The 121,896-nt window shown below is 40.8% G+C and overlaps 2 protein-coding genes and 2 long non-coding RNA genes across 8 annotated transcripts; 2 read left to right on the top strand and 2 right to left on the bottom strand.

The window, feature by feature from the left end:
* Positions 1–726: 726 nt before the first annotated feature.
* LOC144368539 (uncharacterized) lies at positions 727–17,405 on the bottom strand. Of its 2 annotated transcripts, none has more exons than XR_013428304.1 (2): positions 17,265–17,405; positions 727–2,380 (listed from the first exon to the last, which is right to left on the bottom strand). It is a non-coding gene; the product is annotated as an uncharacterized LOC144368539 (long non-coding RNA). The 2 variants fall into 2 exon arrangements; XR_013428303.1 differs by lacking the exon at positions 727–2,380 and adding an exon at positions 16,985–17,176.
* A 472-nt stretch (positions 17,406–17,877) lies between these two features.
* Positions 17,878–71,630, top strand: Vps45 (vacuolar protein sorting 45 homolog). 2 transcript variants are annotated; one of them, XM_005331147.4, is made up of 15 exons: positions 17,878–18,012; positions 18,582–18,716; positions 21,370–21,430; positions 26,176–26,255; positions 28,094–28,162; positions 28,277–28,414; positions 28,857–28,967; positions 31,415–31,549; positions 31,942–32,055; positions 32,445–32,612; positions 40,827–40,985; positions 41,198–41,305; positions 42,305–42,426; positions 51,751–51,882; positions 71,001–71,630. In XM_005331147.4, the coding sequence occupies exons 1-15, from the start codon at positions 17,920–17,922 to the stop codon at positions 71,086–71,088; spliced, it is 1,713 nt and encodes a 570-aa protein (XP_005331204.1). In that variant the 5' UTR covers positions 17,878–17,919; the 3' UTR covers positions 71,089–71,630. The 2 variants fall into 2 exon arrangements, with proteins under 2 accessions (XP_005331204.1, XP_077883784.1); XM_078027658.1 differs by lacking the exon at positions 28,094–28,162.
* Positions 71,631–75,893: 4,263 nt separating this feature from the next.
* Plekho1 (pleckstrin homology domain containing O1) lies at positions 75,894–83,618 on the top strand. Of its 3 annotated transcripts, none has more exons than XM_078027652.1 (6): positions 75,894–76,051; positions 76,510–76,656; positions 80,115–80,255; positions 80,905–81,009; positions 81,356–81,457; positions 82,822–83,618. In XM_078027652.1, exons 1-6 carry the CDS (start codon positions 76,022–76,024, stop codon positions 83,506–83,508), a joined length of 1,212 nt encoding a protein of 403 aa, XP_077883778.1. In that variant the 5' UTR covers positions 75,894–76,021; the 3' UTR covers positions 83,509–83,618. The 3 variants fall into 3 exon arrangements, with proteins under 3 accessions (XP_077883778.1, XP_077883779.1, XP_021586084.2); XM_078027653.1 differs by having other exon boundaries at positions 75,897–76,051; positions 76,519–76,656; XM_021730409.3 differs by lacking the exon at positions 75,894–76,051 and adding an exon at positions 77,011–77,093 and having other exon boundaries at positions 76,520–76,656.
* Positions 83,619–85,490: 1,872 nt separating this feature from the next.
* Positions 85,491–87,610, bottom strand: LOC144368537 (uncharacterized). Its single transcript, XR_013428302.1, has 2 exons — positions 87,148–87,610; positions 85,491–86,992 (listed from the first exon to the last, which is right to left on the bottom strand). It is a non-coding gene; the product is annotated as an uncharacterized LOC144368537 (long non-coding RNA).
* Between the last annotated feature and the right edge of the window lie 34,286 nt (positions 87,611–121,896).

Raw genomic sequence — 121,896 nt, 5'->3', positions numbered from 1 at the left:
AAAAAGAAGTGGAACTTAGAGGGAAGAGGTTAGCTCATCAGGGAATATTGGGACCCCTCCCCTACTCTTCATTCCTTGGCTTCCCAGCCACCAGGAGGTAAGTAGTTTTCCCACCACACACTGCCCACAATGATATTCTGCCCCAAAGCAAAGAAACTTACTGACCATGGACTTAAACCTCCAGAACTGTGAACCAAAATAAAACTTTCCTGTTTTTAAGTTGATTATCTCAGGTATTATGTTACAGTAATAGGAAGCTGGCTAACACAAACCCTGAGAGTGATTTGGGGAAAAGTTAACACTTTATTTCTTCTTAAACTAAATTATTATTATTTTTTTTATTGGAAATTGAACACAGGGGTGCTTAACCACTGGGCCACAACCAAAACCCTTTTTGACTTTTGAGACAGGGTCTCACAAAGTTGCTTAGGGCCTTGCTAAGTCATGGAGGCTGGCTTTGAACTTGTGACCCTCCTACTGCAGCCTTCTTAGTCACTGGGATTACAGGCATGCACCACCACACCCAGCATTGTTCTTAAACTAAATTATTCAAATCAGAAATATTGTTTGGAGCTAAGGATGTAGTTCAGTGGTAGAATGTTTGCCCAGAATGCTCAAGACCTTTGTTTCCATTCCCAGCATTGAAAAGAGAGACAGGGCTCAAGAAAATATTGCTCAATGGATATACACCAGAGTTTGGGGAAATTTTGGAACATGGAAACCAAGAAAGCACTGAGAAATTTATTACTCTACTAATATTAGAAGTAAAAGTTTTACTTAGATAGCAATTTACTTGCCTTGTTGTACCTTATGTCATCTTCACTAAGTCTGTGCTGTTACAGTTCTACGTTAAATAACAAAAACAAACTAATTATATATTTTGCATAATTGTTATGTTACAACAGTAAGCTAAGACTAATAATATAAATCCACCATCCACTGCCAACTACATTCTTATAGTGGGTGCTCAAGTACATAAAAATGTGAACAAAAAAGTCTTTATATTTATCTTACAGAGGATATAAACATCAATTTATAAGGAAGAAACACAGGCCTTATTCAGTTAAAAGTAATGTAATTAACATGATTACAAAAGCATTTATAATAAAGCAGCAGAAGTGTTTAGATCACTTGTAGCTCCATTCGGAGTTTATATAACCTTTTAAAACAATGTCAAAACAATAAAATATGAGGCAAATATCCAATTAATTTGTATTGCCCTAGCATTCATTTCCCTCCAAACAACCTAGTCTTAATTCCTATGGCATACAGCATGGTTTGGGAAAGGAAGAAGCTGAAAATTGGTCGTTTCTGAGTTCCAGTTGTGTGGCCTGTAGGTGACAGAAGTGACAGTGAAGCTAACAGGGAAATGCAGTCTTCCCCCACAGAACCCACTTTTCCTACAGTCTGTTGTCACAGTCTTCAGAATCCAACCACGCCCTCCCCACCTCTAGGTCTCCAGCTAAAATCTCCCAACTCAATCTAAACTATTTATTTTAAAGACTCCTGATTTCCCTTCTTTTGCCTAGGTCCCCTGAAATTTATTCTCAGCAGTGAGCCTCTCTTCTCAAAGCTCTCCAATGACATTCTTTTTTTTTTTTCTTTTTTTGAGAAAATAAAAAAGAAAAAGAAAGTTTATTGCTTAGCTAGTAGCAAAGGAGAAACAGGGAACTCCTGTCCCAAAGGCTGTGATTCTGACCATCTGCAGGAACATGGGGCTTTAAAGAGGTGACTCAAAGGCCACATTCCACGTGTTCTGTCTGGAGTTGTTATTCACTTGTTAATTTGGGAGAGAGTCATTTCTGAGATCTTCTGGTCCATCCCCAAAGTCTAGAATAGTTCCTCTGGTGGGAGTGTGCTCAGGGACAGATGGGGAAGAGAGGAAATCCCCAGTCCCCTGAGATTAGGGAGGGGGAAAGACTGGGGAGGAGCCGGGAGAGAAGAGAAAGAAACATGTTCATTTTAAAAATAAGGTGCATGGCAGAGCAGCAAGGGCTATATTCCAAGCATAAAGTGGACCTCTGTTACATTTCCCACCATCAATTTCTACAATCCATTTCTAAGGGAAAATGGGCGAGGACATCTCCAAAGTGTTTCCTGCTGAAAGTGGGAGAAGTTGGGAGAAGTCATCCAAGTCCTTGTTCTCTCTTAGGTGGGGTGGGGATTGCTAAAGGCATCCAGCATCAGAGCAGTCCAGAGGTCCACAGTGGCAGATGGCAGGTGAGTGGCCAAGGCATACACAGGGCAGGGGTCATGGGTTCAGAGGTCTCAGTCCATAGAAGACTGCTTCATTCCCTGGTGCTCCAGCAGGACGTCAAGGCAGAGGAGTGTGGCAGAGGGAAGCAGCTCACACGTTGATCAGGAAGCAGAGAGTGACATTCTGTCGTAGGGGAAAGTCGACATCCTCACGTTAGAGTCACACACAAACTACTGTCCATCATCTGTCTGCCCCTCGGCTGCCCTGACCACTTTGCTCTTTATGAACTACTTCAGGAATTTTGTAGTTGCTCTTCCCTTTACCTGTAAAGTTTTCTGTTTGTTTGTTTTTTTATCAAGAGTCCATGTGGCTTATTCCTTTCACTTCCTTCCAGTTTTGCTCCATGTCCACTTTTCAGCAAATTATTTCCTGAATATTTTATTACTTTTTTTTTTTTACATATATTGTTGTTTTTTTTTCTTTTTTCTTTTTGTGCTAGGGGTTGAACTCAGGGCACTTAACCACTGAGCAACATCCCCAGCCTGTTTTAAAATTTTTTGTTTTGAGACAAAGTCTAAGTTGCTTAGGGCCTTGCTAAATTGCTGAGGTTGGCTTTGAACTCACTACCCTCTGGCCTCATCCTCCAGAACTGCTGGGATTAGAGACATGCACCGTCACACCAGTGTCTTTTTTCTTTTTTTAAGACAGTGTCTCATTACCTTGCACAGTCTGCCCGCAAATGCTTGGTCTAAGCAATCCTCCTGCTTCAGCTTTCTGAGTGCTGGGACTACAGACTGCAGGCACATGCTACCATGCCTGCTGAATACTCTATTTGTAACTGCAAACTTTACACATTCCAATACTCCTCTACCTCCCTTGTTTAAACATGTTTTACTTTTCTCTATAGAATCTACCACCATATAATTACTATATATTTTACTTATTTTCTTTATTGTCTTATTGTCCTCACTAGATTGTAAGTTCCATGAGGTTAGGGATGTTTGTGTTTTGTTCAAGGCTATATTTCCATGGTTAACACAGTATTCAATGCTTGTTGAATGAATTTATACCATCTACAAATCCTTTAGTAACCAATAAGAACTAGATGTACACATATGTGGCCCAAAGACTTTTCTCTAAAACTGAAGAGAAAAATAACTTTAGCAGAGGTACAGTGGTGCATGCTGTAATCCTGTAGCCCCAGCTACTTGGGATGCTAAGGCAGGAGGATGGCAAATTGGAGGCCAGCATAAGCAATTTAGTAAGACCCTGTCTCAAAATAAAAGGGCTAGGATGTAGCTCAGTGGTAAAGTGTCCCTGGGTTCAACCCCCGGTCCAAAAAAAGAGAAAGAAATAAAAAGCAGCATTATATTAACCATTCACAGAAGAATTAGGCGATCATTCTCTTCACTTTTTGCTTAAGAACTGATGTCATCACTTAACTTTCAGAAAGATATAATTCCTAAATGCTTCCACAGAAGAAAGGTAAGGAATAAGAATAGAGATTATGACATCCTTTATTCTCCAGTCTTCTTCCAAAAGTTGACAAATTCCACACCCCTTCACCAAGAGTTAAAGACCAGATATAGCCTTTTTTTTCCTCTAAGGAAATGATTTAACCAAAATTAAAGGAAGAATGTACAAGCTATTCCCAGGAACTCATGGATAGATGGAAGAAAGACCATGTCCTAAGAAATGTCACAGACAAATGACTCTGAACTTTACACCCTTTTGAGAATTCCTCACCAGTGCTAAACCAGGCACATTATCTCATTTATATTAACATACTGCTCCTAGAAATTGAACAAGACATGTTAACATGTGGATACGAAACAGAAAAATTTCCACATACAAAACCACCAAACTCAGATTTGGGAACTGAAGTTTCCTAGTCCTTCATTTGAAAGACAGTGGTCTAGTGAGATTAGTTCTGAAACAACTTCAGATATTAGTAAAATACACTATAAATCAGATTACCTGGTTCTCAATTCAGTTTTCATAGTATCATACTACTTTCTGAATATGAGTGTTTTGACCAGGAATCAAATCATTCTATGGCATCTGAGTTTAAATTACTATCCCACCAGGAAATTAAAAGTCAAATTTCCTAGTAATATTCCTAAAGTAAGTAGTGGAGGGTCAGAATGTTGTTACATACTTCAACAACAACTGAAAGTTAAAGGGAAAAAAACTCAAATTCACTATTATTCACATAATTGGGCCATGAACAGCGGAAACAGTCATTTGCTGTAAAATTTACTGGGCATAAGCATGGATTCTGGTATTCAAACCTCCAATTCAAGTCCCAGTTTTGTTACTTATCAGTGGAAATCATCTTGAACTAAGATGCTATTTTCTTATTTTTTGTTGTTTTTGTCTTTAGAGACAGGGTCTGGCTGTGTTACCTAAGCTGGTCCCAAATTCCTAGGTTCAAGGGATCCTTCTGCCTCCACCTGCCAAGTAGCTGGAATTAGTAGCAAGCACAACTGGGCCTCTTTGTGTTCTTTTTGGTTTTTGTGGTATTGGAGATTGAACCCAGGGGTATTCTACCACTGAGCTACATCCCCAGCCTTTAAAAAAAATTAGGGGGCAGTTCTAGGGATTCCCTAGTCCTTTATTTATTTTTTTATTTCAAGTCAGGGTCTTGCTTAGGGCCTTGCTAAATTGCTGAAGCCGGCCTCAAACTTATGCTCCTCCTGCCTCAGCCTCCTGAGTAGCTTGGATTGCCAGTATGTGCCACCATGGCTAGCTTCTTTTCTCTCTTTTTTTAAAGCAGATAAAACATATTTCAAAACAATATGTTGTATTCAATAAACATGATTTTGTAAATTAAAAATAAATAAAAATTTAAAAATAAAAAGAGAATAAGAACACTATTTATTTCATAGAGCTGTTCTGAGAATAATGTATAGAAAGTTCTTAGCCCATGGCCTAACACACTGATATATTCATATTGACAGATACATTGTATGTTTCAATCAGTATTGCCATCAGACATGAATGGAAATTATCATCATATTCGCATACTTCAAACTTTATAGATATTTATTAAACAAATCTTCCAAATTAGAATGCTTGTTGATTTGAAACCTATAGCAGTTACTTTTATCTAGTCTTTAAGAAATGAAAAAATTATATAGTCAATTCATGCAATCATTCATACCCTGTAGTCCCAGCCACTTGGGAGCCTGAAACAGGAGGATTGCTTGAGCCCAATTAACCACAGAGCTGGCAACCTAGCAAGACCTTGTTTCAGAAGAAAGACTGCGATAAGCAAGCTTTTTATTATCTATTTCAGTAAAAAAAAAAAAAATGCTTTCCTCTCTTTTTTAAAAAAAATATTTATTTTTTAGTTATAGATGGGCACAATATCTTTATTTTATTTTTATGTGGTGCTGAGGATTGAACCCAGTGCTTCATGCATGCTAGGTGAGCCATGGCCCCAACCTGCTTCCCTCTCTTATTCATATAACCATTACCCAGTGGGACAGCACCCAATTTTGTAGAACCCATTAGTTCTTGGTGCCTTCTTGGTAGTTCAACACCGCCCTCTGCCGGACTGCTGAAAAATTCCAAAGCCAAATTAAATACTTAATAAAAATTGATGTTTTCTCAAGTAAATTCTAAACAGTTCTATGGAATTGATCTTTTCTTTAATCACTGCTAGAAGGTAGTCAGGAAAAAAAGCAAATATTATGTCCTTTCTTAGAAGACCACCAAAATGGTCAAATCTACACTCCTCTGTAATTTACTTGGGAATCTGGAAAGAGGATTCATATTTTTCTTATGTCATCCAATAAATTTATTGGTATGAACCACCTAGGTAAGTTTACAGCCCTCTTTTTGTTCTGCCCATGTAAAACTACACTTTGTTTAACATGCCAGTGTAGCAGTTTGCCCAGTAACAACATTAAATATTTACTGGGTATCCTCTAAGTGCAGGACACTATACTAGGTAAAAAGGACAGGAAAAAACCTTCCCTGTCCTTCAGGAGATGATAATCTAGTTTCCAAAACAGGATGTGTAAAGAGGATGTGTACAAAGAAACATTCAGTAAAAGGCCCACTGAAAAAGCATGCTTCTCTAAATGTGCTTCTTTGAGGCACCTTGGGAAAGTTACTCAGTTTTCTGAACCTCAGTGTATCTGTAATATGGCAATAACACCCAGCTCAAAACAAAATTTGCAAAGGCTATTTGAAATATTTGTAAAGGTCTCAACAAAAGATGGCTGTTATTTATTATAACCCTTATGAGAAAAATCTTAAATAATAATGTCCTACATTATAGAAATTTCAAACATACCTCAACATTATAAAAGCTATATATGCTAAACCCAAGGCTAATATCTTATAAATGGAGAAAATTTGAAAGCATTTCCTCTAAAAACTGGAACAAGACAAGGATGCCCTCTTTCACCACTTCAACAATGTCCTTGAAACTCTAGCTAGAGCAATTAGACAGAAGAAAGAAATTGAAGGGATATGAATAGGAAAAGAAGAACTCAAACTATCACTATTTGCCAATGACATAATTCTATAGCTAGAAGATCCAAAAACTTCCATCAGAAAACTCCTAGAATAAACGAATTCAGCAAAGTAGCAGGATAAAAAATCAACACCCAGGGGGGGGAAAAAAAAAGGAGAGAATTGAACAACAGCAGAGGAGGTAGAGAGGGAAGATGGGAGGGGAGGGGAGGGGAGGGGGGGTAGTAGGGGATAGGAAAGGTAGCAGAATACAACAGTCACTAACATGCCATTATGTAAAAATGTGAGTATGTAACAGATGTGATTCTGCAATTTGTATTTGGGGTAAAAATGAGAGTTCAAAACCCAATTGAGTCAAATGTATGAAAGATGATATATCATGAGCTCTGTAATGTTTTGAACAATCAAAAAAAAAGAAAAAGAAAAATATCTGGAAAAATAAAAAAAAATCAACACCCATAAATCAAATATTTTCCTAAACATCAGTGCTGAATCCACTGAAAGAGAATTAAGAAAAAATATCCCATTTACAATATTCTCAATTAAAGTAAAATATTTGGGAACCAACCTAACAAAAGAGGTGAATGACCACTACAATGAAAACTAAAGAAAAAAACTGAAGAAGATCTTAGAATATGAAAAAATCTCCCATGCTCCTGGATAGGTAGAATTACTATTGTCAAAATGGCCATAGTACCAAAAGTATTATACAGATTTAATGCAATTCCTATTAAAATCCTAAAGACATTCTTCATAGAACTAGATGAAGCAACCATTAAATTCATTTGAAGAAATAAGAGGCCCAGAATAGCCAAAGCAATCCTTAGCACGGAGAGTGAAACAGGAGGCATCATAATACCAGATCTTAAATTATACTACAGAGCACAGTATTGGCACCAAAACAGAAGACCAATGGTACAGAATAGAAGACACAGAGACAAACCCACATAAATACAGTTATCTCATACTAGACAAAGGCACCAAAAACATAGAGAAGATAGTCTCTTCAACAAATGGTGCTGGGAAAACTGAAAATCCATATGTGGCAAAATGAAATTAAACCTTATCTTTCACCCTGCACAAAACTCAACTCAAAGTAGATCAAAGATGTAGGCACTAGAACAGAAACCCTGTGCCTAACAGAAGAAAAAGTAGACCCAAATCTTCACCATGTCAGCTTAGGACTGATTTTCTTAACATGACTACTGAAGCACAAGAAGTAAAATCAAGAATCAATAAATGAGATGGACTCAAACTAAAAAGCTTCTTTCTCAGTAAAGGAAACAATAATGTGAAGAGAGAGCCTACAGAATGAGAGAAAATCTGGTAAATGCATCTCAGATGGAGCATTAATCTCCAGAACTCAAAAAACTCAACACCAAAAAATCAAAATATCCCAATCAATAAATGGGCTAAGGAACTGAACAGACACTTCACAGCAGAAGAAACACAATCAATAAATATACGAAAAAAATGCTCAACATCTCTAGCAATTAGAGAAATGCAAATCAAAACTACTCTAAGATTTCATCTCACTCCAGTCAGAATGGTAATTGTCAAGAATATAAGCAACATGGGGCTGGATTTGTGGCTCAGTGGTAAAGTGCTCGCCTAGCATGTATGAGGCACTGGGTTCAATCCTCAGCACCACATAAATGTAAAATAAAGATATTGTGTCCACTTAAACCTAAAAAATAAATGTAAAAAAAGAATATAAGCAACAATAAATATTGGCGAGGATATGGGGAGAAAGGTACACTCCTACCATTATGGAAAGTAGTCCTTAGAAAACTTGGAATGGGGGTTGGGGATGTGACTCAAGCCGTAGCGTGCTCGCCTGGCATGCGTTCGGCCCAGGTTCGATCCTCAACACCACATACAAACAAAGATGTTGTGTCCGCCAAAAACTAAAAAATATTAAAATTTCTCTCTCTCTCCTCTCTCTTTCTCTCTCTCTCTGTTTTGAAAAAAAGAAAACTTGGAATGGAACCACCATTTGACCCAGCTAGCCCACTCCTAGTGGTTTATACCCAAAGGACTTAAAAATCAGCATACAACAGTGACACAGCCACATAAATGTTTATAGCAGTTCCCTTCACAATAGCTAAACTATGGAACCAACCTAGGTGCCCTTCAACAGATGAATGGATAAAGAAAATGTGGTATAGATACACAATGGAATATTATGCAGCCTTAAAGATGAATGAAATAGTGTTTGCCAGTAAATAGATGGAGCTGGAGAATATCATGCTAAGCAAAATAAGCCAATCCCAAAGAACCAAAGGCCAAATGTTTTCACTGTTGTGTGGATGCTAATTCACAATAAGTGGGAGGGTTAGAGAAGAACAGAGGTACTTTAAATTAGACAGACAGGAGCAAAGGGAGGGGAGGCGATATAGGGGTAGGAAGCATGAATCAGACATTATGACCCTATGTGCATATATGATTACTCAACCAATGGAATCCTACATCAGGTACAACCAGAAGAATGAGAAGTTATACTCCATTTATGTATGATGCATTCTATTGTCATGTACAACTAATTAGAACAAATTAAAAAATTTTTCATTTGCTTCAAGTGGGAAGATATATAAATAATTTGCAACTTTTTATAATATTAAATATTCTTTCTAGCAAATAAAAAGTGATCTTGATCAGACATTTGATTGAGTTGATATTAAGTTATTTCTTTTAATATTTTTTTAGTTGCTGATAGATCTTAATTTTTTTAATAAGTGGTGCTGAGAATTGAACCCAATGCCTCACACATACCAGGCACGTGCGCTACCACTGAGCCACAGCCCCAGCCCCGATAAGAAGTCATTTCTAATGGAATAATTTCTTTTTAAAAAAACTTTTTTGTAGTTGTAAATGGATAGAATGCCTTTTATTTTGTTTATTTTTATGAGGTGCTAAGGATTGAACCCAGTGCCTCACATGGGCTGGGCTCTACCATTGAGCTACAGACCCAGCCCTAATGGAATAATTCAATATGAAAAATATCACACTCTAGACTCCTTTATCCCTAATGAGATTTAAGGAGATATTAGAATATGAATTTTCTTATACTTAAGTCATATGACTTTCCTGGTCCCTTGAAACATTATCTAAGATCTTAAAAATAATTCAATCACGTTTATGGTCCTTTACATATCTAACACTACGGAGCAGCCCAACAACAGAATCATGATTCTAGCAATAATCAAACTTGATACATTTTAAGAAATTAGAACTTATTATGAGTCTCCTTAACATTATTAAGGCCTTTTAAAATTTATTTCCTGGATTTTTCATAATTTCTCAGGAAAGCAAGAATATAACAAATGCTTTATATTTAGTTTGTAGATGAAGAAACATAGCAAAACTAAGCATGGTATAAAACATTTGCTAAGAAAAATTAAAGCTAGGCCAAAGTCTGTATGTATTATCTCAATTCTAACGCTAACCACAGTAGCTGTTATTTTCTCCTTTCACAAATGAGAAAATTAAGACAGAGAGAGGTTATGTAACTTGCCAAATTCACACAGAAGAATTTAATCCAGGTTGGTTTATTCCAGAGTCTGAAACTTTAAGCTCTATCTTATGTTCTATTACTTAAAAATAATAGTTTTCTTAAAAATTTATGTGTCCGACACCAGTATGTGATTGAATAAATAAACTCTTCTTTACAGAAGAGTTTCTATTTATTTATTTATTTGTTTCTTTGTTTATTTACTTATTTATGGTACTGGGGACTGAACCCAGAGGCACTTAAACACTGAGCCACATCCTCAGCCATTTCTGTATTTTTTAGAGAGACAGGGTCTCACCTCGCTGAGTTGCTGGAGCTGGCTTTGAATTCATAATCCTCCTGTCTCAGCCTCCGGAGCCACTGGGATTATAGACATGTGCCACTGTGCCCAGCAAGAAATTCAATTTATAAGTGTAAAAGAAATAAGGAAAATAATCCCTGTTATGTAAACATCAGTTGTTTGAGGCAAGACCTATTAATGGATTGCTGATAAGATTAAACAGGGAAAAATATGAGAAACAAGATCTTTTCATCATTTTATTAAGTACATTTGTCTACATGATAAATACTTATTACAAGGAGATAAGTAGTTTACAGTGGAGAAACCTAGCAGATACCAATACCATCTAACCCAAATGATCAAAGTTAGCATCATCAATAATAAGAAATAAACATTATGTTCTCCCTGTATTGAAAGTACATCATTTCTGTGATGATTCTGCCAGAACAACCTTACTCTAATAATGAGAAAACATTAGATATATCTATACTGATATTTTACAAAACAATTGACCTTTGACTCTCCAGCAGTGCCATGAAAGGCTGAAAAACTGTCACTGATTGGAGAAAACTAGGATATGACGACTAAATGCAGCATGGGATTCTGGACTGGTTCCTGGACCAGAAAAACCTTAGTTGGAAACTGGTGAATTTGAATAAAGTTTTTAATTTAGTTCATGGTGTTTTGTTGATATTAATTTCCTGGTTTTGATCTCTGCACTGTATACAAAAATCTTTATAAGATGTTAATTTTAGGAAAGATGGGCAAAGGTTATAAGGGAATTCTATTTTTGCAACTTTTTTCTAAGTCTTATTTCAAAATAAAAAATTGAAAAAGAAACAATTTTCTTAAAATTCATAATTCAACCTTTACTAATTTATCTTCCTCTGTCTCCTCAGAGAGTCCAAATTGGTAAATTCTTCCATGAGGTGACTAGTGTCACTGGGAAAGGAGCTAAGAAGAATTATCCAAGGATCAAACCTGTCCTTCATTTACTATATGCTTCTTTTTTATTTATTTATTTTTTCTTTTTTTTATTGGTTGTTCAAAACATTACATAGTTCTTGATATATCATATTTCACACTTTGATTCAAGTGGGTTATGAACTCCCATTTTTACCCTGTATACAGATTGCAGAATCACATCAGTTACACTTCCATTGATTTACTTATTGACATACTCATGTCTGTTGTATTCTGCTGCCTTTCCTATCCTCTACTATCCCCCTACTATATGCTTCTTAACGAGACTGGATGATGACATTATCCAATAAACTTGTATTTATACGTTGTAAAACCAAACATTTCAAAACTAAAGATCTGCTGGGTGCAGAGGCACAAGGAATCTGAGATAGGAGGATGTGAGTTCAAAGCCAGCCTCAGCAACAGCAAGGTGCTAAGCAAATCAGTGAGACTCTGTCTCTAAAAACAACAACAACAAAAATCCAAAGAATCTCTTTCCTAGATTAGTATCCATAGTCTCTAATCATGAAATAAAATCATTGCTTATGAATCTGAAATTTTGTGTTTTAATATAAGACATTATACAGTGAAATAACACTGTTAAGCTTTGCTTAATAAAGTACATTTCATTATCAATATGCTTTATACATGTTAACTCAGTAATATTTACTGTAAGAATGTAGAAATAACTGTGTAAAGCCCATAAACGTAAATAAACAAATTTATAGTTATCTAACATTATAGCTACACTCAAAATGTATTAACCAAATCCAAAGAAGAAAAGTAAGTGTGAAAGCACTTCCCTCAGGTTCTTAGGGTATCATTATGAGTCCATTTCATGAGCAGATACTAGCAGAAATGGACCAAGGATTATGAAGCAGAAGGTTTAGGGGAATGTAATAGTATTATTATTATTATTATTATTATTATTATTATTATTATTTATAGTTGTAGATGGACAGCGTGCCTTTATTTATTTTAATGCGGTGCTAAGGACTTAACCCAGTGCTAAGGATTTAACCCAGTGCCTCTCACATGCCAGGTGAGCACTCTGCCTCTGAGCTACAGCCCCAGCCCACTTGTTATTGTTATTATTATACCAGGGATTGAAGCCAGGGGCACTTTACCACTGAGCCACATCCCAGGTCTTTTATTTTTTATTTTGAGACAGGGTCTCACTGAGTAGTTTAAGTCCTCAATAAATTGCTGAGGCTAGCTTTGAGCTTGTGATCCTTGCCTCAACTTCCCAAGTAGCTGGGATTATAGGTATGGACCCAGCATTTATTCTCTTTCTTTATTGCTCAATCTAGTTAGGGGAAAACAAATATTCACTATGTTTATCAGCATAAACTTAAGCTTAACTACACAACATAAACACAAATGATTGAACTAAAAGTAGGAGGGATCAATATGGATTGCATGATCAGTTTTATCTATTTGACATTTCCAAAAGAGCAACAACAGGAAAAAAAAACTGCCTTTTTTTTCCTTTTGCTATTGTGTATTTTCAGTATTCTCAACCATTTTATAAAGTACAAGTAAGGGAAAAATCAAAGGATAGACGTAGGGCTGCACATTCTTATTTAAGATTTAAGTATAAAAATACCACATAAGCAGTGGCCCCTTCGGACAGTTTCAGTGCTTTTTCCTACATATTTTTTTTTCTATAGATAACATCCAGGGCTGAAGGACTTACTCATCCCCTATTAGGGGATGAACTGTAACCCTTTCAAAATTTATATGTTGAAGTCCTAATGTCCAGTATCTCAGAATGCAACATATGTAGACAGGCTCTTTAAAGAAACAATTAAATTTAAATAAGGTCATTAGGGTAGGCCCTAATGCAACAGACTGGTATTCTTATAAAATGAGAAGATTAGCAGACATACACATTGGGAGAGATCACACAAACACTGGGAGAAGATCACTATCTACAAAAGACCTCAGATGCCTTCATCTTGGACTTCTAGCCTCCAGAAATGTGAGAAAATACACTTCTGTTGTTTAAGCCACTCAAGTCTGTGGTATTTTATTACAGCAACCCTAGGAACTTAATATAGCAACTAAAAAAGTATGCATAGATATTTATTTAAGGAATGAATGTTGTATTTTTTTCGGCACTTAATTCTGCTCAAAGCTGAGGCTGGTGGCTGACTTTTCACCAGTAAGGCTGAGGAAACATTTTTAATGAAATAAAACATGTTGAGAGCCACAACCAAGTCAAGATGGCGCCTGGCATTTTGCCAGAAGGAGTGGTTGAGAAGTAACAGCATCGATCCATTAAGATGATGATAATTAAGTTAAGCTGTGTATAATTATTAAGATAATGACTGACTGCTGTAACTGGATGATGCTAAATCGAAACAAGCTGTGTATTCAGTTGTGTATATAAATAAACCTCTGCTGTCCGGCAATAAGGCAGCTCCTGCTACCTCGGGTGCCCACTACTTTTGAGTTCCTGTTGAGTTCTCGAGGATATTGTGTCCATCTACAGCTAAAAAAATATTTTAAAAAATATAGTATCAGTATTATAATTGAAAGACTCTGTTCTGATTGCCAGTTGTCACCCTCTTGCTCCCACTTTAGACACAACCACTAATTTGAATTTGGTTATAATTTGCATGCAGCATTTCTTTGTACATTTTTCTACAGGCCTGTAGTCCTAATCAATATGCTACTGTTTTTTGCTTGCTTCCCAATGTTATGTAAATAATACCATATTCTACAAAGACTGTGTATGCTGCCTTTATCCCCCTACCATTTTTTTGATATTCGACCACAAGGATGCCCTTAACTCTGGTTCATTTAAAACCACTGAATATAGTATTTTATTATGAAACTACTATTTATTATAAATAGGATTTATTTATTCATTCTTCTATTGATGGACATTTATTTTCAATTTAGGTTACTTTCAACTTTTTTACTATTATCAGAAATACCGGTAAGGACATTTTTGTACATGTCTTATAAACATGTAAGAAATTCTATAATCTCAGCAATTTGGGAGGCTGAGACAGGAGGGGGTTTGCAAGTTCAAGGCCAGCCTGGTAATGCAAAGGTCTTATTTAAAGGAATTTCAGTTACCTGGCTCTTTCAAAATATTGATGGTGTTTCTATGGATAGGAATGGTTCTTGCTGTGGGCTTGTTCCCACACAGAAATCCAGCTTCTTTGGTAATCTCAAAATCTCAAAAATAAATAAATAAGCAAGCAAGCCTGATGCAGTGGTGCACTCCTGTAATCCCAAAAGCTTGGGAGGCTGAGTCAGGAGGATTTCAAGTTCAAAGCCAGTCTCAGCAAAAGCAAAGTGCTAAGCAAATCAGCAAGACCCTGTCTCTAAATAAAATACAAAATAGGGCTGAGAATTTGGCTCAGTGGTTGAGTGCCCCTGAATTCAACTCCCAGTACCAGGGGAGAAAAAAAAAAAACACTCACAAACGAATTTATTTGCAATCAAAACTATGAATTCAGGATCATTACTTTAAAAGAATCCTGCACGGATTCCACAGATGGTTGGCCGTCATGCTATACAAACTCAGCTAAGCAATACAACCACTCACTAGGACTATTATCAATTAACTTACCCAGAGAGCTGGAGTTATTGATTGTGCAGAAAGAACTCTTTATGCAAATAATTTTTACTTAATGATTGGAAGGTATTAATACTTTCACTGAGCCAACTGGGATGAAAATTTTTACAAATTATTTGATTCTAAACCTTTAAAATCAGTTGAAGCACATTTTTTCCCAACTTTTGCCTTCATAAAAATTGCATGCTTTACAAATTATGATGGAGTGGGCCAAATCTTCCCATGCATATTTCTATTATTGTATAGTAACACAAAATAAGATTATTATGGAAACCACATTTAGAAGTTATAGCTTACAAATTCTGAAATCAATTCTATTTTTAAACTTCCTTGTTAACAGGTATATTAAAGAAAGAAATGAGTTAAGAAAGCATACTAATCTTTTTATTTCCAATAACTAAAGCTAATATATGTCTGTGTGTATGTGTATGTAAAAAGAGCAAGCATTTACCATGTGCCAAGCTCTGTACATTTTTGGCACATCATTTCATTTAATTCTCACAATTTCTTGTGGTAGATTATGTTATCACCATTTATCAGAGGCAAGCAAGGTTTTCCTAATATTTTTTCAATTGCTATCAAATAGGAAAGCTAGGTAACTGCAGTCTCACTGAATTTTATCTTTATTTCCCTCCTCGTCAGGACTTGAGGGAGAAGTGTTTATACAATTCAGAATAACCCAGAGTTTGCCATATCTTTATTGTAATTATACTGAACCTTATTTACATATTGTTTTATATTGAGTTTTAATGGGGGAAAACATGATTTTGATTAAAACCTCTAAATATACATTTTGGAAGAAGCTGAGGTGCATATAATTATCATTAACTAATTTACATACATACATACAAGTTTAAATAAAATGCACAAATGTAAAGATCCCATTTTTAAACTTCTTGTTGTCTACCCTTAAAGCATTGATTTCTTGGACCCAGTGAAAATAAACGTCTCAAGCAAGTGCATTTGAAGCTTTTGTAGCATAATCATTCATATTTGAAAGACATTATTTATTTTCCAAGTTTAAGATCTTTATTTTAAAATATATTTCTTGATTACAGTGTATTTACAGTCTAAACAAGTAAAACACTTCAATTGACTGAATTTTCTATCTGTTGCCTATAACAAATTACTCTGGGTTTATCCTGGATGAGTCACAAAGCAAGAGTTCGGACTTTATCACTGGTTTCAGCGCTAGTTTTAGAGAGATGGGGAGACAAAAAATGTTCTTGATCTGGAGACACTGAAAATGGCTTGTGTGGCTTTCTTCAGGAAGAAAGTAACGGCTGTCAAACTTCAGGACCATGGAGGCACCCTTTAAATACACAATTATTTTGTTCAAAATGTTTTTGTTCCATATCTTATCACTCAATGCATAAAATAACACAGCCACTGACATCAATGGAATTTTATGGGAAATGAAATAACCCCCTTGCCAAAATAGGCATTTTCCTTCTCCCTCAAAAAAGTTATAACTGCCCAAGTATAAATAACCAAAAGGATGTAGATTCTCTCCATGTTTTCTTGGCAAACGGATTAAGGTCTAAAAAAACACAAATTTCATGGACCATGCCTTTTTCTCCTCTAGGTTCTTTCTCAAAAAAGTGCAGAAAATAGGGGGGAAAAAAAACCCTTATGATATAATACAGTCCAAATTATAGGTAAGAAAAACAAAATTCAAGTGACAAGGGAGATGAATTGGAGGTGAATTTTACTGGTGGTATCTGTAGGTGAATTTTTTTTTTTTCACGAGCATTGTTTCATCACTTTCCGTAATGTAGGAACATTTTTAGTTGACAAGGACAGAATTTTAGGGGCTGGTATTGTGGCTGAGTGGTGGAGCACCTGCCTAGCCCATGCGAGGCACTGGGTTCCATCCTCAGCACCACATTAAAAAACATACCAATAAAGATACTGTGTCCATCTACAACTAAACAAAATTTTTTAAAAAGAAAAGAATTTTACATAACATTTGCCTTTATTTGTATCCAGGTAACACAGTTATCAAAGACTTGCTTCAAAACACATCTCAAAAGTAATAAAACATTCAACTTCCAGGAGAAAAACCCGAAAAGAAGGCATTCTTCACAATTTCGAAGATGACAAAAAGTTTCAAGTTGCCAGTGACTTCTGGTGGGTCCCCTGGAGGATCTGGAAATTGGACATGCTTATTTATAACACCAGCCGATTAAGGCCTGTCTTAATTGACTACTTCTGAGGGTAAACTGAAATAACTTACTTGTCAATGCTGGACACACTGATTAACCCATCCCCCAGCGCTGGCCGCTGTCTCAGTGGAGAGACTCGGGAGCATCCATAGTCCGTCCACAGCGCGCGGGGCCGGCCGCGGGCCGGGGAGGCCTGCCCCGCTCCCTGCACGCCCAGCCGCCCGTCTCCGCGGCCGGGAAGTCGGGGCGCCGGCAGCACCGGGCCCCCCCGCTCGCCCCGTCCCCGCCGCGCCCGAGGAGAAGGCGCGCAGGCACGCGGCCACCACGGCCACGCTCGGTCCTTCTCGCCCCCGAGCCGGCCTCAGAGTGAGGCGCCATCCTCTACCCACGCAGGAGAGGTTCGGGCCGAGGCCCGCGTAAGGCACCCACTGCCCGGAGGGGTCTGAGCGCCCAGGCGGCCGACCCCTCCGGGCGGAAGGAGGCTCGCGCGTCCAGCCCGAGCGCCGCACCTCCCGCGCTCTCACCGCGTTTCCCCACCCCGCGGAGGGGCTTCCCCGCCAGGACTCGACAGCGGAACTACAACTCCCCACGCGGTGGCCGCCCGGACTCCCGGAAGCCGAGGCCTGGCTTAGCGGAAGCCGCCGCGACCCCGCCAACAGGCCGGGTGTTAATTCAGCTAGAAAAAGGGGGCGGGAAGGGCTGCGGGGCACCTGTCAGCTCTCCACCATGAACGTGGTCTTCGCTGTTAAGCAGTATGTCTCCAAAATGATAGAGGACAGCGGGCCCGGGATGAAAGTGCTTCTCATGGACCGAGAGACGGTGAGTGTGCTTTGGCTCAGTATTTGTGGGTGAAGGAACCCTCCCTCCCTGAGAAGGTCCCCTTTCACCGCAGGGGTCAGTGTTTGATGCAGATCCCCAGGCTCGGTTCTGCGTGGGACTGAAAAGTTGCATAAAGCCTGCACAGTGGGTTTCCAGTGAAAGGGCTTGCACTGCTGCCCGCAGACTTTTGTCCGCCAAGAAGTCATTCCTGGGAGAGCCCTGGGAACCTTCGGGTGCCCGGGATCTCCGCTCAGCCTTGCACTTCTAAAATAAAGCTGTCGGAGGCTCAGGCTGGTGCCTCAGGTTATTTGTTGGCCACAGATTTTTTAAAAGGAAAAAAAAAAAACCTCTAAGGCAACGGAGAAATTATTTTTGGAAATTTATGGATTGTTTGTGTTCAGAGAGATCGTGTTTTTCATTCTGATACATTACTATACTTTTTGGATGTTTTTCCGTATGTTAATGTGTAAATTACCCTACGTACTAGTGGGGAAAAAAAGATATGATATTGATGCTTGTTTTCATTATTCTGAGCTAGCATAATCTTAGTTCATTCTTCTTCTTTGCAGACTGGCATAGTGAGTATGGTGTACACACAATCTGAGATTCTTCAGAAGGAAGTGTACCTTTTTGAACGCATTGATTCTCAAAATCGAGAGATCATGAAACACCTGAAGGCAATTTGTTTTCTTCGACCTACGAAGGTACTATGTAAATCGACCTGCTGTCTGCTTAGGCAAATGCACAACTCTCTGTTCTGAAAGCAAAGAAGGCAAAATAAATTTGTATTATCATCATTTGTGGCATCATAATTATCATGGTTTGTCAAGAGTTCTAACCTTCATTGTTCTCCTTTCCATAGCTCAGTTTACCCCTTACAACTACTTCTTATTTCAAGATATCGTTTAGGTTCACAGGTATTCCCAAAGTCATAAGCAACTCTAAGACCCACATCACTTTATTCCTGGACCGACCTCCATACTTACTACTGAACACCATTTCCATTTAGTCTTGTATACAGCTATTAGTTTCTTGAGGTTTTACCATTTCATTCACGTCTATGTTCAGGAAACGGATTTGATCTCCATGATTATTAGTAGCTTAGCAAAGTCCTCCTTCAGCTGGTTTGGTCTGCCCTTACTTGTCCTACCTTTCTATGTACTGATTTTCTTCGTTTAGTCGAACCAACTAGGCCTTTTTATCATCCCTGGACATGGTCATTCCTGTCCCTTCTTTGTTTGTTTTCCCCTAATCAAAGGATCTTTAGCCATTTGTCAGTTTTTGTTTATCAGCTTCTAAATCTAGCTTGAGTATCTCCTTTAAAAATTCTTTCTGATTTCAATCTCAGTTTGTACATTCTCTTGCCTCATTCATATTCTTAAAATTCTAATGCACTTTTATCACATTTGTATTTTCCAAAATGCAAATCTGATCATGTCATCCCTATTTTAAATCTTTGAATGACTTATTATTGCTTTTATGATAAAACAAAACTCCTTTCTTATTTTTTTACAAGGCCCAATATAGGTCTAAATCCTACATTGTCTCCAGTCTCATTTCAAATCATTTCCCTTTTTACACCCTGCACCTTAGCCACACTAATCTTTTAGTTCACGCCTTTCTCCTTGTTTCATCAGGCCAGAGGACCTTTGCATAGTCTCTTCTCTTTGCCTGGAACTTCTTCATCCCTAAACAAACCTTTCCTGGCCTTCCTGACCAAGTAAAACCCCTTTTATAAGCACTTCCAGTACCCATCTTCCTCTCTCATCACTTGTCATGATAGAAGTTGTGAGGTATAAATGATTACTTAATATCCGTCTCACCTACTAGCAGTAAGCTCCATGACAGCAGAGATGTTATCTGTTTTTCTGACTTTTATGTCCCTCATACCAGACACTCGATAAATAGCTGCTGAATTAATGAATACATATTGTGTTATGGTGGTTTCCAATTGTTTCACATTTGTACTCATGAAACTTTGGCTTGAGAGGGATCTTAGAGATCATTTAGTTCATTATTTTCCTACATTTTTAATGAGAAAATATCATTCACAGTTCTATATTTTCTCTCAAACTCTCAGGCTTTGTTATTTTTATCTTAGCATATTATGAGGAAGTAATATTAGGTTTAAAATATTTTTATTAAGAACAGTTTGTTCTTAAGATTATATCATAAAATTAATTTTTAATTTATTTTAAGTCTAAATGATAGTTAAGCTTGTTTCCATTTAATAAGTAATATGCATTTCTTTTTTGTTTTGCAGTACTGGAGATTGAACTCACAGCTCTTTACCACTGAGCTACATTCTCCAATCTACAGTCTTTTTTTTTTAATTTTTATTTTTTTAGTTGTAGATGGACACAATACCTTTATCTTATTTATTTATTTTTATGTGGTACTGAGGATCCAACCCCGAGCCTCACACTTGCTAGGCAAACGCTCTACCACTCAGCCACAACCTCAGCCCCTACAGTCTGTTTTTTTTTTTTTTGGAGACAAGATCTCACTGAATTTCTGAGGTTGGCTTCAAATCCTGCTACAGCCTCCTGAGCAGATGCGATTACAGATGTACACCACTGTTCCCAGCTATAATGTGCATTTCTTAAACTAATTTTAATACTGTATATTCATGTGATATTTTTAAAAAATTCAGGAATTCTATATCATGTTTACTTTGGAGGCCTAATTTATAGTGAAATTTAACTATGGGTACTACAAAAAAAAAGCATGCAATTTGATATTATGTAATTGGAATTCTCATATTTCAACCACATAAAAATAACTCATTTTTTGCTTGTAACACTCATTTTATGTTAAAATAATACAATTATAGAAAAGGTATTTGCCTGATGCTGCAAATATTTACAAATATTGCTGTTGTTCAGACTCTTAGGTACAGTAAGTTAAAAGCCAAAGTGCATATAATTAACTATATTTTCTCTTGAATGTTGTTGAAGGACCAGACGCATTTTGATGTTTGGGGTGGAAATTTTCATCAGATGAATATAATTTATAGACAAGCAACTTGAGGCAAATTTGAAGAAATATTATTAATTTTATGTTGTATTTTAATACGTGGCCTTTATATATTTAACTTAATTTGGCCAGGATAATTCTGCTAATTAATATTTAACATTAATTAATATTACCTGTATCCTATTAAATCATGTGTATGATTCTGATCATTATGTTTAATGTAGCTCTTTTTTTGTGCCCAGTCCTCATTGCCCAACATACACACAGTCTCAACCTCAGCATACAGTAGGCTCTCAGAAAATCAATGAATAAATGGATAATACTTGTTATTTTTTTATTTAAGCAACTCCCCTCATAATTTGCTTGCTCTTTATTTTCTAGGAGAATGTGGATTATCTAATTCAGGAGCTTCGAAGACCTAAATACAGTATATATTTTATTTGTAAGTATGTTAATTCACTTTTTCAATCGTATACTTATCCCCCCTAGTATGTTCCACTGAACACTTCATATCAAGTTCTTTGAATTCATCACCATAAAAGTCTAGTTTAGTTAGTTTTCAATCAAAGTATTATAAGTATTGTGACCAGCATTCTCTTTCAGAGAACTGAATATGGTTTTCATTCATTGATTGCCTTGATTTTAAAAATTTAAGTGTTTTTTGTGACTTTATCTTATTTATTTATTTTTATGTGGTGAGAATCGAACCCAGTGCCTCATACATGCTAGGCAAGCGCTCTACCACTGAGCCCCAACCACAGCCCCTAAAAATTTTAAGTTTTATTTGCTTTTCAAGATGCTTAATAAGTCAAAAGTTGTAAGTAGCCAAATTTTATATCCCACCTCCATCAAAACAAAGTCTATGTTTATTCCTATTTTTCACTTATGAATTGAGGTATATAAACTGATTTATTTATTTGGGAGAGAATATACTTGAATTTGTTGGAAAACCAGAGGTTTCTTTATGTACAGATGAAAACATCCCAATTCTCTTTGCCACTTTATCTAATTCATAAAAGTATAAACCATCAGGAAGTTATCTCTTATGTGTATACCTTTTTTAGGTAGAGGGTGCATAGGGAAACTATGGAAGTAAACTAGGTTTATGTTTGCTATACAATTCATATGGATTTTTCTGATCTAATACATTCTGCTGTGGAAATTTCATCTGTTCTCCTCTAGATGTCATTATTGATCTTTGTAGGATAGCTATAATCTATTTGGTAATGTTCCCAAAACCAAGAACAAAACATAACACTCACTTAACTTACTTAATAGTAAGCAGGGCATTTGAGAGGTTTTAAAAATTACTTAAAGGCTTTAGAATTTTAGGGTTTAGACTACAAGGCATACATATTTTCTTTAATGAAATCCAGGGGGCCAGGGTTGTGGCTCAGTGGTAGAGCGCTTGCCTAGCATGCCTGAAGCACTGGGTTCGATCTCTGTCACCACATAAAAATAAAAACAAATAAAATAAAGGTATGTGTCCATCTACAACTAAAAATATATGTATGTATTTTAAAAAATGATACCCAGGGGCTGGGGTTGTGGCTCAACGCTTGCCTAGCATGTGCAGGGCCCCGATTTGATCCTCAGCACCACATTAAAATGAAGGTATTGTGTCCAACTACAACTAAAATATTGAAAAAAATGATACCCAGAATTAACATTTGTAGTAAGACTAAATATTTTATAGAGTTGTATCATTTTATTTCATTTGGCTCTTTGCAACATTCCAAGAGGTAAAAATAGGTTATTTTATTTGTCTCTCATCCTAGGTTTTGTTTAGGGCTAACAGTCACAGGTTTTCCTTCTTTCTTTCTTCCTTTCGTCCTCTCTCTCTTTCTTTCTAATTTTCCTTCTTTCTTCTTTATTTGCAGTACTGATAATTGAACCTAGGGCCTCACCAATGCTAAGCAAGTTGTCTGCCATTGAGCTATATCCCCAACAGACAATTTTACTTTTTGCTAAGTTGCCCAGGCTAGCCTTCAACTTGAAATGCTCCTGCCTCAGCTTTCCCAGTTTCTGGGATTACAGCCAAGGGCCACTGCCCATGCAGCTTTCCTTTTTTAATTAAACTTTTTATTTTGAAATAATTGTAGAGTTACATGTGCTATGATTTGAATATGATTTATCCCCTCTAAAACTCATGTTGAAATTTAATCGCTGTAGTAGGATATTAAAAGGTAGGAAAATTTAAGAAGCAATTGATATAAACTTTAAGAGGTTATTGATCCATTTATGTGATTGAGGTGATTTGAATGGATCTGCTTTAAAAGCTTAGATTGGCTAGGTCTCTCCATCTTACCATGTGATGCCTTGCACTGCCTCAGGACTATACCAGCAGGAAAGCCATCTGTAGATGCTGCCCTAATCTTTGGACCAGAACCATGAGCCAAAATAAACTTCTTTTCCTTATAACTTACCCAGTTTGAGGTATTGTGTTATTAGCAGCTGAAAACTGGCAAAGATAACATGCAGTTGTTAAAAATAATACAGAAATCTCATATATCTTTTACCTATTTCCCCCTAATGTAGCATCTTACATGACAATATTGTGTACAAAATCACAACCAGCATATTAACATTGATACATTCAGGTTACAGAACATTTCTGTCTCCACAAGGTTCTCATATTGGGCTTTTATGAGCCATGTCCACTTCTTTCCTACCTTAACCCATCATTAACCCTGGGAGCTACTGTTCTGTTCTCCATTCTGTAATTTTGTCATTTCAAAAGTATGGAATAAATGGAATCATACAATATGTAACCTTTTGGGATTGGCTTTTTTCACTTAGCATAGTTCTCTGAAGATTCATCCAGGTTGTTGTGTATATCAGCGGTTTGTTTCTTTTTATTGCTGAGTAGTATTCCATTGTAAATTTTATTTAACTATTCCCTGTTTCCAGTTTTGACTACTACAAATAAAACTACTTTAAATATCTTTATATAGGTTTTTATGTGAACATAGTCTTTATTTATTCAGATAAATAAAGCTTAGGAATGCAATTGCGGGGTCATGTGGTAGTTATTTGTGTTTAGTGTTTTAACAAACTGCCAAATATTTTCCAGAATAACTACATCATTTTACATGTCCACTAGCAATATACTGGTGATCTGGTTTCTTTGCATCTTCTCAGGCATTTGGTATTATCTCTGTATTTTATTTCAGCATTTTTTAGTCTTATCACAAGCTAGGTCCTCTGTTAATATATATAAATAAAATATCCACATATATTCATGTATGTATGGGTGTGTAATATCCATGTATATATTTGGCAGCATAGAGAATATCTATACATATTCATATTCTCTATGCTGCCAAATTTAATTGGATATATAATATAAATACTGTTTTACTAAGACTCTACTAAAAATTGAAGGGGGTCATGTGACAAAAGACCATTTTATCCTGTAAAGAGAGTTCTTTCATGCAACAATTGAGATTAAGGATAGTAATGATAATTAAGAGTATTTACTAAAGGGCTGGGATTGTGGCTTGGCCTTAGAGCGCTCACCTAGCATGGGCAAGATCCAGGTTCTATCCTCAGCACCACATAAAAGTAAAGGCATTGTGTTGTGTCCATCTACACCTAAAAAATTTTTAAAAATTTAAAAAGAGTATTTACTCTTCTGCTTCTAAAGATTGTTTAATTCAAGACATAACTATGAAGTGGAAGAAAAAAATTATATTAGTTAATACTAAATCTATGAAAAATAGATTTGTTAAAGTAAACTAAAATATATTTTTTTACTAATTTTGGGGGGCAAGGTACCAGGCAATGAACTCACAGGCACTCGGCCACTGTGCCATATCCCCAGTCCTTTTTTTATTTTATTTAGAGACAGGGTCTCACTTATTGTTTTTTCCTGAGGGTGGCTTTGAACTCCTGATCCTCCTGCCTCAGCTTCCTGAGCTGCTGTGAATACAGATGTGTGCCACATAGGCAGCTATTGGAATTTTATGCATTATAAATTTTTAGCACAATTTATATTGACACTAAACTGTCCTTTTGTTTATCTTTTTTCTTATCATTTTTTGGCATGTTTTAGGCCTACTAAATCGGTTATATAACCAGCTCTTCCTCTTATTAAAAAACTTTTTATTATGAAAATTTTCAAATGTATAACAATATAACAAATCTCAGTGTACCCATCACCCAGGTTCAACAATTATTGAGCCATGCCCAATCTTGTTTTAGCTATGTTGACACCTTCTCCTCCATCAATATTATTTTGAAGCAAATCTAAGACATCATACATTTCATCCATAAGTATTTCAATATGCTTCTCTAAAAGATAGATTAATTTTTATAAATACTAGCATTTTAGACAAATGAAAAATGAAAAATAATTCCTTAATATTTTCAAATACTCATTCAGTGTTCAAATTTCAAATTCTCTAATGTCTTTTTTTTTCATTGTTTGTTTGAATCAGGATCAAAATAAAGTTCACATATTGCTATTGGTCAATATGTTGAATTTCTTTAATCTTCTATAGGTCCCTCTCTTCCATTCAATTTATTTATTGAAGAAACTAATTTTTCCTCAGCCTGAATCTTGCTGATTGTATCCCTGCGGGGGTAGTTGTACATGTTCCTTGCAATTCAAAATATTCTTCTTTCCTTGTACCTATAAATTTGTAGGTGGATATGGAGCCTTATTTAGATGTCTCAGTTTCCTTTTGGAAAGAATAATTAAGTGCTGTGGTATAGTTTCATTGGATGTTTCTTCTTGTGATACTAGCAGCTGTAGATAAACAGTGCTTAGATCCATCTACTGATTCATTAGGGGCTGGAAAAATTGATGAAATTCTAATTATTAACATTCTTTCTTTGTTTTTTAGATGGAATATTTCCATAAAGAAAATCTTTCCTAGTTTCTTTTTTGGTTCAATGTCTATATATAATAGAGGATAAGAGCTTATTTCTTTCCCTTTAGTTGTTATTTTCAGTGAAATAACTTGGTTCCCTGATATCCACCAATCATAGCCCTCCTTTTTTAGTACTGTTATTAATTTATGCATTTAAACACCTTTATGCTTCTCATTCCAATTTGAAGCAGTGTGGTTTGACATATACCACAATATGTATCAAACATGGCTTGTTCATTAAGCTTTAACTCTCAGGCCCATTTATGTCTTATTGCAGCAGAGATGATCTTGCACACTCATGTGTCTGTTTCAGATTTCAGTAATGTGATCAGCAAGAGTGATGTGAAGTCATTAGCTGAAGCTGATGAACAGGAAGTTGTGGCTGAGGTTCAGGTAAACATGTTGGTCCTGTAACACTGTCTTATTTGGCCCTTTTAAAAGATCTTAGTCTAAAAATAAGGTGAGCTGGAGTTGTAGCCTAGAGGTTGAGCGCTTGCCTAGCAAGTGGTTGAGCACTTGTGAGGTACTGGGTTCAAACCACAGCACCACACCAATAAATAAAGATAGTGTGTCCATCTACAACTAAAAACTTTAAAAAAATAAATAAATAAAAATAAGGAAGGTGCTGTCTCGATTTAGGACGCTATTGACTAGATGGAATAACTATGCCAGACTCTACTTATATTCAGAAAGTTTGGAAGAGGTATCAAATTGGATAAGAACAATTAAAGGAATAAGTAAAAAGGAGAGAGGGCTAATGAATTGATAGGAAGAGTTTCACTGGATTGAGGACAATCAAGTATGTCCTATGTTAGTTTTATGAACCACACTATAAAAATGTTCATCAACAGGACTGTACTTAATGGGAAGAGAATAACAAGAATGGTTGTGAATGACATTTCTAAAAGTTCTATTTGTGGTTATTATTCTTTGGGAGGTAATGGATGACTTTTGTCATTACGTTAAAACTTGGAAACTCCTAAACATTCATTCTGCATGCTATATAATACAGCACTAAAAAACTAGGACATATTATATTACCTTTCCTTCTTGAATACTTTAGTATTCTTAAATACATTTATCACAAAAGTGTGAATATATTTATCACCTAAGTGAAAAATATTGTCTTCAGGGGCAGCAAATAAATTAGTTTTGAATTTTTTAGAAGAACTGCTAGGTGAGTTGTTTTTTTTTTTATATTTTTGGTACTGGGAATTTAACCCAAAGGTACTTTACCATGGAGCTACATCCCCAGTCCTTTTTATTTTTCATTTTAAGGCAGGGTCTCATTAAGTTGCTGAGAGCCTCACTAAATTGCTAAAGCTGTATTCAAACTTGCAATCCTCCTGACTCAGCCTCCCAAGTTGCTGAGATTATAGGCAAGCAACACTATGCCTGGCTGATAAATGAATTTTTCAAATGACCTTTTTTTTTTTTTTTTTTTTTTGATACTGGGGATTGAACTCGGGGGCACTTGACCACTGAGCCATCCCAGCCCTATTTTGTATTTTATTTAGAGACAGGGTCTCACTGAGTTACTTAGTGCCTCACTTTTGCTGATGCTGGTTTTGAATTTGTAATCCTTCTGCCTCAGCCTCCCAAGATGCTGGGATTATAGGTGTGTGCCTCTGTGCCCAGCTAAATGACCTATTTTAAATCATATTCTTCCTCCTGAGAATGTATTAGCCAGGTGGAGTGGCCCTCGGCTGTAATCCTAGAAGCTTGGTAGGCTGAGTCAGGAAGATCAAAGGTTCAAAGCCAGCCTCAGCAACTTGGCGAGGCCCTAAGCAATTTAGTGAGACCCTGTCTTACAATAAAAAGGGCTGGGAATGTGACTCAGTTTTTAAGGGCCCCTGGATTCAATCCCTAGTACCAAAAAAAAAGGGGGGGGGGAATACATTAGACAGCAAAGCTCTTTTTAATCTGAGTGTAACTTTGTATATCCTATAGCAGTGTTTTATTTTACTAATTGATATGTGTATAGAGGTCTCCTGAAATATAATGTGTATACTGCTGTGACTTTTGTTTTTTTAAATTCATCATTGTTGCTGGTGGTTTGTAATTATTTTAATTCTATCACACTGACTATTGTTACTCAATTTTTATTTGAACATTTCATATTTCTTTATACCTGTGTCTTACCATTTGTTCATATCATAGTATTTTAGCACATATAATACTTGTGCTTTATAGAATTCATGGAATGACTAATCTTGATGCTTTATTTATAGGAATTTTATGGTGATTACATTGCTGTGAATCCACATTTGTTTTCCCTCAATATTTTGGGTTGCTGTCAGGTATGAAGTGAAAGGATTTAAAAAATAATTTATTGGGTGGAGTTAATTCAGCAATAAATTGGACTTGTAAGAGAAATAAAATATTTTCTCTGAATGTATGTTTTAAACACAAAGGGTCGAAATTGGGATCCAGCTCAACTATCCAGAACAACTCAAGGACTGACAGCTCTTCTTTTATCTCTGAAGAAGTGTCCCATGATTCGTTATCAGCTTTCATCAGAGGCAGCAAAGAGACTGGCAGAATGTGTAAAGGTATGGCATTCCCTGTCCCTGGCTCCAAATCATCAAGGCCATTTATTTCCCTTTTGAATTTTAGAAACCATCAGGAATATTTTCTCTACAGCCAAGGGGAGGTTGATATGTTAGGTTTACTGGCAAAGAAGAATGTCTATATATAATTCAAAACAAAAAAAGCAACAAATGAGAGCTAAGTTTGGATTTAACCTAACAAACATTCACAAGCTTTTTGGATAAACAACTGGTAGAGTTTCAAGTCTTAAGCTCTTACATAGTATGCTGCAAAACTTGTAAAATTAAAAAAAAAAAAACTTGTAACGTTTTAAAATCCTTTTATGGAAGGCCTATGAGGGTATGAAGAATGGCTAAAAGTGGTTTTATTTATCAGTTTTCTATTTTTACCATCTCTATCTACAGCTAATTAGTTGTTCAAACCTTCTCTCTCTCTCACCTACAGCAAGTAATAACTAAAGAATATGAGCTGTTTGAGTTCCGGCGGACAGAGGTTCCTCCATTGCTACTTATTTTAGATCGATGTGATGACGCCATCACCCCGTTGCTCAACCAGGTGTAGAACCCTTTGTTAGCATGACATAAGGATGATTTTAAGTGATGTTCATCCAACTGCAGACATAGTCCCTTCACTTGCCTCCTTTTCCCCTCTGTTCTTATTTCTTTGCCTAGTATTTCTTGGTGTTTTGGTATCACTATTTTTCCAACCACAGTCACGGTCACTCCCTCTTCCGCCTCATCCTTCCTATCCCTTTCTGCCACTACTCCCATCCCTAATCAAGGATTCTTGTTTGTTTGTTTGTTTGTTTCTTTGTTGTTGCTTTTATTAGAGCATTATAATTATATGTAGTATTTAGTTTAATTTTGACAAAACCACGCATGTAAGGAATTTGATATTAATCCCCATTCCCCCTCCCTCTTCTTTCCCTCCTACCTCCTCTTATTTTCTCTCTTCTCCTCTATTAATCTTTCTTTCTTTATTTATTTTTGCCTAATCATGGGTTCTCATTTCCAGTGTTTAATTCTATATGTTCTTTTCCATTATTATTGTATTGCCTTAGTGTAGACCCTAATCTCTTATAGAAACAGTGCAACAGTCACCTGTTTGGTTCCTTTCTTTTAATTTCTTTTCACTCTAATATATTCCACAAACACGGTGTTATTGAATTATTTTTCCTAAGCCCAATTCCAATCCTATTATTTCTGGCCTAAAACTCTTCATTGGTTCCCATCTGCCTGCTGGGTTAAAACAACACACACGCACCCCTGACTTTGGCATACCAGCTTCTTAACAGTGTGTACTAAACCTCATATAAAACTGATAGCTCACTGCTACATAGACGCCACATGTTTTCTTGACATCTTGCTTTTGCTGTGACCACTGTCTAAACTCTGAAATGTTTGGAATACCTTCTCTTCCCATCTTTATTTATCAGAATTTTCTCCCTCAAAACCACTCAAAAGTCACATAACATCTTCTTGAAGACTGTGTCCTTTTATTCAGACAGGTTCTTTTATCCCTAAAATCACTGTGGAATTGTGTCTCCACTGTATCTGGACCTGCAATGAGTTCTGTCTTTGGTTGTTTTTACCCTTCTCTGGATTACATGATCTGCTCAGGCAAACTGTGTCTCACCAGTGTTTATTTTCTTTCAAGTAAAAGCACAGTTCCTTGCACTTAGTAGGTGCTCCATGAATAATGACTTTGGATTTATAAGGAAAAGCAGAATCTGTTTCAGTTTCTGCCCGGCTTATAATGTTGATGCTAAGAGAAATCTGTAGCTGTGGAAACTTCTTTATTGTATAAGATAATCCTGTATTTCTAAAATTGAAAGTAACATATGTTTACTAAAGAAATCTTTGATAATATAAAAAGTTAGAAAGAAAAATAATTGCCTATAATTCTGTCTCACAAAGTAAAGCAACCATTGTTCAACAATTTTCACTAAGAATCTATTATGTGCCACACACTAAACTAAGTACTAAAGATAAAAGGTCAGGAGATACAGTCTTTGCCTTCAAAAAATTCAGTGGCCCAAGGCGGAAAGCAGAAATCACATGGCTTTAAATACAGCATAAGGTGGTGTGGTAGAGCCAAATACTAAACATGACATTATACTTATTTTAAATGCCCCAATGGAACTTGCTTTATTAAAGGTTCCTTTGGCAAATGTTTTAGGAAATAAAGCACCTTCTTTTGTTAATTTATAAGTTATTTATTAATAAATCTAGTTTGTTTGAGCTAAAATATATTTATATAAAAATTTTAGCATTTGAATTCTAGATTTAAAAGATAACATGCTGGAAATATTTAGTTTTATATAATGGACTTATGACAGAAGTAATCCATTCTCCATTAGTGGTGAGAAGGCAAAATTTGGAAGTGTTTTCTTTTCAGTTTTACCAGATGAATTTACATTTGAGTACCAATCTTCTTTGTAATTTGTACTAGGTAAAAATATAAAACAAAGTGGATTGAGAGGCAAGTTTTCTGAATATGCCAGTGTTTTGACCAACTCACAAGGTTTCTTCTGATAATATTAGTGTTCCCAGGATAAATATAGCATCTCTCAAATCTGCAAGAACACACTTCTCGTGCTGCAGAAAACCACAGAAGCGTACAGGAAATGGCACAGCTTGTCACTGCAGTACCGATATAGCCCTGTCTGTGAAGCCAAAAATATACTCAATTCACAGGCGAAAATTAGAGCTAATGATAAATATAATTTGTTTTCTTTCTATCAAGAATATTAATCTTGTTGTCTTTCTTCCAAAAGTGTGAAATCTAAAAGTATTTTGACTTTTGGGTGTTTAACCAATTAAAATGATAATCTTAATGCTTATTATAGCATAAACTATTAATAAAATTTGAACAAAATAGAGAATCTTCATGTAAGCAGACTAGTTACTTAAGAATGTTATCAATTTTACTTATTTACCTGAATATGTACTATATTCATGTTTTGTTAATAACCATTTTTTTTGTCTTAATTCTTTATTTAGTGGACATATCAGGCCATGGTTCATGAACTACTAGGCATAAACAACAATCGGATTGATCTTTCCAGAGTGCCGGGGATTAGTAAAGACTTAAGAGAGGTGGTTCTGTCTGCTGAAAATGATGAATTCTATGCTAATGTAGGTGGTGTTAAATTTTTAAAATTTTGTTTGTTTTTATGTAACAAGGTCAATATTGACTTGTTAGAATGGGGACAGGTATGGGATTTCATGTAAAAAAAATGATAGAAGCATCATTTTTTTGCATCTCAAGGGAATGCAAAAGACTTGGATTCTGATCCTCTAAAATAATTTTTTTCCATAGATATCACATAGTTATTTACTTCCTTCCCTTCCAGTGGCTCTTTGTGAGAATAATAATGGTATTCATCACTGGTCTCCTGGCTAATGTCCAAATTTGGTAATTAAAATGGAATTTTCCCTTCAATTCTGTATTCAGGATTCTTTTTCACTTCTTTTAAATTATCTGAAAGACTAGTTCATGAACTGTCTTCCAACTTCCTTTTTCACAGAATATGTACCTGAACTTTGCAGAGATTGGCAGCAATATAAAGAATCTCATGGAAGACTTCCAGAAGAAGAAACCAAAAGAACAGCAAAAACTAGAATCAATAGCAGACATGAAGGTAAATTGAATACACACGTGGTTGACTTACATGTGACACTTTGGAATTATTCATGTAAACAAGATTCTTGGAATTTCTGGGCCTGATTTCTATCTTGGTTCATCTGGTTTTGTTGAGACATTTTCTGTAATGTGTCTCTTTAGTAAAAAATATAGTGAGAAGTTCATAATAAGCCTTGTGCTTCTTTCTGTTGTTTAGTAGTCTATTGCCATACATCAGTTTTTCTCTCAAGCATCACAAAATGCTGTATGATAGAGAGCTGTAGGAGCCTTAGCCTGTGCAGAAAAACAACTCCTGGATTTTTTAATTATTATTATTCCTTCTTCATATATGTCTATTCTCAGTCAAAAAGTAACAGAACCTTTCCTATTGATGTTTTATCATGGCAGGCCTTTGTTGAGAATTATCCACAGTTCAAAAAGATGTCTGGGACTGTATCAAAGCATGTGACAGTGGTTGGAGAACTGTCTCGGTTGGTCAGTGAGCGGAATCTGCTGGAGGTTTCAGAGGTTGAGCAAGAACTGGCCTGTCAAAATGACCATTCTAGTGCTCTTCAGGTCAGTCCAATTTGATGAGCACCCACTATGTGTAAGACACTGTGCCAGGCAGAGCAAGAGATGCAAAGGCAAGTACCTTCTTCATCAACGTGGAATTCCATTTATCAAGAAGTTAAGGCAAGGACACAAATGAACATTATTAAGATATTAAGATAGATATTATAAGAGCTACAGAAGAAGTATAAAGTGCAGTCCCCAAGGTTCAGTCAGTTAATTGAGTATTTATGAGAGCAGCCTCATTAACTAGAAAGAGCAGTAGACTAGAATTAAGTTCTGGATATTAGTGTTTGGTTTACAACTTACTGGCTTTGTGACCTGGAGCTATTGAATTAATCTCTAAGCCAGTTTTCTCATTTGTGAAATGGATATAATAATACTTGTTTCACAGGGTTGTTAAGAAGACCTTGACAGATAAAATGCATTATCTAAGTTTTTAAAAAATTATTGAAGATTGCTTTTCATTCCACAACATGTGAATGCCTCTTATATGCACATACTGCTATGAGGATCTAAGAGTACAGAGATGAATAGATACCATCCCCTTCTTCAGTATGCTCACATTATGGGAGGTAAGGAACTATAATACCATGCAGTAAGTGCTATAATAGTGGTACTTCCAAAAGAGTTTGGAAATACAGAGGAAAGACAAGGGTGAGGCTTATTAAAACTTCCTAGAGAAATGTGACATGAAAACTGGGTCTGGACAGCTAAATAACTAGGAGTGCACCAGGCCGAGCGAAGGGAGGAACATTCTCAGCAAAGAGTATGCAAACATGGAGGGGTGTGTGTATAAACAGAGAGTAGTTCAGTGTAACTAGTGTAGGAATAGAAGCTGAGGAGAGGTTTTAGATAAACTAGACAGACATATTAGGGTTAATTATGGCCATTGAAATGAGGTTGAGCTTTAATTTTAAAATGATGAGATCTACCAGAGGATTTTAGAAGAAAAGTGACATAATCATACCCTGACCTCAAGAAATTTATAGTCAATTATAAAACTAAATTTATAGTCTACTATAAAACTAAACTAAAGTAAAAGAGATAAATGATGTTTATTATTAAATTAGACAAAACTAAAGCACAAGAAATAAATAATGTTTCAAGATAATATTAAGTTAAAATTATGATACTAACTATAATAGGATTTTAAGTTATTAGGAAGACTTTCTTAGTGAGGGCAATATGAAGATGAACCAAAAGAATGAATAGAATTTAGAGGAGGATTTCAGTCAGGAATAACAGCAAAAGAAAAGATGCATAAGTATGCAGGAAATAATACATAGCTTCACTTGTTGAGAGTGGGCGTGAAAGAGAAAGAGAAGATGAAGTTGGATTGATAAACAGGAATCAGTTTATAAAGAAGCGAGTAAGAGGAGTTTATATTTGCTGAGATAGGCAAGAGATCCAGTGCAGATCTTATGTAGAAAGTTGATGTTATGAAGGCAGTGTTTTAACCTAGTGAGGATGCATTATGGTGAAAAAACTGAGAGGCTGTAGACTTATTGTGATATTAATGACAATGTATAATAAGGGGAAATCTAAGAGACATTACAAAGGGAGAAAACAATTAAATGACAGATTGGACGTAAGGATTGAAAGAACAAATCAGACGTAATTCTAAGGTTCATGAGTTAAAAAAAAAAAAAAAAGTGTTGTCCCCAACAATTAATTTAGGAGTGAGTCCTTTGGGAGATAATAATTTCTAAGCCACCTGTAAGAAGCACATTTCCTCAATAATAGGATTTTATATGCTAAAACTTAGTTTTACTTTTCCCACTGCAATTCTACTTGATTTCATAAAATAAACCCAGTCTGGTATATCAGAAACATTACAGGCTTTGGAGCCAGGCTGTCCTGGCTGGTATCTTATCTCTACTTGCCAAAGTTTTTTGGGAAAAATTCCTTATTTTGTCCAAGCATTAAAGATAGTGATTTCAAACTTTAAGATTGTTATAAAGAATCAGTGTGATAATAAAATGTTTCATATATGATAGGTGCTTTGTAAATATTATTTCCCTTCCTCTAAGCATAATATTTTTTGCATGGTATAATCAAAAGAAGGAAACCTACCTATGGGTACTCTGTTATATCAAAATCTTTATTGAGATTTTTATTTTTTAGTTTTAAATTTTTAAAATGTTTATCAAGATTTCTCAGAAAACACCTTCATTTTGAAAATTATAAAGTTGCTATTTGCTTTATATTTTATTTTTATGTAAAGTGCTTCTCTATCATTGTTTTATTTTGTCCCCGTGTTTCTAAATCTTCATGAAGGACTCTGTTCTTTAGACTGACATTATTTTAATAGTGATATAAGTATTTGGTAAAAGGGGTGTATAGTGAAAACTGAGTCTATTGTTTTATATGCATCCTTTCACTTCTCCATGTATATGCAAGGCTTGGTGTGTGTGTGTGTGTGTATGTGTTTTAATTAAAATGTTACCATACTAGACACAGAATTCTGCATTTTTTAAAAATATTTTTTTAGTTGTTGATGGACCTTTATTTTATTTGCTTACTTAAATGTGGTGCTGGGAATCGAACCTACTGCCTCACACATATGAGGCAAGCGCTCTACTGCTGAGCTACAACTGTAGTGCCCGACAGTTTTGTTTTGTTTTTAACTTTGTATCTCAGAGACTGTTTCATATCAGAACCTAAAGTCTCCTTCAATTTAATCACCAAATAGTATCTTTTATAAAAAAATGTATTAAAATCTATTTTACCAGGGCTAAGGTTGTGGCTCAGTGGTAGAGCGCTCACTTCTCATGTGTAAGGCACTGGGTCAGATCCTCAGCACCACATAAAAATAAAATAAAGGTACTGTGTCCACCTACAAACAAAAAATATTTTTTAAAAAACCTGTTTAACTTTGCCAATTTATTTTAAACAACCCTACTAATAGTTTTTAGTTGTTTTGTAGGCCTAATAGAAGTGTTCCTATCTTTATCTCAATAAAATGAGTTTTCTGCCTCTTATTAAATAAAAACAAAACTTTTTCCAATAACCAAATATAATTTTTCTTATATTTATCACTTGATTTTTCTTTTTAAAAGGTTAGAACCAAATTTAGCCAGGTGTAATGGTACATATCTGTAATCCTAGCACCTTGGAGGCTGAGTTAGGAGGATTGGAAGTTCCAGATCAGCCTGAGCATCTTAGGGAGACCAGTCCCAAGATAAAATTTTAAAAGGGCTGGAGGTATAACTCAGAGGTAGAGCATTTCTGGGTTCAGTCCTCATTGTGGAAAGGAAAAAAAAATATCAAAGCTTTATCACTAGCCAATTTCAGTGTCTTTATTTGTATCTCTCTATCATATGGAAAGCAGTTAGAAAAATTATTGTAATTCCTTCTTTGAAACTTTGTTCACTTTAAAAGTAGATATTTAAAAATGTGAACCTGATTTCCGATCTACTTTTTATTTCTAAAACTTATCTTTTGAAGACTTTCTTGTCCAGGGTATTGGGGTTTTACAGTAAGCAGTAGATTCGGACTCTCCCACCATAAAGGATTTCTTTGGCAACATGATTTAAATAGTCTATAAAGGGAACTTTTGTTTGATAGTCAGTAGATGCCAGGGGCCTGATCCCTAAATGGCTATAGCATTCCTTGGCTTGACCTTAGAGAATAATACGTCATGAAGCAATGAATTGAGGTTTTGAGTAGAGATGGGTTGTTTTATTGACTAGTAAGCATATCATGGTTAGAAAAAGAAAAGCTCATACATTGCTAAAAATTAACCTATAAATTGCTGCCCCTTCTATCCTACAGGTTAACAAAAATATGATTTATAAAGAATTTTACCAGAACCAAAGTGCAGTGTACTACTATTGAAGCACATCCATATTCTCAAAAAAAGAGATCGATGTGATTAGTAATGAAGATTTTTCATATCATTAAGAGAAACATCTGCAGAAAGTGAGCAATCCCCACCCTACTCCCACAGTCCCACCCATGTTGTCATATCACAACTTTTTATTTGGGAGGAGGAACTGGTCTATTTTATATCCTTTTTTCCTGATCTTGCATGAAAGATCTCAAATCATACTGTTAATGACACATGGTAAAAACTCAATAAATATTTATTAGAAAAATGAGGAGAATGAATCCTTTTTAAAGCAATATAGAATGGTGGCTTAAAGCTTGGACTTTTGATGACTTGAGTTTGGAAATGATTCTTAACTACCCTAAGCCCCCGTCTTTATCTCTGAATGTGGGGAAATAACAGTACTTAATTCAAAGATTGTGGTGAGGATATAATGTGCTAATACATATAAACACTTAATATGTACCAGGTACTTAAAATTTTCAACAAATATTGTCACCATTAATCTTAATATTATTTGATGGTACATTCTATTTTCATTCTGGGATTTAGAACATGTTTTTTTAATCCACAGGTGACTTTGGATCACTCCCCACTTTCAGAAAGGTTTTTCTGTAAAATTATAATAAAACTGCTTGGAACACATTGGACCATTTTATTTTAATCAATTAAGAGTAAAAATGACCCTTTTTTCTCTAAAGCACCACTTAACCAGTATTTCAGAAATAATGTTGACCCTCAGGAGATCTACTAGAAAGCTAAATTTTATGTTAGCCAGTCATTAAGAAAAATAATACTGACTCACATGTATTTATCAGTCAGTAGTATTGGGTTCTGACTACTTTCTATTATTTTTCCTAAATAAGCTCTTTATTGTTCTACAACACTGCTAGATCAGACTCATTTTTATCAGATCAACATATTGAATACCTCTGCCAATTTCATCTTTATATCCTAATCTATTATTATGATGATGATGATGATGATTATAATACCAGGGATTGAACTCAGGGGCACTTGACCACTGAGCCACATCCCAGCCCTATTTTGTATTTTATTTAGAGAGGGTCTCACTGAGTGCGCAGTGCCTCGTTTTTGCTAAGGCTGGCTTTGAACTTGTGATCCTCCTGCCTCAGCCTCCCAAGCAGCTGGGATTACAGGTACACCACTGCACCTGGCCCTAATCTATTACTTTAGTTACTTATTCATTAACTGTTTTACTATATTATTGTGATGGTAGTTAGCAAGGAAGGAATCCTGTTCTTTAGGCTAAACTAAAGTGGCGAGGTGTCGGGGAAGGAGATTCTTTCATTACTGAGTACTCTGTAATTTGTATAATGTATGTATGTCATACAAAATTTTTTTCTTTTTCTGTGCTGATTCATCAGTTTTAATAGAAGAAAACAAAAAGCAGTCAGCTAGAAACAATGAAAGAATCTCTAAATATTAGAAAATAATTGTTTTCTCATTATGTGTGGATGTTAGTGCCTTTTGGAAACTTTACCTCTAAATACAGTATTTTTGCTTTTCTTTTCCTGTTTCTTGATTAGACCTACACAAAGTTTTTGAATCTACATACCAGTACCATATCTCAAGAAAATAGGAGTGGATTCTTTTATGTTTTTTAATCTGTTCTAATGAGTTATACAGGACAGTAGAATGCATTTTGATACATTGTGCACAAATGGAGGAGTGGATTCTTAAATGGGAAACAGATCCCAGAGTCAAGATCCAAGTGAAGGTAATTAGGAAGGAAGGAAGCAGGAAGGGTATTAACTGATTGCTGCAAATAGTCTTTAACTTTTTGATGCCAGTTATCTGGGTTTATAGTTACATGGGTATCTCATCTCAGATTTGTTTTAAAGGTCAGCCAGAAATTGAGCAGATTATACGTGAAAGAGTGCAAGGGCAGGAAATGAAACATTGTGCCTGTAAGAAAAGTGACAATAGAGATTCCAAGGTGGGATTTATTTATGTTTTAAATTTATGCCCAGTTGATTAAAATAGATGTGAAGTTGTACATAAATACTTGAAGAATAAACTGTACCCTGTCATGTCTTTATATTATGATAGAAAATAGTAGAACACTTGAGCATGTATTTTAAATAAGCTGTATTCCATGGTTGCTCTGTGGAAAACATACGACAAAGGGAGAAAAAATTAAATTTTCTTATGAATGTGGGTCTAAAGGAGAAATTTCTTCCTTTTTTAGTCTCTTAAGGATGATGATAATGAAATATTAACCAGAAAAGCCACAACAGGAGTCCCTCTCAGAGAACTTTCTACTTGAGAGCTCCTGGGGAGACTCCCATTATCATCCTCGTCGCTACTCATTATGTACAGAGAGATTCTTAGACGTTGGACATGGCTGTTGTGGGTCACCAAAGAATGATGTGTATGACAGCATCGTATACATTATAAAGTGCCACACAGACGGGGGTTGTCATGTCCTCAGAAGCCGGTGCCCTCCCAGGTGCTTGCCACTCTCACGTTCTTTCCTCTGCTTTCACATTCCTGTTCGGGATGACACTGCTTTCATTCCTTTACACCAATTCCAACTGTTACTGATTCTTTTGCAGATGTCACCTCCATTGAAGTCTTTCCTGTTTCCTCAACAATCAGATGTACTTTATTTTTGTCTTTTCTCCCCTTCCCATGGCACTGATTTTCAGCCTGTTTTCTATACATATATGTCTGCTATAATGCCACATATTTGTTCCTGAAAACTCTTATTTTCTACAAAATCATGCATTAAAAATAAACAGATTATGGGAAAATACGGTTATAAGCAGACCACTTAAAAACCTAAAAAAAATAAATCTATATAACTTTATAATCAGAGCACTAATAAAAATAGTGACAATCCTAATAAAAATACTAGCAAAGGAAATATCCACTGGAATTTGCACATAGAAATTGAGCCAGTCCACATTCGCAGCCTTATTCCTGAGGTTCCTGTTTTCTTTAAGATCCAAGGTATTGCTGGGTGCAGTGGCACATGCCTATAATCCCAGCAGCTCTGGAGGCTGAAGCAGGAGGATTGTGAGTTCAAAGCCAGCCTCAGCAAAAGTGTGGCACTTAGCAACTCAGTGAGACCCTGTCTATAAATAAAATGCAAAATAGGGCTGGGGATGTGGCTCAGTGGTGGAGTGCCCCTGAGTTCAATCCCCTGTAAACCCCCACCCCCACCACCAACAGATCCAAGGTCTTAAAGACATTTGCTTCTCATGGAGACTAATTTCATCAAAATTAAAAATACCATTTGAGTTAGCCTTCTTCATTCATCAATTTTTGCTCATCATTTTGTTTTGTTTTGATTTTTAACAGTGAAATGTCTTTGAATCCTTTTCATTCGCACTTGCTCCTTCTCCAGATAGTTTAACAGTGGAAAGTGCAGCAACTCCTAAAACCAGATCCTTCCTGTAGAAAATACTTTTGTAGCATTGTCATCTTTTTTTTTCTCTTAAAATTTTGATAAAGCTTCTTTAATCATCAGGAAGCCTGTCCATGCTGGAAAAATTACATGTGACTCAACATGCCTTCTGATATCATACTATTTTTACTGTTCTCGTGAAGCTAAAGTACATTAACTAGATATGTTTTGTAACAGAATGGATTATGCTCATTTCACCTCTCTTTACCTCATTGTCTGTGTACTCGCTGAGGACAGAAATTGACTCTAACTCATCTGTGTTTCCCTAACAATGCCTGGCATAGTGCCTGATGAGACTTAAAAAAAATTTTTTTTTTTTTGCTTAAATGGAATTATTTGTTCTGTATAATAAATATAAATCTGTACCATATGGAAGACCCTTAATGTGAGAATGGAAAAATCTAAACATGTTTTTTTTTTTTTGGCTCCTTTTGCTATCTGTATCTATACTTTAAGATCATAAATACTCAATTTAGAGATTGCATTCTTTACCATCTTGAGACATATTGTTACTTCTGATGTTTCTTGGGGATTAAGTTTAGTCCTGTGTAAAATTCTATCAACTCGTCTCAGTGTTTAATCAAAGCAAAGAGAAAGCAGTAGAGTTGCAAGTCAACTGCTCAGTTCTGTGTGCCGTATTGACTAAAGTGGTGGAAAATAGTATCTGTTCTTATTTCAGCAACGAAATGATAACTTGGGTTATTAGAAAACAGGAACAATCCAGTATTAAATTCATTTTTTCTAAAGCAATTATAATGGGAATATGTTTCCTTATTTAATTCTTATCTTGAGCAAAAGGCAGTTAATTTTCTATAGTTGAGACCTGGGCATTGTCATCATAGCCATCTCATGAATTCAGATGTATCACTATCACTCAATAATTATTAACTCTAAACCATTATACAAGAGATCACTCATGTGAAAGGGGATAAATATCAGTTCCTTCTTCCTTCAGAATGTAAAGAGGCTCCTACAGAACCCCAAAGTGACAGAGTTTGATGCTGCTCGCCTGGTGATGCTCTATGCTCTACACTATGAGCGGCACAGCAGCAACAGCCTGCCAGGACTAATAGTGGACCTCAGGAATAAAGGTGTTTCTGAGAAGTATCGAAAGGTAACCAATTTTACATGTTGAGCCCAATAAGTAGGAACTGGTTCTGTCATATTCTTAGCACCAACCAATGATAAATCATACCATTTTTATTTATAGAACTATATAATTCTGTCTTGTCATGTCTTCATTTCCTTAATAAAGGTATTTTTTATTAAATGGGCTTGCTGATCCCTAAGCAATAAAAGATAATTTCTATTTTCTTCTTTCTATAGCTCGTGTCAGCGGTTGTTGAATATGGTGGTAAACGGGTTAGAGGAAGTGACCTTTTTAGCCCCAAAGATGCTGTGGCTATTACCAAACAGTTCCTCAAAGGATTGAAGGTATAGACATCTCTTCTGTGCTGAGAAACGGTCAAAGCCCCTAAGGCAGAAAGTGCATGAACATGATCTTCAAATTCACTTCAGGAGTGCTGCTGGTTTAGTACTAGATCAGTTAAATGAAATTATATCAGCCATCTCTTGAAAGCTTTTTCTTTCAGTGCTTTCCTTTATTGGAGTAGTATCAGCACTGGCTCAAATAGCCAAGCAGGAAATAGCTGAAGATATTTCCAGGAAGTACTCAAGAATAAAAAGACAAACAATTCTGTTAACTACAGCTATTTTTCATATTTATTTATAATCTGGGATTTAGATAGTTTCTCTTTGAAAGACATTAAAGAGAAAGCAAACATTTTTGATCTTTTAAAAATACTAACCAAATTTTTTTTAATGGTCAAAAATTAGTTTTAATTTGCTAGCCTTTCTCATGTTTCCTGAAGTTTCTTTCTTTTTTCTTCCATGTTTCAATCTTCTTTTCTACAGTTCTTTCCTTTCATTTGCTTTATTTGTCATTTAACATTTTCACAACAAAATGAGCAAGACTCATTAAAGACATGATAAAAGATTTAAGCAACTCCAGTTTTAAAATTCTTTTATAATAGTAAGCATTAATTTTAGTATTTTTATGAGATTGGAACATTTCTGATTAAATTTTTGAGTAAGATAGAACCCAGGGACACTTAATCACTCAGCCACATCCCCAGCCTTTTTTATATTTTATTTAGACAGGGTAGCGATCAGTTGCTTAGGGCCTCGCTAAGTTGCTGAGGTTGGCTTTGAACTCACGATCCTCCTGCCTCAGCCTCCCAAGCCTGTGGGATTACAGGCATGTGCCAATGCACCCAAAGAAATAAAATAATTTTTAAAATATCATAAAATTCCTATTTGAATCTATCCCAGGAAATATCTATTGAGCGTATGTCCTTTTTTATGTGAGTATTATAAGCTGTTGTATTGCTAGTTTTCCCAAAATGACCTAAGAACCATTTTCCCCTGTTTTAGGGAGTAGAAAATGTATATACTCAGCATCAGCCTTTCCTACATGAGACCCTGGACCATCTCATCAAAGGAAAGCTTAAGGAAAACCTCTATCCTTATCTAGGCCCCAGCACACTCAGAGACAGGTAAGGTAACAAATATATTAATAATAAAAAACAGAAACACTCTGAGAATAGGACATTTAGAGTAATGATAGGAACAGACACCAAAGTTATGTCATGTCCACCTTCCTCTGCTTGAGTTTTAATCTTTTGTTTTACATATGTGAATATTAGATATGAATTCCCCTGGTAAGCCTGAAACATGTACTTGGGAATAAAGAGATGGGTGTTTTGGAGGGTTTCGATCCTTAATATTCTGTGTTTTAGTAGCAGACCAGTTTACTTATGCCATGTAAGGTTCAGTTCTATGGCATCTGGCATTTGGAGTTTCAAATATTAAAGCCAAAAATAGATCTGGGCTTGATTGCCATCCAGAGCAGGTTGTTACTATTTTTGGTGAGGACTGGACTTTGCCAAATGTGGCCAGCACACAACCTGAGAGACCTAATTAACAAAAGCCATGTGTTACAAAGGAGAAAGAGATAGGCTCTCTTTTAATTGTAATTTCAATCCAGTAGGTAATAAGTTTTAATAAATATAAAATATGTCCAGAACAATTTACTTATATCAGCCTGAAATTTTAAATATACACAAATTCTACTAGTTAAAAATACATTCCTATATTTGTTATTTGGACCGCATGTTATGCAGGACCTACTATATATAGCTGAACTCTATCGGGCAGTTTAATGTGAAAATTTTATATTAATAGTATAATTCTTCTGTTATTTCAGCTACTAATAATCTAAGAGTCTTGGGCGGGGTAGTATTTTAAAAATGAATTTCTGAAAAGGGAAAATGTTTTGAGGTTCAGAGATGACTCTTTTATATGATGAAATGCATTTCTTCACTCTGTCCCTTTTAAAAAAATCTCTATAATTGATACAAAACACAAAAAAGATCATCTTTTTAAAATCCAAGGTTGAAAGGCGATGTTAAATTAAGAGAGTACATTCATTCAAATAAATGTTTAATGTCCTTGGCATCAAGATTCAGAAATCTCAACTAAGTGGGAAGAATGAACACCAATCCAAGATATTTGTCTGAGAGGATTTTCAAAAAAATGTAACTCTATTGTTGAGACTTTTAATTAATTTGAATAAAGGAAAAATATTAATTTGCTTATAATATTTATATAAGAATTGCTGAAGAAGAAATCAGCTACTCATTGCTAGAGGGAAACCATAGGCTGGAAGAATATATTGTGTATGATTAGTGCACAACAACAAACCTTTCTAAGTTTCATGGTTCATGCCCAAACAAAGCTCAAAATAATGCTGTTCATCCAAAATTCACATTTATCAATTGTTGGCATCTGTTAGCGTGTCACTATAGTCTAAATATGTGTATAGTTAATAATTCAATCACTTCACTCTTTTATACAGATGCTTATTTAATGCCTTCAATATGTTAACTGTTTTAGATGCTAGGGATACAGAAGTGGCAGGAAAGAAAAGATACCTACCCTCAAGGAACTAAAATGAAGAAGACGGAGCAAATAAGTAAAAAAAACCTAAGTGCTATTAGGATGTGAATAGGATAATAAGCTGCAAAGTATCTGTGGAAGTGGGGAGAACTACTATAGATGGAGAGAGCCTCTCTGAGGAAATGATACTTAAAATGAGTTTTGAATCACAAGAAAGCCAGTCACATACTGGTTAGGAGAAAGAGCATCCCAAGCAGAGGCAACACCAGATCACAGTCTTTGAAGAAAGGGAGAACTTGGCAGGTAGGTAGCCAGAAGGAAGCCCTGTGTGGCTAGAGTAGAGTAAGGAAGGAGGAAATTGAAGAAGATAAATAGGAGCTGGATCACAGAGGGCCTTGTAGGCCCTGGTTACAAGGGAAATAGGAGGGTATCTAAGAGATTGTGAGTTCAAAAGAGAGATTCCAAAGCATGTTTGTAATCTGTTGAGAGTTATCCAATAGAGGAGGAAAAATAAATGATGAAGAAGAGCTGCTGAAGTAAAATCCTTAGGGTATCTAGAGCACAAAGGAATTGCCTTTGATAGTGGCAAAGGTACTTTCATTTTAACAGGAGAGAAAACAATGTGTATAGTTACACCAGGTTTGTAGTTCATTTTTTGTTTGTTTGTTTGGTATCAGGGATTGAACCCAAGGGCACTCAACCACTGAACCACATCCCCAGCCCTTTTTATGTTCTATTTTGAAACAGGTCTCACTAAATTGCTGAGACTGGCTTTGAACTTGTGATCCTCCTGCCTCAGCCTCCTGAGTTGTTAGGATTGTAGGCATGTGCCACCGTACCCAGCCACCTTAGGTTTATAGTTCTGATCATGAGAACATGGGCTCATCCTGTCTGATTTTTCTCTGTAAAATATGATGGTCAGATTATCAGCTAAGGGAGGGGGTGAAAACAGAAAACATTATGAAGTTGTCATCTTGCAGGCTAGGAATTAGACTTGTCAGGGGAATGTTAAGTAGACCTTCTGGGCAAGGTAGAGTGCCTATTAGTGGTCATTAATTTACAGTAGTGAGCCTGGTTGTGTGGTTTATCCAGCAACTTTTAGTTACTCTGGGTTAAATGTAAAGAAGGGAGATAGTTTGGTTTAGCCAGCATTTTGGAAAATGGAAACAGAAAGAAGGTACTGGATAGTGAAAAAAGTATCAGTGATGAAGTCACAGAGTTATTATATTAGGGCATTTTGTAGTTAAGTTAAAAATTGAGAGGTGGTTATTAGACAAAGAGGTGTTAAATTGAAGATTCTTGTAATGAAGAGTTGGATATAATCAAGAATGTAGGTGATTGATTACAGGGGATGGAATAAAAAAATCAGTGTAAGGGAGGAGACCAGGATGTGAGACGAGTAATCTACATTGATGTCAGAGTCACCGAATATCTTGAAAAGAGAAGGAATAAAAAGGAGGACAGTAAGCCAGAGCTAAATACTTTAGAGAGTAAGAGTGACCAGGAAAGGAGGTCAGGAGGAAACAGTGGGACTGAATCACAAGCTTCTAAAATTGGAGAGATTTTGGAGGAATACAGAGAAATGTTTATGAAACTATAACTATCTACACCACCTCCTGGCTCTGCTTCATAGAAATAAGACTGCAGAAGACTTGAAGAGACTCCTTCCTGATAATTTCACTTCTAAAAGTTCACCCTACAAATATACTTGCACAGGTATACAAAAATATGTTTACAAGGTTGTTCACCAAAACATTATTTGTAATAGCAAAATCTAGGAACAAGTTAAATGCCCACTAATAAAGGGCTGGTTATCTAAATTACAGTATATTACTATGCATTCTTGTTTTAAAATGGCATAACTCTTTGTGAGGTGATATGCAAAACTTTTTTTTATTATATAGAAAGAAAGATGCTGTTATATCCCTTTTAAAAATATGTGAGCATAAATATGACTATATGTGTGTATAAAATAAGTATATGCTTGAAAATAAATATGTATGCAATATGTATGTATAATACATATACAAACATATATGTATGCATACAGTAACCTTTTTTTTGGTATCAGGGATTGAACCCAGGGGCACTTAACCTTATTCAGCCACATCCCCAGCTCTTTTTTTATATTTTATTTAGAGACAGGGTCTTGCTGATTTGCTCAGGGCCTCACTAAGTTGCTGAGGCTGGCTTTGAACTTGAAATCCTCTGTCTCAGCCTCCTGAGCTACTGGGATTACAAGCTTGAACTACTGTTCCCTACAGTAACTATTTCTATTTTTTTTTCTTTTTCCTTTTTTTTTTTTTGTTGTTGGTGGTCCTTTATTTTATTTATTTGTATGTGGTGCTGAGAATCGCACCCAGTGCCTCACACATGCTAGGCAAGTGCTCTACCACTGAACTACAGCCCCAGGCCCCCTACAGTAACTATTTCTAAAAGAATAAATAAGAAATTATTGGTAGTCCTTATCTCTGGATATTGAGACAGTAGTTAATTGTAATATACATATCTATCCTTTCTATTAGCTACTATGTTAAATATTATAATATTGAAATAAGAATTACATTTTATTAATCTTTGAGGTTTTCACAACAGTTAATATGATACTTTTCAAATAATAAGTATTCAATACTTGTTAAGTAAATCATGTAGACATGTATAGCAGTTGATTTGCCAAGATTTGTGTTTGGAAAATTTAAACCAAAGGATAAATTTAGTTGATGCTACAGAAGATTTAGATTTTTGCAGGTTGCTATTAACTCTACATAATATTTTGGCTTTGCAACTACTTGGCCCCACTGTCAGTTCTGTCTACTTTCTTGGCCCTGGCACATCACATTGAGAAAAGTTATTGATTTTGGTCATCTTTATAATGATTTAAATCTCATGGTAGAACATCTTGGTTTTATTGGTGTTGTAATATTAGAAAGTGTCAGAGGAGATGTAGCAGGAATATAACTTTATAAAGCCAGAACACTTGTAGAAATTTCCTAGCCCTTAGCTATTAAATTAGTGGTTAACCTGTTTGGCAGCATAGTCACATCCATAAATTGGGTTTGATCTTTATCCTACAGATGGGATTCCCACATGTAATATTATTAGGCTAATTTTTTTCTCTCCAGAATTGCTTCTTTCCCTGATTTAAAAAACAATAATAAGTGCCCTCTTCACTTGGTGGGAAACGGAGCTGTGTGATCATGCATTCCAGAGTCAAAGAGTTCAAGGAGATGCCTCCGTGTTTTATGATTTTAGCAGACTCTTATCACAGCCGCTTGCTTTTGTTTCTATAAAGGCAGAAGTCCTTTTTACTGGCTTTTTTTTTCCTGCAGTAAATGCTCATAAGAATTTTACCATCTGCAAGTATTTTAAAAATTTGAATTTTAGACATAAATGTAAAGGTTCACAAATTAGACAAAATATTGCCTTTTGAAGTTTGTTTTTCTGTCTAACTTATTCACATACAGAAATAATTATTTGCAGAAATACTGTACATGAAAATTTTTAAATTTTTCTAACAAAGTAAGATACAAATTGAGTTCTTAGGATGTCCTTGTATAGCTGGCTACAGTATAAACTGGCTGCTGTTTTCCAATGTTTGTTGTATGCGTTAATTAATGCCTTTGGTTGCTATGGTGAATTAAAGAGCACAAGAAGATGTACACAAAGAATTGAACTTGTATTTTCTACTTAACTTTGACCATCATATAAAACATTTTGCTGTTTTGGCTTCATCAGAACATCTGTTTTTAAAATTCCCATGGAAAGGAAAAACATCAGAGAGATTAAAAACTCTTTTTCATAGATACTCTTCTGTAGACCACATTGAATACGTAGAGGAGGCTCTGGAAACGTGCTTTTGTGTTTCCATGATCAGATGCAGCGAGGGCACCTTTGTTAGGTACGCAGTTGAGCCTAGCACTCAGTCCCTATCCTAGTATTTATGTTTTGTCCACACATCTGTATAACCTGCACCCACAGATAACTATCCATGACATTTTCTTCCCTCTTTAAAAATACCCTGGCTCCCTGCAATTATCAACTAAAGGACAACATTCTAGAAGTCTGCTTGAGTTATTCTCTCCCAGTTCTCATTTTTCTTTTCCATAACAGACAGCTGTATTCTTGAGGTAGATTAGTTGTAGTTGTCAGTACCTTTATTTATTTATTTATTTATTTTATATGGTGCTGAGGATTGAACCCAGGGCCTCACATGCGCCAGGCAAGCGCTCTACCGATGAGTCCCAGCCCCAGCCCCAGCCCAATAATCTGTGTAATTCATCAGTGTTCAAATAAACCCGTATGATGGACCTCAGTAGTGTTGTCCCTCACCACAGCGAACATTGCACATGGAATCTTACTGTTACAAATCACTCAATTGGTAGAGTGCTTGCCTCGAATGCACAAGGCCCTGGGTTCAATCCCCAGCACCACCACCAAAAAAAAAAAAAAAAAAAAAAATACTCCTCCAGGTGTGGTGGTAATCCCAAAGACTCGAGGCTGAGGCAGGAGAATTGTGAATTTAAGTTTAGCCTCAGCAACTTAGCAAGACTGTAAGCAACTCAATGAGACCCTGTCTCTAAGTAAAATATCAAAAAGGGCTGGGGATATGGCTTAGAGGTTAAGTGCCCCTGGGTTCAATCCCCAGTACCAAAAAATAAATAAATAAAATACTCCTTTTCTGAGAATATATTGTCTGTATTCACTGGTCTCTCTTCTTCCTTCTTACTTAGCCGCCAGTATTCAGTCATGGGAGTCCACCCTGATAAGTTTATCTAACTCTAATCAGCTCCCAGAGGTCCTGCTTCTAAATGCCATAGCCCCCTCACCAAGGGAATTAAATTTCAGGATATGAACCCTTGGGGGACACCCTCAAATAATATCTAAACCCTAGCAGGTAGCCTCTAGCTACATGTGGCTATTGAACACTTGAAATGTGTCTAAAGGTACTGAGGAGCTGAACATTTTTATTTTATTTTGTTTTAATTAAGTTAAATTTGAATAACCATATGTAGCAAGTAGACACACTATTAGAGCAGATCTAGGGAGTATGTTAGGTTAGCAAGGAAGAAGAACCAATGACTGGACTCTGGGCACTGTATCATTAAGAGGTTAGGGAGATGAAATAGAGTCATCAAGAGACACTGAAAAGTAACAGCCAACCGAGTAGGGAGAAAACAAAGAATGTGTATCCTGGAAACCAAGTCAAGAAACTATGTCCAGGAGGAACAGTGATCAACTTAACCAAAAGTTGCTGACAGCTGGGCATGATGGCCCAGGCCTGGAATCCCAGCTACTCAGGAGACTAAGGCAGGAAGGTCACAAATTCAAGGCCACTCTGGGCAACTTAGGAAGACCCTATCTCAAAATTAAAATAAATAAATAAAAAGGGCTGAGGTTGTAGCTCAGTGGGAGAGCACCCCTAGGTTCAATCCCTAATACCAACAGAAAAAATATTTAAAGAAAATAACTGAAATGAGAAAGGACCTTTTTTTCAGTGTAGCCTTTTGTATTTTATACTATGTGCATGCATTTATCCTTTCAAAATCAATTATTTTTTTTAAAAACATGATTTTAGATAAATACACAGCAGTCTAACTTTTTAAGTGATGTGGTGCTAGTCTGTTGTTTCAGGTGGGTAGTCTTGAATGATGTTTATTTTGTCTTAAACAGTAAACTTAGTCCTGTCAGTGCCAGGTACCTGTAATCCCAGTAACTCAGGAGGCTGAAGCAGAAGATTGCAAATTTGAGGCCAGTCTCAGCAAGTTAGTGAGGCCTTAAGCAATTTAGCAAGACCCTGTCTCAAAATAAAAAAATAAATGGGCTAGGATATAGGTCAATGGTAAAGGACCCCTGAGTTCAATACTCAGTACAAAAAAAAATGCAAATTTAGAAGTTGGGTACAGTGACACACATTTATAATTCCCGCTACTTTAGAGACTGAGACAAGAGGATTACAATTCAGTTCTTTTGTGTCTCATGATTTTAAGTCCCATCCATATAGAAATGTAATAATTGACTCTACCTTGTTGATTGCATTTCTTCATAATTGGGAAATTTCTGCAATGTGAAGACTATTTGAACATCCTTAAATAGCTACAGTACCTGATTCTGTTCTGTGAAGTTCCACTAAAACAAATACCCTCTACATTAATTAATTAATTCCTTCCAGGTGTCTTTGAAAGAGAGAGACAAACAGAAAGGAAATGTAGAGTTGGAGTTTTATTTGAGATTTATACATAACCATGTGTATCTCTTAATTAAAGATGTTTCTGGTTGAGTATTATGTCATAACCTCCAAAATGAGTGCTTCTGCTTGATGTAGTTTTAAATAGTGTCCAATGAGTAATTTAATAAAATTGCTTTCCTTCTAAGATAAAGTAATTTTATCTTTCTGATGGCACAAGAAAAAGAAAACAAGACAAATAATAGCTTTAAAAAATAACATGAGGGGGCTGGGGTTGGAGCCCAGAGCGCTTGCCTCGTACATGTGAGGCACTGAGTTCCATCCTCAACACCACATAAAAATAAATAAACAAAATAAAGATATTATGTCCATGTGTAATTAAAAAATATTTAAAGAAAACAACGTAAGGGGCTAGGGTTATAGCTCAGTGGGATAAAACACTTGCCTAGTCTGTGTGAGGCACTGGGTTCCATTCTTAGCACCACATATAAATAAATGAAAAAAAATCTACAAAAGAAAAACTTAAAGAATTAGAAGTTTAAAAAATAATAATATGAGGGACTGGAGTTGTGGCTCAGTGGTAGAGCATGGCATGTGTGAGGCACTGGGTTCAATTCTCAGCCCTGCATATAAATAAATAAATGAAATAAAGATCCATTGGCTGGGTTTGGTGGCCCATACCTGTAATCACAGTGGCTTAGGAGTCTGAGACAGGAGTATCATGAGTTCAAAGCCAATCTAGCAGCAGTGAGGTGCAAGGCAATTCAGTGAGACCCTGTCTCTAAATAAATACAAAATAGGGCTAAGGATATGGCTCAGTGGTCAAGTGCCCTTGAGTTCAATCCCCAGTGCCCTCCTTCCCCCAAAAATCCATCAACAATTAAAAAAAAAAAAAACTTTTTTTTAAATAGTAATAATATGAGTTTGTTGATATCTGCAAAAGAAGCTCATAGGAGAATCATTCATTTGTTATGAAGCCACTTTAATAGATTGAAACACAGTAAAACAACCTAGTGTCCCCAAATTAAGCTAGTGGCTGAGCTGATATGTGATATGTCAACATGTCCAGTATCAAAATTACACCCACTTTTTGTTGTTGTTATTGTTTCCATGGTTTCTTTTTCTTGCTTTATCAAAGGATTCCAAAACAAAAAATTTAAGAAGAGGTAGAGTTCTTGGAAGTGCTATTAATTTATGTGTTACATTCTTTTTATGTACTCAAAATACTAAATGTTTCTAGTTTGAGTGTTATGGATATCCAAATATACCATTACTTTCCGAAATGCTTTGAGGTCCTTGGACAGGAGCCATTGTAATAACACTGTACCAACTATTTGACACAGGGTATACATGAAAGAAGATTCATGATACAAGTCCAAATTAGTGCTGATATCATGTCACAGTATGGTATTCTGCAGCCTCTTGATTATGAAAGATTATTTCTGCATTTGGTTCCAGCAAACACTATTGTGCTATTCTGAAATCCACAGCACAGAAATTATAAGACATCCGCTCATACACAGAAAGCAAATCACTATTCAGCATTTCCTGCTCTGTTTCCTGCCAATTTCAGATAATTAAAACTTTTTTTAAACCTTTTATTCTATTCTGCTTTAATTCTGCTTCCTCCACCAAAAAAGAAAGATTAAGAAATTAAAACTCTATGTAATAATAACAACAAATCTTTGCCCTAGTTTTTTCTTATCCTGTGACATTATCTCTGTCTTCATTTTCTCAGACCTCAAGATATCATTGTATTTGTAATTGGAGGAGCCACCTATGAGGAGGCTTTAACAGTTTATAACCTGAACCGGACCACTCCTGGAGTGAGGATCGTCCTGGGAGGAACCACGGTGCACAACACAAAAAGGTAAAAGACAACAACCATCCCTGCGGCTCTCTCCCTTTTCCCAGAGAATAAAGCTTAAATTCCCTGTAGGTTGGAGAGATTGGTCAGTGATGACCAAACTCCTATTAACCAAATGCTCTGTGTATGCAGCATCAGTTCATAGAATAATTGATCATTTGTGAGATGAAGGTTCTATAGTCCCTTAAGTTCATCAGTCACTTTATTAGGTCAAAGACCTGGAGAACCATCCTATGCTGTCAACAATTTGTGTGTTCTGTGTTCATAGGCTGGCATTTTAAAAATAGCTAAGCATAATGGCATTGAATTGACAGTTTTTCTATTTTGTCATTAAGTACATTGTTTAATAAGTATTTAGTAAGAAGACTACAAAGACAAACTGACAATCTTGTCTCAAGTTAGTCATTGTCTATTAAGAAAGACAGAACAAAAAAGTAAGAAAATAAGTGCCTGGAGAGACAGAGAAAAGACTCATGGATTCTTAAGAGAATGGCTATAGGAAATGGCTATAGGAAATCAGCAAACGTTTCATGGAGAAGACAGTATGAAAACTATGGCTTAGGCAGAAAACTGGCATATGCAAACAGTATATTCTAGGTAGAGTTAACCACAGGGACAATTTGTGAAAGCTGTAGACAACAAACATACTCAAAGAACAGCAAGTAGTCAACTATCTGGAAGGATGTTAAAGTAAAAACATTGTTATAATTATGGAAGGGCTTAGATGCTAGGCTAAGTAAGGAATTTGTACTTTTTTATGTAGAAAATATTGAAGGTTTTTAAGCAATGAAATTTTAAAAGGGTCACAGTACTTTAGGAAGCTTCATTTGTCAGCAAAGGGTAGAGGAAAGAGAAGCAGGAGAATTGTGGCAAGATGATTGAATTTAGTGACTGGGGGCCCTGAGAGAGCAATGCATGGATAACTGGGAATCATTAAAGATATTTGTGTATTTTTCTTTGTGTGTTATTGTTTGGTTTAAAAAAAATACAACTTTCACCTTTATTATGATATAATATATGCTTATTCTGAAATTTGTTTGTTTTTTAATTCAGGAAGCATATAGAAAATAAAAGCTACCAAAATCTAACCACTGTTACATTTTGATCTTTTCAGACTTCTTCTAAGCCTATATAGCCATTTGTGTTGAGTGTATGGGCAGAAATAGTTCTCCTTGTACAGTCTGCCTTATAAGTTTCATTTCACAGTTTGATAGAAACACCTTTAGTGTCTTATATATATATATATTTTTTTTTTTTTTCCCCTCACTCAGGTAAATTACCTAACATCTTTGTCAGTGTCCAGAGCTCATTGACCATTTGTATATTTTTTGGGTGAATTACCCATTCATGTTCTCTACCCATTGCCAGGTATTTTTTAATTTTTATGAATAATTTTTCAAAAATTCTGTATATATAATTAAAAATTTTGTCCATTCACATTGTATTTTACAAATATTTTTCTTCTATTTGATGTTTTTATTTTATTCAGTGTTTTGCAATATGAAAGTTTTCTTGTTATTATGTTCATTTTATTTACTCAAAACTACCAGCAATTTCTGCCTTTGGTATTATGCTTGGAAAGTTCTTTCTTAATCAAGATTATACTAACTATACTAACATCCATTTTTCCATTGTTTTTAGAACTCATATTTAAACTTATATCTTCATAATCTATCAGAATTTTATTTTGGTTTAAACTGTTCTGTAGAGTTTTCTTTTAAAACTTTGAAAGAACTATTTTATTGAACTATTATTGTATTTTTGTCATTAAGTACATTGTTTAATAAGTATTTAGTAAGAAGACTACAAAGACAAACTGAAGATCTTGTCTCAAGATAGTGCTCCTGACTATCAAATACCTGGCATCTTCTCTAATACTACTTCTCCAGTTCTCTCGATACCAACTGGATGCTGAACAATTCAATTCTAACACTAACTGGAGTTAGCATCAGATCTCACGAATTAAAGAGACTCATTTCCACAAGACTGTCGGTCCTTCAAATGCCAGTCACAAGTCCCAGACCACCCATACTCTGTCTAACCACCTATAAATTCAGGATTCTCATGACCACTTCTCCAAGTTTGAGAATTTATTAGAAGAGCTCACAGAACTTTACTTGCTTTACTTGCATTGCCAATTTATTAGAAAGGACACAACTCAAAAAATAGCCAAATGGAAGAGATGCATAGGGCAAAGTACAGGTCTGCTCCAAGCACACCACCCTCCCAGTACCCCACCAGGCTGGAAGATCTTCCAACCTTATCATTTAGGGGAATTTAAACAGGTTTCATTATTTGTGTCAATGGATTAAATTATGATTGATTAAACTATTGGCCATCTGGGATTAACTCAATCTCTAGTCATTTTCTCCTCCCTAAAGGTTAAAGGGTGGGTTGAAAGTTCTGAGCTTTAGATCAAGACGTGGTCTTTCTAGTGACCAGTCTCCTATCCTGAAATATGTAGGCATCCTTCAAGAATAGCCTCATTGGTATAAAAGACACTCTTATCACCCCTCAGCAAATTTCAAGGGTTTTAGGAGCTATGTATCAAGAATGAGGGACAAAGCCAGATGTCTTAATGTGATACCACATACATGTATTAAATATAGAAAAATATATAAATGATAAGACATCTCAATAAAATATCACAAAATAAATAATTCAATATAGCCACTGCCAGCACCCTCAAAATCACCTCTTTTGCCCACTCCATGTCTTAACTCCCCACAAAGTAATCAATATTAAGACCTCTGTCACCATAGATTACTTTTATTTGTCCTTAAAATATATTTGTGGGGGGCTGGGGATGTGGCTCAAGCGGTAGCGCGCTCGCCTAGCATGCGTGCGGCCCGGGTTCGATCCTCAGCAGCACCACATACCAACAAAGATGTTGTGTCCGCCGAGAACTAAGAAAAAATAAATAAATGTTAAAATTCTCTCTCTCTCTGTCCCCCTCTCTCTCTCTTTAAAAAAAAAAAAAAATATATTTGTGGCCAGGCATGGTGGCGCACACTGTAATCCCAGCAACTTGGGAGGCTGAAGCAAAAGAATTGCACGTTTGAGGCCAGTTTCAGCAGCCTAGCAAACAACTTAGTAAGATCCTGTCTCAAAACAAAAAAAATTAAAAAGGTCAGGGGGTGGGGTTAGGGATTTAGCTCAGTGGCACCCCTGGGTTTAATCCTCAGCACCCTCCCTCCAAAAAAAGATACTTGTTTACTTGTTGAATAAAGAAATAGAGAAATAGACACCAAATTTTTCCCTCCTGTGCTGTGGAGCAACCTAGGCAAGCACTCTACCACTGAGTTACATCCTCAACCGCCATAGAGGTTAAATTAATCTGTCTCAAACTTTTCTCACAAATAGATTTGCCACCCATTTTCCTCTGTTTTGTTTGTTTCATCCTGTGTCTTTCTTTCAGTTTTCTTCTTACTAAAGAATATCCTGTAGTAATTCTTTCAGCTACTGGTCAACCTGGTATTTTTGTCTAAAAAATGTCTTAGTTTAGCTAAGTTTAGAATTCTAGGTTGATAATTTTCTCTCAGCACTTTAAATCAAGATGAAAATGGACTATTAACTGTTGCCATTAAAAAGTTTGCTCTCAATATCACTATTTTCCTTTTGTAGATAATCATCTATGATTCATTTTTAATATTAGTCTTTAATGTTTTGGCTTTAATATTCTGTATCTAAATGTTTATATATTTTTATTTATGTTACTTGATATGAAAATTTGTGTTTGGCATATTTTTGGAAGTTTTCCAGTCACATTTCTTTAAGTATTGCCACTCTTTCATTTCCTCTTATCTCTCCTTCTAGAACCTCTTATGAGATATATGTTGGACATTCTTCTGTTCTTCGGGCTTCTTAACCTTTCTTTTATATCACCTATCTGTTTTCTCTATTTGCTGCCTTCTGTATAATTTTTTCAGATCAGTATTCCAATGCAGTTAAACTCTCTCCAGCTGTATCTAATTTACATTTAATTAAATTTTAATTTAAAATAGTTACATAATATACCTATAAGTTCTATTTGCTTCTTATTCAGATTTGCCTGTTATTTTTAATACTGTCTTTTTTTGTGTTTTCAACTCCTTCATCATCTTTCAAAGCCCATAATTTTTCTTTAGAAATTACAGGAGTACCTACAGAAGTTAAGTACCTCTATAATCTAAAGTACTTGGAGGTGTGATACTACTATTGTATCTGCTAACATTAGCTCACAACGAATCATTTCCACATGTTCTATTAGTTTGAACCATAAGTCATTTTAAGCAGAGTTTTATTTATGGGACCCAAGAGGCCTAGGTTGAAGATATATTTCTCCTGCATAGTTTTCCTTTCACTTTGGCTAGGTATATCAAGAACATTATCAGTCTGGAATCATTTTTATGTTGATTTCTATATAGTACTTGAGGTTTCCTGAACTGTTCAAAACAGTGCCAATTTAGGCTCAAACTTCCTTGTTATCTCTCTGTACAGATAGATTTTTTGTAAATCTACTTTTTTAGTATGATCCTCTACATTGTATGGGAGTCTTGATTCTAATTCCTCTTTGTATTGAAGTGTATGCCTTGTTTCCTGACTCTATGTGGCTTTTAAAACACAATGCCCTTGTTGAATAACACTAGCACACGTCTATCAGGTAGCCATAGCATTGGCTTATACTAACCAACCTAAGTTCTGACTCCATTTTTGTGATGACTCTGGAGACTTCGTTTCTCCTTAAGAGTTAGATATTCCAGAGACTAGTTATTTTAAAGGGAAAGGAGGGAAGGTGAATGTGTTAGCCAACAGGTCCTGAGTACCACCTGAACAATCACCTGTCCTGCAGTTTAGCACTTCTTAAGATGTTTGGGTTTTTTGTTGTTGTTGTTGTTTTACATTTTTTATAGTTGTAGATGGACATACTACCTTTATTTATTTATGTTTTTGTGGTGCTGAGAATTAAACCCAAGCGCTCCACCACTGAGCCACAACCCCAGCCCCTTCTTAAGACTTTGGACAGACAGAAAAGTAAATCCTCCTAGATGACCCCAAATCAGCAATCCTCTTACTCCCAGATTCCCTTTTAGGTCAGTAATAATGACTGCACATTATAGGTTCCCTATATTCAATTAAAATTGAATTAGATCCAATTAGGCCCTCATTAGCTATAAATCTGCAGAATAATTAATAATCCCCTCTTCAATTATTTTCCCTTTAACTAGCAAAGTTGTATAGTGCCTATAGACATTCCCCTACCACCACCAAGTAAATAATTCCTTCTGATTCTAAAAAATAGATAAAACTGTTTTTGTTTGTTTTCAGGACTGGGCATTGACTCCAGGAGTGCTCTGCCACTAAGCACACCCCCAAAGTTGTTTTTTTCTTCTTTCTTTTTTTCCTCTTCCTTTTTTTTTTTTTTTTTTGTTGTTGTTATTGTTAGTTGCCCAGGCTGGCCTCCAACTTGTAATCCTCCTATCTCAGCCTCCCAAGACACTGGGATTCCAGGCATGCACTGCAACACCTGACCTTTAGGATGTGAGGATGTATCTTTAACCATTGTCATATAAATGATTCTCAAAAAACACTGTATATATATTAGAAGTCCCTGACACCATCCCTGATTATTTCCTTATGATAAATCTGCAGTGAAGCAATCTCAAATATGGCTAGTAGAAATGTAAATTGGTATAACTTCTCTGGAGAACATTTGGCATTATGTATTCGGAGGGGTAACATTACCTTTAAGGCTCTTGTTTTTGTTGGATTTTGTTGGTTGTTGGATTTTGTTGGTTAGAGGTGTCTTTTATCTTAACTGAGGAAGTGGCGATGTAACTGGAATGTTAGTCAAATTCATCAAATGATACCCCTTAAAGTCAGTGAATTTTATTGTCTGTGAATTATATCTCAATAAAAATATTAAAATGTAAAAAAGCAAAGCACCATAGTACCAAACTGATACTTTCTCCTTGACACAATCAGAAAGATGGAAAAACAATTTTTAAAAGAAATGGTTTTCTGCCAGGCACAGTGGCACGTGCCTGTAATCCCAGCAGCTCGGGAGGCTGGGGCAAAAGCCTGGCGAGTTCAAAGCCAGCCTCAGCAAAAGCAAGATGTAAGCAACTCAGAGAGACCCTGTCTCTAAATAAAATACTAAATAGGGCTGGGGGTGTGGCCCAGTGGTTGAGTGCCCCTGAATTAAATCCCTGGTACCCGCCCCTTCCCAAAAAAAAAAGAAAGAAAGAAATGGTTTTCTTACTGCATGATTCAGTGTTTTTTAATGCCATGTCCCAGAAACCCGATGTCAGCTGGTATTCTGAGGAACACACTTTGAGGAATACTGGTCTCTAGCAATCTAGACAGGTTGTGATGACAATGAGAACCAAAATGTACTGAGAACATATCATGTGCTAGTGTTCCTCTATACTTCATACATACGCGTCCAGTGATGTAGCCTCTTAGCAATATGGAGCTACTGAGAACATGAAATGTGGTTATTTTGTAAGTGTGCCACAAGTATAAAATATTTCTCAGTTTTCAAGACTTAGTACCAAAAAAATCCTTAATAATTCCAAGTTAATTACATGCTAAAATGATATTTTTGATATGAGGTATATAAAATATGCTATTAAAGTTAATTTTATTCAGCGGTTCAGGAGGCTGAGTCAGGAGGATTGCGAGTTCAAAGCCAGCCAACTCAGTGACACCCTGTCTCTAACTAAATACGACCCAGTGGTCAAGTTCCCCTGAGTTCAATCCTTGGTACCGCCCCAAAAAAATTAATTTTACATGTTTCATTTTTCTTTTTAAATGTGGCTACCAGGCCTGGAATGGTGGCATACACCTGTAATCCCAGCGACTTGGGAGGTTGAGGCAGGAGGATTACAAGTTCCAAGACAGCATGGTCAACTATCTGAACAGCCAAGACCCTCTCAAAATAAAAAATAAAAATGGCTGGAGTTGTAGTGTGGTGATAGAGCGCCCCTGGGTTTAGTCCCCAGTAACACACACACACACACACAAACACACACACACACACACACACACACACACACACGAAGAATGAGATTTAAGTGACCATGTTATTCTTTGAATAAAAGTGATTAACTTGATAACTAGTAACAGCTGGTATTTTAATGACTATCTGAAATGATGCCGAAGTCTTGGTAATGATTTAACTTTGACAGTAAATCAGTGATATTAATCTTTTTTTGTAGAGAACACAATTAAGAGCTTAGAAAACAGTTGATTAAATTTGAAGCCGGAAAGGGGCCAATTCATGTTATCAAGAAGTACTTTATAGATTTCTGCCTAAACCAGTAACACTAGAAACTTGGACCTTCTCCTGTAACCACAAGTTGGTTGATCTCTGAATTATTTACAGAAAAATTAGGATACTGTGACAGAATTTGCATTTCAAAGAGAAAAGAATCCAGAGAGCTCTCTTCTTCACTTATTGGCATTTCAAATTCCTGTTTGAAACTGTTGAAACCATTACCTTCTTTGCAAAGATTTTCTTGGGAGTTTCTTTTCCTCCTATGACCAAAGTATGAAACATTGCAGAAGTCATAATGGAGTGCACTGCCTGCACCGACGGGCATTTATTGAATACTGATTGCATGCCAGGTTCTGTTCAAGGTTAGAAAGATGAAGGCATATTCTACACCTGCAACATATTAATGTCTAATGGGAAAATAAACATAAATGAGAGCTAATAAGATCCTTCTTTTAAAGTTGAGTTTAACTGCAGACTCAAATCTAGGTATGTTTCCTGATTCCAGTTTATTTATGTACATAACATTTTAAAATTAAAAACAGCTTTTCATTACAAAACCAATACATAATCCTTGTAGGAAGAAAAATTAAATGCAGTAAGCAAAAAACAAAAAAGATAATAGGGGGCCTGGGGTTGTGGCTCAGAGGTAGAGCGCTTGCCTAGCTTGTGAGGCACTGGGTTCGATCCTCAGCACTGCATATAAGAAAATGAATAAATAAAGGTCCATCAGCAACTAAAGACATATTTTTAAAAAATAAAATAAAAAGATAATAGGAGTTGGGGATTTAGCTCAGTGGACAGAGTGCTTGCCTAGCAAGCACAAGGCTCTGAGTTCCGTCCTTAGCCCTGGCTAAAAAAAAAAAGAAGATAATAAAAGTATCCATATTGTCACCATCCCGTCATAGGGAATGTTGTCAGCATCCTAATGCATTCACTTTTAGACTTTTTAAATAAAAAGAAGTATATGAACATGTGTTTTCAATGAAAATACTCATCTATGTCATTTCTAATGACTGAGTCACATTCTATTGGATTAAGCCACAATTTGTCAGTCCTCAGTTTTTTGTTCATTCAACAAATACTTATTGTGCACCAAGTTCCAAGAGCTATCTTGAGACTAGACATATATTGAAGAAGAACAACAACAAAAAAATTTGTTTGATATTAAATTTTTGTAATTTTTCTATAATAAACATCACTTTATATACATCTTTATAGACATATCCAGTTGTTCACTCAAGGTATGCTATATGCCAGACTACTTAATTCACAGTGTATATTATCTCATTTAATCTTCATGATTCAAGAAGTAAGATGATTATCATCTTATTTATTTATTTATTTATTTATTTATTTATTTATTTATTTATTTATTTATTTTGGTACCAGGGATTGAACTCAAAGGCACCCAACCACTGAGCCACATCCCTAGCTCTAGTTTGTATTTTATTTAGAGATCAAGGTCTCACAGAGATTCTTAGCACCTTGCTGTTGCTGAGGCTGGCTTTGAATTCTCAATCCTCCTGTCTCAGCCTCCCAAGCCACTGGGATTACAGGTGTGTGCCACCGCTCCCAGCAGGTGTAAGCATTTTTAAGGTGCTAAATTACTAAATTTATAGCCAGGAAAGTCTTCTATACCTTTATAATCCAAATACCTAAAAGTGTATTTACACTTTCACATCATGCCTTGCCAGCACTGAGGTTAGTTGCTGATGATTCTTAAACTTAAATTTTTAAATCATCAATTTATATGTGAAAAGGTTGGCTAAAAACCAGTTTACTTCAATCCAGATACAAAGAAGAATGAACTAGATTAATATGTGAAGCTTAAAGAATGAACCAAGAATCAGAGGGGTAGATGCTGTCTGGTTCCAAAGCAGTCTTCAACTCACCACTCCCCACTCCACCTCCAATGCCATACAATAAACACTTTTCTTTTGCTTGAGCTAATTTGGATGAGTTCCTATTTCTTGCAACCAGAATGTGACTTGTGGGAAAATATTATAGGAAAACATTCTCTCTCACAAGTTTGTAAGAAATGCCTTTTTGTAGAGTGTGTAAAATTCAATACAGCGTTTGCGTATTTCTTCCAGGATTTGTTGGGTAAAATAATAAAAAGTTAAAATGGAAGAAAAAGTGCAAACATGCTAACTCTGTATAGTGGGTCACTTCATTCCTCTGCCAAAACTGTACAACTTATTTCAAGAACCCTTACTTTAACATAATTCAGGGGCAGGATTATATTATTATTCCAAGTAGAAATATACCAAGGCAATGATAAAACTTACTGTGGAGGTAGTCCAGAGACCACATGACCTTCGTGTTCTGAGAGGAGAAAAACCTTGTAGTTCCACTTCCATTTGTGCTCACTTAATATTTCCCCTTGGAAGCCCCCAGCATCAGTACCTCTATAATTAAAGACTTACAAAGAGTCTTCAGCCTCCACGGCTGCTACAGCTGGGTTATTTGGGGCTTTGTTTCCTATTTTTTTAATAGTAGGCATGATTCTTCTGACAAATCGATGTGGTTTTGAAGGTCCCCAGTGGTGGGAAAGCACATCCATAGCTCTTTTCTTTCTCAGATGATAACCTCCTTTCAGACTTGTGTGACTGATATTATAGGCATTTCTGTCTCCAAGGAATCCATCTCTTACCCCGTGGGATCTGAGGGCAATTCCTTCCTTTCTCTTCACATGGTATTTTAAGGAATAAAACATGCACAATGCTGGATGCGTGTAGAATTCCATTGTTTTCTCTTTTGTCCTGTGGAACTAAAAATAGGGTCAGGGACTCTATTCTTCCTTTGTTTTATTTTACTTAGTTTGTTTTTCATAAGTCAGGTGTCCTGTAAAAAGGTGGGACTTGGGAAGGAGTAGCTATATTTTCTAATAGGCAATTACATCTTTTGGAAGAAAGTATCTCAGGTGAAGTAACCTCAGTGGAACTGGTTATAATCAAGGAAATATTTTATACCTTAAATGTTTCCCAAGGTCCACACTATAGAAAATTTGAAGAGATATTGATAGTTTTTCCATATTTTAAAAAAGATTTTATAGTCAATTGAGTTTAGAAAATGCTGTTTCCCTTTCTTGGAAAAATTGCAAATCATATTTGCATGTTAAAGATTCTGAGAAAATCTAGAGTAAAGAACCTCACTCTGAGGCTGGGGTTGTGACTCAGTGGCAGAGCATTTGCTTAGCACCTATGAGGCCCTGGGTTCAATCCTCAGCACCACATAAAATGATAAATAAAATAAAGGCATTGTGTTCATTCTATAATTAAACATATGTATATATTTTTTTAAAAAAGAGAATCTCACAAATTAAAATTTTTTTAAAAATCCAAAAAAAAGAAAAAAAGAGAATCTCACTCTGGCTGGGCACATGTGGCACACGCCGTAATCCCAGCAACTTGAGAAGCTGAGGTAGGAGGATCACAAGTTTAAGGCCAGCCTCAGCAATTTAGCAATGTCCTAAACAACTTAGTGAGACTCTGTCTCAAAATAAAAAATAAACAGTGTTGAGGATGTATGTGGATGTGGCTCAGTGGTAAAGCATTTCTGGGTTCAATCCCTAGTACCAAAGGAAAGAATCTTGCTCAGCACTCAGGTTTTGTGGTTTTTATTGAATTTTAATATAACATTTGATAATTGTAAAACAAGATGTATAACATGTGAGTTAGAAGGCATAATTATATAATGAACGTCCTTGAACTGTTTGTTCACTTAACTCAAGAGAGAACTAGAAAATTGGCACAACATAGATCTCTCCATGTGTTCCTCTTCAGTTACATCTCTCATCTTCCCACAACAAGCAAGCACTCTCCTAAATTTTGTGTTTAATTCCCTTGCTTTGGTGGGGAAAGGTTGTATTTTTGTCACTTATCTATGAATTTCTGAATAACATGTTTATGTTTTTGAGCTTTATAAAAATGATGTCATACTTTTTTCAGTAAATATTGTTTCTAAGAGTTGTCAGTATTATTGCATGTAACCTTGTTCATTCATTTTTCAGTGTTGTATAAGATTTTATCATGTGGATATACCACAGTCAACTTCTTTGTTTTTTATTGTGTTTTTTACTATCTCTGTTGCTTCTCTCAGGAACAGAAGAAATATGAACAAAGAGTGTTGACAGAATACTATTCTATTACTTGAGAGCAGCAGGAAGACTCTTTATGGAGTGGCTATAAGCTACTACTCAAGGATGAAGCTAAAATACAAAAATAAATAGGATGTGCCTATCTGTCATGAGCCAGTGGGGGGAAATCAAACAAATCTATTTTTCTCAAATTAGAATATTATCAGTCTTAGGGACACACAAAGGCACAAAATAAACATGACACATCTTTTGGAGTGTCCATTTTCTTATATTTTGGAGGGATATGTGGGGGAGAATTAAATAATTTAACTGAAAGTGCCTTAAAATATGTTTATGTCAAAATTTAAAAGGTCAATTTATGAAAAATAGTAAAATCATACATTTTTAAAACACTAGTCAAACTCAAAGAAAGGTGTAAACAGGTCTGCCAATCCAGTCTACCCCTCTAAGACCAAAAAATTTTTTTCTAAAACCAAAAAATTCTGCTATTAGGGGTTCTTAGGTCTGATAAAAATTTGAGAAGTGTCAATGAATATAAATAAAGTGTGTTCCACCTAGAAATAACTAATTCTGAGTACTCGGGAAGTGCTTCACTAAGGGTGAGCAGGGTCTCCGCAGGGCCACTGAGCAGTCAGGGCTGAGAAAACATGACTAAGAGCAGGAGGAGGAGGAGAAAAGCAGAGCAGAAGTTCTTTATGGTGGAGCATATGTCCAGAGAGGAGCAGGATGATCCTTGTGTAAGACTCCTGGCGTGCAGACCTAGATGCTGAGTGCCAGCCTCCTCTTTTGCTCCCAATACTACTGCTATTGGGAATTCAAAAAAAGTTTGCATAGTAGAGGACATCTGTACTGGGAGGCCCTGACGCATTTAAAACTTGTATCTATTCACGGATTCATTCAGCAAACCGTTCAGTACTTACTTATACGAAGACGGTAACGCTGAGGGTGTACACCAGTTGTAAGAGAAACCATGAGGAAAGAGCATCACAAGGGGCGCAGCTGGTAGGGGGCTCGCCCCGCATGCCAGGGACCTGGGTTCATCCCCAGCACCACAAGAAAAAAATTTTAAAAATAGAGAACATCACAGCTCCCACCACCACTGCTTCTTGCCACCTTCCACCTGTCACGCTGGATGGATGCTCTTGGCTAAAGCCAGCCCTTCTAAACTGTGGGCACGAGCTCCCTCCTGCCCACCTCCTCCCTCACCTCCTCCCTTACCCTTCTCCCTCACCTCCTCCCTTACCCTTCTCCCTCACCTCCTCCCTTACCCTCCTCCCTCGCCTCCTCCCTCACCCTAACCCTTGGGCGGGGAATTGAGCCCAGGGCTTACGCATGGTCAGTACATGCTCTGCACATGAGCTGTGCCCCAGCCCCTCTGAGGCTTTTACAGCAAGATACTCCAAGATGTTGGCACTCCTCTCTCAATTCCTCCCCTCATCTAGTCTCTTCAACCCACGTTCTCCTAAACCCCTCCACTCATTCCCCAGATTGCCCTTGTCATGGTCCCCAGGAACCTCCATATGGCTAAACCCAGAGTGAACTCACTCCTCACTGTCTTGTCCTATGGGTAGCACTTGACACATGTAGTCAGTTCTTTTTACTCTTTCCCTCCCCCGCGGTTCTGGGGATGGAACCCAGGGCCTCACACATGCTGGGCCAGTGCTTACCACTGAGCCTCACACTGGGCCCCTGAAACATCATTCTTCACTCAGCTTCCAGGAAATGCGCTGTTCTGCCCCTCCTACTTCAGTGGCCGCTCCTTCTGTCTCTTGTGCTGGTTCTCCCTACTTGGGGGATTTCTGGGACACAGGCCTTAGACCATCTCTTACCTCTACACCTGCTGCCTTGACAATCTTGTCTGGTCTCCTGGCTTCAAAGTCTCTATCCACTTCTGACTCCCAAATTTATATTTTTAGTCCAAAGTTTCTTAACCTTAACACTCTAATATTTTGAGCCAGATATTTTTTGTTGCAGGGAAATGTCCTTTGCATTGTAGAACTTTCAACAATATCCCTGGCCTCTACGCACTAGATGCCAATTATTACAATGAAAAATGTGGCCAGAAGTTGCCAGCTATCCCCCTGAAAGTAAAATACCACACCTCCATTGAAACCCCGTTTCTCGTCTGAACTTCTTCCCCAAACTCCAGACTTCTGTGCCCATCCTCCCCCCATACTGTCATTTCTACTTGAATGTCTGTAAGCATCCATATTTAATGAGATCAGAAACAAACCTCTGGGGCTTGGGATATAAGCCAAGGGTTAGAGTGGGTCTGGCATGTGTAGGTCCTGTTCCCTTCCCAGGACTGATGAAAACACACATCTGCTTCCTTCCTCCACCTGATCCCCCTCAGACTTTGAGTTACTCAGGTGAAAGACCTTGGCATTTCCTTGACTCCCCGGTTTCTCGCACATCTGTGTCCTGATTCATCAGTGAATCCTGTGAGCCTTACCTTCAAAATCGTCCAGAACCTCATGAACTCTGGTTATCATACTGCCTCACCCTTGTCCCCCCAGACCTCTTCTCAATACAGGAGTAGCGTGGTCCTGTGAAAATATGTGATTTGTGAAAAACCCTCCAGATATCCCTCATTTTACCCCAAAATCGAAAATCCTTACAACCATCAGCAGGTCTTCCGCGATCTCCTCTTCACACTCCCCTCCATCCCCTCCTCTGATCTGTCTGATCTCATCCTTGCTACCTCACACCTATTCACACCTATTCACACCAGCCTCCTTTCTACTCCGTGAGCATCCAAGCCTTGGCTCCTTTGCACATGCTCTTCCCCCAGGTAAATGCTCTACCACCTCATGCAGGTCTTGATTAAATGTCCATTTATCAGTGAGGCCCTCCAGGAGCACTGAATTTAAAGCTTCACACCACTGACAGTGTCTCCAGTTCTTCTTTCAACGGGCTTTATTTTTCTCCATAACATGTTCTTCATCTAGCATTGCATCATAGTCAGGAGAACAAACTCTTAAACTAGAATGTCTAGTACTGTAAGATAAAAGACCTTGACTTTTCTGTGCCTCCCTTTCTTTGTCTGAAGTGACATAGTTTCTACCTTCTTCCTATTCTGTGTTATATATCTATTTTTTTACCCATTAATTACTTTTATCTTTCTTACTCCCCCTTGGAATATAAATTCCATGAGTCCAGAGTTGTTTTTTTATGTTCTTTCTTGCTTCTAGAACAGGGCTGGGCACGTAGTATGTGCTCAATAAGATATTTGTTGATCAAATCTGTTGTTATCTTTGAAAAGAGTAATGGGGACAAGAGTCAAGGAAGACATGAGATTTTATGTGTGCTATTTAAAACTTTTACAGTATTTGTGTAACACTTGTGCCCTCAAAAATTCACAGGCTTACATGAAAAGTAGACTTGTAGACAAATTACACACAGTGTAAGATACAGAGAAACAAGCAGGTGACTGACTATTTAGGGGGAACGCAGTACAGGCAAGGACAGCTCCCTAGGAGAGATCATGTGAGAGGTGTGTTTTAAAAGAGGCACAGTTCCACTAGACAAAGTGTGAGGCAGAAGGGATATTATGTGTAAAAGTAAAGATACATGAAAACCTAATAGTGTCTCTGAAAACTGGGAGGAAAGGGAAGAGGAGCTTTCATTGTTTTAAGATATTAAAAATTCCATCCTATTAGTCTCCCTCACCAACTCCCATACTCAGATATCTCCAGCCAAGTGTTTGGCTTAATTAGAAGCTTACTTCTGCTTAAAGCTAATATCTTAGCCAGGCGCAGTGGTGCACACCTGTAATCCCACAGCTCGGGAGGCTGAGGCAGAAGGATTGTGAGTTCAAAACCAGCCTCAGCAAAAGCGAAGTGCTAAGCAACTCAGTGAGACCCTGTCTCTAAATAGAGCTGAGGGTGTGGCTCAGGGTCAAGTGCCCCCAGACCTGGTACCAAAAAAAAAAAAAAACAAAAAAACTAATATCTTGGGGTTTTCTCATTTTTTAAAAAAATATATTTTTTAGTTGTCAGTGGACCTGTATTTCATCTATTTATATGTGTTGCTGAGGATCAAACCCAGTGCCTCACACATTCTAGGCACTCTCTACCACTGAGCCACAACCTCAGCCCCGGTTTTCTCATTAAAATATATATATTGTTTTTAGTTGTAGACAGACAGAATACCTTTATTTTGTTTATTTTTATGTGGTGCTGGCATCGAACCCAGGGCCTCACCCATGCTTAGTAAGGGCTGTGCTACTGAGCCCCAGCCCTGCCTGGTTTCCTCATGTTTTGGAAAGTCTTTTTCTATTTTCCTGTTCCCTACAAGCATTTTTTTTTCCATCATACCATTCTTCAGATTTTAGTTTCCCTTGTTGTCTTGGTTACAAGAAACTAATATGTAATTTTTTTATTTGAAATTTATTTTTCAATGATACCTACAAAACAAAAATACATATTTATGGGGTATCATATGACATTTCAATACATATATTTCCCAGTGATTAAATCAGGATAAACATATCTGTCTTCTCAAATATTTCTCATTTCTTTATGGTAGAAACATTTAAAATCCTTCCTTCTGCATTACTGTCATCTGTAGTCACCTCTTGACAGTAGCGCCCGGGACTCCTTGGTCCTGTCTGCCTGTAGCTCAGTTCACACTGACCCACCTTCCCCATGGCTCCCGCTCCATCACTTCTGATTTCCGTCTGTAGGTCACAGTGGGGAAGGAGGAGCACATGCTTTAAATGTACACCGTACACATATGTCGTTTTGTGATGTTATGTAGCTAGTTTAGGGATACAGTTGATTAGCTTAATTACATTTGTCATTAAAATTTTTAATTCTGTAAGTGTTGGTCCCTAGAGCTTTACCAGAGACTCAGACAGTGAAGACCCTTGTTTACTGATGTGTGACTCAGGACTTTTTAAAATCTGGGTGGAGGGGGGGCTGGGGATGTGGCTCAAGCGGTAGCGCGCTCGCCTAGCATGCGTGCGGCCCGGGTTCGATCCTCAGCAGCACCACATACCAACAAAGATGTTGTGTCCGCCGAGAACTAAGAAAAAATAAATAAATGTTAAAATTCTCTCTCTCTCTCTCTCTGTCCCCCGCCCCTCATTCTAAAAAAAAAAAAAGCCGTTCTTTAAAAAAAAAAAAAAAAAAAAATCTGGGTGGAGGATTCTGCTTTTCCCACCACCTTCCTCTATCTGTAGAGTGGGGAACGCACCCTTGATCGAGGTACAAACCAAGAAGAGCAGCAGTGTCAACTCACCCGTGACTTAGTGAGTCTCTGGTGTCACCCCTGTTGACACCATGTCTCATGGTGAGCTGTGATTGGGACCCGTCTCTGACTGAGAGCCCCTGAAGATAAGAATCGTAACAGGTGTTCATTCCTACTCCTAGTTCAGTGCCTGGTTCACAGTGGATGCTCGGTAAACATTCATTAAATTGAATTAAACTGAATTGAATTGGATTATAGCACCACAGGAGATGGAGATTTTTGAGTTTGCATTTTAAGTGAGATTGATTTAAAACAAATCTAGAAAGAAAAATTATTCTTTTTGTTTTGTTTTGTTTTTAAACATAGACTAAATTTAGGATACAGCTAGCTACCAATATGTTCACTGCCCATAATCTTTTAAGCATTCTGTGCAATGACTCACCGAAGTCCCCAAATAGATTTTTTTTTTAAGTCACAATGGCCATAAGAAGCAAAATAAGGTTTGGAAAATATAGTGTTTCCTTTTTGCAGTCAGCAGTGTAGGGTCTTGTTGATATACAGAGGAGGATCTTTTAAGTATAATTTTAGCAAAGTTATTTTTTCCTTTGTGTTGAAATGAAACACAGATCACCTGATAAGTTCCTATAGGGCTTCTCACTTGTTTCATTCTTACTAGAAGTCACTCATCAAAGACCTGGGATGCTCCCTTTCGAAAAGCAGCACCACCTCGTTTCCTAACACTTGTCTTCTGACCTCCTAGCGTTCCAGTCCAGCTGGCCAACAGACCAGGCCACCCCGAGATGCCTGTATTTCAGGAGAGTAAATGAACTCAACTTACTCCTTTCCCTCTACTTAACTATTTTTTTTTCTTTTGCAAAGGAGTTTGGAATTTAAATCCTTCAAACCCAGAATCTTCCGAGTCTGAAACTATGAAACAATAATAATAAAGTACCTGGTCATTCTTTCAACCCTTTGTCTTCTGTAGATCTGTCTCCTTCTGAGAAAGTCCTGAACTTACTTATAAATACCATCCAAATAACCCCTGTGTTATAGAAAAGGTTCTCTTGCCAATGGGTTGCTATTTTAATTAATTCACTTCTTCAGCATACCTCTACTGGGTGCCTTTGCTAAGCCCTGGAGAAACAAGCTGAGTGAAAGGTAGTCCCACCCTGAGGAGTTCATGATCTATTTTGGCAACAAGAATATAGACAGTGCCATGTTAATAATACAGTACTAAAATAGCCCTAGGACTAAGTGATAATAGTGGTAGAAGTGACAGTTCAGCATGGGGGGGTTGTGAAGGCTTTGCAGGAAAAGTGATTTTTGATTCTTAGCCTTAAAGATAAAAAGGATTTCGGCAGAGAGAGAAGGGGCAACCTTACATCTCAGACACAGCACAGTAAGAGCAAAAGTATGGAGGTGTGAATGTTTGTGACACGTTTAGGGAAGAGTGAGTGCTGTTGGGCGTGGATGGCAGGGACTACCCTGTGGGACATTGACCTAGACAAGTGAGGGGCAGCCTTAAAATTCAAATCATGCTGAAGGGCACGATGTCTAGTCCATGGGTTTGAATCCCAGCTAAGCCACTCACTAGCTGTTGTGACACTGGCAAGTCACTTTACCACTCTACAACTTTTTTCATTTTTTCAAATAAAGATAATAGGAGCAGCTATTTCATAGGGCTTCTTGTATATATATTCACACATACACGTGTAAAACAGTTCTCTGAACAAAATAAATACAACATATTATCAGGCCACAGTAAATGTAAATACTAGTTATGATCAGGCTACAGTATGAAGGGCTTGAAACTTTATATACATTTTTCTGTAAGTAAAAGGTTTTAAAGAAGAGGTGAGAGTATGCAATGTGATATAATCTGTATTTTAGAAAAGTTACTCTGGTGTGTCTTTGGAGAGTAGATAAAATAAGGAAGAAACTCGGGCACAATAAAAGTTCTGAGACAATTTCAAGAGTATAGATAGAAGATGCTGATGTAACATGGTCCTGAGTTAATATAGGAGCCTTGCCCTTTAAAATTCTGGGTTCCTATCTAGAAATTTCAAACTTAAAATCTCTCAATCCGTGTGTGTGTGTGTGTGTGTGTGTCTCTCTCTCTCTCTCTCTCTCTCTCTCTCTCTCTCTCTCTAGTACTAGCAACTAAATCCAGAGATGCTTTACCACTGAGCCACATCCCCAGTCCTTTTTATTCATTTTGAGACAGGGTCTCATCAACTTGCCAAGGCTGGCCTTGAACTTAGAATCGTCCTGCCTCAGTTTCCTGAGTCACTGGGATCACAGGCCTGTGCCACGTCACTCAGCATAATATCAGTCTTAACAGACGTTACAAGTTTAATCTAAAACACACAGTGAGGACCCCGGGGAGGACAAAGGGACTCTCCTTCTACTGTGGGCGTGTTAAGGCTCAACTGAGAACTTGTATTCTACACCAACTATCAGACCAACGCTTTTGCATCCTATTCGTATCTCTGTAGTTCAGTGTCCTGAGCAAGATATTCTGTTTTTGAGGATACTTTTGCTTTTCCTTTAAGTAACCTCAAGTCTTCTTGTCAGCTTCCTAGAGGAAATTCTGGCTTCTGGACTGCACAGCCGGAGCAAGGAGAGCTCTCAAGTCCCTTCCAGGCCAGCAAGCAGGAGATGAGATGATGGTGGAGAACGTGGAGAACGGCATGGCTTCCCCCTGGCCCCCACAGCCTCCCACTGACCCGAGGGCTGGGAGAGGGTCTCGTGCTCTGGTTAGAATTCATCTCCTGGCACCTGTGGTTCCTGAACTGCTAGCACACACACCCAGACTCCCAGAGATGCGCTCGCTGAGAATAAGTCTGAACCCTTCCCAACCTACTTTTCCTGTGGTTTCTTTATCGAGTAAATGTATTCCTTGTGTATTTGACAGTACAATCACTTCAGTTTATGGTGGATTTTGTTGGGATCTTACTTGGGAAAAGAGTTATCAGAGCCCAGGGGGTTTAAAAGTAATCATGTATGTACATGCCACCTTCCTCGATTTCCTCTCTTCCCTTGGCCCTTTTTTTCTTTCTATTAACCACATGCCTGCACAACTCAGTTCTGAGAACTTACCGTGTGTCTTTAGAGAGCCATCCAAAAATTGTCCCTACCCTGGAACTTTCTGTGGCACTGAGAAACCATGTATGACCACAATAAAAAATTCATTTTGTGAAGTGATACGAGTGATTTCATTTTATTTCTTTAGGCTTCCTTTGTGGAAATTCATAAAGTGAGGCTTGAGATGACTTTTTTCTTTTAAACATTTTTTAGTTTGTTTTTTTAATTTTTATGTGGTGCTGAGGATGGAACCCAGTGCCTCACACATGCTAGGAGAGTGCTCTACCACTGAGCCACAGCCCCAGCCCTTGAGATGACTTTATACCAGACAACACAGGCATTGCCTCTACCCAAGGGCATTTAAAGTACACCAAAGCAAGAATTATCCTGGTATCAATTTGCCTCTCTGGAAAGCAGAAGAAAGTGATGGCATCAATGATGCCAGGAAATCAAGGCACTCTCAGATCATCATAGCAAAAGCACCACAGTTCAACCTCCCCTTTGTCTTCTGTGGCTCAGTTTCCTCTTTATAGTAGGGGAGCAATACTGTACCTTCCTCCCAGGATTGTTAAGGGTTAAATGAGATGATAATACCTGTGAAGTACTGAGAACATTGCCTGCTCTGATGAAGGTAAATAAAATGGATTCCTTTCTCTAAGTTGGGGAATGAAGGATTACTATGCAAAGTAACTGGATTCCTGTGAATGCTTCAGTGCAGGGAAAGAAACGGAAAAGCTGAAAGATGGGTCCCTCCCCATTTTCTCCACTCCTCAACTCTCAGCCTTGTTTCCTTACATTCACTCATGGGAAGCCATCAGGATTCTGTTCACAGTACACCTAAGATCAAAGGTTTTTTAGATAATTTTTTTTTAAATTCTTCAGTTTTTGTAAGTTTTCAAGACTCTGCACTTGGGGAGGCAGTATGTTAAATGCAGCATTCAACAAGTTATATAGTCTTCAAAAAAAAGTGGAGAATTCCCTCCTTCAAGTAGAAGTACCTGTGCTTCCCTTCCTCTTGACAAAATAACTCTGGAATTTAAAAAAAAAAAAAAAACAGACTTCTTATATCATTCTCTTCATTATTTGCTTGCTTCCATTGTGGTGGTTCATCTAACAATATCTAGAAATCTTAGAAATGAACACTACCCACAAGGAGTTTTTTTAACAGCACTTCAAAAAAAATGGCATTTCTTTGGTAACAATGACTCATTTTTATATCATTTACAGAACTGAATCCCTTATTTCTGGTCCTTAATTTTCCCTTTTAAAAACATCATTTTGATTAAGGTCTTTTATGCTTTTTTTTTTTTAACAGTCATTGCACATTTTATGCTTTTAATAACCCCCTCCCCTCAGAGATTGAAACACCCTAGTCAAAACCTGTGTCCCCTTTACAAAAGCCAAAGGATTTTTTTTTTTAGAGAGAATTTTAATATTTATCTTTTTTCAGCGGACACAACATCTTTGTTTGTATGTGGTGCTGAGGGTCGAACCCAGGCCGCACGCATGCCAGGCAAGTGTGCTACCACTTGAGCCACATCCCCAGCCCCAAAGATATTTGTTTTTAAACAACTGTTTGGTTAACAGTTTTTGCTCAGTAAATTTGCAGGCAGCAAATCACAAGTTTTTACCTCTGGTAGTCTTCTTTTTCCCATAAGTGGAGTTACCTATAAAATATTCAATTGAATAATTACTGGCACTGATATCTTAAGAATGGACATAATTAGGGAGGTAACCCCATCATAAGACCTCCCAGTATCTCACCTTCACCAAAGACGAGATAAAAATTGGCTTGAGCGTTATTTTTGTAGTTTGTGTATATGGTAGTGTCAAGTTCATTGAAGAGACAGTGCTATAAAAATGTGTAAAGAAACCCAAGAGTGCTTATTCCAACTTCTTAAGCTTTTCGAAAACAGTCCCCCATAGATCTAAAATCAGGTGCTATGAGGTTCACCTGGTAAAAGAGAAATCAGCTTTAAGAACAGGTCAGGAGAAGAGTGTGGCATGTGGAAAGAGGGGTGGCTGCCATGAGAAAGGGAGAGAGTGTGAGGGATCGTAAGGGCAGAGTGATTGGAAGAAACAGTACAACAGTTCAGGTTAATGAGAGAGAGGGAGAGGGAGAGAGAGAGAGAGCCAGCCAGAGATTTATGTAACATCTTAAGGAGCAGACAGGCAGAGAAGGTTCTGCAGCCCACATGCATCTGCTCTAAAATCTGAAAATTACTTTGGAGGGTTACTTTTTATGGGTCCCTCGGCCTGATGTTTCACAAAGCTGTAGCTCCTATGTGATGCAGTGACAAGAAGCCCTGTACCCTGCCTTTAGAAGGGACTCAGGTATCTGTTGACTTAAAGAGCTACTGTGAAGGGAGGAAGATAGGGCAAGTCATTGATTCTTTCTTTCTCATAAGCCAGAATCTGCTTGAACTTTACTTTTTTTTTTTTCCTCCAAGTGCTGGAGATGAATAAAACCCGGGGCTTTGTGCATGCCAGGCAAGCATTCTACCACTGAGCCACACCCCCAACCCCTATTTAAACTACTAATCCAAACCATTCCAACCTGCCTGGCTAAGAAGCCCTCAAAAAATCATGCAGGCTGGTTTCTTCACCACTGTCCTAATATTGGTACATTTTGCTTCCTCTTACTCATGTAGCCAGGATTTTTTAAATTCTTTTTTTCCATCACTTTTTAAACCGGATGGGAAATAGAGACAGTAGGAAGGAGAAGATGGTTTGAGAAATGTGTTCTGGGGGAGGGGGGCGCGGGCATGCACAAAATCTGAATAGGTGACTAGTGTCAGAGAGCCTGGATTCAAATCCATTTAGCCAGTAACGTGTAAATTTGGGCAAGTCAGTAGATTTGCCATGCCATCTCCTCATTTCCCAAGTGGGGATGTTAATACTTTTCTATATGCCTCACAAGGTGGCACTAAAGATTTAATGAAATGATGAGTATTTTTAAAGGATCAAGTTCTGTATCCGGCTAAAATAAAGGAACGAGTTAGGACGGTTATTATTGAGAGGAGTATCACTGGGTTAGGAGGAAAGGCGGGTCTGTGAACAGAAATGGCATCCCCCTTAAATGTGACAGATACCAGAAAAATAAAAAACGTCCTCAGCCCCTCAATCCACAAATTTAGCCAACGTTTTATCTTGAGACATCTCCGGAAAAAGAATTTTTGCTTTTTTTCCTACTCTTCCGTGCCAGGGATATTTAATTCATTTTGTGGTTGTTGTGTGCCTCCCATATGCCAGGCAGAGTGTTTATTAGCTTACTGTCATCTCGTGATGAGCCCAGAGAACGATACTCCTATTTTCGAAGGACTTTCCCAGGTCATCTCCTAGACTCCTCTTTCCTTGATGATGGAAGTGGCAGTCCATCCCTCACCATTGAATATGTTGAGGACCAGAGGCTCAAAGAAATGCAGTGACTTGATAAAGGCCACAGAGTTGTGATGAAGCCAGTGGTCACCGCGGCTTTCCGACCACCCGCCTCCCGTCTACACGAACTGAAAGACGGGAAGTTGGCGAGGTGTGTCCTGCACGCTCTGAGGCAGACCGGGCAAGAGGGGCAGCAGAGGTTCCCCTCGTCAGAGCATCCTCTGGGCCCTGGGCCCTTCCCTGGCCTGGACTCCAGTGTAGACAGGATCTGGGGCTACAGGGCGGGGCAGGGGGACAGACCCCCAGGAAGTCTGCGCCCCACCTAGAGTCACCTTCCAAGTCCCCTGGTGTAACGGATCATGGCTTTGGGGACAGGGCTCTCTGGCCAGCACTTGGGCCGCTGCGTCTGGAGCTCAGAGACCCACCTCCAGTTTGGGGCCACTCTGCGGCCCCAGAGGCCCGGGGCTCTGTCACTGGGGAGTCCGCAGCCCCCTCGTGCCCCTGCCAGCTCGGCCCCTTGGAGGCACGAAACTTTTCCCCGACACCTGACCTGCCCGGTCACTCTGGGCCCGGGAGGGGCTCTCGGTTTTTGCCTTGGGCTCGGGAGGGCGGTGGAGTCGGTCTCGGGGATCTCGGTCTCCCAGCCCGTGCGTCTCCGGGGTCCCCCCGGCCCGCGCGACGGAGCCCCGGCGGCCGGGCGGCGGTCCTGGAGGCGCCCCCATCGCCGGGGCGTCGAGGCGGGGTCCCGGCGGAGTCCCTCGCCCTCCGGAGCCAGAAACAAAGGCGGGAGCGCACCCGCCGCGGCCCCGCGCCTCCCGGCCTTCGGAGCCCGCAACGTCAGCGGCCGCGGATGGAGCCGCGGGGCGCGGGCTGGGCCGGCCCCTGCGCGTCGGGCGGCGCGGGTGGGCGGCGGGGCGCCGGGGGGCGGGCGCGGGCGTGCGCGAGGGCGAGTGCGAGGGAGGCCGGCCTTCCGTGTAACCGGAGCGACAAAGGCAGAGCCGGGGGCGGGCGCGGGCGCGGGGGCGGAGCGGCGGCGCCGGGACCTCGCCGCCAGCCTCCCGCTGGGCAGGCGCCCCTGCGAGCCGCCCCGACCCCCTCGCGGGGCGCACTCGGCCCGCGCCCGCGCCCTCGGGATGATGAAGAAGAACAATTCCTCCAAGAGGGTGAGTGCGCGCCGGCCCGGCGTCGGGGCGGCGGGCTGGGCCGGGAGGGGCGGCCTGCGCGACCCCGCGCCCGTCCCCGCGCCCGGCCCGGGGCGCCCGGCGGCGGGGCTTTGTCTGTCGACTCGCGTCGGGGGCCGAACTTGGCTGAGTTTCCGCCGACCCGCGCCTGCTCCCCCGGCCCTGGCCGCCGCCGGCTCGGCTCCGCGGGGCCGTGAGACAATGAGAGAGAGAAGGAGGCGCCGCTAGCCCCGCGCTGCCCGGAGGCCCGAGCGCGCGAGGCCGGCGGTCGGGGCCCGCGGAGGCCGCCCCCCTCCGCCCGCAGTTTCGGGGTCTTGGGGAGGGGGAGTCGCTCGGAGCCGAGACCTGGCCCCGGGGGGCGGCGGACCTGGGCTTCCAGGCTTGGAGAGGAGCGGGCCGGGTCCGCTCAGGGTCTGGTCCTGATCTTGTCCCCCGGACAGGGGCCTCAGGAGGGGAACCATCCGTCTGCACCGCCCGAGAAGGTCGGCTGGGTCCGGAAATTCTGCGGGAAAGGGATTTTCAGGGAGATTTGGAAGAACCGCTACGTGGTGCTGAAAGGGGACCAGCTCTTCATCTCTGAGAAGGAGGTAGGCGCCCCAAGCTCTAACTTGGCCCTGCTCCCTCGGCTTCCCCTGCCCACGGGGTCTCCCAGCAGAACAGTGGGCATTCGTCCTGTTGTGCGGAGAAAGGTCACCCCTGAGCCAGAAGACCCGAGTAGGAATCAGGAGTTGCTTCCTATAAGTGTTTTTCTCTTTGCAAATACCTCTCTGACAGCAGCAGCGATTGTCCCCTAAGTTCTCAGCGTCCCCTGCTGTGCCTCCCACCTGTCCTGGCCTCCTAAACGTGGACCATTGTCCTCCTTTGCTATTGTTGCTGGAACACGATGTTCAGCTTCCCCCCGTCCGGCCGCCACCCTGACCGGCTTCCTCTCCTATCTGCAGTAGGGTTATCAGTAGCACAGCCATCCTGAATCATGGAAAAGACACGACCCGGGCTGCTATCTTTTGACTCCAGCAGTGGATCTGTGAGTGCCAGATAGTTACGTTTGTAGTAGTCACTGTTCCCAACCGGTATGCTTGGTGTAGCTCACCACTCCAGTTCAAGAAGAGGGGGCATTTAACTCCTGTCCTGCCCCCTTCCTGCCTACCCCTATTTGTATGAGAGGGGATAAAGATGCAGGCGTGAATCCCTGTATGTCTCTGCATGGTTTTAGCTGTGTAGTTAAACATGAAAACCACAGGCCACATTTGGTCAGAACCTGCATCCAGATCATTAGATCCAAGCTCTTCTCCCTTTTGTCCCCAATGCTTGGGATGGATACCACAGTATCGTACTGGAAAACTGGAATTGCTGTTCTGTGACCTGTACTCCCCTTAGGATTCCTCACCCCAGGCTATCCGGGAAGCCCTCTGTGAGTCTAACCTCTTCTGCTTTTGGCAGTAGGCACTCTTATTCAGTAGATTATATGTAGGTAAATAAATCCTTTTATGGTATTGAAACAGACACATGTTCAGCCCGGAGAAAGTACTCATCTGGAAACTGTATCTACTGAGGCAACTAGGGAAGGGCAAAGCCATGCCAGGGCGGAAGAGATCCCCCTGCGGGGTGTCTGAGCCTAGCTACTCACTCTTGGGAACTTGCTGGTGGAGAGTCTTCGGGGGGAGGTAAGGGAAGACTTTGACAGGAGGATTGATTTTTAAGGGTCACCTCTGCCAATCACAAATCCTACAGAAAGATCCTACAGAAAGTTTTTTCCACAATTTTCTGGATTTCCAGTTTAGAAAGAAAGAGAGACAAAGAGTCAAAGTGTCTCTGTTGTCTTTCCCGAACTTGATAATAGCAGGAAACTCTAGTGAGCAACCGAGAGAACTTCCTACACGTCAAAGGGGGAACTAGAGAACAGTGAAAGGGTAGGAGAAACAAGTCACTTTTTTTCTTGTTTATTTATCCAAACAGCAGAGTTTGGGTTGAAGGAACATGGTTGAGCCTTGTGTGTGGAGAATGGGATACAGAGCCAGGGAAAGGCTGGAATGATCTCAGCATGGTGTCCTATGAGTCAGGAGCATCTGATCAGTCCTGAGGCCAACTGACCCCCTGTGGGGAAGGGTATAGCAAAAGAGGGAACAGCATATTGATGTTACTTTTCTTGAGAGCCTTTCTGCCTGCTACTGTGGGCCTGAGTTAAATGTGAAATTGACCGAGGAATCCAAGTTTTATTCTGTTCACTTCCCAAAAGCTCCAGAACCAACAGATTCAAGATTTAAACAACAACAAAAAAGCATAGTATATTTGTAATTTATGTTTTAATACACAAAAAAAATTCCTAACTCTCTTTCCCAGAGTTTACAGCAATCATTTTTTTGTTCTTTCCTCCTAAAAAGGCAGGGTCTCCAACAATTACTTCCACCATAGAACTCCTTCTGTGTTTGTTGTGGATCATTTTCCTCATTTTCCAAGGGTGCCCTTTCTCAGGGCTGGGGCATCCTCTGAGCTGGATCTTCGGGAAACCTCATGGTAGAGGAAGTTAGGTTCTAGACAATTCTTAGCAAACGTGAAAAATCCCTTCTTATGGGCAGTGGGGGAAGAATCAGAGGAAAGGAAATGTTAATTTGGAAGATGAGTAAATATAAATGAGATCTTAAGAATTAGCTGGGGGGAAAAAACCGAACACAGTGGAGAACAAGGCTCCCAGGAGTGTCCATCTTTTCTGGGCATTAGAATATACTTGTTCTACTGCTCGTCTAACCTCGGCTCCTACCCCTGCCCTACAGTGGCTAACCTCTGTCCATGTCTCCTGTTCCCCGAGCTCAGTATCAGCTCGTGTCCCAGCCAGAACTCCTTGCCCTTCCCTCTCCCTAAGGAAAACAGAACAAGTTACTCTCTTCCCCTGGCTGCGTACACACACCCAGCGCTTTCCTCTCCAAGGTTTCTGGCTTCTGCTGATAGTCTGACTCTGGGGAGGAGGGAGGGGAGGACGATGCGTCATCCTGCATCCTGGCCCCGTGTTTCTGGGAATTGTTCTTGGATGCCCCTGGCAACACCTTGTCTCACCTCCACCCGTGACCCTTCAAGGCTTCTGGTCACTTCCAGCCCAAGGCCAGGCATGGCTGGGAAGGGGTAGCCCTGGAGGCGCCAAGCCTTGCCCAAACGAAGGGAGCTGTGAGATCATCTGTCCTCACCATCATCACCCCCTGGTCCAGGACCATGTAGAAGGATGGACAGACCCACTCCACCACCACGTAGTCCCACGACATCATGCCAGAATTTGGGAAGCTGGCTCCTTTGTGAACCAGTTCCGGGCAGGGAGGTATATGTCTTCCAGGGAAGGACTGAGGCTGCTTTTGTGCTTTAACATGTTTGCTTAATTTAAACAGAACAAGTTCTGGTGGTCTGTCCTTTTCATCCTAGGAAACATGGCCATTCTGAGGTGTTCCTAACTGAGCAGAAGAGGGTAGACAGGCTGCCCAATCTGGATGAGTCTCTTCGTAGTCGTCTATGTTAGAGGAGAGCAGGTTGGGGACAAGAAGGCCACCGTGTAAACTTGAGAGGCCAGAGGCCGCCCTTCATTCCCTCCAGACATTTGAGAATTCGCTGGGGGTGGAAAAACAGCTCCCTCCGCTGAACTGCGGAGGGCCACCAGGTCTTCCTTACTTGGGAATGATCAGATCGGCCCACTCTTCATGTCCCTTTAAGGGCTTGAGCCTTTTCTGCGTCCTTCAGTGGATTCATGGCGAGGAGAGGCTCTGGAGGCGGAGGCTCTGGAGGCGGAGGCGGTAGCTCAGCTGAGGAGAGTAGAGGACAGTAGAGGAGAGTAGGGTTGGTGGTTTAAAGAGAAATCTGCCGGAGGACGGAGGACTCGGAGGCCGCCCGTCGGGAGCCCCGTGACGTAGAGCCTCTGTGTGGCACGGGTCGGGTGGCCCTGTCCCGTGGTCCTCCCCTCTCCTCAGGCACGGTCAGGTCCCCAAGGCCTACCTACACTGATATTTGGGGGGAGGGGCTAAGTATTTTTATCCTCCTCACCCCCCCCCTTGGGTTTCTCCCCCAGGTAAAAGATGAGAAAAATATTCAAGAGGTGTTTGACCTGAGTGACTATGAGAAGTGTGAAGAGCTCCGGAAATCCAAGAGCAGGAGCAAGAAAAATCATAGCAAGTTTGCTCTTGCGCACTCCAAACAACCCGGCAACACAGTAGGTACCTCCGCATCCTGGACACCAGGGCACTGGAGGGCCTGGGAGGGGCAGAAGGAAGACCTCCCCCCCAGATTCTCCCTCTCTGCAGTCCTGGCTCCCAGGTCCCGAGCTGCTCTCCTGCTGGCTTTTATTACTTAACCAGAGAATATTGTGGCCATTTCCTTCTCTCCAGGCCTTTGACCTGTTCAGCCACAAAGTCCCTTTACCTGCGTCCCCAGCAGCCCCCATGCCTCTCCCCCGCTCTAACCCTCGGGCACACCTACATACACACGTCCCCTGGGAGGAAGTCACCGGAAGGCGATCAGGGTTCTGACTAATTCCCCTGGTCTAAGGAAACCAGGGAAGCCATTTCTGTCACCATCTACTTCCTCAGACATAGAAAGATCTCAAATATCTGTCCTTTATCAAACCTCCTCTGAGTCTCTCCAGAGCCACCTACCTGCTTAACTCCTCCTCAGTCGTTTCTAAAACAGAGTCCGAGCCGTGGTGACCGGCAGGGGCAGGAGCTGGGTTTCCTGGAGTTAGGGATGACTCTGGAAGCAGGAGCTGGATCCCAGAGAATGCGATTATGATTTCCTGTTTCTTCACTGTCGAGGTGAGGCGCCAACTCTAACACCCAGGCTGAAACGAGACTCTCCCCTCACAGGCACCCAACCTCATCTTCCTGGCCGTGAGTCCAGAGGAAAAGGAGTCCTGGATCAACGCCCTCAACTCCGCCATCACCAGAGCCAAGAACCGCGTCTTGGATGAGGTCAGGGGCTCACTGTGGGGAGAAGGATGCTGGGACAGAGGGAGGATTATTATTCGGGGGCCCTACTCACCTGCTCCCCCACCAGCCCTTCTTTTTTCTCTCCCTTTTGAAATCCTTGTTCTCCTGTACCTTCCAAGTCTGTTCTGCCAACTCCTCTTCCCCAACATCACGATGCATGAGCCGAATTGGGGGAGCCCCCTCACATCCAGTAAATCTCTTTGCCTGTGATTGCTCAAAAGTGGTTTATGGGGTGCGCGTATTTCCCAGTCCAAGCACCCTCGGGACTTGGGGGATGCTGGGTGGGACAAACAATCCCAAGAACACCGCTGACAGTACTTCTCTTCAGGTCACTGTTGAAGAGGATAGCTATCTCGCCCACCCCACTCGAGACAGAGCGAAAATCCAGCACTCCCGCCGCCCCCCAACTCGGGGACACCTCATGGCTGTGGTACGTAAGCCTAAAGAAGTAAACGTTGTCGAAGGGCTGATTCGGGGTCAGTGTGTCCCAGACAGAACTGTCTACCACCACCGGCATTTGAGGAAGACCTTGATAACAAGATCAATACCCCGCATTCTTCCTGATTCCTCTGAATCAGAAATATTTATTCTGCAATAACATCCTGAAAGACAGACGCAAGCTGCTGCCATTTCCTTCTCCCGGTGCCTTCTCTGGGAGACCTCTCCGCCCTAGGCGAGCCCTTCTACTTAACGTGCCTTTTCTGAATTCCTTGGATGGAGATTGGAACTTTTTATCTTTCTGCGACTTAATTTCTCCTGCTTGTTTCCCAGATTCTCTCCTTACACCTACCAAGAGCTAAGACGTCTCTGCTCTCAGTAATTTCATTGTCTTTGGGGGGAAATGAGATGTACCACCCAGGAAAATTAAAAATAGAGAAGGTGAATACCATACAAGATGACGTAAACCTCTGTGTGGTGGGTAGCTGTCTTGATGAATGACCATGTTAAGATCTGCATGGGGGCTGAGGATACAGCTCTTGCCTTGCAAGCACAAGGCACTGGGTTCAATCCCTGGCATGCACCCCCCCCCCCGCAAATACAAAAGAACTACATGCATTCAGAGGAGGAAGGATCACAGCAAACCCCTGTACCATACAGTCAATGGTTTCTTTCATTGATCTGAGCTCTAAGTTTCTAGGAAGTAGTAGCATGAATGTAGACTTTGGAGTCGGGCACAACGTAACTTTGTAGTTAACTGTGTGGTTCCTTGGAACTGCATATCTGTAAAATGGGGCCGTTGAATATCCTTACCACTTTTTAAAAACCACTGTATTCTGGAACAAAGAACACGGTTTGGCTGGGCCTGTGGTGCACACCTGTAATCCCAGTGACTTGGGGGCTGAGGTAGGAGAGTTGCAAAGTCAAGACCTGCCTTGGGAATGTATCCAGACCCCGTTGGTTGGCTGGAAGGTAGCCTGGTGGCTGAGGTGTGGCTCAAAGGACGCAGGTAGAAAAGGACTGTGCCAAGTGGAGCGTCCTGTGTGTGCCAAGCCCAGTACTGTGCTTGGAGCCTCTGGTAGAGGAAGTAGACACCCCTCGGGAAGCTTGTAGCTAAGGGGAGAATCTGGGTAACAAGCAGGAGAAATGAAGTCGCAGAAAGATAAAAAGTTCAAATCTCCATCCAAGGAATTAAGAAAAGGCTCATTAAGTAGAAGGGCTCGCCTAGGGAGAGGTCTCCCAGAGAAGGCACGGGGAGAAGGGGATGGCAACAGCTGGCGTCTGTCTTACAGACGTCACTGCTGAGATCCCTACTGATGACTGTTGACCGCCCTGATTTCCACACCTTCTCCCCAGGCTTCCACCTCTACCTCAGATGGGATGCTGACCTTGGACCTGATCCAAGAGGAAGACCCGTCCCCTGAGGAGCCAGCCTCCTGTGCTGAGAGCTTTCGGGTGGACCTGGACAAGTCTGTGGCCCAGCTGGCGGGGAGTCGGCGGAGAGCAGACTCGGACCGGATCCACTCTTCCACCAGCCTCCCTCGACCTTGGGAAAAGCCAGACAAGGGGGCCACCTACACCCCCCAGGCACCCAAGAAGTTGACCCCCACAGAGAAAGGCCGCTGTGCCTCCTTGGAGGAAATCCTGTCTCAGCGGGACGCCGCCCCAGCCCGCACCCTCCAGCTGCGGGAATCTCCAGCCCCCAGCCCACCCCACCCCGGCCAGCTGTCCCGGATCCAGGACCTGGTGGCCAGGAAACTCGAGAAGACACAGGAGCTGCTGGCAGAAGTTCAGGGACTGGGAGATGGCAAACGCAAGGCCAAGGACCCCCCACAGTCTCCACCCGACTCGGAGTCTGAGCAGCTGCTGCTGGAGACGGAGCGGCTGCTGGGAGAGGCGACCTCGAACTGGAGCCAGGCCAAGAGGGTGCTGCAGGAAGTCAGCGAGTTGAGGGACCTGTACAGACAGATGGACCTGCAGAGCCCCGGCTCCCACCCCAGACAGACCACCCAGCACAGTCAGTATCGGAAGAGCCTGATGTGAAGGACAGGAACTTGGTGGGGGCTTATAGATTCTTATCTCCAAGTGTTGCAGGATAAAAGTTTTTTATTTACCTCAGTCAAAAAAAAAAAAAAAAACCACTATTGAACTCACTGCTCTTGCTGGTGCCTGACCCCCTAAGCCTTTGTCCCCCTACCCACTGTCCTTACTCCCGCTCCTGCTTGGCCCCTATAACAGTAATAAGGAGCTTCCCTGCACCGAGGAGGACACAGTCTGCTCCTCTTACACACCCCTCCCACCCCCCAGCAGTGGGGAGGTGTCCAGCCCACGCACAGCCTTCCGAGTTCAGAGGGAGCTGCAGAAGAGGGGTTTCTCGTGTGTCCTATTCCAGGTTCTATCCGAGGGTGAAATTTCAGCTGCCCAACTTCAGTTCCAGGAATGTGGGGGACAGTGCCACCTGTCCCTGCCACAGGAGAAGTGAAATTTACCCCAGCCCTGAGGAGGATATGTGGAATTTAAATCTCCCTGCCCAACACTGGCTCCTCACCCATAGTAGTGAGTCTCTGGTCGAGATTGAACTACGTGGGGCTGGGGCTGGGGCTCCGTGGTGGAGCACCTGCCCCTCGTGCATGAGGACCCGGGTTCAACCCCGGTAGATCATGAAGCGAGACTGAGCTGCTAGGAGGTGCTTTCTCCATCTCCCAAGCCCTGCCGAGCATGGAGCCAAAGGTACACCTTTGGATGGTGGGACGGGTTTGGTCATTTGACTAGGGGGTGACTAACAGCTGACCCCATGGAAGAACTGAACTAAGAATGAAACTGACTTGCAATGCCGGCTGGGTAGGAGAAGGGGAAAACCAAACCTGGGCCTGGGTTCCTCTTTCTGCCAAGTGAGGCTTCCTGTTGCCACTCCCTGTCCCTCCTCAGGGCCTCCCACCAGTCAGCAGATCCAGGTCAGCTGTAACACTGTGCTCCCACCACCATGGTGCCTGCCTGCCTCACAGCCTTCTCTGAGGTCCGTCCCACACAACTCGTTTTGTTTGCTGCTTTTCACTGGAATTTTCTGTTTGCCTTTTCCGTACTAGGGGCTGAGCCAGGAGTGCTGTACTACTGAGGTACACCCCCCGCCCCTATTTTATTTTTTACTTGGGGTTGGGGTCTTTCTCAGTTGCCAGGGCTAGCCTCAAACTTGCAACCTTCCTGCCCCAGCCTCCTGACTCACTGAGGTTACAGGCAGGTACCACCCCACCCAGCTCTCTAAGGTTTCTGGGATCTGTTAGTAACAGTGCTAAGGCCTAGAAGAAAGTTGTGAAGGCAAGATATGAGTGATTTTTGGAAAAAAAGGGGTCAGAGAGCATCTGGATCAAGTGAATAAGGGATTAAAAACACACACATCCCCTGTGAGCTGCTCTCGATGGTCTTCCCTAGGTCTCTTCTCACAACCAAGAGCCAAGTCCTGGAGCTTCACTGGGGGAGAAGGGAGAGGAAATAGGGACAACCCACATATAGACACCAGTCATGAGCCTGTTGGATGTCAGGAAAGTTGGGTGGGAAGGAGAGAGGAAAATCCTTCTGGAGAAAGAGAAGGATTCGGTTCCTTTTGTGTGTGTGTGTGTGGTGCTGGGATTGAACCCGGTACCTGGTGCACACAAGGCCAGCACTCTGCCACCTGAGCGAGATCCCCAGCCCCCTTCTGTTCTTGACATTGCTCCTACAACCACATCAGATCAGGGAATCTCTCCAAGTTAAACTGTCTAGGGATGAGGGATGCCTGCTCTCTTTTTAGGCCCCCACCACTCACTGTCATGAAAGTTTTCTGTCGATGCAGCAGAGAGTTATCTCGTCTCTTCATGGAGGAAAAGGCGTTCTGTTGGATTCAGGGAAAGTGCACTTACTGTCATTACCAGCATCATCTGGGGGATGAGATGAGGGAACCTAGTTCTTCAGGTTTCCTGTCCTCCAAATAGACTTCACTCTCCAAAATTCTAAGCCTGGCCATCAGCGTCACCCATTGCCACAGATAGTGAAAGTCTGAGTTAAGTTTTTATTTTCTCGTTATGAGTCTCCATTTTTGTATTAATTTTATTTTACCAGCATTTTTCCTTTCTCTCCTCCTTGTCACTCCCACATAATGAGAAAAAAGACAAAAGCAAGAATAACATCGTGTGTCCCAACATGCCAATCATCTGTGGTTCCCAGGGGAACCGGGAAATGAAGGGAGACCTGCAGAGGGAATGGCAGGTGAGCAAAAGCAAAGGACCAAGGTCAGAGGAGACCTGGGCACTGGGTCCTGGGGTTTTCAGTCCCGGGAATCGGCAGCTTCCAATTCTCCAGCAACTGCCAAAATATCCACATCACAAAATTGGGGACATGAAACCAGACGGATCTGGATTCAAGTTCTCTGTCCCTCTTTAGTTATGAGGTCCTGGGCCAGACCCAAGCTTTCCGAGTGTCAGTTTTCTCATCTGCAAACTGCAGAACTGTTAATTGGGTGAGGACAATGGAGGGAAATGCATGCCGGTCAGTAAGTGGCTGCTATGCCTGCTGTCATCCGTGGGGCCCAGCGGGCAATGGACAGGAAGTCCCCGTGGCTAGACCCAGGTTGAGAGTCAGTGCACTAACTCATTATCACTTCGTTTTAGTCCACACACTTGACCAGGCCACACGCTGTGCCCGCTGTGCCCCTACCTCTTCAAAGGAAAGAGTGTGCCCGCTGCAAAGGGGGGGGGGGACGCTATTCCCAGGCTTCAAGGACTTCAGAACTTAGCACCAAGCCAGGCTTCCCACTAGAAAAACACAGAGTGCCTTTGTGGTGGGCTACCAGCAAGACTTCTGGTCTGGGGTTCGGCTCATTGGTTCATTGGCCTACCCTGTGGAAGACCCTGGGTTCAACCCCCACACCCGCAAATAAAGACAGTTTTGTTAATGTCGGCTGTGTGTGTGAGCTCAGGCACCGAGACAGGCTCAGGAAGCATTCCTCTGATTTCCCCTCCTCCTAGCACCTCTCTTCCCTCCGTCCTTCACTCCAAACCATTTTCCTGCAACATTTCTCTTAGTTCCTCCAAATAACTGTGTTAGGCAGTAAATGGATAGATTGGGTCAAGAGAGGCTCCGTGGCTACCTGGGGCAGCTTCCCTATTACACAGCTGCCAAAGGGCATTTCCAGGATGTCTGGACTTTCCTCGCTTCCTCTCCCCCAACAACTTTGCTGTAGGCTTTTTCTTAGCCAAATGAACTGGGAAGGGGAGCACCTTTGGGTGGCCCCAGGATGGGGAGAAGGGAAAATCCAGGGAGCAGAGTTGAGACATCGTGATAGATAAAGACGGTCAAGAGCCAAACGCTTCATTCCTAATTCCATGGCGTCTTCCTCTGCTCTCCCGGCCTTGGCCTTAAACTGTGGAGAGGTTGGGGGAGTGGATCCAAGCACAGTCCTGGTCTTCCTCCATTAGGAAGAGTGGCTGAGAGTCGGCCTGGCAGGCTGATGAGGTCATCTGCATGCAGTTTCCACAACCTAGCTGTAGGTCGTCTAGGACGAGAAGAAAAGGAGAAAGAAAGGGAAGAGGCACATGTTTTTCCAACCCTCACCAAGGCCACGCTAGGCCTCAGCTCCAACCCCAGGGAAATAGCTCTTGCCTCCCTCCTCACCCACTATCCCAACCCCGGAGCCAACAGCAAATTTACCTCCTTCTCCCCAGAAACCAGCCCCAAAGAACCTCTCCCCTGTCTGCACCTCACAGGCAAGCAGACCAGCCCACTCTACAGCCCTCAAACTGGGCTCCGCACCCTCCCCCAACACACACACACACACACACACACACACACACACACACACACACACAGCCGTCTCACTCCTGCCCTAAGCTCGGTTCTTTCTTTTTCTGCTATCCTTCTACCTCCCGGTCTCCCAACAGCAGCCAATCCCCAGCCTGCTCTAGAGCCACACCATATATGGAGAGGTTGGAAGGAAACCCGAGTAAAAGCAGGAACACACACACACACACACACACACACACACACACACACTCTCTCTCTCTCTCTCTCTCTCTCTCTCTCTCTCTCTCTCACACACACACACACACACACACACAGAGTTTAAGTGCATTTCTGCACATGATCTTGGTGTGCATCACATGAGTTCCACGGTCCCCGGTTCATCCCACCCACAGAATGAGGAACCTGTTTGCTATTCCCCACTTTTATTCATGCCCCAGGAGAACATCACTCCAATGGCTGCCTCTGACCTAGATTCCCTGCACTAATTACAAGCCTAACGAGATCTCACAAACACCCAACTTAGCACAGCTGAGACCCTCGAGGTCAATTAGTGCAGCCCAGCTCCACTCAGGAAATGAGAGATGGAGCCTGAAAGTCGCCTATGTGCCTTACCCAACCCCACGGCAGCCCTGGGGTTTGGAAGCAAGAATGGGGAGAAGGCAAAAATTAGCAGGACCAGTTTAAAAATAGGATCTTGGAGAAGTGTGGGGAGAAGTGCGTTAAGGCTGGGGAGCCGCTGGACGATGACAGACTCCCACCTCCTCCTAACTGACCATCGCATAGAGGCTGACACCACTCAACAAGGATGGACACAGGAGGCGATTTTCCTCAGGACTTCATATGAGGAACTGAAATTCATAGAAAAGCAAGCACAGGAACTCTGGTTCTGAGTCATGACCTTCAGCTCTGCACTCCTCTTCGTCTTAGCTTCCAGCTGGTTTGGGATAGCCTAGAAATCACCCCTTTCTTTCAGAATACTAGACCCAACTTCATTTTCCCCTTTCCTTCCTACAAATATTAAAACCATGACAGCAAACGTCCCCTTCCTCCTAATATTCCGTGCGTAAGTGCATTCCAACAAGAACCCAGGACCTCAAGCAAGCACTCTACCACTGAACTACACCTGCAGCCCTTCTTATTGTATTTCGTTTTGAGTTAAGGTCTTGCTAAATTGGCCAGGCTGGCCTTGAACTTGCAATCCTCCTGCCTTAGCCTCCAAGTCCCTGGGATAACAAGTGTGTGGTCTGGCTCTCAGGGTTCCTTTCCTTAGGCACAAAGCAAGACAATGGAGTAGCTTCTCTAGCCCAGAGTCCTAACCTCCATCCCTAAAGAGAACCCCTACAGAGGTGTCAGGGGGAGGGAGGGAGAGGGCTAGTGGACTGCTTTATATGCCAGAGGAGAAGTGAACTTACAGCCACCTCAGAAACAGAACGCTCCTGCCAGGGGCAGGCCTGTCATCCCAGCAGCTCAGGAGGCTGAGACAGAAGGATCCCGAGTTCAAAGCCAGCCTCAGCAATGGTGAGGCCCTAAGCAACTCAGTGAGACCCTGTCTCTAAATAAAATACAAAATAGGGCTGGGGATGTGGCTCAGTGGTTGAGTGCCCCTGAGTTCAATCCTTGGCGCACACGCGCGCGCACGCACACACACACACACACACAAATGCTCCTCTCCAACCCCCCCCCCCAAGGCTCCACTAGCCCTAGCTACAGAGGGCAGAGGGCAGCACTCTGCTAGTACTACACCGCCTTGTTCACAACTCACACTTACGCAGTAAGCAAGCGCCCAGAGAGCAGGACGATTCACATAATGTGCCACATCTATATGGTGGTAAGTCCCAAACCTCTCCCATCAAAGTCCTCATAGCCAAGGGCCTATTTGATACCTCTACCTGTCTAAAAGGAGCCTCAAACTTTGTAAACGGGATGGATCACTAAATGATCCTCGGCCAGGTGCAGTGGTGCAGGCCTGTCATGGCAGCAGCTCAGGAGCCTGAGACAGGAGGATCACAAGTTGGAAACCAGACGCAGAAATTTAGCAAGGCCCAAGCATGTTAGTGAGACCCTGTCTCAATTTTGTTTTGTTTTTTTGGTACCAGGGATTGGACCCAGGTGCTCTTAACCACTGAGCCACATCCCCAGACCGCCCCCCCCTTTTAAATAATTTATTTAGTGACAGGGTCACACTAAGTTGCTTAGGGCCTTGCTAAGTTGTTGAGGCTGACTCTGAACTCATGATCCTCCTGCCTTAGCCTCTGGAGCTGGTGGGATTACAGGTGTGTGCCGCCATGCCCTGCCCACAAAAAAAAAAAAAAAAAAAAAAACTGGAGATATGGCTAAGTGATTAATTGCTCCTGGGTTCAATTCCCAGTGCCAAAAAAAGGAAAAAGAAAAAGAAAAGTCCTCAATCAACCTCCCACGTACTCTTTTACTATGTGAGTTTACTGTTCTTCCGATTCAAGAGGCATTGCTATTTTTCCAACTGTTCCTCAAATCTTGTGACTTGGCTTTGACCAACAATAGAACATGCCATATGTGTAAGTTCCAGAGCTTAGGCCTCAAGGAAATGTGTAGTTTCCACCCTGGACCTCTTAAAATTCAGCTGCAGGTCTAGTATCCTTGATGTGACACCATGTGGTGAAGAAGGTCCCCAAACCGCATGGTTCCATCCCCACACCTAAGCCTGCTACCCAACCCAACCGAAGGCTATGAACTAGAGGAAAGCTGCCCGGCCGACCCCCTGAATTCTAAGGAAATCGCAAAGCGCTGTGGCCTTAAGAGAGTTTGGGGATGCATTTTTTTTAATATTTATTTTTCGATGGACACAACATCTTTGTTTTATTTCATGTGGTGCTGAGGATTGAACCCGGCACCCCGCGCACGCCAGGTGAGCGTGTGACTGCTTGAGCCAAATCCCCAGCCCAGTTTGAGGATGCTTTGTTACTCAGCAAAGCAAACTAAAACAGAAACTGGCTCTTGGAAGTAGGATGTTGCCATAGTCAAAACCTAAAACATGTGATGTTGACTTTGGGACCAGCTACAGAGGCAGCATGGACGTGCTAGTACAGGCTGCATGGTCAGGAGGAAATAGCCATTGGGACTAGGGAAAGGCCCTGCCGTGTTTTATAGTAGTTCATGTCACCTGCGGAAGTGGAATGTTCCTGGGAAGCCCACTCGAGATGGCCAGGGTGATGTCCAGGCGTCATGGCGAAAGTACCAACAAGGTAGGACTGATGAACTATGACGAGAAAGATGAAGTAACAGGAACTTTTCAGTTTGTAAGCAAAACTTGAAGGAAAAAAGAGGGCTGGAACAGTCTCCAGCTTTAAAAAAAAAATAAACCAACTTTCACCAGTGGTAATGTAAGAAAATGATCTGATCTAAGAAATCACTTGGCCAGTGAGAAAAAAATGGGACACTTGAAAAGTTCAGCAGTACAATGCATACGGGGACAGTGGAAATGGCCGGTTGACACTGCACTGCCTTCGTGTCTTAGAGAGATAAGGGAACGCAGCTAACACACCATGGAAACCCTCTGTGAAGGCCTCTGTCTCCCAGGCAGGAGGAGAGTGTAAGAGGACTAACTCTGACTTGATAGACGTGGAACTTCCAGAACTACCCTCAGCAGGCAGCCCTGCCATGCCAAGGTCTGGGCTCTGCTTGAGAATCCAGGACTGGAACCCTGACACATTAGTGGGACAATTGGTGCCAAACAAAGATTTTTTTAAAAAATCTTTGTTTTATTTATTTATTTTCTGTGTTGCTGAGGATCGAGCCCAGTGCCCTCATGCTTGGGAGGCAAGTGTGCAACCACTAAGCTATGACCCCATCCCCGCAACCAAAGATATTTAATTTCCAGTTTCCCCTCAACCCCCAGAGTCTTCAAAAGTACCCGGCCCTCCCCCATTAACAGCCAACATCAGGGGCTGGGATGAAGCTCAGCGGGTAGAGGGCTTGCCTCACATGCACAAGGCCCTGCGTGCAGTCCCCAGCACCACACCCCCCCACACACACACGTGCACCAACATCACCTGCCACTCAAGAAAAACAATACAGAGGTCTTTTCTTACAAGGTAATGGGAGTGCCCCCTCCAGATCTGCCCCATCCCTCTCCTGGCTGCCAGAATGATAACTGGGGCCAAGTCACAGCACAATTCAGCCAAGAACATGCTGGACCTCATTAGGGAGGAAAGAAAATAATACCCAACACGTACCAACAGAAGCTGGGAGGTTCCCGTGGATCTGGATATATATTTTTTTTCCCCTTGGTGATACTGAAGATGGAACCCAGAGCCTTGTGCATGCTAGACAAGTGCTCTATCACCGAGCTACATCCCCAACCCTGGATCTAGATTTTGATGATACAAGAATATAACAGTGAGTAAGAAAGAGTTTTTCAATTGGAGGGAACCCTCTTAGGATACCAGATTTACACTTCAGCAAGGACCACAGGAGATGGTTTGGATGTGCTCTTAGGGTACCCCTGGAATCCTAGAAAAAGTGATGCTCTACACTGAGCAAAGTTGAAATTCATGAATTTGCTATATCAGCGGTAAAGGAAGGAATTTAGAAGCTTGGGGAAGTAGACATGCTGAATGGATCTATTATCTGAGACTGAGCATGAGGTTATGTTTCATGGAAGATCCTGAGACAACATTCACCACAACTGCGAAGAGTGCAGCGCGAAGCTCAGTGATGATGGTTCTCTTCTGCAAGCCAGGCTTGAAGGTGGAGAGGGAGTAACAGAGCTGGGATTATTGACAGCAACAGAAACAAGACTCCCAATCCCACTGCCAAGCCAGCAGACCAGGGGCAGCAGTAGATCCCAGGGAGCCCAATCATCTCAGTGACAGCAAAGTTAAACAGCGGGCCAAGAGGACTTAACTCACACGGAATTAAGTTGGTTAATAAAAGTTTATAACCCCAGGGGCAAAATAGATGGGCAACCAACCAGGACACTGCTCAATATACATAATGAAATTCAATATATATAATAGATGAGCAGGAGCTTGATCGCAGTTGCCCCAATGCCAAGTCAAAAAGTCCTGAAGGAGAGAAAACCCATGTGCACTGTGGATGAGGATGTAAAACTAAAAAAAACTAAAGAGGGAATTGCCACATGACCCAGCAGTCTCACTCCTGGGTATGCCTCTAGAAGAATTAAAAGATGAAGCTCAAGGAAATATCTTCATAACCATGTTCATGGAAGCATTATTCACTGCAGCCGAGAGGAGGAAGCAACTTAAGAGTCCATCTGTGGATTAATGGATAATAAAATATGGTATAAACACATAATATAATATTATTCACCCTTAGAAAAGACGGAAATATTGTCCCATACTACAACATGGATGAACCTTAAGGAAATTATGCTAAGTGAGATAAACCAGTTACAAAAAGACAAGCACTGCCTGATTCCACGTATGCGAGGTGTGTGATGGCGTCCTGAGGAAGAGGAAGTAAACAGATTGCCAGGGGCTGGGCGGATGAGGAGGGACTGTGGAATGGCTCTGGAGTTTCACTATTACAAAACGGAAAAGTTCCAGGGCTCAGTTGCACAATATTGTGAATATGCTTAACACTGCTGAGCTGCACACTTAATGATTAAGATTATAAATTTTATGCTATTGACCACAATCTAAAAAGATGTTTTAAATATTTTTTTTAAAGTCATAATCCCTGGCCCATTTCCTAGATCTAAGGCAGTTTTCAGTCGTGATATCTATTAAATGAAAAAAGCAGCCAGGTTCCCAGGAGAAAGGACCCTTCAGCATCACACCAAGTGTGTTCTATAATAATTCTACCAGTCCTTCTTCCAGAAGAGGTAATGAGACATTTTCTCAGGCAACTGTAGACTAGGGAAAGGGGAATATCGACATGTTTCGAATACAGGACACAGGGTCAGAAATGACCCCGATCTTCAGAAACCTGAAGTATCATTCGTAGATCCCCACGAGCGACAGGCGCACTTGAGCAGTTGGAGACTACTCAAAGGGAAGAGGTAAAGGAGTCCTCTGAAATCCAGCTCAGAGTAGGTCCACTGGATCCAGGACCCCACTCGTCCCTGAACTTGTAACAGATTGATAAACCCGGCAGGTGGAGACGCCCCCACATTGGGTCCTTGGTTTATGACATAGGAATATCACAGGGGACACCTCTGAAATGGTGCCCTTCTCTCCATTTCCTTAGGACAAGACAGTAAATTTAAAACAATATCCCATTTTGGAAGAAAAATAGGAATCAGTGTCCCCTTAAGGATCTCAAGGAAGCTGAGAAAGTGAATTAGTTAATTCACCCATCAGGCTCCGGCAGAAATGGTCCTGGAGAACACCACCGACTGCGGACGCTCACTCAAGTCCTGATGGAAGCCATCAGGCTGGGTCTGACCTCGTGCGAGAACTGCAGGTACGTGACATTGTGTCCCGCTGGTCCCGCAAATGCATTCCCCTTTATTTCAATAACAAAGGAGAGTCAGAAGCAGTATTTTCAGGGGCTGCACAATATGCATTTAATTTTTCCTTATCCCCAAGACTGGTAACTCTCCCAGTCTAGGTCAGGACGTATTCAGAAAGGATCTCGGCCAACTCAACTGACCCACTGCACCACTGAGTGACATGTTGATTGGGGAAACTGAGCAAGGCATATGCACTTCAGAAAGTGGGACATGGATTCTATAAATACACCGAAACCTGCCCTTTCAGTAAGATTTTCTGGTGTCCCATGGTCACGGCCAGAGGAGGACAAACCACTCCCTCTTGCATGCACAAAGGTGGGAACACAGTGCCCGGGAGCCTCTTTGAGTTCTGAAGGCAACACCTTCCACACTCAGGAACACGGCTTCAGCACTTAGGCTGAATGGCATGCAAGGCTGAGGGGATTCTGTTTTTTTTTTTGGGGGGGGGGCTTTGTTTTGTTTTGGGTACTGGGGATTAAACTCAGGGGCACTCCACCACGGAGCCACATCCCCACCCTATTTTGTATTTCACTTAGAGACAGGGTCTCACTGAGTCGTTTGGCACCTTGTTTTTGCTGAGGCTGGCTTTGCACTCGTGATCCTCCTGCCTCAGCCTCCCAAGCCATGGGAATCACAGGTGGGTGCCACTGCACCCAGCAAGGCTGAAGCTTTGAGTGGGGGCTGGGGAAGGAATACTGAGCCCGATTGGCCAAAGGAGTTAGAAGTGTGGTCGTACAGTAGGACTAGAATATGTGTGGAACTCAGATGACCAGCCTGGGCACCTTGACACCACCTTCAGGGCCTATTGTGGCGTCAAGAGCAGGTGCAGCCCAGCCCGTGGATGGCTGGTGGTATCAGGGACTCCTCGCTCCTTGTGAATAAGGGTTCATGTTTACTACCAGGTAAGACCAGCCGAGAGGATAGCGGTGTCATCTCTAGCAGAGAGCAAGGATGGAATGTAGAATGGATAAGAGAAGAAGGAGAGAAGGTACCAGTTGCAACCCCAAAACCTGTGGTCATCCCACTGATCTCCCTCTTTTAAGTCTCTTTAAGAGCCAACTGGAAGTCCAAAACAGCAGCTCCTGATGTGTATTGGAAACACGGATCCACACGGAGTAAGAGGAAGCGTCCCACCCAGGTCTGTCTGAGCAGCCTGCCTTTCACACACCAGAGGCACTTAGCCAGCCGCCTGCTCTTACTGCCTTCAGGACCTGACTCACGTTTCCACCAAGGATCACTCCTCCCCAGGCAGCGCCTGGCCAGTGGCTGAGCAGCGTGGAGGGGTTACCAGGCTGCACATTTCTGCCCAGTAGGAACTCTTCTCTGAGACACCTTTGCTCTGGAGTCCCCCATGAGTTGCCCAAGAATCGATCTGTATTTCAGTACCCATTGCTCATCCTGCTTCCTCTCCCCTTTCCTCTGTGTGCATGTGTGTGTGTGTGTGTGTGTGTGTGTGTGCGCGCGTTATTAAGGATTGGATCCAGGAATGCTCTACCACTGAGCTTTTTATTTTTTATTTTGAGACAGTGTCTCACAGGCTGGCCTCAAACTTCTGATCCTCCTGCCTCAGCCTCCTGAGCCTCGAGGATTACAGGTGTGCCCCACCAGGCCCCGCTCACCTTTCCTTTATAGTCACTACCCCCTTCCAATGGCTGGTACACTCCTGACTCCTCAGCACTGCTTCCCACAGGCCCAAATGACGTGCCTTTCTTCCTCTCCCTTTCCCCACCCTCAACCTGTAATCCATCAGGAAGTCTTTAGAGGGTCTACCCTAGAGCACATCTAGAATCTGACCGTACCTCTCTCTGTCCACCCTCCCGACAGCTACAGTCTTCGGGTGACCCCTCTCACTGTTTCTCCTCTGTCTGTCTAGCGGCTGCATGTCTTTCTTAAGCACTGTTGTGTATCTTTATTTGCAGTGCTAAGGACGGGCTCTGACCCAGGCCCCATGCCTCCAGGCAGACTCTCCACCACTGAGCCACATCCCTGCCCCTGGCACGCCTTCCGGAAGCAATTCATTCCACCTCTCTACTTAAAACCATCCCCGTGCCCTGGGTTCAATTCTCAGCGGAAGGAAGGAAGGAAGGAAGGAAGGAAGGAAGGAAGGAAGGGGAGAAAGGTCTATCGACAACTAAAAAAAATAATGAAAATTTTAAAAATAAAAATAAACAAAAGCATCCACACTTCACATCACTCTTAAAAACCCAAATCCTTCCCTTGGCACTAGGCCCTTGATCATCCGACCCAGGCTCATCTCCGACTGGTGTCCTCTGAGTAAGCCTCCTTTCTGTTCATCCAACACCCAGCCTCTCTCCCACGTCGGTGTTGCTTGCTCTTCGTTACCATATCACCCTGTTGGCCACCTTCACAGTGACTGCAGTTTGATTATCCACCTTCTAACACAAGCCCCAGGGGCAGGGCCCTGGCTGGTCCTCTGTTCCAATGCCCTACCTGCAATATGATTCAATTATTATTGTGTAATAAATGATGGAAAAAAAGACTTGCCTAAGCCATCCATACCCTGCCACATCCACTCCCCACCATTTAGTTCCATTATAATAATATTTAAATATTTTGATGGCCTCTTACATTTTTTTTTTTTGTACCAGGGGCTAAACTCAGGGACACTTGACCACTGAGCCACAATCTCAGCCCTATTTTGTATTTTATTTAGAGACAGGGTCTCACTGAGTTGCTTAGTGCCTCACTTTTGCTGAGGCTGGCTTTGAACTCCTGATCCTCCTGCCTCAGCCTCCTGAGCCACTGGGATTACAGGCCTGTGCCACTGCGCCCAGCACTTTATTTGATTTTTGATCATTATAAATAACCTTGTGAAGAAAATAAAACAGAATCACCCCCAGATTAAGGATTTAAAAAACTGAAGCTGAGGGAAGTCATCAAACCAGCAAGCGTCGAACTCTAAATCTAAGTGCAACGATGCCTGACACCAGTTACCAGAGTCAGGCCAGGCCTACAGGGTAAGAGGCCAGCCTCCCACAGGACGCCAGGCACCAACCGGGGCTTCCCACTAGCCCCTCTGGCTTGATAATTTGCCTGAATGAGTCACACAACTCAAAAAAGCACGATATTTACAATCAAGGTTTTATTTAGCGAAAGGATACAAATGAGCCACAAAAAGAGACACAGGAGGCAGGGTCTGGGAGGGGCCAAGGCTACAGTTCCCGGTTCTCCTTGGAGTCCTAGACATGCCCCTCGCGGCCCTGCCCTGGGGCAGTCCTCGGCAGGACTGCAGCCAGGGGAGCCCCGAGTGTTTGGTGCCAGGGTTTTGGGCCTTGCCCACGAGGCTGACCTTCAGAAGTGATGGGCCTGTTCCAGAGCCCCCAGGACAAATCACACTGTGCAGCCGTGAACAGAGGCAGGCCGGGAGGGAGGCCTTCCAGGGCCCAGAGATCACGGCTCGGTGTGGACAGCCGAGGCCAGACTTTCTTTGGGTACAATTGACTCTTCACCGTACGCCGGAGTTCTACTCTGTGTTTGAATTTCAAATCTAGGCTCTCGCCACAGTATCCTGTTTAACCCTCCATCTCTATGCTTTGACCCATTTTTCCACTTTTAGGTTCCGCCTCAGGACCACTGGAAGGACCAACAGACCAACAACCAGCCACGACCTGGAAAGAGCCGGAGCTCAGAAGTCAGCAAAGCCCTTATCATCCAGCAAGAGACGCACTGTTTACAAGAGAAATGACTTCAAATTCTTCTGTTTTACATGAAAAAGACCAAAACAACACTGGGGCATGACATCAGAGCCACATAATACTGTGATCTACGTGACATTCTCTGATGAGACACTAGGACGCGGCAGACTGTGATTCCTGCAGATTCACACGCCAAGAAGATGCCAGCCACTGACTGAGCTGAGGATCCGCTGCTTCCCGGGGATGGGGTGGCTTCGTGGGGGTGCAGGATTGACGTCCTTCTCCCACTTTTTGCACAATGTGATTGCGGTTATTAACCCTGAAGTAAAAACTGTCATCCTGCTGTCATTATAAACACTTGTTAAGGCTCCAAGTTGCAAAGTATGTTTGGTCTTCAAGTGGAACCACGTGTTTATTGACCTTTCTCCCAACTGGATGGTGAGCAGTTCACACAGGTGCCCAGGGAATGGCTTTAATGATACCTACAGGAACTTACCTGGTTTGAGTTTTTAAAAAAGAATTACAGAACACAATGAAAACGTAATAAAAGTATAACGCCAACAATAATGAAAGCATAAGAAGGCACTGAAGTTGCCTGTGGAAGGCCAGGCTTCCCGTCCGGCCCCGTTCCTTACTGTTGGTTGATACTGGACAGGTGTCACTTCCTAAATCTATTTCCTCATCTGAAAAACTCACTTTCTCCACTCCCCCCTTAGGATACTTGTAAGGAGTCAATGGATTTGAAGGCGTCTTGCAAACTGTAACATACCTTGCTGATGTTATTATTTCAACAACGACAACAAAAGGGATTTTAGAGGTGGCCTGCGTTTCCCTAGGAAGCAAAATGATGGGAGAAACACACTCAGGAACCTCAGGCCCAGGCAGAGTGAGATCAGGGAAGCCACATCTTCCCTGAGCCTCTTGGAGAACAAACAGTCCCCAGCTGATAATAGTTCAACTTGGAACTTGCCAACTCTATTATGGTACAAAAGCAGTATGCATTCAGTAGAAATCAGACCCCATGCATTGGATGCTCTCTCCGTGCTGGGCCGTGGCCGTGAGTCACAGCCCCGGACATCCCACCATCAGCGGTGGGGGCTGGGGAGGGAACCTGGCGGCCCTGGACAGTGTGCTGTGCGGCCAGGCTGTTTGGTAGATTAGGTGTATTAAACGCATTTCGGTTCATGATTTTTCTTTCAACTGTTGGGACATGACTCATCGTAAGTGGAAGAGCATTTGAAATCCAGAAGTGAATTATTTCTAGCTCCAACTATTTATGTGTCTACTCTGAAATTCAATTTCTTTCTATCAATCCCTCCAACCTCAGTCCTATCGTCTGTTCCACTGAAACAAAACATGCCTTATCTCAGAAGGTCTGTTAGTGGGTTCAAATGAGATAATTGTTGCTGAAGTCCCTCTGGCAGCCATAAAGCACTAACAGAAAAATGAAGAAATCTATTAAGAAAGCCCTGAATGTAGGGAACGTTTTGACAAAGCACACGAGGTGTGGGAGGCTCACCAGGACAGCCACATCCCAGGAGAGAAGAGAATATGCTTCTGTCTATGGTCTTGGTCAGATAAGGCACTGACTTACCAACACAGACCCTTTCCCCTCCACCCCTGGGTTCATTAAACCTGCCCGACGCTTACACCCACTTTACTGATGGGGGAACTGAAGCTTGGAGAAGTTACCCAAGATGAGGCAACTGGGAAATGGCTGCATCTAAAACGAATTCTCCCAACATCAGCAGACAGAGGACCAAGTGCGCTTAAATTAAAAGGGGGAAGTCACAGGAGGTGGCCTTCAACAAGTGGCTCATGTCTCATTTCTCTCTGGTACCGCTTCCTGTTCAAGCCAGTGAGCCTATTTTGTGTCTTTCACAAATTATGTATTTCCTACAGATTAGCACGCCATCTTCTTCATATTTCTTCACATTTCCCCTTCTGGCAAGGCCCAGGGAAACGACCTGCTAGTAGGTCAATTTAGGATTCAACAGGGTGACCGCTGTGGATGGGCAGGAATGTGTTTCTGCCGGAAGGGAGTATGGTCAACACTCACAGCAGTGACAGCCTCCTCCCCTGGAAGATCTTTAATTAGTGAAGGACAGTTATGGCCGGCTTTCATCCATCCCTGTAAGAAATGCCCGGCTGCGTGTGGTGGCCCATGCCTGGAATCTCAGGGGCTCAGGAGGCTGAGGCAGGAGGATCACAGATTTGAGGCCAGCCTGAGCAATTGAGCAAGGCCCTAAACAACTTAGCAAGACCCTGTCCCAAAATTTAAAAAAATTAAAAAGTCTAGGAATGTAGCTCAGGGTAGAATGCATCTGGGTTCAGTCCCCAGTGCCGGGGGAGAAGAAGAAAAGAGAGAAAAAAAGAAAAGAAAAAGAAAAGTATCAGATATAAGCTTACAAAGACACCAAAAAAAAAAAAACGAAAGAATACACAAAAAAACATTAACTGTGTTGACTTTCATTAAAGAGATTTACTTTTCATTGTTTATCTTTAGTACTCTTCTGATTTTACTATAGCATGTGCTCCTGTTTCAATTTAAAAAAAAACGTAAATCTAACTTAAATCTTTTCCTTCCAAAGTTTTACTCACACATTGAACTTCCTAAGTGTGTCCCAGATCGGGTTATCTCCCTCCTGTGGCCTCTGCCCCAGCTTCACCATGGAGACCGAATATGCTTTGACCTTGAACAACAAAATCTAAAGGAGACAGTGTTACTGTTGTTGTTTTCTTACATAATTATTTTAAAAGAATAGCACCTGCTTATCCAGAATACATGATTAAATTTAAAGCTATTGATGGGAGAAAAATTCTGAGATGTCCTAAATTTAATTACAAGAGGCAGAGAACAAAAAAGTTAATCAGCTAACATCTTCTGCCCAAACCAACCAAGGAACGTTTTCACATTCCTAAAGGGCGTTGAAACCTGGTCTCACAACCCCAAGGGCTGGGCCTGTGGCTCAGAGGCAGAGGGCTTGCCTGGCATGTGTTGTCAGTGCTGGCCCTGTTGTGTGTGAGTGCTAGCACTCCGTCTCTAGCACTGCACGTGCGCGCACACACGCACACACACACACACCACCCAGAAAGTCAGACATCAATTGCATCATCACGTTCTGCTACAACACCAATTAAGAAGCAGAAAGTACTTCTTATAGTCTGCCCCCCACCCAGAACCTTGCCTGCTTTCTCTTAGCCCTCCTCGTGTCTGGATCTGAGGTAACTAAGTCATCTGTGCTCTCTCTCCCCCAACATTCTCATTGTAAAACACTCTGACGTTTTACATCCAGCAGATACTTGTCCCGCCACCACCTAGCCCTGCCGCTGAGGACTCTGGGGATTTTCCCAGGACCTGTTCTTTCTTTCTGACACCATCTGTCGTAGTTCAATAAGCTTCTTCCCTACCCCCCCCAGCGATCTCTCAGTCTTGAGTCTTGGTTTAACACTATCAAGAGACACATTAGCAGCCGCCCCAGTCTGAAGCCAGATCTTGAATTGCGGAGTTATCTGAAGGTCAGTTTTGGGCTGTCTGCCCTGAGTACCAAAACTGCTCTTCAAGGTTGTGCCTCGACTGGTCCAGGCCGTCAACCCCTCTCTTCACTACTGCAAAGTATTCTCGTTAATCTCACTGACTCTCCTATTTCTCATCTTCCCTCTTCCATGATCCACACTGCAATCAAATGGACCTAAAAATTAAAACCTGATACTGATATCCCCCCTTGCCATGAATTAAAGCTCAGTGTCTTCAACGCAGCTCCCGAGGACCTGGAGTCGGCTCCTCCTGTCCCTGTCACCCTCCCTCTTCAGTTCTTTTGTGGATACCCTAGGGCCACCCTCTGCTCTGAGCTCCAGCCACACTGCGGGGACTCCCCTTTCTGTTCCTACACCTCCAGATCTCTCTTCAGGGACAGCCCTCCACCCCTAACAAGACCGCTGAGCAGTGACCAACACACTCCCCCGGAGGCCAACGAGGCCTGCTTCCCTGGTGTGCGTGCCCTTCTCCTGTTAGAACAAGACCCTAGCGGCAGATGGGGACAGCGGTCACTTTAGCTTTCAACAACAGAGAAGACGACACAGGGCATCGAGGTAAGAAGAATCCAACATCAAGACCAAGAACTAACTCTGCCACCACCACGCAGAGGTTGGGAGAGGCCACCGTGGCCACCAAGGGCCCTGCTGTCACGAAGTCAAAGCCCCAGCAACCTAGGTGCGTCCTCACAGGTGGGTGGCCTTGCGAGCTCACTCAGAAACCTGAGAATCACTTGGATTCCACCTCCCGCCCACCCCAGACTCCCAAACCCTCCTGGCTTCAGTTTTGATGGGGAAACGTCTGACTTTTCATCATAATGTGTCCCTCTCCCTGTCCACCTGCAGGATGCCCCGCCGTGGCGCTTCGTGGACACTCACCCGCCCGCAGAGGACATGTTGAAAGACTTCTTTGTACTTGAAGAACCGACTCCTTCAAGAAATGTGTGATCTCCTCCTGGAAGTCCCCAAACAGCACAGACCAAAGGCCAGGTTTTCCGGTTCTTTTGTAACGTCCACAGGATTTTTATTCTTGAAAATCCATCGCACTTACAGTCAATTCCAGTTAACAGTGAACTCTCCCGGGTGCAACGGCAATCGATTATTAATTGAACACTTCCTGTGTACTGTCTTGAATTGACCTCTAACAACTACAAGGTGATTTCAACGAGGAGACGACAGATACCACCTGGAGAGAAAAAGGTCTGGCTTTTCCTTAAGAGTCTGCCACTGGGCTGGGCTGGGGCTCAGTGGTGGAGCACTTGCCTGGCAGGTGGGAGGCCCTGGCATACAAATAAAATAAAGGTCATTTGACAACTAAAAAAATACATACATATATGTAAAGTTTTAAAAAAGAGTCTGCCACTAATTTCAACAAATAACCTTCAACAAGCCACCTTTCTGGGCTTAGTTCTCCTTGCAGAGAGAGATAGGGAAGCACTGCTGCCTCTAGGGATCTTCCACAGCTCAGTCCTGGGGACTGAACCCAGGTGGGTTCTATCACTGAGCTACAATGCCCCCAAGCCCCCCCACCCTTTTTTTTTTTGTACTGGAAATTGGAAAAAAAAAAAAAAACAGGGTGTTCTACCACTGAGCTCTATCCCCAGCCCTGTTTTCATTTTGAGACAGGGTCTCACTAAGTTGCCAAAGCTGGCCTTGAACTTGAAATCTTCCTGCCTCAGCCCCCAGAGTCTAGGATCACAGGAATGCACTGCTACACCCAGCTCCTAGGAGCTCTATTAATACTTGAATGAAAACCACTCGGGAAGAACCGCCTGGCTCTGGACTTTCTCTAGCAAACCAATATGCCACAGCAAACTTGCATTTTTCCTGGGAGGAACCCTCTCAAAGTCTACAAGTGATTTCACAACTTCACTGATACAAATTTAATAACTTCAATATCTTGGAAAGGCCATTTTTTAGTGTAAATTTAAATCTCTCCCGATCAACCTTCAAGAAAACTAAGAAATTGCTGAGCTGAAGGTGCACACCTATAATCCCAGTGGCTTGGGAGGCTGAGGCAGAAGGATCGCAAGTTCAAAGCCAGCCTCAGCAAATTTAGTGAGGCCCTGAGGTATTTCCTGAGACCCTGTCTCAAAAGTTAAAAAAAAAAAAAAAAAAAATTAAAAAGGGCTGGGGATGTGGCTCAGTGGTTAAGGGCTCCTGAATTCAAACCTGGCACAAAAAACAACAACAACAAAAAAAAAAACCAGCTACAAAACTAAGAAACTGGGGATAATGATTTAAATTGTCAGCCTCAAATTTGCCTCATGTCTCCTACCGCAGCAATTCCTTTTGCAGTAGCACTTGGATCTTGGTTCAAAAAACAAACAAACTAGTGCTGTACCACGGATTTGCCCAGGAAACTGCAGCTCTCCCACCCAGACCCCCAGGGTTCCACCAAGTAAGCCCAGTGCCTGTTGGAAACATTGCCTGACATCTAAAGGCAAAAGAAACAAAATCCCTTTCAGGAATTTCACTTGGAAAACCAAGTATGATGGAGGGCCCTGATATTTGAAGTTTGGGGGCCATGGGGGGGGGGAATCTTGAGAGCTGGCTTCCGCAGGCACCACACAGACCGTGTGCTGCAAGAGGCCCCGGCTGTGTGTGGGTGAATGAAGCCTTTCAGGCCTCCATACTACCTCGCTTGTTCCCCTAAAGTAGCACTTTCTGGAAGCTGAACTCTCAGCTGGCAAGAACGTGAACCCTGTGCCATTTGTCTATCAGCTTCTTCAAGAAGAAAAGCCTCCTGTACAGCTGTCTTGCTTTGTGTTTTCTATTCTGTCCTTCAGGGCACTAATGACAAACAGAGGAGGCAGGGACTCTTAAAACCACGAAGAAAGAAGAAATTTAAAGTGGCCAGAAGTCTTTGCTTTCAGCTACTACAGAAAAGTTTGCATCCATAGAAACCAAACCTAACTTTAAAAAAAAAAAAAAAAAACCTAACTTAAAAAAAAATTGTGGGGACCACCAAAAAATTTAAATATAAAAAACAAGCCGAGTGCAGTTGTGCAGGCCTGTAATGCCAGCAGCTCAGGAGACTGGGGCAGGAGGATCTGAGTTCAAAGCCAGCCTCAGCAATGTCAAGGCCCTAAGCAACTCAGTGAGACCCTGTCTCTAAATAAAATACAAAAAGGGCTGGGGATGGGGCTCAGTGGTTGAGTGCCCCTGAGTTCAATCCCCAGTTCCAATAATAATAATAATAATAATAATAATAATAATAATAATAATAATAATAAATAATGAACATGCATAGCCTATTCCGTCTTTCAAAATCAAACTATCACTCTCCATATTTTAAACATAAAAATGTTTTCACATGACTTTCACCTCAACATTTTTTTTTTCTGTGCTGAGGTTGAACACAGGGCTTCATACAGGCCAGTCAAGAGTTCTACCACTGAGCCCCAGCCCCTGGCCCCAACAAATTAATTTTTAAGGAATTTTTTCACATTCACACTCTGTTGGTACCATTAAGAAAATACTTGATTCAGATACTCCATGTAATAAGTATTCTCAAAAGCTTTTTTTTTTTTCTCAAAAGCATTTTACTGTATTTTGGTGTTCTCTATATAGATTTTGCATAAGACTTATCTTCGTAATTTTATTTTTCTTTAAATGCTGCTTAGTAAAAAGTAGTTTTACCAGGCGCCATGGCCTATGTCTGTAACCCCAGCAGCTTGGGAGGCTGAGGCAGGAGGATCGTGAGTTCAAAGCCAGCCTTGGCCACTCAGCAAGGCTCTAAGCAACTTGTGGAGACCTGTCTGTAAACAAAGGTACATGTACAAAGGGCTGGGAATGTGGCTCACGGGTTAAGTGCCCAGGGATTCAATTCCCAGTACAAAAAAAGAAAGAAAGAAAAACGTGGTTCACACTTCTTGAACATATGTCCACTCACAGCACAGAAGTGATCCCAAAAGTGCATAACAAGAGCCAGGGGCCGGCTGCGCTGGGCTCCATCCTCAGCACCACATTAAAAAATAAATGAATGAAATAAAGGTATTGTGTCCATTTATAACTAAAACTATTAAAGAGAGAGAGAGAGAGAGAGAGAGAGCGAGCAAGTGAAAGAGCTCCAGGGGCAATAGCCATCTCTACTCCTCAGGAGGCAGAGGATTGAGTTTGAGGCCAGCCTGGATGGCCTAGTGAGATCCTGTCTCAAGATAAAAATAATAAAAAGGGCTGGGGATGTAACTCAGTGGCCAGTCCTCCTGGGTTCAATCCCCAGGCCACTACGAGAAGAAGACCAAGAAACAGAAAGGACTAAACAGAACTTAAACTGGGTGTTTTTCACAAACAAGATACCAAAAGAAAAGAAAAAAAAAATAATGTTGAAAACCAGCATCTCAGGAAGATTATCTTAAAAGAACTATTCACAATGTTCACTCAAAAAAAAAAAAAGCAGATAATGTTTTGATACATAAAGAACTGCAAGAAACTGATTTAAAAAAATGGAGAAAAAGTAAATAGTGATGATATAGATAAAAAGGGAATTACCATAAATATGGTGAAATATTCATAGTAATAGTAATCAAGACTTTATAGTATAACAATTAAACAAACATTTTTGTCCCCAACTTGGCATTAAAAAGCAAAGGAGACTGCCGGGTGCTGGTGACAGTCATTAAATGGGTCCTGTCCTACTGTGGAAAGAAGGCAAATAGGGAAACAATCTTTAAGTAAGCAACTTGTCAAAATGTATCAAGTTCCTTAAATTGTTTATACTTGGCAGCTCCAACTCCAGAATCAGATCCAAGACAAAAATCCTGACTATGAAAAAGAGTTACACACAAGGACAGTCACTGAAGATGGAATCTGGAAAAACAGAATAAATGTCTGAACTTGGGAGAGTTGAACAAATCGTGGATGCTATTGTCACGTAGGCGGGGTTTTTGTTTGTTTTTGTTTGGGTTTGTTTTTTGGTACAAGGGTTGAACCCAGGACCCAGGGGCACTTAACCACTAAGCCACATCCCCAGCACTTGTAGTTGGACACAATACCTTTATTTTATTTATTTATTTCTATGTGGTGCTGAGGATCCAGCATAGCGCCTCACACGTGCTAGGCGAGCGCTCTCCCGCTGAGCCACAACCCCAGCCCCTCCCCAGCCCTTAAAAAATCATTGTTATTTTTTATTTTGAAACAAGGTCCCACTGAGTTGCTTAGGCCTTACTAAATTGCCGAGTCCAGACTCAAACTTGCAATACTCCTGCCTCAGCCTCCTGAGCCACTGGGATTACAGACATGTGCCACTGAACTTGGCTCATGTAAGCATTTTTAATGATATTTGTGAACCCTAAAACAAATGCTTATGTCATAATATTAAGAGACTAAAAAGCAAAATAAAAACCATAATCTGGGCTGGGGTTGTGGCTCAGTGGAAGAGCACTTGCCTAGCATGTGTGAGGCACTGGGTTCAATTCTCAGTAGCATACAAAATAAATAAAATAAAGGTCCATTGACAACTAAATATATATATATATATTCAAAAAATTATTTTTGTAGTTATAGATGGACAGAATGCCTTTATTTTATTTGTATATGATGCTAAGGATGGAACCCAGTGCCTCATGCATGCTAGGCAAGTGCTCTGCCACTGAGCTACAGCCCTAGCCCTAAAAAATATTTCTTAAAAAACTATAGTCTATGATCTCAAATATTTTTAAAATGTTTTCAAAGCACTTGGAAGGAAATATACAGAAATGTTTGTCTTTAGGAGTATTAATTAATTTTTTTCAAGGGTCATTTTCATAATAGGAAAAAAAACAAATTTAAAACCTCTGCTTCTGCCAGGCATGATGGCACACACCTGTAATCCCAGTGGTTTGGGAGGCAGAGGAGAATCGGGAGTTCAAAGCCAGCCTCAGCACCTGCAAGGTGCTAAGCAACTCAGTGAGACCCTGTCTCTAAATGAAATACAAAATAGGGCTGGGGATGGGGCTCAGTGGTTGAGTGCCCCTGAGTTCAATCCCCAGTACCAAAACAAAAAATAAACAAACAAACAAACAACAACAAAAAAAAAACTGTTGCTTCTATAATGTGTGAATACTCCTAATTTACTAGGATTAATATGAAATTCTTTTGAAAGAACCAGATATTTCATTTTAACTCAGGATCTACAATGATCTTTCTCTCTTTTCCTTCTGCATTTCTGAACCATAAATTGAGCCTTTTCAGTATTTAGCATGTTAGGTCTACAGTTTAAAGACTATACTAAATTTCTATACTTTCCCAATAGATTTCAAGCTGATTGAGAGCCACAATCATATAGTTTGTTTGTATAGCAAATCTATATCTCCATATCCCAACCCTTCTGCACATATTAGAACTTCTCGTGACTGTGCTTATAATTGATAAAGAACTAGTAACTGAATAGTATGGCTAGAGAAACGATCAAACATAATTGACAACAGGATCTTCCATTGCCCTGGGTATATTTACTTCTTTTGCCATGTTAAGCAGGCAATAATGCATCATGAATACATGAATGAGTAACTAAGTAAATATTACTTCAGAATGTAAACAACTAACTTATTTTTTTTAATATTTTTATTTGTAAATGGATCTTTTATCTTATTTATTTATATGTGATGCTGAAGATCAAACCCAGGGCTTCACACATGTCAGGCAAGTGCTCTACCACTGAGCCACAGCCACAGCCCCACAACTAAGGTCTCCATCACTAAAACCAACCCTCTTAGCAGTGTTAGGAGATCTCACACCACCCTGTATATTTAAGGGTCTGCCCCAGCCCAAGTAGTTTCAGAAACTCTCATTTACCATCAACCATACTATTACCACCCCCCTCCCACCACCACCAACACCCACCCGTAGAATCAAGATTTTTACCTAGACCCGTGAATCACCCAACTAATTGCATGGCTTAGATCAAATTATATGCTTTCAAGGTTTGGATTCCTTCTATAATTTAGAACTACATTGTTCAGCTGCAGGGGCTACTAGCTTCATGCGGCTATTGATTATTCAAAATGTGCATTCTGGGCTGGGGTTGTAGCTCAGTGGTAGAGCACTTGCCTAGCATGAATAAGATCCTGGGTTCAATTCTCAGCACCATGAAAAACAGAAATTGTGCTTTCTGCAAATTCAGATGTGCTACATTTGTAAAATATACATATTATTTTAAATACTTAAAATGAAAAAAAAAACAATGTAAATGATGATATTTTTATATACTGCTTTAAATTGTTAATTCAAAGTAACTTCCTCTATTTAAAAGAATTTTTATATGGCTACTAAAAACTCTTCATGCAAAATCACCAGACATAATGGTACATGCCTGTAATCCCAGCAACTGGGGAGATGCAAGCCAGAAGGATCACTAGCTGCAGGCCAGCCTCGGCAATTTACCAAGGCCCTTAGCAACTTAGTGAGACACTACTTCAAAATAAAAAGGGGTGGGGGTGCTGGAGTTGTGGCTCAGTGGTAGAGTGCTTGCCTAGTATGTGTGAGGCACTGGGTTCAATTCTCAGCACTGGGTTCAATTCTACAAGGATATCATGTCTAAAAGTATTTTTTAAATTAAAAAAAAAAAAAGGACTGGGGATGTAGCTCAGTGGTAAAGTATCTCTGAGTTCAACCCACGTTACCAAAAGAAGAAAGAAAAGTAGTCCTTAATAGTTTCTATTGCATAGCTTCACTTCAAGGATTAGACTGAAAGACTTCACAGATCCCTTCCAGGCTTAAACAAAAAATAAAATTCTTCCAAATGGTTTGGGTTTAAATCTCTGCTCTGCCATTGACTAGCTTCATAACCATGTGCAAATAATAATAATATTATTATTATTATTTCTAATAATAATAATAATATTATTATTATTATTATTAGAAATACCAAACTTGATTTGCACCTGGTCCAGTTCAGAGCCATCAGACATGGTAGCAACTGGGAGCATCACAGACCCTGGATCATTACAAGCTTGTGCAAACTACTTAAATTCTCTGTTTAGTTTCCTCATTCATAAAATATCTACATGAAAACAAAAAAAGGTCTTACATAATTCCAAATATAGGGTTTCTTAATATTAAGTGATTTGTTTTATTTTTTATTTTTTTAATATTTATTTTTTAGTTTTAGGTGGACACAATGTCTTTATTTTATTTCCATGTGGTGCTGAGAATCAAACCCAGTGCCTCACGCATGCTAGGCGAGCACGCTACCACTTGAGCCACATCCCCAGCCCCAAGTGATTTGTTTTAAATATCCAAGTAGTTCAGTGAAATGCAAGTTCTCATTCAGCCGGATGGTGTTCTTTATATTTATTCATTCAACCAATAAATATTCCTTGAGTATCTACTATATGCTAGGCATTTCTACAAGCATAGGATAAACAAAAGTAGACTAAAAGTGCTATCTTCATGGAGTTTACCTTTTAGTAGAGGGCAATGTAGCTATGACTAAAAAAGTCAGTCTGAATGATGTGAGGTTTTTAGATGATTTATTGTTGAATGTTTAAAAGTGACTTTAAGCTGGGCACAATGGCACACACCTGTAATCTCAGCAGCTTTGGGAAGCTAAGGCAGGAGGATCATGAGTTCAGCAATTTATCGAGATCCTATCTCAAAATAAAATTTAAAAAGCCTCATTAGGTAAACCAAATAAGAGCATAATATCCAGAGAATTCTTTTTATATTTGTTCCATAGTTTTAGAACACAATCTTACGCAATAAATTGTAGGATTTTACTTTTTTTTTTTTAGTTCTGTAAAATTTTATTGATAATCAATTTTAACATGTACATATTTTCTTATATTTTAAACATTTATTAGCAGATCCTTATGAATATGATTACATGAAGTTTATCATAAAAAACATAAAATGGATTTTCTTTAGAATTCTATCCAATAAATTCATTACACATTTTAGACCTGGTCCCATATTATTCCCAATTAATTTGTAAAGATTATCTGTTTGTCCAGGCACGGTGGCGCACCCTTGTAATTCCAGCTGCTCCAGAGGCTGGGGAAGGAGGATCGAGGATTTTACATTTTTAAAACTTAAATCTAATGATAAGACAGCAAAAAATGAATTCGTGCAACCCAGCATTTTCATTCCATGAATATACTAGAGCAGGAATCAGCAAACTTTTCCTTTAAAGGGTCAAACAGTAAATATTTTAGGGTTTTCAGACCTAAATGCCTCTATTACAACTACTCATTAGGTCCCAAACAACCATAGACAATAAACACATGAGTGTGGCTGTTCAAATAAAAATCTTATTTTTGGACACTGAAAACTAATTTTTAAAAATTCAGAAATATATTGGGGTTGGGGATGTGGCTCAAGTGGTAGCGCGCTCGCCTGGCATGCATGTGGCCTGGGTTCAATCCTCAGCACCACATACAAACAAAGATGTTGTGTCCGCCGAAAACTAAAAAATAAATATTAAAAAATTCTCTCTCCCTCTCTCTCTCTCTCTCTCTCTCTCTCTCTCTCAAAAAAAAAAAAAAAAAAAAATTTCAGAAATATAGGGCTAGGGCTGGGGCTCAGTGGCAGAGCACTTGCCTAGAGTGTGTGAGGCACTGGGTTTGATCCTTAGCACTACATAAAATAAACAAATAAAATAAAGGCATGCTGTCCATCTACAACTACCAAAAAAAAAAGAAAAATAGTCTAAAAGGAAAAAAAATCAGAAACATAGAAACCCCTTTAGCTTGAGGGTCATAACAAAAAAAAAAAAAAAAACCCAACAGGTAGAGGGCCGATGGACCAAGCTAACTTGGTTTGCTAACTCCTGCCCTAAAGAATTCATACGCATGAACAATCTCAGGGACATGTGAAAAGTTTATAACGTCATTATTTGCATTAGCAAATATGCAAATGCCAAAAATGCTGGTATCCTAAAACTGGAGCTACACGTATCAATGTGGATAAATCTTACAAACCTAATATTTAAGGGAAAACAAAATTGCAGAAGAAAAATTATGATACCAATTATATAAAATTAAAAATGTGCAGAAATCATATATAAGTGTGCATATTTAACATAAGTAAGACAAGTAGGAAGGAATACATGGAAATGCTCAGCTTCAAACTCATCCCCCCCATGAAGCCGGCTGGAGGCAGAAGACGTGCAATTGGAGATTCGGACACAGGACTTCAGCTGCATTGTGGAGATTTACTTTTTTAAGCTGAGTGTCAGATTCACATATGTCTATTCTCTGCACCTTGTCATACACCTTCTTTAACAATTAAAAAAAGGAAGGTGTACATTTAATATGCATTTAGCAAGTAATTCGTCCTATTTGGGGGAAAGGGGAACCAACTATTACTAAATACAAAAACAGGTTTGAGCCTGGATCTCTGATGCTTAAAAGGAAAAACAATTGTTTCCTTTCTAAGTTTGGACAGAACCTTAGGAGAAAGTTGCACTGCATTCTTGCATAGTTAGCTAATGTAAATAGCTTCAAGCAACAAATGGGTTATTATTAATCTGTTTCAGAGAATCAAAGAGCTGAGTCTAGCTCTGAAATGTGAACCGGCTCCATCATGATGCTTTGCTTGTCTGCTCTGTTTGTTTCCTGCTCCAGACACACCTTCCTCAGCTTTGCCATGACCCACAAGCCCTAGGAATAGCAACTTCCCATCACCTGCTCCATGACAGAGCAAACAGAAGTGTAAGTGGCGATGACGCTGGTGTTTCTGTGTGTGAAAACCCAGCGTGAATCTTCCCTTTTCTCTGGCAACAGCTCAGGAGGCATCATTATAAAAAGAAGTTGGGGAGGGGAGGGGGGGGCTGTTTGCTCTGCTTTTACTGACTTAAAGCCGTAGTTATTAAAACAGTCTTTTAGAATTACTTAAATAGTTCTTTAAGTGTCTCCTACAGTCACTTACCTTCTGGTTACCTAAATCCAGAGCTCTTTCGTCCTCTAAGACCCCTAAAGAAACATCCATGGCAACTACTGGGCAGGTACTGCCCTCTAGTGCTTATGCTTTTATAATAAAAATTTTAAACACTGTCCTTTCATCTAACATCAAAGCAAAGAAAAGTCTGCCAAAAATCAAATAACATCTTATTAACCCAAGATTTTTCAACTTCACATTATCAACATTTTGATCGGCTCATTCTTTGTTGCAGAGCTGTTTTGCTCACTGTTGGTTGTTCAGCCGCAATTCTGGTATCTACTCACAGATGCAGTAGCATCCACACACACAGCCCAGTTGTGACAACCAAAAATATCTCAGACATTGCTCAATGTCCCCAGGGGAGCAAAATCACCCCTGGTTGAGAACCACCGCGTTAGCCTGAATGTTGTCCAAAGAATTCATGTTATGTCTGAAAACTATGAAGAAAAAAAGATTCCTCCTCTGGACTAATTCCTTTGAGTGAGATAAAGACCTGCCTTTCTGCATGAAAGACAAAAAACAGAATCACGACTTTCAGCTCCTCCTGCAACCTCACCCCACCCCCACCTGCCAGCTAAAGTCCTGGCTGACGGGTTGTTCTTTGTAGTTTTCTATTCCAGCTTTATTTCTTAGGTTCCTTCACTCCCTTCCAAAATGGTTAGAAAACAAAGCTTGCCTTTTTGGCCAAATGCAGGGAATGTGGGAGGGAAGTCTAAGCACTTGGACTCCCATACAACAAATCTTAGAGGGTCAGCCTTAACTAACCACACAGGCACAACCGAGAAACTCTGTTGATCATTAGTCCAATACGAAAATTCTCACAAAACATCAAACGAAGCTTCAAATCTGGACTTTAGAAAGGTTTATTCAGATCTTCCATGAATGGTGATTCCTCCAGTACACTAACTGTGTTTGCAAATCCTGATTCTACGACCTTAAAAACCTATCAATCACTCTGATGCCTAAATAGCTAAGATATAAAAAAGAAGTCTGGACTGGCCCTGAGAATTAACTTCCTCCCCTCGTTAAATTTCTCACTGATTTTTATTGATTTCCCAAAAAGAAAAAAAAGGAAATATCAATAAACAATTTTAACTATGGTTTTTAAACTATTGCTTTTTGTTAACACATTCAAGCCCAATATCGTGTTGCTTTGTTATCTTATGTGTCACTTAGTGAAATTGCAAGTATTATAGCTCTACATTTGTCAAGCTCTTATTAGCAGAACCTTGAAATGGAAATCCTGTTACCAACGTAGAGCAGTTTGTGATTACTCCAGCTCCTCCTCTGAAGAGGCTGTTGTTTTACTGATTCTGTGTTTATGCTGATTTGATCCTTTTCTAATTAAATGCAATTAGGAAGTCTTATAATCACACAATAAAGCAAAACACAAACTTTAGGCCTTTATCTTTTAAAAGATAATCAATAATAATGATTTAGGATGTATATTTAAAACTAGACCCTAGAGGAGTTATGACTTGAATGGAAATAAAAAGCTAAAAGGAAACACAAAATCTGGAAGGATATTACTCTAACTGAAGAGTAAGAAGAGGTATATGTCTCCAGATGGAAGGGTCTTTTTTCAGTTATGCAAAAAAAATCAGGTTATTCTGAAATATACAATTATTTTAAAGCATCCAGTTTTTTTTTTAAAAAAAGTGTTAGAAATTAGTTTATATAGTCATTGCTAATTTCTTATCTAATTTTGAACTCCTTAATGAAAAAAAATTTAGATTTTTATTTTAAGGATCTCTGGGAGGCAGTTGACTCTCTACATAAAAGGTCCAAGTCCTAATTTCCGGGACCTTTAAAGATGTTTCCTCATATGACAAAAGTAATTGTGATAAGGATTTCCAGATGGGAAGATGATCCTGGACCCAACATAGTCACAAGGGTTCTTTTAAATAAAAAAAGGAGACAGGTGCCTATCACAACTGTGCACGCCTGTAATCCCAGCTACTTGGGAGGCTGAGGCAGAAGGATGGCGGCAAGTTCAAAGCCAACCTGGCAACGTAACAAGACCTTGTCTCAAGAAATAAGAGTTCCATCCCTAGAACCAAATAAGACAAGACGGAGACATACAGCTGAGTCGGGGAAGGAGACGTGATACGAAACAGAAATCAGAGTGAAGTAATGACTGGCTTTGATGATGAAGGGCCCATGAGCCAAGGAAGATAGGCGAGTGTCTAGAAGCTGCAGCAGGCGAGGGATGGATTCTCAAGGAACATGGCCCTGCTGTCCCTTTAATTTTAATCCCATAGACCAATTTTATGTTTCTGACCTCCAAAGCTATAAGAGAATTAATCTGTATTGTCAGCATCATTTGTGTTTGCAGTGATAGGAAACTAACTCAGTAATATTTCATAACCCCTTCGTACTTTAACTATCCTGTTGAGTCAGAATTTTAGCATTTGAATAATCGCATCTCATATTATTATCAGCTTGGTATTATCAAACTGTTTCTACTCTTTCTCTGGTTCCCAATAATTATCATGTTTTCACTACAGTATATTTGCTATTTACCTTTAAGTAAATAATACATTTCAAACATAAAATCCTAAGGCCAGCATGTGTACAGTGAGGAGCGTCTACTCTGGCATTGCACGACAAATTTAGTGGATGTGACATGCGGCATATTTTAAGTAGCTACCTATCAAATCTCAAGAGATAAAACAAGCCCAGCTACCCAACCATACTGGCTGTCGAACAGGCTGAAACAGGACTCACAAAATAGAGTCTGACTTCAGATGACAAAAATGGCAAAGTTGACAACACTACTTGGATGTGACTCTGTAGCAGAGAGCTGACCTTTTTAGCAGTCATTAAAAACAAGTGTCTATAGGAGACAGCTGCAGTGGATAAATGGTGCAAAATAGACCACCAACTGGTTGTTATTGACATGTCAATGTCATCTCTATACATAGCCAGAGAGAACTGGCTGACCATTACTCTCATCTCTCTTCTCCGGTGTGTAACAGTGGAAGCTGCCTCTGTAAGGGCTCGCTGGTAGACCTCCATTGATGCAGCAATTCCAGTAATCCCCTTGATCCAAACATTCCTGTATTCTTCTTTTTCCTGGTGTGCATGTGTGTGTTACTCGAGATTGAATCTAGGGGCACTGTGCCACTGAGTTATACTCCAGCCCTTTTATATGTATATATTTTTTGTTTTGTGACAGGCTTTTCCTAAATTGCTGGGGATGGCCTTAAACTTGCCATCCTCCTGCCTCAGCCTCCCAAATTGCTGAGATTAACAAGCATGTGCCACCGCACTTGGCTACAATGACGACTTTTAAGAGTTGTAATCCCTTCCAACAACTACAACAATAGGGTATACTCCAAGAAGAAACAACTTTTCTTGCTTTGCCAACACCTTGACAAATTGAGGAAAGACACACTTTAGTGATTCTGAAAACTTTGTATCGTTTATGACCTTCATGAAAGAACGTCTACTCCAGATGCTGTCTGCTCCACTGGCTAAAATGTGCCGTTCCCTGACCTGAAACCTAAGACACTGAACCCCCCCCCCCCCCCCCCCGCGCAGACCCCGGGCACAGCCCACCGCGCCCGCTGCCAGCTGCTTTCTCCAACTTCAACCCGGACGGGACAGCCGCGAAAGCGACAGAAAGAGCAGCTGGTCGCGGTCGCCTCTTTGCTTGCTGACCCTGACGACGTGTGCACTGTGGAGAGACCGTCCTCCAGCAGCCCAGGGCCCTCCTAGCCTCAGGGCCCCCAGGAACCTAGGGGGTTGCCACTTTGGAACCGAGATCTGCAACCACAGCTCCTCGGACACCCCCTGAGGCCAGCGGGTGGAGGCTCACGTGAGCCCAAGAGCCTCTAGACAGACCCAAGGTCCATGAGAAGGTTCTGCTCACCGCAGGGGACAGCTGCCCACCCCTGCAGGCCTGGGTGCACTGCCATAGACAGCGTCAGCGGCCTCGGGGCCGTCCAGGGGCGCGGCCGTCGGAGAGGTGCAGGTCTCCCCTGCCCCAGAGCCGCAGGCAGGACCCCCGCTCACCACAGCCCTGAGCAGCGCCGGCTTTTGACACCAGTGGAATCACACTTGTCACCGCTTCTGAGAAGGGGACAGTCATCAGGGTGTTTTCCTTTCCAGGGGGACAAAGGGTCTCTGAGCGCGGGAGAGGAGTCCAGAGGGGCGTGAGCCTCTGCTCCTGGGTTCAGCAGGGACCGCAGACCCTCCCCGCTCCACTGAGGCTGTGCCCGTCCTCCCCCAGAGGAGCCCACCACCGGCGTGGCACCCACCGACCCCTCAAGTGACAAAATGCTGCACCAGGGCAGAGCCTCTGTCACCTCCGCCTGTCACTCCATGGCCTTAGTCCGGAGACTCCTCGGTTGTGGGGGGGAGGCCCTGGGGCTACTTGCAGCACAGCGGGGACCCCCAGGAAAGTGGCGAGTGTGCCCTGATGCGACAGCACAGGCCGATGGCAGCCTGGGGACGACCAGTGAAGCTGTAGCTCCTGCCTCTCGTGACTGTCCCTTAGGACCCCGCAGCCGCTAAAGGTGCCTAGTGGCCCGGCCTTGGGCAGGACTTGGCCTGGGCAGCGCGCAAACCTCGAAGCCTGCACCGCCCCCAGGTGCGCGGGTGGACCAAGCCGCCGCCCTCCCGGGTTCTGGACCGACTGGACTCGACCTGGGAACTCCGGCCCCGGGAGAGGAGAGCACACGTCCTGCAGAGGACGTCCTGCGCTGCTGGGAACTGGGACCTGAGTGGGGGAGGACGGCAGGGGGGTGTAGTGGGAGTCTACGCCGCCGCACTGTTGGGAAACACACTGCCTTCCTTCGGTGGCTTTTAATCCTGCCTTTTTTTTTTTTTTTTTTGCCAAAGTTAGCTTTTTGATAAAACCTCTAAGTCTCCTGGCTTTGTACGCATCACGTGCCAAGCCTGGCTAGGAGAGCGAGAAGCCACCTCCTAACACACTGAGCTGGTGGCTACTGTCCGCAGGGCCATGGGCGGGGCGTGGTTCTGGTGGCCGAGGCTGCTCCTGCCCAAGGTCCAGCACTGCCCACCGGGGGTGCTGGCGCACATCAGCCTTGGACAGAATCCTCTAGCCCTGCAGCCCCCCTCCACTGTTTCCCTCCACTTTATTTCATTAATTAAATTATTTCCAAATTGGATCAAAAAGAAAAGAGAGAAATTTTTTTATTTTAGTACTTACAGTTAAGAAAGTAATTATCTTGTTTCATCTCCTCCTGTCGCATTTCATTTCATCTGGCCTTTGGCTTCAACTAGAGCATGAGTTCCTTTCTTCTTAGCCACAGTCAATGGTCACTTAGTATGTTGACCTTGATAACAGCATCCACAGAATACACTGATTCAGAACAGAGCATTCTGAATTCACCCCTGGCACACACGTGGCGTCAAGGTGTCCACATTGGTAATACATGAATTCAGGTGCGTCTAGTAACTGGGTGATTCCACTGCATTTCCCTCTGGAACGCTTTACATGATTTTTCCCTCTATCCTTGGTTTGTTGGGACACCTCTGAAGAACTTCATGCTTTAAAGTCCTTTTTTCAGTACTAGGCTTGAGCCCAAGGGTGCTCCACCACTGAAATACACCTCTAGCCTTTTGTATTTTCAGACAGAGTCTTTCTAAATGACCGAGGTTGGCTTCAAACTTGTGATCCTCCCACCTCAGCCCCCTGAGTCACTGTGATTATAGGCTTTCCTCACAGGTTGGCACACTCAGCTTTCTTTCTTTCTTTCTTTCTTTCTTTCTTTCTTTCTTTCTTTCTTTTTCTTTCTTCTTTCTTATTTGTTCCAATTAATCATACATAGCAGTAGAATGCATTTTAACACATTGTACACAAATGGAGCACAACTTCTCATTCCTCTGTACATGGTGTAGAGTCACACCAATACTGTAGACATACAAGTGCATAGGGTAATAAAATCTGTCTCATTCCACATCCTTCCCACCCCTACACCCTCTCTCCTCCCCTCACTACCCTCTGCCCAATCCAAAGTTCCTTCATTCTTCACTAGCCCCCCACACACACTTATTATGAATCAGCATGCACATAACAGAGAAAACATTCCAACTTTGGTTTTTTGGAGTTTGGCTTATTTCACTTAACATGATATTCTCCAGCTCCATCCATTTACCTGCAAATGCCATGATTTCATTCTTTGTTAAGGCTGAGTAGTAGTCCATTGTGTATCTATACCACATTTTCTTTATCTATTCATCTGTTGAAGGACACCTACGTTGGTTCCATAGTTTAGCTATTGTGAATTGAGCTGCTATAAACATTGATGTGGCTGTGTCTCTGTAGTATGCCGATTTTAAGTCTTTGGGATATAAATTTAGGAGTGGGATAACTGGTTCAAATGGTGGTTCTATTCCAAGTTTCTACACCAATTTTTATGCTTTAAGTTTAAGTAGCAAATACAGAGTGAGTTTTAAGAAATAATCTCTCAAGAAAAGTAAACTAGCCATTTTTAAATACACTTGAGATCTTTCCCTCCTTGCATTTCTCTAATGAAAGCAGTTAATCCCAACTGGATTTAAAGAGGCATTGTAAAAGGACATTGTTATAAAAGGAGAAAGCTACAAAGACAACTGCTGCCCTTCAGGAGTTTCTCCTGGAATAAGGGACTGAGTAACGGCTGCTCATAACAACTTAACCAGACAAGAAGCCTGCGGATAGACACAAGAAGCACTGGGATCCCAAGTCCGTAAAATTGTTTGTCTGGGATTTGGGTGCTTAGATCTGGGGTATTCCAGGCAGGTTGAGAAGTGTGGGCATGAACAAAGCGTGGTGGTGTCTTGGTTCCTATAGCAGCAAAAACAAAGCATCACAAACTTAAAAAAATAATAAAATAAAAACACGGAAATTTACTCTTCTGTGGGCTCCGGAGGCCAGCAGCCTGAAGTCTCGGCTCTAAAAGGGGCTTTTCCTGGCCTCTTTCTGGCTTCCAGTGGTTACCCAGCGTCACGGCATTTTTTGGCCTGTAGACACCCCCCTCAGTCTCGGCCTCCACTGCAGCCTGCCGTGTCTGTGGGTCTTTTCACAGGGCCTCCTTCTCTGTCTGTACCTGGGTCTCTTCTGTCATCTCCACGGTCCTAATCCAGTGGGATGTCATCATTTAATTAAGACTCTATGACCAAATCAGTTCACATTCACAAGTACTAGGTAGAACTTGAACATCTCTTTTTGGAGAACACAATTTACCCCACAGAATATGGTAATGAGAATTTCACTGTAACTAGAAAACAGACTATATTTAGGGAAAGAAGAGAAATAACACAAGAAAAAGGGGTCGGGGCATAGAAGACCTGGATGAATGAGCCATGGGGGTGCCACAGGATATTTTTAAGTAAAGGAGTATTACTAACAAAGTTGTCCATTTCTGGAAAATTAATTTGTCATTGTTATGTAAAAGTCACTAAAGTAGAAAAGGAGAAATAGAATAGGGAAAATCAGAGAACTGCTTCAGGAATAGAGATTTGTGATACCTCCAATAAAACAGTCCCATAAAATTAAAAATAGAATGAGGTGTACCAGAGAGACTGATGAGGAGAGAAGAAATGAGATAAGACTGAATTTGGCGACTAGGAGAGTAGTGTCATAATCATTGTTGTTCTATTAGTCATTTTATATTCCAACACCAACCCTGTGACACCAGAGCTAAGAGTACTGCCATTCAGTTCTGACAGTGACCACCCAGAGAAAGCTCCGATTCCACAAGGGCAACACGCCAGCGGCGTGCCCTGGGTGTCCAGCTCACCCACTCTCTGTCCAGTCACCTAGCAGTTCAGGGTATCTCACAGCTTTGTCTGTTTCAATAATTTGCTAGAAAATCTCAGAAGCCACTGAAAGCACTATATTTATGTTTCGGTTCTATTATAAAGAATATAATTCAAGAACAGTCAAATATCAAAGATGTATGGGGTGAGTGAGATCTGAGGGTGAAGAGGGGAGGAGGGGAGCTTCCCACCCTCTCCTTATGGAATCTGGGAGCATCACCACTGTTTCGGCACATCAGTGTGTTCACAAACCAGGAAGATCCACGGAGCCCCGAATCCAGAGTATTCACTGAGGTCTCACCATGTAAGTGTGCTTGAGTAAATCACTGTCCTCAAATCCAACCAATCTTTAGTTCCTCTCTCCTTGGAGGAGAAAAGAATTTGGGGGGAGACAAAGGTGCAGAGCTGAAAGTTCTAATCCTCTAATTATATGCTAGGTCTTTCTGGTGTGGCCAGATCCTTCCTTGAAAATACCTAAGGACCTTCCATGAGTCGCTTCACCAGCATAAATTCAGGTATAGTAATAAGAAACTCACAATGAATTTTAAAAAGACACTCTCACCCCTCAGAAAATTCCAAGAGATTTTGAAGCTCCGGGCCAGAAACCAAGGACAAAGATGATATATGTTCTTTATTATATCACATACATCCTAATAACTAATATTTATTAAAGACTTGATGTGCAACAGGCATTGAGACCCAGAGGTTATATAATAATCCTCACAGATCATAAAACTTGTAAGTGGTAGAGTAAGGATTCAAAGTCAGGTCCGGTTACTCCAGACTCTGTGTCACTAAGCACACAAGATCAGAGCTTCCTCCCCACATAGTTTAGGTAAAGTCACTTAACCTCTCCAGATTTTGTTTTCCACCTACTCAAATGAAAGGTCGTGGACTTCATGATCATTAATGTTCCTTTGAACTCCAGTGTTTCCTCTTTCATTTGAATTGGTTCAAAACTCCTCTTCTTCTTTTTATGGACACAATACATTTATTTTGTTTTGTCTTATGTGGTGCTAAGGATCAAACCTACTACCTCATACGTGCAAGGCAAGCGCTCTGCGACTGAGCTACAACCCCAGCCCCTCAAAATACTCTTCTTAAAGGCTCTGTGATATTCCCCCCAGGAGAAAAGGATAATTTACTACTGCTTCACTAGTGGACATTTAGGCTGCTTCCAGATTCCCCCCCCCCATAATTAACCGTGCAATGAACATTTAGTATTTCACAGATCATTCTCTTAGATTATCTGTTCCAGTAATGAGGATTTAAAAAGATTTTTCTTTTGGTAATCTAATGAGAGGAATGTAAAGTATATTATTTTAATATTCTTGCTCTTTCAAAGCAATATTATGCCATAATAGTGTAACAGTAGTCCCCTTTATGCTTTGACTATAACCCTTGCTGCTCTGCCATTGCAATTTATTTATTTATTTATTTTAGTTGTAGATGGACACAAAACTTTTGTTTTTATGTGGCGCTGAGGATTGAGAACCCAGTGCCTCCCACGTTCAAGGCAAGCACTCTACCACTGAGCTACGACCCCAGTCTGCAACTTATTTTTTAAATGGACATGTTTCTTTCTCTTCTCTTCCTGCTCCTCCCTAATCTCCTTCTTAATCTCAGGGAAAAGGGATTACCTTTCTTCCCATCCTAGACAGAGTTATCCGTCCTTGAGCACACACCTGCCCCAGACATCTATATAGGAATCTATATAGGAATCTGTTACAACTGCCATAAGTAATCTAGACTTTGGGGATGACCCCTGAAGATATCAGAAATGACTCTCTCCCAAATTAACAAGTGAATTACAACTCCAACAGAGGACACCTGGCATGTGGCCTTTAAATCTCCTCTTTAAAAGCCCCCCACACACATACCCTTCCTGCTGAGGGGCAGAGTCACAGCCTCTGGGACAGGAGTCCCTGTGTCTCTCCTTTGCTAGCAAAGCAATAAACCTTCTTTTTCCTTTTTCTCAAAACATTTTCCTCGTTAGTGGATTGGTTTTGGGGACAAGGTTGAAGCTTTCAGCAACAATAGGAATTCAGTAAGAAAAGATGTAACAAGTTTCACTTTTGCTTGATTTCTTTAAGATTTTTGTCATGAATTTTTTTCCTTTCAGGTCTAGACCTTATAAAATTTATTATATTAAGTTTGTTAATGATAATAGCACTTAACAAAAGACGACTTAACACCTCTTGCTTCTACCGGATCAGCTTCCATTTTTAATATCCTGTTCACTCATGTACCTGATGCCGGTGGCCCACTGGCATTTGAGGGAACAGCAGAAGCAGGAAGGCCACTCTTACCTTTCCTTCTCCCTTCTTCCCTAAAGCAGGTCACACACCAGGCCAGAAGTGCCCTCCCTATACCCAGAGGAAAGAG

This window comes from Ictidomys tridecemlineatus, chromosome 11 (assembly GCF_052094955.1).
Source record: "Ictidomys tridecemlineatus isolate mIctTri1 chromosome 11, mIctTri1.hap1, whole genome shotgun sequence".
In the NCBI taxonomy this organism is placed as follows: Eukaryota; Metazoa; Chordata; class Mammalia; order Rodentia; family Sciuridae; genus Ictidomys; species Ictidomys tridecemlineatus.
The sequence above is the reverse complement of the archived record's forward strand: the minus strand, read 5'-3'. Positions and strand labels throughout refer to the sequence as shown.

What these genes read in the sequence shown, in the direction of transcription:
- Vps45 (XM_005331147.4), top strand. Translation starts at nt 17,920, where the DNA reads ATGAACGTGGTCTTCGCTGTTAAGCAGTATGTCTCCAAAATGATAGAG. An exon ending in GTTTTCTTCGACCTACGAAG is followed by an intron (nt 18,717 to 21,369) that starts GTACTATGTAAA and finishes TTTATTTTCTAG; the next exon opens with GAGAATGTGGATTATCTAAT. An exon ending in AGTTCCTCAAAGGATTGAAG is followed by an intron (nt 41,306 to 42,304) that starts GTATAGACATCT and finishes CCCCTGTTTTAG; the next exon opens with GGAGTAGAAAATGTATATAC.
- Plekho1 (XM_078027652.1), top strand. Translation starts at nt 76,022, where the DNA reads ATGATGAAGAAGAACAATTCCTCCAAGAGG. An exon ending in TCTTCATCTCTGAGAAGGAG is followed by an intron (nt 76,657 to 80,114) that starts GTAGGCGCCCCA and finishes TTTCTCCCCCAG; the next exon opens with GTAAAAGATGAGAAAAATAT. An exon ending in AGAACCGCGTCTTGGATGAG is followed by an intron (nt 81,010 to 81,355) that starts GTCAGGGGCTCA and finishes ACTTCTCTTCAG; the next exon opens with GTCACTGTTGAAGAGGATAG.